The sequence below is a fragment of the Coffea arabica genome, chromosome 2c (assembly GCF_036785885.1).
Source record: "Coffea arabica cultivar ET-39 chromosome 2c, Coffea Arabica ET-39 HiFi, whole genome shotgun sequence".
Taxonomy (NCBI): Eukaryota; Viridiplantae; Streptophyta; class Magnoliopsida; order Gentianales; family Rubiaceae; genus Coffea; species Coffea arabica.
The window spans coordinates 5191014-5317686 of NC_092312.1; the positions used below are offsets into that span (position 1 = coordinate 5191014).

General features: G+C 35.6%; 8 protein-coding genes, 1 long non-coding RNA gene and 1 pseudogene across 26 annotated transcripts; 6 read left to right on the top strand and 4 right to left on the bottom strand.

The window, feature by feature from the left end:
- Window positions 1-6126: 6126 nt before the first annotated feature.
- LOC113730341 (actin-related protein 5-like) lies at window positions 6127-13636 on the top strand (annotated as a pseudogene).
- A 1824-nt stretch (window positions 13637-15460) lies between these two features.
- Window positions 15461-17809, top strand: LOC113730342 (large ribosomal subunit protein eL33w-like). Of its 2 annotated transcripts, XR_011838830.1 has the most exons (5): window positions 15461-15618; window positions 15705-15969; window positions 16067-16109; window positions 17016-17076; window positions 17558-17809. XR_011838830.1 is itself a non-coding variant. In XM_027254975.2 (4 exons), exons 1-3 carry the CDS (start codon window positions 15587-15589, stop codon window positions 16106-16108), a joined length of 339 nt encoding a protein of 112 aa, XP_027110776.1. In that variant the 5' UTR covers window positions 15461-15586; the 3' UTR covers window position 16109; window positions 17558-17809. The 2 variants fall into 2 exon arrangements, 1 of the variants encoding a protein (XP_027110776.1); XM_027254975.2 differs by lacking the exon at window positions 17016-17076.
- Window positions 17810-23824: 6015 nt separating this feature from the next.
- LOC113730345 (uncharacterized) lies at window positions 23825-29158 on the top strand. Of its 7 annotated transcripts, none has more exons than XR_011838834.1 (5): window positions 23826-24086; window positions 24187-26484; window positions 26617-26702; window positions 26800-28357; window positions 28786-29158. It is a non-coding gene; the product is annotated as an uncharacterized lncRNA (long non-coding RNA). The 7 variants fall into 7 exon arrangements; XR_003458318.2 differs by having other exon boundaries at window positions 23827-24086; window positions 24187-26119; window positions 26443-26484; window positions 26617-28357; XR_011838833.1 differs by having other exon boundaries at window positions 23825-24086; window positions 24187-27594; window positions 28284-28357.
- Window positions 29159-34174: 5016 nt separating this feature from the next.
- On the top strand, window positions 34175-48900 carry LOC113730346 (uncharacterized). 7 transcript variants are annotated; one of them, XM_027254977.2, is made up of 24 exons: window positions 34175-34452; window positions 35336-35466; window positions 36514-36598; window positions 37095-37148; window positions 37323-37414; window positions 37524-37627; window positions 39205-39280; window positions 39906-40356; window positions 41628-41966; window positions 42055-42264; window positions 42365-42463; window positions 42564-42636; window positions 44482-44609; window positions 44740-45016; window positions 45097-45320; window positions 45399-45523; window positions 45782-45899; window positions 47141-47196; window positions 47269-47362; window positions 47444-47627; window positions 47717-47785; window positions 47861-47964; window positions 48047-48109; window positions 48362-48900. In XM_027254977.2, the coding sequence occupies exons 1-24, from the start codon at window positions 34405-34407 to the stop codon at window positions 48467-48469; spliced, it is 3312 nt and encodes a 1103-aa protein (XP_027110778.1). In that variant the 5' UTR covers window positions 34175-34404; the 3' UTR covers window positions 48470-48900. The 7 variants fall into 7 exon arrangements, with proteins under 7 accessions (XP_027110778.1, XP_027110780.1, XP_071929907.1 ...); XM_027254979.2 differs by having other exon boundaries at window positions 47480-47627; XM_072073806.1 differs by having other exon boundaries at window positions 39211-39280.
- A 2653-nt stretch (window positions 48901-51553) lies between these two features.
- On the top strand, window positions 51554-54388 carry LOC113725374 (omega-3 fatty acid desaturase, chloroplastic-like). The gene is made up of 8 exons (XM_072073812.1): window positions 51554-52353; window positions 52494-52583; window positions 52694-52760; window positions 52853-52945; window positions 53054-53239; window positions 53338-53418; window positions 53609-53746; window positions 53827-54388. Exons 1-8 carry the CDS (start codon window positions 51854-51856, stop codon window positions 54010-54012), a joined length of 1341 nt encoding a protein of 446 aa, XP_071929913.1. The 5' UTR covers window positions 51554-51853; the 3' UTR covers window positions 54013-54388.
- Window positions 54389-55655: 1267 nt separating this feature from the next.
- Window positions 55656-59219, bottom strand: LOC113730348 (N-(5'-phosphoribosyl)anthranilate isomerase 1, chloroplastic-like). Of its 3 annotated transcripts, XM_072073814.1 has the most exons (6): window positions 59091-59219; window positions 58899-58955; window positions 57823-58184; window positions 57578-57741; window positions 57179-57224; window positions 55656-55982 (listed from the first exon to the last, which is right to left on the bottom strand). In XM_072073814.1, exons 1-5 carry the CDS (start codon window positions 59101-59103, stop codon window positions 57203-57205), a joined length of 618 nt encoding a protein of 205 aa, XP_071929915.1. In that variant the 5' UTR covers window positions 59104-59219; the 3' UTR covers window positions 55656-55982; window positions 57179-57202. The 3 variants fall into 3 exon arrangements, with proteins under 3 accessions (XP_071929915.1, XP_027110782.2, XP_071929914.1); XM_027254981.2 differs by lacking the exon at window positions 57179-57224 and having other exon boundaries at window positions 59091-59213; XM_072073813.1 differs by lacking the exons at window positions 57179-57224; window positions 59091-59219 and adding an exon at window positions 58320-58459 and having other exon boundaries at window positions 58899-59047.
- A 2071-nt stretch (window positions 59220-61290) lies between these two features.
- Window positions 61291-64227, bottom strand: LOC113725376 (zinc finger CCCH domain-containing protein 29-like). Its single transcript, XM_027248516.2, has 2 exons — window positions 64088-64227; window positions 61291-63629 (listed from the first exon to the last, which is right to left on the bottom strand). Exon 2 carries the CDS (start codon window positions 63621-63623, stop codon window positions 61587-61589), a length of 2037 nt encoding a protein of 678 aa, XP_027104317.2. The 5' UTR covers window positions 63624-63629; window positions 64088-64227; the 3' UTR covers window positions 61291-61586.
- An 18687-nt stretch (window positions 64228-82914) lies between these two features.
- Window positions 82915-87896, top strand: LOC140034939 (jasmonate-induced oxygenase 1-like). Its single transcript, XM_072073815.1, has 3 exons — window positions 82915-83615; window positions 84305-84635; window positions 87448-87896. Exons 1-3 carry the CDS (start codon window positions 83116-83118, stop codon window positions 87697-87699), a joined length of 1083 nt encoding a protein of 360 aa, XP_071929916.1. The 5' UTR covers window positions 82915-83115; the 3' UTR covers window positions 87700-87896.
- Window positions 87897-90942: 3046 nt separating this feature from the next.
- On the bottom strand, window positions 90943-95483 carry LOC113725381 (PHD finger protein ALFIN-LIKE 2). 3 transcript variants are annotated; one of them, XR_011838836.1, is made up of 8 exons: window positions 95043-95481; window positions 94817-94956; window positions 94659-94691; window positions 94336-94558; window positions 92316-92436; window positions 91935-92233; window positions 91356-91510; window positions 90943-91102 (listed from the first exon to the last, which is right to left on the bottom strand). XR_011838836.1 is itself a non-coding variant. In XM_027248525.2 (7 exons), exons 2-6 carry the CDS (start codon window positions 94908-94910, stop codon window positions 91979-91981), a joined length of 726 nt encoding a protein of 241 aa, XP_027104326.1. In that variant the 5' UTR covers window positions 94911-94952; window positions 95043-95483; the 3' UTR covers window positions 90943-91510; window positions 91935-91978. The 3 variants fall into 3 exon arrangements, 2 of the variants coding, with proteins under 2 accessions (XP_027104326.1, XP_027104325.1); XM_027248525.2 differs by having other exon boundaries at window positions 90943-91510; window positions 94817-94952; window positions 95043-95483; XM_027248524.2 differs by having other exon boundaries at window positions 90943-91510.
- Window positions 95484-102326: 6843 nt separating this feature from the next.
- Window positions 102327-108215, bottom strand: LOC113725380 (protein SMAX1-LIKE 8-like). The gene is made up of 3 exons (XM_072073816.1): window positions 106230-108215; window positions 104929-105175; window positions 102327-104474 (listed from the first exon to the last, which is right to left on the bottom strand). The coding sequence occupies exons 1-3, from the start codon at window positions 107465-107467 to the stop codon at window positions 102585-102587; spliced, it is 3375 nt and encodes a 1124-aa protein (XP_071929917.1). The 5' UTR covers window positions 107468-108215; the 3' UTR covers window positions 102327-102584.
- Window positions 108216-126673: the final 18458 nt, after the last annotated feature.

The following is a 126673-nucleotide window of genomic DNA, read 5'->3' on the forward strand; positions in this document are numbered from 1 at the left end:
TCAGGCATTAGATCGTTCCATTTTGGAGACTATCGTCAACAAAGATACGTCAAAGAGTATCTGGGACTCTATGAAGCAAAAATATCAAGGAACAACGCGAGTAAAACGTGCGCATCTACAGGCATTGCGAAAGGAGTATGAAATTGCTCACATGAAGGAAGGAGAATCTGTGAATGAGTACATTGCTCGTGTTCTTGTCATCACCAACAAGATGAAAGCCAATGGCGAAGAATTGAAAGATGTTGCTGTTGTGGAAAAGATTCTGAGGTCAACGACACCTAAGTTTAATTATGTCGTCTGTTCAATTGAAGAATCTAATGATACAAGTATTTTGTCAATTGATGAGCTGCAAAGCAGTTTGCTCGTGCACGAACAACGCATGAGCAACACTGTACATGAAGAACATGCACTGAAGGTGACCCATGGAAACCAATATGCAGGACAAGGAAGAGGACGTGGGAGCTTTAGAGGCAGAGGCCGTGGAAGAAACAGACAAAGCTTTGACAAAGCAACTGTGGAGTGTTATGCTTGTCACAAGCTTGGTCATTTTCAGTGGGAATGCAAGAAAGGAGTGGCCAATTTTGCAGAGAGTCAAGTGGAGAGTGAAGAACACATGCTGCTGATGGCTTATGTTGAAGAAAAGAAGCAACACAAAACAGACTTGTGGTTTCTTGACTCTGGGTGCAGCAATCACATGAGTGGAAAAAGAGAATATTTTTCCGATTTTGATGAAAAATTCACAGATTCAGTGAAGCTGGGAAATAATTCAAACATGGTGGTCAATGAGAAGGGCAACATCAGGTTGGAGATTGATGGAGTTGTTAGCATCATCTCAGGAGTCTTTTATGTTCCGGAATTGAAGAATAATCTGCTGAGTCTAGGACAATTGCAAGAGAAAGGACTGAGCATTTTATTCCAACAAGGGCAATGCAAAATATATCACCCTGACAAAGGTTTGATCATGAAAGCTAATATGTCTGCAAATCGAATGTTCATCTTGCATGCCATCTCCTTGCCTATAGCACCCACCTGTTTTAACATAGTCACAGAAGATGTAGCGCAGTTGTGGCATTGCAGGTTTGGGCATTTAAGCTTCAGAGGCTTATAAATCTTGCAGCAAAAACAAATGGTGGAAGGTCTACCATTACTCAAGCCACCCTCGAAGCTGTGCAAAGATTGTCTTGTGGGGAAGCAACATCGAGATTCATTTCCAATGAAAAGTTCTTGGAGAGCATCTCAGATTCTGCAGCTAGTTCATGCCGACATTTGCGGACCAATTAAGCCAGCCTCGAATAGCAAGAAAAGGTACTTGATTACTTTTATTGATGATTTTAGTCGAAAAACATGGGTGTATTTTTTGACAGAAAAATCAGAAGCTTTTAACATCTTTAAGAGTTTCAAGATACATGTTGAGAAAGCAACAGATATGTCACTAAAAATGTTGCGTACGGATCGTGGTGGAGAGTTTACATCTCGAGAATTCAACAATTTCTGCAAGGAACATGGAGTGCAAAGATAATTGACAGCTGCATATTCACCACAACAAAATGGCGTTGCAGAACGGAAGAATCGGACTATCATGAATTTGGTTCGTAGCATGCTATCTGGAAAGAAAGTGCCTAAAACTTTCTGGCCAGAAGCAGTAAATTGGGCTGTGCACGTTTTAAATCGTAGTCCAACGCTGGCTGTAAAAGACAAAACACCAGAAGAAGCCTGGAGCGGAATCATGTCGTCAGTTCAACATTTCAGAATTTTTGGTTGTCTCCTATGCTCACGTGCCTGACAGCTCGAGAACTAAACTAGATGAGAAAAGCTTGAAATGTGTTTTACTGGGAGTTAGCGAGGAATCAAAAGCGTACAGGCTCTACGATCCTATCTCACAAAGGATTATGGTGAGCAGAGATTTAGTTTTTGAAGAATGTGAAGAATGGAAATGAGATAAGCAACATGAATTAGTCGTTACTTGGGAGCTGGAATGGGAAGATGATGAAAAGGCAGTGACTGAAGAATCTCTTATAGAAGAAGATGCTGCCAACACACGATCAGAGGAGTCTCTTACCACTAATCAAGAAACTCTTCCAGATCCCGTGGAAGGGAGGAGTAGGAAGCAACCAACTTGGTTGAAAGACTATGTTTCAGGTGAAGGTTTGTCTGATGAAGAGGCAGCATTTTTTGCCTCATATACAGCGGCTGCCGATCCACTTAATTATGAAGAAGCAGTGAAGAATGAAAAATGGAGAAATGCCATGGATGCCGAGATTGCAGCCATTGAGAAAAATGGTACATGGGAACTAATCGATCGACCAAAAGGAGTCAAAATAGTTGGAGTCAAGTGGGTTTACAAAACGAAACTTAATGAGAAGGGAGAAGTCGACAAGTTTAAAGCGAGGCTGGTTGTAAAAGGATATGCACAGCAATATGGTATAGATTACACAGAAGTGTTTGCTCCAGTGGCCCGTATGGAGACTGTTCGATTGGTGATCGCTCTAGCAGCACAAAAAGGGTGGGCTATCCATCAATTAGATGTGAAGTCTGCCTTTTTACATGGAGAACTAGTTGAAGATGTTTTTGTTGAGCAACCGTGTGGTTACATTCAAGAGGGAAAGGAGAAAAAGGTGTACAAGCTGAAGAAAGCTTTGTATGGGCTTAAACAGGCTCCGCGTGCTTGGTACAGCCGTATTGAAACATATTTCATGAAGGAAGGTTTTCAAAAATGTGATTATGAGCATACCCTTTTTGTTAAACGAAACATGGAGGGCAGCATGCTTATTGTAAGTATATATGTTGACGATCTTCTTTTCACAGGAAATGATGGTTTGATGTTTACTGAGTTTAAGAACTCGATGAAGAATGAGTTTGATATGACTGATCTTGGTAAAATGAAATATTTCTTCGGTCTCGAAGTCTTGCAGAAATCAGGTGGAATTTTTATAACTCAAAGAAAGTATGCTCAGGAGGTGTTGCAACGTTTTGAAATGAACCAAAGCAATTCTGTTCAAACTCCAATGGTTCCTGGTTTCAAGCTTTGCAAGGATGAAGAAGGAATTAAGGTGGACAAGACTCACTTCAAACAATTGGTAGGCTGTCTTATGTATCTGACTGCGACTCGTCCAGATGTGATGTTTGCAGTAAGTCTTTTGAGCAAATATATGGAGAATCCTACTCAGCTTCATTTACAACTAGCAAAGAGAGTGTTGAGATATTTGCAAGGAACAACTGAGTATGGAATTTTCTATAAGAAGGGAGGAAATGATGATTTTTTAGCATACACTGATAGTGATTATGCGGGTGACTTGGATGATAGAAGAAGTACATCAGGCTATGTTTTTCTCTTCGGTTCTGGTGCTGTATCATGATCTTCTAAGAAACAACCTATTGTGAGTCTGTCTACCACCGAAGCTGAATTTATTGCTGCTGCTGCTTGTGCTTGTCAAGCAATTTGGTTAAAAAGAGTGCTCAAAACGCTGGATCAGACTCAACAAGAGAAAAATACTATCCATTGTGACAATAGCTCTGCAATCGAGCTCTCAAGAAACCCAGTTTTGCATGGTCGTAGTAAGCATATAGATGTTCGTTTCCATTTCCTTCGAGAACTTGCACAGACAGGTATGATAGAGTTAGTTCATTGCAATACTTTGGAACAAATAGCTGATGTGATGACAAAGCCTCTTAAGTTGGATGTTTTTCTGAAGCTGCGTACTATGCTTGGAGTTTGTGCAGAGAGCAGTATAAACTAAATTCGTTCAGCATTTAGTTTAAGGGAGGAATTGTTAGATTTAGTCAATATTAGCCAGTAAATAAAATCCCATTGCATTTGGGATTCTTTGCTTTAGAATAGGTCTTTCGGTTTAGGAGTTAGTTAGCAAGAGACTCCTTATTTATTGTATTTTCTGTTTGTTTTGTACGGCTATATATAGCCTAAATATTTCTCGTTCAATCACGGAGAATTCCTTCCACCTTTTTTCTTTCCTCTGCAATACTCTTTCCTGTTAACCTTATAGGGTCTTCATGTACCCAATCAATATTTAATGTATTCTTTATCCGCTTTTTTAAAAATTTTCCAAGGTTATGTTTATGGTTGCTTTTTGGTGAAAAATTTGTTACCTATACTTTCAGTGAGATGTTTCTTTTGCAATATCTGAATTAGAGTTTAATAATTTGGGTCATTTACGGGGATGCTCTGACTTTCAGTGAGATGTTTCTTTTGCAATATCTGAATTAGAGTTTAAATATGAAATTTTGACTCGCCACTTTTAAGATCAACAATTGAATTAATTGGTTTGTGATTGTTTTAAAATTTGAAAGTGTCAATCGCTTACTTCTTTTGTCATACTTTTCCTTCGTTTCTTTTTTCTGTTCAAATTTAATTCAATATAAACACTTGATAATATTTAGAATTAAATGTTTTCTTTGTTTTCAATTTTTGAATAAAAGTAAAATGAACATGAGTAGAAAATTAACATTCTTTAAAACTCCTTTATATATCTATTTAATTTTACTTGAATATTACATTCAGACGAAATCAAATAAAGACATATTATATGCTATTTATATTGTTCATGTGAAATTAAATAGACATATATACATGAGTTACTTTTTAAAGTTATTTGCATATATGATCAATGATGGATAAAAAAATTTAATTTATAAAATATGAGGGTCGAAACAATTCATTTTGTGAAATGTGAAATATTATCAATCAGATTATGTAAATTTTGATTTGCTAATTTTGTCCTTAAAAATGATCACGTGCAAAAGCACGTGGTGGATTCCAATAAAAAAACTAGATGCAAATTTAGGTAGAGATGAAATTTGACAAATATGAATTTATAAGGGACGTAAAAATACACTTTTAAAAGTGAGAAAAAAAAATTCATTTTGCAAACAATAAGGGGTGTTTTGAACGATTTTTCCTAAAAAAAAATATAAAATATGCTATGTTTTATTGATTTATTTCTTTAATTTACGGGTCTATTATTTCACATGTTTTACAAGAAATTTTCATCATCTGTAATTAAAAAAAAAATCAAATCTCAAGCAACGTTTGGATTAATAAAAGGGTGCAATTTTAAAGGAAAAGCAAATAAATCAAAGCAGAAAAAAAATTGTCTAACCATTTTGTTTGCGTTACTTATACAAAAAAAAAAAAAGAAAAGAAACACCGAATATTCTGAAAAAGAAAGGAAAGAATAGATTATGTATAGTTGCATTTTAGCTGTAACTGAATAAAATCTAATTGTAAACATACTTTAATACTTTATTTATTTTTTGTGTATTTTCACATTCATCTTGTTATTGCTATAATAAATTTATGAAATAATAATATTTAGATGAAAATTTTAATATTTTTTTAAGAGAAAGAAATTACAAGAAGTATTAAAATATAAAAAATTTTAAAATGTTAACAATCATCGCTACGAAATTTAGTATTCAAGATTTTCAATTTTTTCATGTTCAAAATCATGGTTAATTTAGTACAAATGACTAAATTGTTTCTGTCCATGTAAATACGTAATACTTCTTAAGTTGCAAGCATAGTAAAGTTATTTGATCATTCATGAGACAAGTGTTGGGCCCAAATGACTTACAGGGAAAACAAGTGCTATTTTCAAATATTCCGGGGAGGGTAGCGAAATTGATAGAAATCTAAAGGGGGCTTTCTGAAATAATACCTATCATCAACACATATAACCATCATTGACTCACCTAGGGTTTTAACGCAACTGTTCTGGGACTCCTCCATCACCCATTCCCCGCCGCCCCTCATCACCCATCAGAAAATGGTTAAGGGACGCCAAGGAGAGCGCGTCAGGTCATCTAATTTTCCGACTCCATCTCCATTTTCCCCTTATTCCGTAATTTCACTGAATTTGATTTTTCTCCCGACTTTTTGGGTTTAACCCCTGCAGGCTTTACGTGAGAGGAACTATATTGGGGTACAAGAGGTCGCAGTCCAACCAGTACCCGAACACTTCGTTGATTCAGATCGAAGGAGTGAACGCAAAGGAGGAGGTGGCTTGGTACCTCGGCAAGAAGATGGCGTACATCTACAAGGCTAAGGTTAAGAAGAATGGGTGCAGGTTGGACTTGAACTTAGCTCTGACGACGCCGCTGTTACGGTGAAGAATGGGTGTAGGTTGGACTTGAACTTAGCCCTGATAACGCCGCTGTTACCGTTAGGTAAGAGCGGCGTTGTCAGGGCTAGGTTCAAGTCTGCCCCCCAAGTCAGTGAGCGGCGTCGTCCGAGCTAAGAGGTAATATTAACTGTACTGCTGTTCCTTTATTTATCATTCCTATTTGGTTTGCTATTTCTTTTTCTTAAATGAATGTTTCTGTATCCTGATATTTCAGGGATCAAGGGTTCGGGTCTTCATGTACCCAAGCAATATTTAACGTATTCTTTATCCGCTTTTTTGAAAATTTTCCAAGGTTATGTTTATGGTTGCTTTTTGGTGAAAAATTTGTTACCTATACTTTCAGTGAGATGTTTCTTTTGCAATATCTGAATTAGAGTTTAATAATTTGGGTCATTTACGGGGATGCTCTGACTTGTAGAGTTTGGTAAACTGACCAATTGGTTAGATTATGAGTAACTTCAAGGTTGGTCGATATTTGGAGTTGATTTTTTGGGTTGGAGTCTGTATATAGGTATGTGGTCGCAATTTACTTTTGTTCCTCATATTGCTTTCATAAGCGGTTTCCCTTTGACAATGACGTGTGCTTGTACTAATTTTTGAAGCTTTCTTTGTTAGAATGGTTGTAAGAAGGAGCTGGTTTTTGTGAAGACTTTGCTTGAAGTTTTACACATCCGTCTTTATGCAATACTAAAATTTGTAGGCTATAGAGCTCAGCTTGAGTAGCGGATGGTTTTACCAGATTTCTTGTGTTGGATTTTAGTTTTACCAGATTTATAGTTATGGCTTAAATTTTCAGACATGCATCATTTTAGTGAATGATGAGGTAACATGGAGAAGTTTTTCATGAGAACAGTTTGTGTGGTTACTGATGAACATGACCAAAAAATGTGGGTTGAGAGAGAGCGAGCAAGATGCGGATCTGAAGACAATACAGAGGATGTCAATCATGCTTAAAATTGTCTGTGTTACACAATTCATCCAAAATATGGCTGTTAGATATGCAGAATTGATGGAGACTTGTGTGCACAACATGTGGGGGGTAAAAGGTACAGATTTTGTTAATTTTCACAAGTAATATCCCCTCCACATTTCAGGAAGCATGTTAGAAAAGATGGCACTGTGGCTAGTTTCCAAGTATTTTGAAACTTCCCCAGTATAAGTTATCCAAAGTTACTCAGACACAGTTACTGCGCACTCATTTTTTAAAAAATTATTCCAAATAATCTTCAATCCGGAGGCATTTCAAAGTAACTTAGCCGGTTCAATTAAACTGGTATACTTGGAGGAGGCATGCACGCAGAACTGAGCCGGTCCACCCTCACCAGGTCGACGCTAGGAAAGCCGCTTCATGAAAAGGTTCTTCTTTCTCTGCACATAAAACCTCCTCACCATTTGCAGTTGAGGTGGGAAAATAACTAGGGTTCACCTGCCACATCTGCAGTAATTACCCCCAAAAAAGAAAAGGAAAGAAAAATGCCATTCATATAGAAGATAGAGAGACAGACGGATTACAGCCAGTTCGATTCAACTCTCCCCATCGTCATCGACAATGGCGGTTCGTATTTCCGCATTGGGTAACAAAAGCCCTGATTCTTTGGTTCGCTTAGATTAATTTGCTTTGTGAAGTTGTGTTTTGATAAAATTCCCGATAAATCACACCCTTCAATTATGATTTGGTCTTGTGATAGCTGGGCAGGGGAGGATGAGCCTCGGGTTATATTCCGGAAAATTTTAGGCCTCGTCATAAAACCACTGGTATCTCTTGATATACATATGTTCACATATATTTGTAATTTTCACTAGTGTAATTTTTTCGGCATTATGCCAATGTTAATCTCTCTGCCTGTGAAGTTGGATTTGAACTGAATATACCATTGTGCTAGATTTTTCCCCAATCTTCTTCTTCTTCTTCTTTTTTCCTATTTGAGCATGGCATGAATGATGGAAAACTTGTTTTTAACCGGTAGGCTGGATATCACTTGTATATACTGGCTCAACATAAGCAAAAATTCATGGGTCATGTGCTTGCCAAATTTCTTTTACCAAAGATTTGATTTTTGATGAAGATGAATAAGCTTCAAATGTCTTCCACCCTCAATTTTTGGTGCTTTCCTGTAATTGAATTCTTTTATTTATTATTATTATTATTATTCAAATAATTGCATGCTAGGTCAGTATATCTGCTTCTTTGTTTTTGCTGGAGCACTAGATTGAGTGTAATTAATACAGTCAAATGATTTATGTATTTACATTTGTGGCCTTTCCTGTTCCACTCAACCTATAATTTATGATTTGAATGGAAAGAACAAAACCTCTGCATTCACATGTTTTAGATTGCAGAGGTTTTGGACTCATGGGTTCAAAATGGTAGCTTCACATGTTTGAATCTACACGTAGTTCCGAACTTCGACTTTTATAATTTGATTTTACATCAATTAAAAGTTTTTTCTGCATTCTTTCTAATGCACGTGAAACAGTCACAGTTGTTGGTGATCATAACCCAACGCTGCTAAGATATTTTGATTGCACATGTTCAGGACCTCGTTCATCTTTTGATGGCAATGTCGTTTATCAGTTTGAGATAATGGAATATATAAGTTTCATTAATTTTGAGTAGTAACTGGGTTTCAAGTTACCTTGCTGAAACTTTTCACTCTATATTCTCCAATGAATACTCTTTACTATAGAATGGTGATCAATTTGTTTCATAATTCTAATAGGATATAAAGCACACCCTCTGTGTCCATATGCGTCACACAGCAGTTACTTTTACCCTGTCAATAGTGAGATACTAAAAGTCGGTAATTTGTTAGACTCCTAAGAAGTATGTGTTATGTGTTACATATTGATAACTTGCTTTCTCAATCTGCATCACAAAACTTATATCTGTCATTTTGTAGAAATGTTCTCAGTGAATTACCATCTTGATTTTATGAGTATTTACTAGCCATATGCCAATCTTTGGAGTTTGTTAAGAATATAAAAGCCCCAAATCATTCTAGCCTTTACTGCTTTACATAATATTACCTGAGGTCACATAAGCAGTATGTTTGATATTCAAGCAGTTTCCTCCGAAATCCACCTTACTGTTTATACAAGTCTGAACTGACTAATTAACGCCTAAACGCTTAGCTTCAGTCATAGCAATTGTATATCTTACAAACCGTAAAGTTTAACATAACAAAGAAACTCTGATTGGGGGCTGTAGATGAATGTAGAATAAGGCAGAATACATGACACATAATGTAATTTTCCTTTTCTTTTTTCAGCTTTTCGTTAATCCAAATGTTTGGATATCTTAATATGTTCCATCGTTTTATCCAGGCGTGTGTTTTCGTGCACCCATTTGGTCCGGTAGTGGTTCAGTCCCCTCCGTGTTACCCCAGAACCTCCTTAGGTTCGCCCCCTCCCCCTTAGTGTAGGATAGATTAGATTATACAACAGTTGTTGTCTTTGAAAAAAAAATAACAATATGTTCCATCAAGTTACCTTCAACATGTTTGTATGATGCTATTTTGCATTGATTGGAAACTGAAACATTTCCGTTTGTTACATCTACTTTATGTTCACAGATCAAGTTGCTGAGTTGTGTGTTTTTTCTTGCATGTATAGATTCTTGACTTCGGTTTTGATCGATTAGGTGCTGATCAGTCGCAGGTACTGCTACATCACCTTTCAATTCTTTACTCGGCTATATCAAAGTTCTTTTTGGTGTGATCTGATGTAAAATGCAATGTGAGATTTATCAATTCGGAAGTTGCTGGTTTTTCTTACTGTCATCATATTTTATGTGATTATCCGGTTTTGCTTGCAAAGCTATATATGTTGTATAGCGTGAATAGATAGTAGATTTATTCCTGGAGATCTGTTTGTCATTGCATCCACCCCCCCTAGTTTTACTTATTAAACTTTTGTGACATTTCGTGCAGACCTAATGTTTCGTGTTGACTTTTTGTGTCATAAGCAGAGATTCTGATTTGCACTTTATATATAACTGAGGTAAATACTGTGGGCTCAAAGCATTGAATGTCTTCATTGATCTCCTTAAAGAATTTACAAGCTTTCTTTGCAGGCAATGGTTGACATCCCAAAAATGTTGTGGTTTAGAATAAGCTTTTTATGTCAATTTGATTCATTTCTTCATGTTTATTTTTGTGCAGCTTGTAGATGTCTGACTTCATTTGTGTTTTTTGCAATATTTATCGCTTCATATTTGATTCCTGAATTTCTTGATTTTAGATATCAGCGTTGGAAATATTCATGTAGTTGATTTGATGGCAGAACGGATTGACCATCCTGTTTTGATCACCGAGTGTGCTATCCAGTCTCGTTGTAGAATGGCAGAACTTCTTTTTGAGTCTTATGGAGTTCCTTGAATAGGTATGCTTGCCAGTTGTTAGTTAACTGAAGCTTCTGCTTGTTTGGGCAAATATTTTAGTTACGGTGAAACAGGGATGCAAACTCTTAATATTATTGTCAACTGCATGTTTTATCTTTGTATGGATGTAGCATGATTGACACACGATGGTCACAGCGTATTGTACTTGTATTTCTCGTTTTATATGGTCCGATGCCATGAGTGCTTGGACTGTTGCTATTTTAATGTATCACTTACTTTTTACTTTCCCTTTAGCAGCATTTGGTGTGGATGCCACATTCAGCTACAAGTACAACCAACAACTTGGAATATGTAATAGTGATGGTCTTGCAATTTGCTCAGGATTTATGACTAGTGATGCTGTTTGGGTATGCTTCACTTGTTTTTACTGAAGTTCATAGGGATTTTGTGGATAATTCCAATTTCATGGAGCAGTGAGTACAGAAACATATCCATCACAAATCTCAACTATGCGTCACTGCCGCAATTCTTTTGCTGTTCCATTAAAGGTTAGGTTAGTTTATTCTGAAGTTCAGTGCCCATACCAAGTCACTATCTTGATCTGGTGCCACTGAGTCTACTATTGGTATCAAGTATGAAAAGACCTACATTGAATAGATTATATTCTTCCGGAAGAAACATGTTGTTCATGTAGGGTACACCCATCCTTAATAATTTCATGAATTTTGCCATTAACTTTTTGTAGGTCAACACAAATATGCTTTGCCTATGACCTATTAAAGAATTAGTTATCTATCTGTATTTGCCGCATTATTCGTTGGATATGCACAACCTGTAGGCCTGTCCTACAAACCAGCCAAACACCTAAGCTTGAGCTTGGCATCATGGATTCAGCCAAGTACAGCATCATGTAGTTCGCAGGTTGCTCATAGGAGGATGCCGAAATTTTACTTTTAATGGGCAACCTATAATTGACTTGTGATAAATATTCTCAAACTATACGGGGGCAATACTTTAATTTTGTAAAGGAGTATTTTGAAGAATTCCAAATTTTCAAGGGGTGGAAAGGTAATATCTTGGATAAGTAGGGTGGGGGTGGTCCCCTACACCCCTGCAACCAAAGGTCTGGGATGGATTGCTGGAGATTATTGGTGGTGCAAGGTTTGCAGAGTTTGGTGTTTGGCATATGTAGCGCCTTGAATATAATATTTTAGCTCAAGATGCTTCTTTGAGGCTCAAGCTAGAAGAAAATGAATCACTGAGCTAAGAACCAAATTGAGCAGCTTCCTTCTCACTGGGGACTAGGAATGTTTGATAGCTGAGCAATGGTTTACTGTGGGCAATTAAGAAGCCAGAATAACAAAGTGAAACATTAACACCTGCATGTAATACCAGTTAATGTATTCAGTCTCTGATACTTATCCTAGTGTTATATGAAGTACTGCACCTTAACAACTTGCAATGGTCTACAATGTATATGTGTAAGTTTGAATTCTTATCCATTTTTCCTATCACAGTTCATAAATGGAGAACCTGCTTACGAAGCATGTTGCCGAACTAGTGTTGGTGGATACCATGTTACCGATTATCTGAAGCAGCTTCTTTCACTTAAATATCCCCATCACATGTAAGCTTGAGAATGCCGGTCCCTCTGTAAATGCAATTGGAACTTTTCTTCATTTGTTTTGTAGTCTTGATCGCTTATTTTTTTTAAAACAGTTCTAAGCTCACATGGGAAAAAGTTGAAGACCTTAAGATGGAACACTGTTACATTGCATCAGATTATACATCAGAAGTCCGAATATTTCAGGTAGTGTAGTTTGGTCTTTCTGACTTGTCTGCAACTATTCTGCTTTGCTTCTGCAATCATCTAAGCAATTCAACTTGTAGCAGAAAGGGGATAAAGAAGCTGAAGAAAAGACCAGGTGCTGGCAGCTTCCTTGGACTCCTGCACCAGCTGAAGAACAACCTTCAGAAGAAGAGCTAGCTGGAAAGGCTGCTCTAAAGGAGAGACAGGGTCAAAGACTAAGGGAGATGGCTGAAGCAAAGAGGTCCTCTCGAATTAATGAGCTTGAAAATGACATTAGAGGTTTGGAATTCCTCTTAAAGCAGCTCAAGCTGGTTGAAGAGAATAATGTTCCTGCATTTCTAAAGAGAGACTGGCTATGCCTCTAAACAGGAAATAGAATCTAATCTGGCAAAGGCAATACAATCTTTATGCAAAGCAAAGGGCGAACAAGTTGAAACTGAGGAGAAGATGGACGCTTCCACGGCTGACAAGTATAATCTTGTCAATGTGCCTGACAATGTGCTGACACCAGAGCAGGTGTGTGTTCCGATTCCATGTGTTCTAACAGATCTTTGTCTTATAGTTTCTGTTGATTTTGGTATTTTCTACTGCACAGCAATTTCTAGTTAAACAAGATACAAGAGCAGTGAATGGCTGCTAAATTGGAACCACAGTATTGTTTTCATGTAATGTTCGTAACTTTCAGAAATTTAAATTTTTCACTCTTGTTTCCATGGCAGCTTAAAGAGAAAAGGAAGCAGTTGTTTCTCAAATCCACAACTGAGGCCAGGCAACGAGCTAAACAGAAGCGGATTGAAGAGGAATTAGAAAGAGAAAAAGCAAATGAAAATGGAGGAGGAAAAGCGCTTGTATGTTTGTGATTCGCAAGCTTAACTTGTCTAATCATTGCTTGATGATATTGTAGATATGTGGTCTCTTTTACGTTGTATTGTCATTACATTATGCTTTGCTTCTGAATGTAGAGAGAAGCCAGACGTGATTTGGAGGATTTACGTGCTAAATACCGAGAGCTTTCTGAGAGAGTGGAGCAGCGAAAACGCTTGAAGCCAAATGGCAACAACACAAATGGGAACCAAAATGGTTCTGGAGGTGTGGGCCGTGGTGAAAGATTGAATGTTGCTCAAAGAGAGAGGATGCGCCTCCTGACAACAGCTGCATTTGATCGAGGGAAGGGCGAGGACACTTTTGGTAGCATTTGGGAGTTTTGTGGGGTAGAAAATGATGGAAAGCATTTGATTTGGATAAATGAACTCCTACTATTATGGTTACCACCGAATGTGGGCGGAAAGCATCGAAAAAAAGCTAAGAATGCCTAATAAAATTTTTCTAAATGCCAATTTTGTTCTCAAATGTGTGCTGAATAAATTTTTATTAACACACACACACACACACACACACACATATATATATCCAAAATCATCACTAATCCTACCTTAACTCAAAAACAATATTAAAATCTAATTTTTTTCCTTTCTCTTCTTTTCTTTTCTTTCATAATGTAGCATTTTCTATCATTTGTTTTCTAATCTAAACATCCAAATTAACTATAAATATTAGAATTTGAAAGATTTTGAAAAGAAATTGAACGATACAAAGTATGATATTTTTAAAGAAAAAATTCACAATAGATGGCTAATGATAAAAAAATAGTAAAATTTGTTCAAAACGTACATCATATTTTACAAAATAATTTTTTCGTCCTTCATTTAAAAAAGTGTATTTTTACGTTTCTTACAAATTGATATTGAACAATTTTGGTACCTACCTAAATTTTTGACTAGTTTTTTATTGGAATCTATCACATGCTTTACACATGATCATTTTTTAAGGACAAGATTGTCAAATTAAAATTTACATAATTTGATCCATAGTTCCTCATATTTAACAAAATAAAATTTTGTCTCTCATATTTCACAAAATAAATTGTATCATCTCTCATATTTTATAAAATAAATTTTTTCATCCCTTATTGACTATGTGTACAAATAATTTTTTAAATCTAACTAATTTTACTTAAATAATATGAATAGCATGTAATTTATTTTTATTTGCTTTCATCTAAGTAGACTAATTGTAGTTATACACATGCTATTCAATAGATATATACATTGGTTTAAAAATAATAATTTTATTTTAAATCAATATATATTTTTATTTGATTTCACCATGTGAATCTATTCAATATTTATGGCTTTTTCCCTTTTGTTAATAATTCATTTATTGAGTTATATAATAAGGTCATCTAATAAATCGGTCCTAAATCGAATTCTATAGTCATGCTAACAAATTGTATTTTAAATATGAAATTTTGACTCGCCACTTTTAAGATCAATAATTGAATTAATTGGTTTGTGATTGTTTTAAAATTTGAAAGTGTCAATCATTTACTTCTTTTGTCATACTTTTCCTTCGTTTCTTTTTTCTGTTCAAATTTAATTCAATATAAACACTTGATAATATTTAGAATTAAATGTTTTCTTTGTTTTTAATTTTTGAATAAAAGTAAAATGAACATGAGTAGAAAATTAACATTTTTTTAAACTTCTTTATATATCTATTTAATTTCACTTGAATATTACATTCAGACGAAATTAAATAAAGATATATTATATGCTATTTATATTGTTCATGTGAAATTAAATAGACATATATACATGAGTTACTTTTTAAAGTTATTTGCATATATGATCAATGATGGATAAAAAAATTTAATTTATAAAATATGAGGGTCGAAACAATTCATTTTGTAAAATGTGAGATATTATCAATCAGATTATGTAAATTTTGATTTGCTAATTTTGTCCTTAAAAATGATCACGTGCAAAGCACGTGGTGGATTCCAATAAAAAAACTAGACGCAAATTTAGGTAGAGATGAAATTTGACAAATATGAATTTGTTAGGGACGTAAAAATACACTTTTAAAAGTGAGAAACAAAAAATTCATTTTGCAAACTATAAGAGGTGTTTCGAACGATTTTTCCTAAAAAAATATAAAATATGCTATGTTTTATTGATTTATTTCTTTAATTTACGGGTCTATTATTTCACATGTTTTACAAGAAATTTTCATCATTTGTAATTTACAGGGAAAATAAGTGCTATTTTCAAATATTCCGGGGAGGGTAGCGAAATTGATAGAAATCTAAAGGGGGGTTTCTGAAATTATACCTATCATCAACACATATAACCATCATTGACTCACCTAGGGTTTTAACGCAACTGTTCTGGGACTCCTCCATCGCTAGCTACAAGCAGCCCCATCACCCATTCCCCGCCGGCCCTCATCACCCATCAGAAAATGGTTAAGGGACGCCAAGGAGAGCGCGTCAGGTCATCTAATTTTCCGACTCCATCTCCATTTTCCCCTTATTCATTAATTTGATTTTTGTCCCGATTTTTTGGGTTTAACCCTGCAGGCTTTACGTTAGAGGAACAATACTGGGATACAAGAGGTCGAAGTCCAACCAGTACCCGAACACTTCGTTGATTCAGATCGAAGGAGTGATCACAAAGGAGGAGGTGGCTTGGTACCTCGGCAAGAAGATGGCGTACATCTACAAGGCTAAGGTTAAGAAGAATGGATCTCATTACCGCTGCATTTGGGGAAAGGTTTGCCGGCCTCACGGTAACAGCGGCCTTGTCCGAGCCAAGATGAAGTCCAACCTGCCCCCCAAGTCAATGGTAATACTAACTGTACTGATGTTCCTTTATTTATTTTTCCTATTTGGTTTGCTATTTGTTTTTCTTAAATGAATGTTTCTGTATTTTGATATTTCAGGGATCAAGGGTTCGGGTCTTCATGTACCCAAGCAATATTTAAGGTATTCTTTATCCGCTTTTTTGAAAATTTTCCAAGGTTATGTTTATGGTTGCTTTTTGGTGAAAATTTTGTTACCTATACTTTTCAGTGAGATGTTTCTTTTGCGATATCTGAATTAGAGTTTAATAATTTGGGTCGTTTACAGGATGCTCTAACTTGTAGAGTTTGGTATTATGAGTAACTTCCAAGGTTGGTCGATATTTGGAGTTGATTTTTTGGGTTGGGAGTCTGTATATATAGATATGTGGTCGCAATTTACTTTTGTTCCTCATATTGCTTTTATAAGTTGGATTCTGTATATATAGATATGTGGTCGCAATTAATTTTTGTTCCTCATATTGCTTTTATAAGTGGTTTCCCTTTCACAATGATGTGTGCTTGTACTATTTTTTGAAGCTTTCTTTGTTAGAATGGTTGTAAGGAGGAGCTGGTCTTTGTGAAGAATTTGCTTGAAGTTTTACACATCCGTCTTTATGCAATACTAAAATTTGTAGGCTTATAGAGCTCAGCTTGAGTAGCGGATGGTTTTACCAGATTTCTTGTGTTGGAGTTGAGTTTTACCAGATTTATAGTTATGGCTTTAATTTCAGACATGCATCATTTTAGTGAATGATGAGGTAATATGGAGAAGTTTTTCATGAGAACAGTTTGTGTGGTTACTGGTGAACATGACCAAAAAATGTGGGTGGAGGGAGAGCGAGCAAGATGCGGATCTTAAGACCATACAGAGGATGTCAATCATGCTTAAAATTGTTTGTGTTACACAATTCATCCAAAATATGGCTGTTAGATATGCAGAATTGATGGAGATTTGTGTGCACAACATGTGGGGGGTGAAAGGGACAGATTTTGTTAATTTTCATGAGGGGACTTTGATTTGTTAAGTAATATCCCCTCCACATTTCAGGAAGCATGTTAGAAAAGACGGCACTGTGGCTAGTTTCCAAGTATTTTGAAACTTCCCCAGTGTAAGTTATCCAAAGTTACTGCAGACACAGTTGAAAGCAATTTTGTTGATCGGCGCAGATTTATCCTAATTTAATATAATGAGTTAGATTAGCATTCAATAGCTTTAAGTTGACTTCTTTTTGGACACAGTTTGATATTCTGCTGCTGGGGCACTGATGTGTAATGTTTAGCTTGCGGGGGGTTTCTCATATGCATGTATGCTACATTTTCCATGTTTGACCTGTTCCATCTGGCTATGACTAGATTTTTGCAATTTGTTGGAGCTCCTGAAATTTGATAACTGCGTCCATGCTGTGGAGTGGTACACTAGACATTCAGAAGCTACTCCTGATTTTTGTGATCATTATCTGTTTCTACTGTTTCCATTCTTAGTGTTGCCTTGAATTAGGTTTTGTTAAATTGGTATGGAGTCGTTTTTGACTATTTGCTTGGCTACTAGTCATTTGTTTGGACATTTACAGTTTTCTTATGTTGTTGCAGTGTTCCAGCAAAAGTAGGAGCAGACTGCTTGAGGTCATTGGTGGCTTTAGAAGGTCATTGGTGATTGAAGGACGGTATTTAGAGTCAAAATATACCCCTTTTTTTGTGGACTTACCCTGGTCTCTGAATTTATCATGTTTGTTTAATACTATGAATTGAACATGCAATCTGATGAGACAAATTTTGATTGTTTGGATTTATCCTTTTTCACTTGGGTGTTTTTGATCGTTAGTCAACCAGAATTATTGTTGATTCGTCTCTTCATGATGTGACTGTGGGTATTGTTTGAGGTTAGCTTCCTTCTGATTTTCTCGATAATTTGCTGTCGATCAAATCAGTTGGGAACGTTCCTACCCGGTTCTTGTTTACATCTGGTACGCGAATCTGTTAACGATAGCTCTTCTTCCTCTGACTTTTTCCCAAGAAAATTGTTGAACTAAAGAGACTCTATAGTGAATAATAAGTGCGGCTTCTTAATTCTTATACTGGAAGGTATGTCTGCATCGGCAGGTGGTTTTTTTTTTTTTGGTTGGCCCGCTTTCGAACTCTTTTACCTCTTTCTTTTGACAATTTCTTAACAGGTTAATTACCTTTACCTCCCTCAATTTTTTTCTGTATTTCAATCAGCCCCTTCGGTGTGATCAAATTACAAATTCATCCCCCAAGATCAAAATTTCAAAACTATCACACCCTTACCATTTGTTCTATAACGTTGACCACATAATCATGTTTCCAATATATGAGCAAAGATTTATCGTGAAAGTCCTAAAATGTCCATGTAAACCCGAAGTTCTTCTTTTCCTGTGTTTTCATGCGCAATTAAGTGGGCCTTGGAGATAAAAATTATGGAGGCGCCTCCAAGCCAAATGCTTCGATTTTGCAATAATACAACAAAATTTCACTAAAATAGATCACAATTCTTCTAGGAAATAAAGAAAAATTAAGTTTATCAAAAATTGAGAAGCCCAAAGAATTTGTTCCAAAAATTTATGAAAATATAAAGGGAAAAAAAATAAATGATTTACAAAATAAAGGACAATAAGCTATTAGTTCTTTAGAGCAAGTCTTAAACGGTACATGCAAACTAGGATAATCTCAAGGGAAAAAAGGGAAAAGAGGAATGAGGTTTAATAGATGATTTTTGCAATTTCACCGAAATATGCATACCCAAGCACTCAAATTGCCGATCTACCATAATCTTCATCATATCCATCTCAAACACCATAAAATCTTCAGAACATTTAGGGTGAATTAAAAATAAATTCTAACCGGCTTTCAAATTTATCCAAAATTTAGTTTATCGTGGTATGATTTCTCAATATTGTATGCTTTTTTGGGTCTTGTGTATTTCAATGGAGGCTAGAAAAAGACGGGAGGGCAGAAGGTTAGCGGGTGTCTTGGTGATTGGTGAAGCATACTTTGCAATCAGATTTTGCAGCATCCCAGGCTACAAGGGCTAAGATCGAGGGGCATGAAGGTAGGATCTTGAGAGCTTGGACAATGCATCAAGAATTGTAGGGATGGAAGAATTCTTTCGTCTTTCTTTGTTCTTTCTTCCTCATTGATTTTTTCTTCTAGCCCCTGCTTGTTTCTTTGAAGCAAAATTCTCTGTTTTTGGTTTCTGGTAGCTCATTTACCAATTTCATTTTTGGCATGTTTTAGATGACGGTATTGTTATACCTTTGTAACATCCGTTAATTGGGTTTAAACAGTGTCATTTGTATGGGGTGATCGTTATTTGATTAAAACTCAAGGTTTATTTTGTAGTTTGGCTGAACCTCCGAGGAGTTGTATGTAATTAACCCTTCCTTAACCTTAATCTTTTCTAGTTACTATTTCGTTTCCTTAAAAATGATGTTAAAAATCAAACTGTTTGCATTGGCATCCAAGAATGTGAGAATATGGGGTTATTTTGATGGGTAAAAACTTGAGTAAATTTGGTTTTCAAAAATTCAATGATTCAGAATGCGTCACTTTTCGAATTATTTGCATTCGCATCAAAGAATATGAGAATGTGGGGTTATTTTGATGGGTAAAAGTTGGGATGAATTTGGTTTTCAAATATTCAACGATCAAGATTGTGTTATATTACTTGGTAAGCGAGGTGACACAATTTAGATTATTGAATTTTTGAAAATTGCAAGTGATTTAACATAATTTAGATCATTAAATTTTTTAAAATTGCATCTACTCAAGTGTAAGTAATTTTAACATGGATCAATCTTCTTCTTGTGGAACGACTTGCAGGGGTAACTTGGTTCTTTATTTTTTCTTCTTTTGGATAACTGTCAAATTTTACATTTCCGACTTTTTTATTGTGCTTAAGTTGTCCATTTATCCTTGGATCATTTTGCTTACGGAGCATTGGCCGTCCCCTAGAAAAAGTCCAGCACCTCGAGAACTTGGAACAACAAAATCCCGATGGGGCGTGCGGAATGGTAGGCCTTTGATGGATGAAGACCCCGTCATCACCAACTAGGGTTGCAAACGAATCGAGCCGCTCACGAGCGGTTCGAGTCAAGCTCGAGCCAGTTCGAGTCAAACTCGAGCTCGAACTCGAGCTAAGAATATTAAACTCGTTAGGCTTGCGAGCTTGAGTATATATACATATATATATATATTTTTTATTTTTATTTAATAATAAAATTATGTATATTATATATTATATATTTTTTATTTTCATAGTAAAATTACGTATATATCCTTAATATTTTATTATTTATTCAGAAAAAATATTATATTATTTATTTTTTAAAAAATAAATTTTTTATTTTTTTCGAGCTCGACTCGACTTGATTTGAGTCGAGCTCGAGCTCGAAAATTGTCGGCTCGTCGAGCTCGAGTTTGGTAAAATTTAGTCGAGTCTCGACTCGATTAGCTCAAAACTCGACTCGACTCGACTCGTTTGCAGCCCTATCCCCAACACACCAAAAAAAGAAAAAAAAAAAAGGAAAGAAAAGAGCAACAAATGATTTGAAGAGAAAAGTGAGGAAAGGAAGCGCGTTAAAAGTGACATTGTGAAAGAGGAAGCGTTGCCAATTTGTTTCGGGCCAGATTTTAATACCAGTATGAGCCCTTTATGTGTTACTCTGTTTATCTCGTCTAGGGATGGCAACGGGGCGGGGTTGGGGCGGGGGACCCCTCCCCCGTCCCCCGCCTCCAGCTCCCCCCGCCCCGCCCCCACGCCCGCCTTGCCCCGCTTCCCCCACGGGGGCACCCGCGGGGTTAATAAAATTTTATTATATATTTTTATTATAATTAAATTTTAATAAATAATCAAGTACTAAAATATCAACACATCACCAAATTATTATTCATTGTAATTTTACAATTGAAACTCATAAAAACAATCAAACATAAGTTATTTGAATACAATCCAATATGATGAAATAAATATAACTAAAATAGTCAAATTTTCACTTTTAGTACAAATGCAATCACTAATTCATCATCGTATTTGTGTTTTTTTTTTTTGAGAAAAAAGTGTTATTCTATTAAGTGTAATTAGAAATTTAGTATAAATGTATTAGTAAATTTAGTATAACTAATTAAAAAATTCTATTAGTAGACATGTATAATTATTCATATAATTGATAATATCAATTATATTATATAAACTAATATACATTATATAATACATCTAACTAATAATATCATTATCATAAGTTTATAACTAATTAACTTACATATAATATATAGTCATTTATATATATATATATATATATTTTTTACGGGTGCCGGGGCGGGGGATGGGGCGGGGAAGTATACCCCCGCCCCGTTTCTAAGCGGGGGGAAAAAATTCCCCCCTGCCCCAACCCCGCCCCGTGAACCCCCCGCTGGGCGGGCACCCGCCCCCATTGCCATCCCTAATCCCGTCGCGTTCTGATGTTTGTTGGAGTAAAATGAAAATTGGTTCTCAAAGAATCAAGCAGGCACGACACATTTTACTATTTATCCAGTTGCTGTTATTTACACACATCATCAAATACCAAAACCAACAAATAAAAAGGAAAAAAAATGTTATTTGATAGTGATTTTCTATCATAACCATCCCCATTTTTTTGATTGAGTGACGTATTTTTTATTTTAAGTTTTAACTGACTAGTTTTTTGATTAATTTTTGTAAAAAAAAATATATTTGGAATTTTATACGAGGTCTCTTTCTTGCCATAGGAGTTAAGCCATACTAGTTAGGTTATCTTTATATATTTTTATAACAATATTAATATAACTATTATTATTAGTAGTAGAGAAGATGTGTGATTTTAAATTCTAGCCTCTGAACCTTAATCACTTTGAATCAAAATGACATATGATCATGACCTCTTATCCTTAACCCCCTAGACCAAGGAGTTTGAACTCTAGTTTTGATATAAATTTTTGTTCGTGGTGCCCCTATATTTTACCTTGAAAATTCATCGGGCAAATTGTATTGATTTTTTTATCTAACAAAGTTGCCCCTACACTTGCAACGAAGAACCAAATTTAATTCTCTCACTAGAAGTTTAAGCGCATGTTGTTATAATATAACCATCATAAAAATTGTAACTAACAAAATAATTGTAATTTGATAGAAACAAATTTTACAAGGTCATAGTTTTGCCTCTTTTGTTAAATCAATTATAAAAGGACATTATTTATACGCATAGTAGGTAAGCCCTTAACAATATTCTAAGTAAACTTAAAAAAAGGTGAAAGCGTCGTCTTGAAATAATGTTAAGCATAAACATGATAGTTTACTAAGAATCAATTGATGAAATTAACATGATTTGCTAATGAATGTAATGTTTCTCACGTTTTAAAAAGAACAAACAGGGTTGCTGGTTGATATTTTCTTATCATTAATATTTAATACCAAAAATTTAGAAGCCTTTATTCCTCAAAATAATAGCATCTACAATTAGGGGTGGGCACGGGTTGGGTACCCGTCCCTAACATAATTTGGCTGACTAGACCTTAATATATCGGATCAGTCATTTTGCGACTCTAACCTGCTCCTAATGTTTTCGGGTACCCGAATAGCGGGTATCCCAAAAAAAGGGGACGGGTCATAGGATACCTGCGTCTAAAAAAAACTATTTTCCAATAAAAAAATTTATTTTTCATTTAATATCAACATGTTTTTTAATAAAGTCCATATATCATCATTCTCACACATTTCATCAAACAATCAAATCGATCTCATAAATTTATTACATATTAGAATTATAATATCTAATGGACAAAACGAAATTTTATAATAATTTTGAGTACATCACCATTCTCACACATTTCATCCTTATACAATACAACAAACACAAGGATAATAAGTATTTGGTAACTTTCCCAACTTCCTTAAGGATGTTATGGTACAATACTACATCCCAAATAAGTTGATTGTGAAATCAAGTTCGGAAAAGAATTGAATATAACTAACTATTTTTTCGAAAATAACCAAAATAACCTTAAAAAATCTTCCCCAACTTCTTTACATATTTGGAATAGACCTTATGGTATTAAAGGTGATGAAAAAGAAAAATAAATTTCTTAAACGAGACAAATTTAAGAGACATAGTTGCAATAAAATAAATAAATAAATGAAAAAGGCAAATGTTTTAATTATCTAGCTAACAGAAAATTGAAACTCCAAACACAAATTTTTAATTGAATTGATGCAAAATTTGCAGGAAAGATCGATGAAGGTAGAATAAAAATAAAAAGAATGAAAGGGATGAACAATTTTTATAATAGAGTTTCACAATTTTTTTTTTATTTTGTTCAGTTTGTTCGTGTTTCACCGAGAATATTTGCTTTCTTCAAACAAAATGAGGAGAGGTGGATTATACAGAATTAGAATATGAGGCTGTAAGCCACTTCACTTGTCCTTAAAATTAAAAATTACAAAGTTATAAAATGATCTATAATTTTTTAATATTTATAAAATATACCTTGTGGGTCGGGTACCCGCGATTTTTTTTTATCCGTACCCGTACTCGATTTTTGCGGGTACCCGACCCTCATCTGCCCTGCTAAGAAAAATCGGATCGGATTCATTGGATTTTTGGATCGACCGATTTTTTTGCTCACCCCTATATGCAATAACTAATAGATAAGTTTTTATTCCTCAAAGAATGTGATTTTGATATTGTAGGAGTTATTTGTTTTTTTATCAATCGTCATTCCTATTCCTACTCTATCATAATCTATTTAGGGGAGATTCAACTGGGCCTATAAAGAACCGATAAGGATAGAATCACTATTGAACTAGACAAAGTGCACTACGCGCCCATCTGAATTTAAAGAACCATATAATGTCATTGGTGAGAATCAAGTTCGAACCCTTGTCCAATATAAATTGGAAAATGAAATGGCATCAGAAAACAAATGAATTTGGAATGAAGACCTCTTGTCCCCAATATAGTTCCTCTCACCTAGGGTTTTACCGCAACTCTCCTCGGACTCCTCCATAAGGACCATAACTAGCTACAAGCAGCCCCTTCCTCACCACCCATCAGAAAATGGTTTAGGGACGCCAAGGAGAGCGCGTCAGGTCATCTAATTTTCCGACTCCATCTCCATTTTCCCCTTATTCAGTAATTTGTTTAATTGAACTTGATTTTTCTCCGCATTTTTTGGGTTTAACCCTGCAGGCTTTACATGAGAGGAACTATATTGGGGTACAAGAGGTTGCAGTCCAACCAATACCCGAACACTTCGTTGATTCAGATCGAAAGAGTGAACACAAAGGAGGAGGTGGCTTGGTACCTCGGCAAGAAGATGGCGTACATCTACAAGGCTAAGGTTAAGAAGAATGGATCTCATTACCGCTGTATTTGGGGAAAGGTTTGCAGGCCTCACGGTAACATGGAGAAGTTTTTCATGAGAACAATTTGTGTGGTTACTGATGAACATGACCAAAAAATGTTGGTGGAGAGAGAACGAGCAAGATGTGGATCTGAAGACTATACAGATGATGTCAATCATGCTTAAAATTGTTTGTGTTACACAATTCATCCAAAATATGGCTGTTAGATATGCAGAATTGATGGAGACTTGTGTGCACAACATGTGGGGGGTGAAAGGGACAGATTTTGTTAATTTTCATAAGGCGACTTGATTTGTTAAGTAATATCCCCTCCACATTTCAAGAAGCATGTTAGAAAAGATGGCACTGTGGCTAGTTTCCAAGTATTTTGAAACTTCCCCAGTATAAGTTATCCAAAGTTACTGCAGACACAGTTGAAAGCAATTTCGTTGATCGGCGCAGATTTATCCTAATTTAATATAATGAGTTAGATTAGCATTCAATAACTTTAAGTTGACTTCTTTTTGGACACAGTTTGATGTTCTGCTGTTGGGGCACTGATGTGTAATGTTTAGACTTGAGGAGGGTTTCTCATATGCATGAATGCTACATTTTCCATGTTTGACCTGTTCCATCTGGCTATGACTAGATTTTGCAATTTGTTGGAGTTCCTGAAATTTGATAACTGTGTCCATGCTGTGGAGTGGTACACTAGACATTCAGAAGCTACTCCTGATTTTTGTGATCATTATCGGTTTCTACTGTTTCCATTCTTAGTGTTGTCATGAATTAGGTTTTGTTAAATTGTTATGGAGTCGTTTTTGACTATTTGCTTGGCTACTAGTAATTTGTTTGGACATTTACAGTTTTCTTATTATATATCAACACAACATACAATGCACCAAAGAGGGTTATTGTTCACTTTTCGTTGTCATCACGTGCTACTCACGTGAGTTATCTAAATTGGTTCTTCTCGGTGCTCCAGCATCGCCCATGGATTTCTGATGGGATCAGAGGCTCATGTGATTTTCTTTCTTCTTTCGCAGATGTCTTGAGCTACCAGAAGAACCTTGCCTAAAATGATGATTGGCCCGATTTACCATCTTTATCTGTTGGATATTGGCCATGAACGCTGCTCTAAATTTCAACATAACATATTATCTCTTCCTACCGGCTCACCCTTTTCTTCACTTTGGTTTTCATATTGGTTTCTCTTTCTAGGGTTTTCACATCTCTTTTTCTGTCTGGCTTGTCTTTTCTCCTTATCCTTTCCTTGCTCTAATTGTGGCTTCTTTTCTTGCGTACTTCCATCTTCTACCCTAAAACCTCAACCCTTCTTATTGTGATATCATAATGTGATGATATTATTATTTGATTTTGGGGGTTTTTTGGTTCATATGTGATTTTTGGGGGTTGTTTTTTGTTTTTCGTTTCCTATTCTTTTGGTTTTGGGTGTTTGTGTCTTTTTATTTCCTTTATTTTTCATGTATCTGCTTTTCCACTTTTAGTAGGTCTCCCTGTATTTGGATTTGGCCATTGCTCTATCTACATGAAACTTAGGCATATGGAATTATTATGTGATTTTTAGGGGGTTGTTTCTTGTTTTTCCATTTCTGTTTCTTTTGCTTTTGGATGTTTGCTTGTACCTTTTTATCTGCTTTCTTTCTGATCTGGCCATTGCTTTGTCTTTTCTTTATTTTGTCCTGGTTACTATCAGTTTGCTTCAAGTAGAATGTGTTCTCAGAGTTGCACCGTCTCCGCAGCTGACCACACATAAGGTAACTCACGACTCTGCCTTCCTTCCTTTCCTTTTTTTTTTTGGGTCTATTTTTGAGTGATCCGAACTATTTTTTTTCACTTAGAGATTATGTAAAGAACAATTATTACATCAATGGCTGGCCATAGCCAACAACATATTTTGCCATTGGTTATTCTGCGACCTTGCCCCTCCTTCCTTCACTTTTCTATTCTTAGTGGTCTCTCGATGCTCTGTGGTTCGTTTTTTCCCTTTATACCCAAATGATATATTTTGATTTCCTCTGGTTGCTAGGGACTCTTGAAAAACAAAGCTAATGATTAAGTGTTTTCCATTTCATTATAGGAGAAATAATTGCAGGAACAAAACAACTTCTTGTCAAAGCAGGTGCATTGGATAAACCTTACTTTTTGCATCTTTAGATGCATTTTCCCCTTATTTTTACTGTTCCAACTCTCATCCTAAGTGCAAAGAAAATAATCATTTGTTCATTATTCGCACCTCCAATTTGAGTTAAAGGAAAATGAGAACATAGTTACTGTATGCTGCTCATCTGCAATCTGAGCTGCTGCCTGAGTTGGTGCCCTTTTCTTTCTTAAAATTAGGTACTGTCTCTGAAAATCTCTTGCCACTATTCTGTGTAAATAGACACATGCCGATCCCAGTAATTCTGATGCAACTTTTGATCTACTACTATTGCAGAAAGACCAGTGAAGGCTAGGCTGCAACCCACCAAATTTAAAAGATCTTTTCCACTGTGCTTCTAAAAATTTTGATATCGAGATATACTCTTCACCTTGGAGAAAAATCCGTTTCGTGCTTTCAAGAGAATTATATACATGCATATGACTAAACATTCTCCAATTTGATTCACTTCCTCAACTAATGTTGTTAGATTATTTATTTTATATTCTTCGAATTTTATTTGTATTTTATTAGCAAAATTGATGCAATTAAGGAGTTTTTTACACTTTTCCTGTGTATTTTCCTTGCAAGCAAATGGACCCTTAGGCAAAGTGGATGGATGGAAGAGATGGTGGTGATGCGAACTTGTTCATACCATCTTGGCTGGTTTATCTCATGAGTAAATAATGACTAAGAAGGGAAAACTTCTTTTTGCTTTCAAGCCAGAAAAGTTACTTGTCAAAATAATTATGTTTTTAATTTTGTTTTATTCAGCGCCAAACATGCCTATCTTAATGAAGTAGGTATTATGTGCATGATACTATGTATTTTGTGTTTGCGATGCTAATTAAATTGTTGATAAGAAAATACTTGACACTTTCATATAGTACTTTAATACCCAACGAAAAAGAAAGTGTTTTATGTGAGTTGTGTTTTTGGCTGGTGCGTAACTCTTATTTCAAGGCCAATGTATGAGGCTGTTTATTTGTATGTTTCATTCGATAGCTTACGTCTGCATTTTGGTTGATGGCCTTGGAGTAAAGCAAATACATGGATTTCTTTCTGAAGACTTTTATTCAAAGAAAAACTAGGGTCAGTGAGTTCTTGCTATATATGTGTGTTCTTTATTTACTTAAAGCATTTGGATTAATAGTGAGTATTTTACACATTGAATGCAGAACTCCCATGTAACATTTTTATGTCAATTTTAGTTCTGGTGCTATGTCAACCTTGATTTGATGTGTGAAGCCCATGCCCAGACCTATGTAATGACAAAAGTCATGAAATTGATGCAAAATAGGTAAAAATGGAAACTAAATGAGTTGAAGAGATGTAAGAGTTTGGTCTATAATGGATTGGAAGAAGTATAAGGAGGCAAGTGAAAGGAACAGGGGTTATTGGCTTGAGGATGCAGTGGAAATCTCATGTAGTGAGAGCTTTAATTATTAGTATAGATTCTATTTAATAGGAACTTCGGTTGGTTATTGAAATTAATGACCTTACAGGGATATAATGGTATCTTTTGCAAACTTATCTTAACAAATTTATAAATGTCTTCATAGTTTTTCGTCTCAATTATTTGCTTGTCCTTTTTTCTTTTTTGGGTTAAAAAGAAGCATTCCCGAGAGGGGGAAAGAATGATCAATGCCTTGTATATTTTGCAAAGAATGACACTGGGACTTGCATTTTGATATGTCATATGAATGATTTAGCAGACATTTAGTTGTTTCATTTTGCTTACATGAGGTTTGCCCTATGCAACTACCATGATAATCCTGCAGAGCTGTCGAACGAGTTGTGCAGGTCCATTTGTGCTCCTTCCATCCATTGCTAAAATTTGCCGTTCATTTAACAGGTTAGCATATTTGATATATAGTTAATCTTTTTCTACAATTTCTTGGCTATTTGGACAATCTATTCTGTTCTTTTCTTTTTATTTGAATAATTTATTTTTCAGTAATTTTATTACTGTATGCTGTTTGGATTGTATTTTGTAATTTTGGCTATCAAAAATAGTTTTTAAGTAGTAATTGTTTTTGCTTCTTTTGCTTAAGCATCATTGCACTCATAGGGTTAAGCATCGTTTGTTATTTTCTGTAAGGTTCTAATGGTAGCTCACTTGGATCTATTTGTAATTGTTTTTGAATTTCTTTAGTTTGTATTCTGTCCCGGGGAATTCATACACTGGATATACTTGTCCTAGAAGATTATTTCTTGAATTTTCGTCTTCCTCTATTTTGCAACATAATTACTTTATATTCTTGTCTTACTTTTTACATGTAGAAAATTCCGGATCACATTGATTAAAAATTAGTTGAGCATCGCACTCCAGACATTGTTCTTACAAGTGGAACTAGAGTTTACAGTATTGGAAACAGGAAAGATAGATTTCATCGAAAATGGAGCGACTTTGTTGCAGATCATAACCTCCAAGATGGAGACATTCTACTCTTTCTTCCTCAATCTCACACTTTGTTTGCTTTGTTAATCTTTGAAACCAATGGAATAGAAATTATTTACCCCTGGCATCGCACGTTCATGATTTAAATATTATGTTTGTAGATTCTGAATTATCAATGAAATTGGTCGTCCGATGTAATGAAATGATTTGTGGTTCGTACTTAAGAATGACTTCAGTAGATTTAACCTTTTTCCACTTCCAGTTTTATCCCCCTTGTTGTCTCTATGGTGAACTTGGAATTTGCACTCTTGGTCTCGGAGGTTCTATTCCCTTCTATGTCATTCCTTTATTCTATTATTAATTTTTATACCAGGATCAAATAGTTAACTTTCCTCCTACTGTGTATTATGCATGCAATAAATTTCCGTTTACGATATTGCTTTTGGACTGTAAGCAATACCAATTCCTTCCAGAGCATAAATATAATATTGTCTAATTCATGAGGTTTATGTATTCCAACCAGTAAAGAATATGTACCGTGACCACAAGGTACCTAATTCAATGACAATATCGCTATTCATATAATGTCTACTTATCCAAGGGTTGACGGGCATAAGCGTTATCTATTCCACCCCGCAACGCCGCGGTTATGCCTCCCAGTGTTGTTGCAGTGTTCCAGCAAAAGTAGGAGCATACTGCTTGAGGTCATTGGTGGCTTTAGAAGGCCGTAGGTGCCAGCTGAAGGTCATTGGTGATTGAAGGACAAGATTGTTAAATTAAAATTTACATAATCCAATCCATAGTTCCTAACATTTAATAAAATAAAATTTTGTCTCTCATATTTCACAAAATGAATTATTTTGTCTTCGTATTTTACAAAATAAAATTTATTATCGCTTATTGACCATGTATACAAATAATTTTTTAAAATTCATGTATATATCTAATTAAATTCACCTAAATAATATGAATAATATGTAATATATTTTTATTTGATTTCATCTAAATAGACTAATTGTAGTTATACATATTCTATTCAATAGATATATACATGGGTTTAAAAATAATAATTTTATTTTAAATCCATATACATATATTTATTTGATTTCATCATGTGAATCAATTCAATATTTATGATTTTTTCTCTTTTGATAATAATTTATTTATCGAGTTATGTAATTAGATCATCTAATTAATCGGTCCTAAATCGAATTCTATAGTCATACTAACAAATTGCATTTTAAATCTAAAATTTTGATTCGCCACTTTTAAGATCAACAGTTAAATTATTTGGTTTGTGATTGTTTTAAAATTTGAAAGTGTCAATCACTTACTTATTTTTGTAATACTTTTCCTTTGTTTCTTTTTTCTTTCAAATTTAATTCAATATAAACACTTGATAATATTTAGAATTAAATGTTTTCTTTGTTTTCAATTTTTGAATAAAAGTAAAATGAACATGAGTGAAAAATTAACATTTGTTTAAAACTCCTGTTTATATCTATTTAATTTCACTTACATAGTACGTTCAAACGAAATCAAATAAATATATATTATATGCTATTTATATTGTTCATATGAAATTAAATAAACATATATACATGAGTTTTTTTAAGTTATTTGTATACATGATAAATGATGGATAAAAAATTTATTTTATAAAATATGAGGGATGAAATAATTCATTTTGTGAAATGTGAGGGACGAAAAAATTCAATTTGTGAAATGTGAGAGATTATAGATCAGATTATGTAATTTTGATTTGATAATTTTGTCTTTTAAAAATGATCGCATGTAAGGCATGTGATGGATTCTGACAAAAAACTAGTCAAAAATTTAGGTTGACGAAATTTGACTAATGTAAATTTGTAAGGAAAGTAAAAATGTACTTTTAAAAGTGAGGAACAAAAAAATTCATTTTACAAAATATAAGGAACGTTTTGAAAGATTTTTCCTTAAAAATATAGAATATGCTAAAAAATGCGATGTTTTATTGATTTATTTCTTTAATTTACGGGTCCATTATTTCACATGATTAACAAGAAATTTTCATCATTGGTAATTAAAAAAATCAAATCTCAAGCAACGTTTGGATTAATAAAATGGTGTAATTTTAATGGAAAAGCAAATAAATCAAAGTAGAAAAAAAATTTTCTAACCATTTTGTTTGGATTACTTATACAAAAAAAGAAAAGAAACATCGAATATTTTGAAAAAGAAAGAAAAGAATAGATTATGTATAATTGCATTGTATCCATAACTTAATAAAATCTAATTGTAAACATACTTTAATACTTTATTTATTTTTTGTGTATTTTCATATTCATCTTGTTATTGTTATAATAAATTTATGAAATAATATTATTTAAATGAAAATTTTAATCTTTTTTTAAGATAAAGAAATTACAAGAACTATGAAAATACAAAAAAAAGAATTTTAAAATGTTAACAATCATCGTTATGAAATTTAGTAGGGCAAATCGCCAATTTGGTGTCTGAACTTTTTCACTTAAATCAATTTAGTCCTTCACGGTTTTTTTTCACCAATTTAATCCTCAAACAATTTTATCGAGTTTAATGTAGGACTTATTGGGCAGCGCCACCGCATTTTGTGTATTTTTCACGGCGAACTAGGGGTATAATTGTCTAATTATACGGATTAGAATAGTAGCTCTATGCTGTTAAGCAAAAGAAACCTCTGCAAATCGACCCACTGAGCTCAGGGTTTCACAATCTGATCAAAATGTAAGAAAATGTGATTGCCAATAGAAGATGAGTAGATTCCATGTCCTCGATGATGGAAGGTGTCGATGGCGACAAGGATGGTGATCTTGGGTTGCAATCACCAGCAAGTCCATCACCAGCTCCACCGTCCATGGCAGCAGGGTAAATTCGCAACCGCGGGAGCTGGGATTCTCCCTCCACCGCTTGTTGAGAAGGTATGGTCTTCGGCGTTACAAGCCGAAAACAATCGACATGGTTCTAGGAACTGCATGTTGCCCTGGTTCAGTAACTGATTATATTCAGAAGTGTAAGTTGAACTATAAATCTCGGGCTGCTTCAACGTTGGAAGTTAGGAAGCATAGTTCATACCTGGGCTGGAAAATTCAGTTTGCAAGAGATAAAGCTGTAACTAGAATGCGATACATCTCCCCCGAAGGTGAGATTCACTATTCACTCTATCAGGTTTGTCTGAGATTGCAACTTGGATCAGATGTTCCTTCCCGGATGTGCCAAGATGATGAAAGTAACAGTGATGATCCTGTAGAAAGCTCGGTCTCATCTTCATTAACTGTGATCCCAAAAGCAGACACTGGGGCACTGAAAGTGCTTTCTTATTCTGAACTTGTTTGTTTTGAACGCGATAATTTTCCTGAAGCTGTGCTGAACTATTGGAGAGGGACAACTTATCATGGACAGAATGGTGCAAAGGTTGGTATTATGGCTTTAAAGGCTAAAAGGCACCTATCCTTTCTGGGTTGGAAGTTCTATCTCGAACCAAAGGGGTTTAAGAAGGAGATGAGGTATGGATCCCCATGTGGTAAAAAATTTTACTCTCTTCGAAGTGCTTGCCAATCTTGCGTAACTAAAGGGAGAATTCATCGTAGTAATGATGCTTATAAGAGTAAACAAATCAAGGAACCATTTACAAGCCAAGAATGTGGAGTCCAGCTGATTTTGACAGATCCATCTCCTCCATCAAATGCTATGGAATCAGAAGGACGTGTGAATGATGATCTGTCAAAACAGCTGCTAATAGAGCCATCTTCAAAAATATCACAGCCAAAGCAACTTGCTCAACCAGGACAAGTCAAATGTCATGGAATTAGAGGACCAGAAAGGAAGAGAAACCGTTGCTTGCTACAACAATCCTCGGCTGCTCTTCACACAGCCCCCAGAATGAGGACTCATATTTGCTTGATGATGTTAAAGAATCTCAAGCTTCAACCAAACAAAGAGATGATGTGAATGCAGAAATGTCTTCCTGTGTGTTGCGGTCAAGTAAAAGAGCTCGGCAATCAGTTGTTTCTCCTTCAATTCACCAGCCTCCTAGGACTACCTGAGCTCAGTGGGTCGATTTGCAGAGGTTTCTTTTGCTTAACAGCACAGAGCTGCTATTCTAATCCATATAATTAGACAATTATACCGTCATTCCAATTATACCCCTGGTTCGCCGTGAAAAATACACAAAATGCGGTGGCGCCGCCCAATAAGTCCTACATTAAACTCGATAAAATTGTTTGAGGATTAAATTGGTGAAAAAAAACCGTGAAGGACTAAATTGGTTTAAGTGAAAAAGTTTAGACACCAAATTGGCGATTTGCCCAATTTAGTATTCAAGATTTTCAATTTTTTCATGTTCAAAATCATGGTTAATCTAGTACAGATGACTAAATTGTTTCTGTCCATGTAAATACGTAGTACTTATTAAGTTGCAAGCATAGTATGCCAAAACTCGACTCGACTTGACTATGTCAAAACTCGACTCGACTCGACTAAGTCAAAACTCGACTCGACTCGATTAATTTGTACCCCTAGTTAGAGGTACTGTTCTTAAAATAAAATAGAATAGAAAGAAAAAGCAAGGAAAGACAGGCCACAATGAAGCAAAGGTATTAAACTTAGACAAGAGCGTGGATGTATAATGTATTAAGCAAATAAACCCATGGATAAATAGATATTTCTTCGATATACAAATAAGAGTAAATTTTATATGCACCGATATTGTATACACTATCATCATTAAATTCATGATAGAATTTCAAATTTAAATTTTACATAATTATTATTTATTAAATACTATAGTGTATATATAATCAATGTAGGAAAGATTAATCCTACACAATAAAGTGCTAGCAGAAGTTTCTGACCTTGTACGAAATAATGGATATAATGGATTAAAGTGACAGGAGTGATACCGGGAGAGCGGCTTAATCAGCCATTACAGCCTCATAATAGGAAGCTTCTTGCTCTACTTAAGCTGCTTATTTCGCTGATGACTGCTTTTGCTCTAAAGTATTGGTAAATAATGTCCCTAATATTACAACCTAATAACGTCCCTAATCAATTCAAGTGGAGGATTTATGAGTTTGTAGTTTGATGCATCTTAAACCTCATTAACTTAATTCAAGTAGTAAACTAATTATATAAATGGCAGCTAAATTAAATGATTAACATAGTTAAAGCAAAAAAGAAAAAAGAAAAAAGAAAAAAGAAAAAAGAAAAAAGAAAGAAAGAAAGAAGAAGAATATGTATTTGGGAAGGTCAATTTTTGTTTCTGTTTGTTGGCAAATGACACTTCTCCCATTCAATTTTACGAAAATCTCCGCGACCACTTCTGAACACGCAAAGGTACCATTCGGAAATTTGAACCGCGACCCGCATCTCCACCCGGACGAGTTCTTCCTCCTCCTGCCCTGCCTAAATACATCCGCAGAAACAAGGAAATTTCTAAAGCCAAATTATAGGGCAAAGTTCATCAATCTTTTTTTTTTGTAAAAATGTTCGGTAAATTATTCCAAAAGACCAGTCCTCGTCCACTTCCTCAGGTAATTTCGTCAATCCGTCCAAATGTATTTCTCCTGATTGCAAATTAAACATTTACTGCTGTACGTTTCAGTGATCAAGTTAATCAAAAAAATGGTTTTTTTAAGTCAGTTAATCAAACTATTAAGTGATTGATCATCATTCCTGGCTGTTGGAGTTGTGCATTGATGAAGGTCAAGATTTCTGTGAAATTTGTGTTTCTTTTGACGCCGTTGCTGATTTTACTGTGATATGCTAGGAAGGATTAAGATATTTTGTTCTTGCTGCTTTCCGGATGACCTTTTTTCTTGCGTGGACGTTCTTCTTTTTTAATCGGGAATGCCCAACAAATTAAGCAGCTAGTAAATTGATTTTCAGAATAATGGTTTGATATTGTCATAGACCTGGGGTCCTAAACCAGCTTGAACAATTGTCAAATAGTCAGCTTAGGCAAAGGCATTCAAATATGGTTGATTCATCCCATTTCATGATCCAAGTGCATTTGTGGTAAAGGAAAAGGTTAAATTTTGTTCGAGGAGTAATAAAACTGTGAAATTTTATTTCCCTTGCCGGTCATTGTTCACCGTCACAAGGAAACTATGGCTCTTGTGGTTAAGGCTTATATTCTGCCTAATTGTTTTGGATTCTTCTGGTTATTGATTCCTTTTCTTTGTGGAATTCTGTATTAAATGTCTTAAAGGATGAGATTTTAAGAGAGTGCCAATGGTTAGGGTGGGCATAGTTACCTGTTTGCATGTGAATTCAAATTTTATTAACCTTTTTACGGTGTTGATTTACTAATTTGGTTAGTTTTTTGTCAATAATTTAACCTGTTCGTTAATATTGCTTTTGGAAAACTGGTTTTCTGAGCTTCTTACAACTTTGGGTGATGGCATCCATCTTCAGCAAAGTGAAGTGCAAGAAAGCCCTATATCTTCGGATGTGGCACCCCGTGTTGTAGTTCATTATGGTATCCCATCTACTGCTTCAGTCCTGGCTTTTGACTCCGTTCAGCAACTACTAGCTGTTGGAACCTTGTGAGTGAACACTGGCTCTTCTCTAAGTTGATCTGCTTCTATTCTCTTTGGGGTAATGATTGATCTGTTAATTACATTTACAAATACTAAACTGATACTTTTATATTCATGTAATTTGCCATCTTGTCATTGTTTTTTACTTTTTCCTTTTTCACTGTTTGAAGTCATAGTCTATCTGGACAGGAGAGGGTAGAGGCTTGGCTCTCTTGTGAGAGTCAAACCCTGTAATTTGGAGTGAAGGCACTCAATAAGTTGTGCTATTTCCATTCTTGTCATGTGATTAGAAGGTTGATTGACATAAAAATGTTCAATATGATACTGTTCATGGCTTTGTTATGTACCTACATGCTGGGAGCGCCTTAAAAGTTGATTGAACATCACAAAAGTTTGAGGGGTTTTGTTTTGGGGGGGGGGGGAGCAATGGGACTGCCACAAGCTGAGTCATGTCTTCATTACTTGTCTCTGAGATAACATGAGATTTAGTTGCCATATTTACGTTCTGGAAAGGGTCTGCCTGGTCAAACAAAGACATTAGTTTGGCAACAGTTTGTCAATGAAGAAGAATCTACCAAACTTTTGCCCTTTAGCAATTGTCTCTGAGATAACATGAGATTCGATTGTTAATTTACATTCTTGAAAGGATCTGCCTAATCAAACAATGAAGAGACATTAACTTCTGGCAATAGTTTGTCAATGAAGAGACATCAAGCAAAGTGTAACACTTTTATGTCAAAGATGCGTAAGTGAACTTGCTAACAATGTTCTGTTAATCCAAACATCATTTTGAATAGATATTATAATCTTTTAAGGGGTTGTACCATAGATATTCTCCCTGCTACTAATAAATGTGAATCCATTTTAAATAGTGACTGTTAATCTCTGTTAAAATTTGAAATTTCCAACTCTTCAGTTAATAGGTGTTTGCAGGGGAAAAGTGCTTTACAAGAATTCGTAGTGGCCTAGCATTTAAGAGCAGAGTGGATAAAAATGATTGTAGAATTCCTTATTATCCTTTTAATATTGGAAACATTTCCTGTTTTCTCTCAGGGATGGAAGGATTAAAGTGGTTGGTGGTGACAGCATTGAAGGCCTTCTTATGTCTCCTAAGCCGATACCTTTTAAGAACTTGGAGGTTTGTTTAAAAACCTTCATATGCAGCATGCCCCTTTTGGCATCATTTGATGAATGGCACCATTTGATGAATGTTTTTACTTGTGAAAATGAAGAACTGTGATGTTGGATGGAAACTTTTCTTTCTCTAGTCTTCACCTTCTTTGCCTCCCTGTCATTGGGTCTGGATAGTTTCTAAAATTTATTTATTCCTATGATAAGTTTCCTTTAGGTCTTGTGTAGTAGGAACATGAGAATGTTTGTATTTCTTAAATTCAATTGCTTTGAGTTTATATGTTCCTTGTGCAAATTAATATAAACTACCTGTTCTTAATCATGTGCTCAGACATAGTCAAAGCACCAAAACAGGTGTAATTTCAACATTTAAAAGAATGAGAAGGGAAATCTTTTATCAATTCCAAATTGATGTGCCCTCTTTTGGTTAAATCAGCAGAAATTTCCTTTTGGATATGACAAGACTAATGCTTATGTTGCAAACTTTTGTTGTCTTTTTTCAGTTTCTTCAAAATCAAGGCTATCTTGTGAGTATCTCCAATGAAAATGAAATTCAGGTATACTTGATGCAATATCATCTTGTGACTTATTGCTTTTATGAGCCACAAATACCTCAAGTGCATCTTTTCATTATCATTCTTCCCTCCTATCTTCTCTATTTTCCCTTTTTGCCCCGTTCTGGATGCAGTGGCCATACCTCTGATTAACTTAGTTGGAATTTACTGCTACAGGTTTGGGATCTAGAAAGCAGGAGTATCTCTACAAGTTTACAATGGGAATCCAATATAACTGCCTTCTCTGTTATTTATGGCACTCAATTCATGTAAAGAACTAAAGGAGTAATGTTTTGGGCTTCAATTTTACACTTATTGGCTGAATCAAAGTAACATAGTTGAGATATGCCTGACTTTTATCTCTATGCATACGTGCAGGTATATAGGGGACGAATATGGATTTTTGTCTGTGCTGAAGTATGATGCTGAGGAACAAACCATTCTTCAATTACCCTACCATATTCCTGCTAATCTTGTAGCTGGTAATGTAATTGCTCATTGATGGTAAATACTGTTTATCATGTCCTTAAGTATTCTATTTTATCTTTACATTTTCTAAATAGCCCTTTGATTTTGTTTGATCTGTGAACTAGAATGTTGTGCCTCTTTTCCATTGTTTGTTTTTTGGAAGTTCACTGAATAACTGAATCATCAAACGTTTTCCTCGCCTGTGATGCTGACTTATCATTATATCAAATTTTGGTTAAGTTCATCTTGTGGATTCATGGGAAGTCAGTAGTTTCCCTAGAATAGGAGCAGCTGCTTGTAATGAATTATGACTCTTTTACTGAATAAAGCCACTTCACATTGAACCATGTTTTTCTCTGGGCCTCAAAAGCTCTCTTGATGGGATATTTTATCCCTAATTTGCAACTGATACATGGGTAAATAAGAACCCATATTTATTGACTGATTCATGGGTTGAATTGGCAAGACTAAAATGCATACCAGCCCTACCAACCCATGGGTCTGTTTGGCTTGAACCTTAACTTTATGTGCTTTGAGAATACTCTGCCTCTAGATTGCAGAATATTTAGGCTGTTATTGGTTATCTTTCTGGTTTAAAATCTGTGACTGACTGGAGATGTGCATGATCTAGTCCGTCTTCTAGCCCGTTAAACAAAAATCTTTTGGATCATCCTTTTAAAGTTACACCAAGGGTCACTAGTCCAATGTTATAGGTGTTTAATAAATTGACTGCAATAGTTGATGGAGCCCATCCATTGTTGTGATGAGAGTAATGAGTGGCCACTAGTCTACATCTATAATAAGGCAAGAGTTTTGGGCAAAAGAAATAGGCAAGCAATAGCAATATCATTCTTGATTTGAACCCATTTTTCTTTGTCAAAATGAATTGATGTTCAGCATATTTAATACCAAAAGCTACATTCTTGTGCATGCAGAATGAGAGTCTGCATGAGGAAAAAATGATTTGAAGCTTGATTGTGGAATACTGTACACCACTCTCACCTTTTATATATGTCCTGCCTTTTGTTTTGAATTGTTTGTTTTAAGGAGAAAGGACCGTGTAATGGTTATTGTCAGACGTTAATTGTGTTCTAAAGTTGAGGGACAAATGATAATGCTGTAAGCTTGATGTATCTTGAGGCAGTGCCAATGTTTTTGAGTGGAAATATAAAAAGTCTGGGTAGCCTAGAACTCTTTGGAACTAGAGCAAAGGGATATTTCAGATCCAACTCTTGTTCAAGTTCAACAGTACTTTGTAATAGCGTAGCCATACTTTTGTTCTTTTAAATTTATTTGATGCATCTTCAAGCTCCTCTATGTCAAAAGCACATTCTCGTGTACTAACTTGGAAGCTTGAGGAACTGCTTTTCTGGGTGTAGAAAACCGCTGCTGTTGTGTACCATTTGCTGGGAACTTCTGAATTCTTCAGGCCTGTGTGTTTAGGCAAACATAATAAGAAAGCTCTGAAATGTTCAACAATCAAATGGATAATGAAAGAAAGCCACTTATGATTTTTTTTGAAGGAAAAGTGTTAGCCCTCATGACTCTGTATTGTCTGTTTATGATGGCTTTTGATGTATTTTCTTTGCAGAAGCAGCAGAGATTTCCTTGCCATTCAACCAATCGATAGTGGGTGTGCTACCTCAGCCTTCATCATTTGGAAATAGGTAAGGAAAACAATATCTCATTTTCTCTATTCAGTTCCACAGTTTCTGAACACAGGTTTCTTTTACATGTCAAGTTGTTTTTATGTTACCCTAGCCTTCACCATACACTTTTGTTTTTCCCACCATTGCATTTTAGCTTCTATCATGAATGGACTCTTTTTCAGCATTGTAGTTGTCATGATTAGCTGAGAAAACATTTTTAAACATGCAGTTATGCTTCTTAATCTTAGAAACTTAGATTTACTTGTATTCTTCATACTTGATGGTTTCTTTTAGTATTCAAATTTTGTAGCCTATTCTGTAACTTGCAAGTATTTATGATCCATTCAAAGTTCATTAAGCTGTATTTTGGAGGCTTAAAATGGAGAATGTTTTAACTTAACGTAATTTTTGTTACTACTTTTATTAGTCTGATGGTTTTTACTATTGCTTCCCATAGCTGCAGAAGGGCCATACATCGATTTCTTCCTGTTTGTTCTCTAGCATATGTGTTGATTAGAAAGATATGAGATATCTCGACTTTATTTTCTTAGCTGAAATTTTCTGGCTTCTTATTCTTAAAATACAACCAGTGGTCAAATTATCTTTCTACTGTTTCTGTTCCAATCATTGAAACTATTTGCAGGCTTCTTCTTGCATATGAGGATGGGTTGATAGTTCTCTGGGATGTTACTGAAGATAGAGCTGTTCTTGTTAGAGGAAATAAGGATCTCCAACTAAAGGATGAAATGCTGGCTGAATCTTCGGGTGATGGGAGCCATGAGCCCTTGGATAATTTATTAGACCATGAAAAGGAAATAAGCTCTCTTTGTTGGGTGTCTGGTGATGGTTCATTGCTAGCTGTTGGCTATGTGGATGGAGACATTTTCCTGTGGAATCTATCTGCTTCTGATCATATTAAAGGTCAGGGAGCTCAAAAGTCGTCTGATAAAGTGGTTAAGATACAATTGTCATCTGCAGAAAGAAGGCTTCCTGTCATTGTTCTGCACTGGTCTGCTAACAAGAAACGAAATGGTTTTGGAGGTCAGCTTTTTGTTTATGGCGGTGAAGAAATTGGATCTGAAGAAGTCTTGACGGTATGCTGTGAGTCTATTTTATGTCCTAGTGGTCTCAAATATTTTAAATTGTATAACAAATATGGTGCAAAGAACCTTTTCCTAGAAATGGAAATTTCATTTGTGGATACTGGGAGTTTCTTTTTCGCAAACTAAAGTCTAAAAATGTTAGCCAAAGTCTGGCTCAAAGTCTCTTTGTTTGACTCTAGTTTATTTTCTTTAACTAATCAATGCTACTCTGTCATCTGGTTAGTAATGCTTGGTAGTCTTGTATTCTACTTACAAGATAGTGAGATTTCTTATTCAATGATTTCATAACGAGTACATCATAAGTTTGTGCCATCCCAGTTTCTGGATTGGCTTGTTTGTGATTTCAGACAATGAAGTCTTCAGTTCTTCCACTGGTTTGAGGTATATGATTACCAAATCTCTGAATTTCAAAATTTGACTGCATCATAGGAATGATGCTAATCTCTATATTAAGTCTTGGTTACAAGCTGAGGTGAAATATGAATCTACTTAGATTGTACTAGCCATCAAAGCTGAGAAATGTCTTGGATCATGAATTTGCTATTCGTAATATCAACTAAGACATGCTCTATGTGAACATCACTGCAGATTGCTAAACTATATTATATTTCTTTTCAAGATTAATAAGGTTCTCTAGAAAATATAACATTATGGACGACTTATATGCATGATTCAGTTTCCTTGACCAAAATTTTGTTCAAAGCAATTCTAGTAGAGTTCTATTACATGAATTCATTTCTGTGAATAAAAAGTATCAGTCATTTATTTGCATTTACTTTCTTTATATTTACCAAAGTTGCTGGATCATTACTAAAATAATTGATGTTTAAGAGCGGAATTAATCTCCTTGTTAAGTACATTGCAAGTTGTATTTTCCTACTCTCTGTATTCATTTGTAGCTATTTCTGCACCTTCTAACCTGAATCACATACGTGGACTCCCTTCCATGCATGCTGAAAATGGTTTTTAATGAAATGGGTAAGAAATTGGATTCGTAGATTCAGAGAAATTTATTGAAGTTCAGGAGGAGCGTAGGGCATAAATAATTATTTGATGCTAGGCTGCTGCTTCTGCACTTTTCTACATTGCATGCAATCTTTGTGTTTTTAAAAATTTTCTAATTACCACTAAGGCCAACTTTTCCATCTTTATAACATATTGTTAATGCAAAAGGAAATAAAGATGTGAGTGGTGGAGCTCTTTGCTCCGTGGCTTGTGTATTTAATTCGCCCATGGACTTTGACATTTCTCTCCCTTGGCAGATTCTCGATCTTGACTGGTCATCTGGGATAGCAAAGTTAACATGCGTCCACCGTGTTGATCTTCCCCTTAATGGGTCTTTCTCGGATATGATTGTCATTGCAAGATCTCATGAAATGGAGAAAACTGACAGTGCTTCACTGCTGGTTCTGACCAACCCAGGTCAACTCCATTTTTATGATGACTCTTGTTTGTCCACGCTGAGGTTCGAGCCAGATAAGAAGCATTCAGTACTTGCTGTAGAATATCCTGCAACTATACCTACAATTGAACCAATAATGACTGTGGGAAAACTATATTCAGTGGTTGCAAAGGCCAATTCTTCCAGGGTTCTTGCAGAGGTATAATTTACCATCTAGCATGCAGAATTTTGTCATCTAATCACTTTTCATGTAATATTCTTCCTTTAATCATTTATTGTTTCCTTAGACGGTTTCAGCTGCAAAACTTGAAGTTGAGCAGACTATGACAAGAGGGAGTAGCAGATGGCCTTTGACTGGTGGTGTTCCTGGTGAACTGTCTATAGCTGAAGATGGTGGAATGGAAAGAATATATGTAGCAGGCTATCAAGACGGAAGTGTTCGAGTATGGGATTCGACATTTCCTGTTCTATCACTCAGGCTTGTTTTTCTACTCCAGGTTTGTGGAATATGAGAGACTCGTGATTCTTTCTATGAAAAAATGGTAAATGTTGCTTAGCTGAACAAATGAAAACTAATAAAAACCATGTGATGCACAGGTGGAGGGTATTGATGTTGCTGGTGCAAGTGCATCAATCTCTACTTTAGATTTTTCTCCCACTTCTTTGTCTTTGGCTATTGGCAATGAATATGGTCTTGTAAGATCTGATACTATTTCCAGAATATAAAGTTCCTCTCTACTCCGTGAATATTATTATTCGGCTGAGCAATTTCTGATCCTATCTTGGGATGATGTAGGTTTGGTTGTATGGTCTAGATGGCACTAAAGATAAATCTGGAATTCACTTGGTTACACAGACAGAACGGCAAGGTAACATCCTTTTATCAACTATAATTGCTTTTACGCTGTGCTTTGCTCCTGTCATACAACATAATTTTCAGGTATATAGTTCCTAGCAACTTGGTTGCCTTAAGTGAACGACTTAGCAGAGTTCCATGCTACACCAGTATTCCTTTTTTTTTTTTTTGGTTGGGAGTCAACGTATATACTCTTTTGAAGGAGTTTACTGTTAGTTACCTGAAAATAATAGGATAACCTAGTCTCAAACCCTGCTCTGGATGGAGCCTTTTCCAGTGAGCTTGCCTTTTTAGGGACTGAAATAGAAGTTGTGAGGGTGTTAAAGGAGCAAAAGGGAGTGTGTACTTTTGATCAATTGAGCTCTTTTTGAATTGGAAAGGGTGCCACTCATTTGTATGTAAGTGGTACTATGCTACCTGATTGAGGAACATAACATTGCCAAGCCTTAACCTTATCCACTTGTCAGTTGAATTGAATGGAATTTTTTTAATTGCATTAGTTTTCTTTTCCTGTACTCTTTCGTGCTAATAAAGAATAAAGTTGTTATGTTTCCCCATCATCAATATGTATAGTTCGCCTTTTGTGAAGGTGTGGATTCGTTTTATAAAGCTATAGGCAGGATATGCTGTGGAATGTCTTTTGTGTGCAGTAATTTGAAATTAAGTTACCAGGGCATGCTAACAGCCGAATGAATTGCAAGTTGATATTATAATCCACATATATTAGCATCCTAGATTGCTAAAATTTGTAATCCAAGAATTTGTTATATTGTTTGGATTAAATACTCTTATGAAAAATGATAAAGATGGTGATGGAAATACTTAAAGCAGTTCTAATGATGAATTTTGACTTTAATTTTCAAAGATAATATAATGAATTTTATACCTCCCAGAAAAAGTCATACTTGAAGAGTATTGCTGCCAGGATAAAGCAAACAGAACTATTGTGTAGCTAAGAACCCATCTCCTAGCATTAAAAAATTGAGTGATCCCTTGATCAGTGATCCAAATTATGTTTTTCTGGGCGGGCATGCTTTGACTATATCTCCTGAATTAAAAAAGAAAAAAAGAAAGATCAGGGAAAAAAGGTTGAACAATTTTGATTGTTGAAACTTAGCATGTAAACTATGTGAAAAGGATTTAGGTTTCTACATTATGAGAGCATCGTATGGTGAGCTTATGACAATGTAGAAATAAAACATCATGAAATGTACAAGAGTGAATGTATAATTTGCTGGACAACCTGTTGAGCTAAGAGTAAGGAGTAAAGTCACTCTGAAAGCAGTGTTCACCTTTAGGACCCTTTTGGGAACATTGCGTGCCAAACTCATGGAATCAGTAAGTCGCCAATCCGGGCATACATAAAGTACTTTATCTAATGAAAACCCCAAAGAGGTGGTGGGATTTTCTACCAATGCAAGCTTTCCCTTCCTATGGGGAAATTATGACAAAAGCATCTTCTTCAAACGAAGCAACCTGGTTGAGAACAACTTCAGTATATTCCTATGAGGCACTGTAGGTCGATCATTTCTGTTGAACATATTCGAAAGAGCCTTTTATGGGATGGCAGGGAATGCCAACATCCTTAATTTCCCAGTTTATGGTTTTCCTTTTAGATGGTTGCTGACAAAAATCTAATGATTGATTAATTTTTATGAATAAAAATTTTAACGGAAGTTATCATAGAAACAAATAGTACACATAACTGGTTGTCCAGTGTAGGTATATGTGTACTAGCACATCTCCATTGGCATATCTTGGAACATATCTGTGGTATACCTTCTTTTGGGTTGCCCATCTTCTTTTTATATTCTTAGGTTCTTTTTGTGAATATGTGACCTTTGTAGCTGCTTTGCAGTTCTTAATTTGGCTCATGATGGTGGATCCCTGTGCAAAGCTATTTTCTCCCTCCTGAATTCTCCTGTTCGTACCTTAAAGTGGGTAAATTCTGGAGATAGACTTGCAGTTGGGTTTGAATGTGGTCAGGTAAGTTATAACTTGATGGTAGTTAATTGGAGGCTATTATATGGTTACGCTTCCTCTCTATTTGGTTGAACTACGAATAAGGAATGACTAAAAGCTTTTCAGAGATTCAGCTCTAATTACACCATGACAGGTTGCTATGGTTGAAACCAGTGCGCTGTCAGTATTGTTTCTTACTGACGCTCTATGCAGCTCAAGCCCAATCATCTCTCTGGCTGTGAAAACACTTCCAGATACTGAGAGTCTGAAGCAGTCGGAAATTGGGACATCAAATGAATCTGCTAAGGAGGTAGCTTTTATTTTAACTAGAGATTCACATGTTGTATTGGTGGATAGTAGCACTGGCAATGTGGTATCTCAGCCAATTCATCCAATGGAAGAGTCAACTGCAGTTTCCTTGTATATTATAGGCAAGCATAACTCCTTGAGTACATACGTTCTTATGTTACATCCATGTGCTTGCTCCTTAATTAGACATCTTTGTTATCAGAGGGCGATGTATCTGTAGCTGAAGGGTCTGAAGATGATAATTCAAAGTCTTCTGAGGATTTTGAAGCCAAAGGTCAACCTGGACACAAGAGTTATGAACGTCAAAGTGATCCAATGGAAGCTGAAAATTCAGAGCCAAATATAGTCCATAATTTGAAGGACTCAATAATTTTATTTTGTTGTGAGAATGCATTGCATCTGTACTTTTTGAACTCCGTGATTCAGGTGCCTTCTTGTTTACTGATTTTCATTTTAAAGATTATTGTTATACGTTTGTGCAGCTTATAATATTGCTAATCTCAGGGTGAGAATAAGTCAATCTATAAACTTGATCTTGTCAAACCATGTTCCTGGACGGCAATATTCACAAAAGAGGCAACAGAATATGGGCTTATCATAGTCTATCAAACTGGAGATATTGAAGTCAGGTAAGTACATAGCTCAGACATGATAATATACTGTTTTTATTAATGTGGCGTGCTTGATCAGGAGATGTATGATATTATGAACTAAGTTACGTGGTATAGTTGAAATGCTTTTGAAATTAATTAGGGTTTAATTTTGTTCTTCAAATAAACTGTTTGATTGAAGTGTCCTTTTACTGAATCACTTGAAAGATGCAAGAAAAAACTTTCTGTGTTACTGTAACACCAGATGGATGACATTTAATATCTTCTGTTTTAAAGGTCTTTGCCAGCTTTCACTGTGTTGGGAAGCACATCATTAACTTCAACTCTTAGGTGGAATTTCAAGACTAATATGAACAATTTGATGAGTTCTTCAGATAAAGGGCAGATTACTTTGGTAAGTCTTTTCACCTTTTTGTTTTCTTTTGTTTTCCTCTATATCTGGAATTTTCTCCTTTCTTATACATGCGAAAGTCACGGACAATGCAATGACTGCTCGATCTAGTTTAGCTCTCTCAAAAGATGTGTCAAATTTTCTACCTTATCAAAGAAAAAAATGAATCAAAATTAAACTCATTTTTTTGCTCTTGTGTTAAGGATATGAAACTAGATATTTCTTTACAGATAATAGCCATTGTTCCTTACATAAAATTTTCAGAAATGCTATTTTTCTTATAATTAGCCGTGCACCACTTTGTCAAAAAAAATAGTACAGAATCAGAATGCTGCTAATTGCTTTATGTCTTTGGCTTCAGTTCATCACCTACTTGTAATTGACTTCCATAAATTGAAGCATGGTAAAGTTCAAGAAACATCAGCCTTCTGATTCAGTAATCCTTGGAAAAGTTAAGAGAGTATTTGGGGTATCATGGATGTTGGTGAGAATAGAATTAGCAGTTAAAGCTAGGAGGTAATAAAATTACGTATACTTCTGAAGTTTATGAAGTGTAGTTAGAACTTTGATAGTTATGGTATACAAACTGGGAAGAATATTCTGGTTTCTAAATCAGGTTTGCCTTGAGTTCCACTTTCTTTCACAAGTATCTCTGAACAGTCAAATAATCTGTTTACTTCCGAGAGTGATGGCATCTATGGAGGCACACAAGAATGATCAGAAGGAAGTTAAGAAAGTGAAAGAAGATGCTAAAGCAGGGATGATTTCTCATATTTGTTTTGGTAGAATATGGAACATGGTACAGCTTATCTGGTTTTAGCTTGGGCTGCTTGATATCTGAAGCTACGGAGGATATGGAAGAACCTGGATTACACATCCTATAGCAAATTGTATTCCCAATTCGTGTTACAATTCATTAGCTGAGTTGATGGATTTACACTCCTGGAAGATTAATGATGGAGGAATTAGTTTGAGAGGTTTATGTTTTAGATCAATTTTTGTATAACGGCTCACTAGCCTGAGTATCAAAATGATCGCATTTTACTGATAAAGTTGATAATTTGAGTGTTTGTTCTATACTATATATCTAACTCTATTTTGAAGGTTTGTTTCCAAAATTGACTGTTTGCAAAATGTTGTGAGTGCGTAAATGTTAGAATCTCCATCATCACTACAACTGTACCAGGGTTATGTTTTTATTGGCATTATATGACTTGGAGCATTTGCTGTTTCAATTCCATCAGGCCTGTGGGAGTGAATTTGCTATTGTATCTCTACTAGCCTCTGAAAACAACTTCAGGTTTCTTCTTCTTCTTCTTCTTCTTTTTCTTCTTCTTTCTCTCTCTCTCTCTCAACTAATGCTTTATACTAGGATTCCGGAGGCTTTACCTTGTCTTCATGATAAAGTCCTTGCTGCTGCTGCAGATGCCACCATCAGTATTGCCCTCGATCAGAAGAGCAAGCAGGTCATATAATATTTTTTTAATATCAGAATCTATCATATCCCCTTAGTGGTCAGTAGAGAAATTTGTGTTTTCTGATGCCAGAGTACTGTCCCTGGTGTTTTTGGTGGATTCATGAAGGGGTTTAAAGGGGCTAAGTTGGAGATGAATAACTCCGAAGCTCGGGAAAGCATTCTTGCGCATATGGACATCATATTTTCTAGGTTTCCTTTTTCAGAACCTGTAAAAAATCTTGCCGATGATCAACCTCATGTTGAGCTTAACATTGGTAACTTGGACAGACCTAATCCCCAACATTATCTGCCAGATCTATAGAACTCTATTTTTCCTTGTTTGCTAATGTCTGTTGCATAACAGATGACATTGAAATTGATGAGCCTTTGTCAGTTGTATCATCATCTTCCAAGAGTGACAATGAAAGAAAAGGTATAAAGAAATTTAGCGGTATTGTCCAATTATCATCACTTTTCACTGGACTAACATCTTCTGCTACTTTATCAGACAAGGAAACAGAGAGGCAAAGGTTGTTTGAAGGCAGTTCTACTGATACAAAACCCAGAATGAGAACAAGAGAGGAAATCATTGCAAAATATCGAAAAGCTGGGGTAATTTCATCCAAAAATGAATAATAAATAGCTGGACACTTAGTTTTAGGAATTGCATGTCTGACTTGTGTGCTACTCCTAGGATGCCACCTCTGCAGCTGCACAAGCAAGAGACAAACTCGTAGAACGGCAGCAGAAACTTGAGGTATGGTAATGGCTAAAAATGTAGCTTCAATATAATTGGTCATTTTACTCTTGAATGTCAGGGGCTTGTGAAATAATCTTGTCTGTCCATCTTCTAGCTTTAAGTAGTTGTCTATCTTGAAGTAGATATTTGGGAATATAAACAAGATCTCTAAGGAACTCTGTTTTTTGCCTAATGAACAACGTATTATCTAGTGCTGTACTTCATTTGAAAATTTTGGTTATTTACGTGCTCTCTTACTGCTGCTACCAGAAACTTAGCGAACGCACTGCAGAACTTCAAAGCGGGGCTGAGAGCTTTGCAGATTTGGCAAATGAGCTGGCTAGGAACATGGAAAAGCGGAAATGGTGGAACTTTTGACTTCCGATCTGCAGTTAAGATGATTGAATTTGTTAAACCAGATGGCTTGACAATGTTTGGACTCCACAGCCATTTATGTAACTATTGCGACCAGAGTTGAACACTTCCAAGAGCATCCCCCTCTTGAAAACCATTAACCTGCTGGGCATACAAACTATTATGTGTATGGGTTTCCTCGGGTTGGGTGGGTGGGTTGTTGGTAAACTTTGAATATTATTCTATTTTCCAGTGTTCTATGGTTGAAATTCATTTTTTAGTGAGAAGATTGACTCTGACAAAAACTTGTACAGAAAGTATAGGTATTTTTATCGTTGACCAAATTTCGTTTTAGATACGAAGGTGTCATTGCTTTCCGACCAACACCGAATGTTTTTCCTCGTGTTCTTCGGCTAATGTGCAGCTTTACTAGGTTGACTATTTTCCTCCTGAAACTGAAAGTTTTTAGTATTCTAACAGAGATCTGGATACAAGAATCTATATAGCATGTTTTTATTTTGAGCTTCAAATTTTGTACAGATAGCATGTTTTTATCCCTACTCGAGTGCTTATCATTCTCAACTTTGCACTTTTCCACACGGCAAGCTACTGGTGTGAGTTGATTCCTTGTTTTAATCCGGATATCGTTGGAAACTTTTGTGGCTACTTTTGGATCAAATCCCTTCAATCCTATGCTGTATTAGTCCAACTTTACATTAATTGGAAGACTTTTTGCTTATATTCTAATGAGTGATTAGGATGATTATTCATTTCCTATTGCAAATGCAACCTAGCATCGTTGACAAAAAGAGCATATATATGTTATGGCATTTTATACTTACCTCGTGTTTTGGACAAAGTATGTTAAGAAGTTTGACGAATAATTGGTACATTTTCCAGCTTGCTGCTGATCGAGGACTTGACCAGAGTGCATATTCTTTTCCTTTCCCTTGAACATGAAGAGGAAAAGGATGAGGAGGAGGGTGCTCAAAAGCACGCAACCATTTCTCAGCTTAATAAACAAAAGAAAAAGGGAAAGAAAAGTAAGAACCAAGAAATGCACGTAGGTTGTAAAGTTATTATGACGATGTCAAATATTCGCAATGCGCGTTAACATTCACAATTTCAAGCAAGCATTCGGGAAGGTTGGAAGATGGCAGAGTCAGAGTCAGACTAAGACACAATTCACCACTAAACTAATCCGGTGTACCGGAATTCTAACCTCGTAATGCAACTCCGACCATGATATATACATGCGCGAAAAAACAAAAAAGAAGAGGAGTTTTTAACCGATGGAAGAAAACGAGTTAACAAATCATTTTAAATGTGGTCGGCAGGCAAAAATGACTGCAAGTAAAGACTAAAGAGAGCGCGTTGGAACACGGTCTGGATTAGACCCAAGTACGAGAAAATTTTGACGCCGACCGAATCTTCAACGGAGGACCTCGACTTCTGTTTGGTGGTTTGTTTTCAAAGTTTGATTGAGAATGTGAAAGCAGATAGAGAGAGAGAGAGAGAGAGAGAGTGTGTGTGTGTGTGTGTGGGAGGAGAAGGACAATGACCAATCCTGCTACTACAAGTCTAATGGCGGTTTAGTGCTCCCTCCTACTACCCTGCTTTCTGGGAAGGCCTGTTGTTAGTAGTTAGTACTGTACTGGTATGGAATATGGGAAGGTGGGGTGCGAGCCAAGTCTGACCACGTAGTCTTGTCTTCCCACTTCCACACGTTTTTCGGCAGTCTCTCTCTCAATCCATGAGATGAATTGTTTCAAATTGGTAATAATCCTAACACAAAGAAAGTTCAGCGCACCCCATCCCCATTTTACCAATTCCAATTTGAAGGGCATGCTTTTTTTTTTTTTGACAGTTTTAAATTTTTTTTAAAGTTAAAATCAAGAAAACCAATTTTTTGAAAGTTAAATTGGCAACTTCTATCGTTTTCATTTAATAGCTTCTGGACAAGTCAACGTCCAAAAAAGAAAACCAATTAAGAACATTAAATTAAATAAAATTTAGAATCAAAAGCTAAAAGTAATAAGCTAAGCATAATAAAACTCGAGAGTTGAAATTTTTTTTGTCCGATTTGGAGGATAAAGTCATGCCCTCCCCTATGGGTGAGTTCAACTGCAAGCTAGAGTAAGGGCATTTTTTTCGAAGCATTTTGTACTCCCTTGTCTCAATCATTTAGTCATGTTTGGGGGAATCTAATTTTTTAAAAATAGTTATTTGATTGTTATGTTTATATATATATTTTTTTAAATTTTATTCTCACAAATTTAAAATTTAAATTTAAATAATAACATACATATGATTAAAAATAAAGATATATTAGAAAGAAAGATTAAAAGGTGCTTTGATTTTTCTAAAATGACAAATGTTTTGGGACATTTTAAAATGGAAAGTATGACGCTTTCAACGGCACAGAATGAGTAATTTTTATTTTTATTTTTTAGCTTCAGACAGAGAACATTTTGGTGTAGTGACTATGATTAAAATTCTAAAAGTTATAAGCTCGAAATTCAAATCCTTCTTCTTTCTTTTCACTTCTTCAATCCCACTTATTCTTTGCTAAAAAAGATTAATGATCTTTTAGAATCAAGAGTTTAAAATAAAAAGTTCAAAATATCAGTTAAGCATACGACAACTCCTGGCTTTCAACAATCAAGCTTCAAAGTGTGCATTACTAACATGACCAACTAGAAAAAATATTATACTAATACAAGTAGAAACTCTTTTCACAAAAAAAGAAAAGAAAACAAGTAGCAGCTAAACAATAGCAAGTGGTGATGATAAGCAAAGGTTCGCACCTCACATCAGCTCTCAAGAATAACAAAAGAGAAACAAAGCCCATAAAATAAGCAAGGGACCAGTACAACTATTGCATGATGACTGGATGAGGAGCAATGAAAGAGGACTCTAATGTCGCTGTGAAGCATAAATATCACGTTTTATTCGATTGATTATTTATCTCGCGTGAAAACTGAAGGGAACTGGCGAAGGAAAGAGAGAAGAAATTGGGGGATTTTGCGTATCCCATTTAGATGTTGAGAGCTTTTGACCAAAAAAAAAAATTTTAAATGTTGAGAGCTCCATAAATGGGAAGGGAATGAGAGGTTGGAGTGAGAGCATTTAACCCTAATAGAGCTAGCAAGAAGACAAGCAACAAGAAACGCTAGTTGAGGGTTCTGTCTTTGCAGCCTGATATTGGAGGAGAAGATCTCTTTTGTTATCTACTCATCCGCCCAATCTAACCGTAAACATAAAATTTCTTTTTCCCGGTTGTCAGAAGTATATAAAAATTCTTTGCATCTACTACTTTTTTATATCTCTCCCTGGAGGACAATCAGAATCTAGGGAGAGACCTCTAAAGAAGGACCAAGCACCTGACTTTCTCCTTAGTCTTCCCCAATGGCCAGTTGGGTATTATCAGAATGTGGAATAAGACCACTCCCCAGAATCCACCCAAAACCAAAAACTGGCCTGAATAATTTCAATGCCAAACTGAGACTACCAAAACTAGATCTGGGTAGTTCTTCTTTTTCTTTTTCAAGTGGGGTAAAGGACAGGAATTGGGCATTGAATGTTAGTGCCCCAGCTAGAGTACAAGGAATTGGAGAAGAAGAATACAAGGCAAGGGGGAGGATTACTGGAGTAATTGGGGATGATGAAGGTGAATTTGACCCAGGTGCGCCGCCACCATTCAAATTGGCCGATATTAGAGCAGCTATTCCTAAGCATTGCTGGGTCAAGGATCCATGGAGGTCCATGAGCTATGTGGCGAGGGATGTTGTTGCGGTTTTCGGACTGGCAGCTGTTGCAGCTTATTTCAATAATTGGCTCGTTTGGCCTCTCTACTGGTTTGCCCAAGGGACTATGTTCTGGGCCCTGTTTGTTCTTGGCCATGATTGGTAATCTCGCGTTTCCACCTCCTATTTCTTCTAGTCTCCTTTCTGAAAATATTAGTGCTTTATTTCCGCTTTGGTATCTGGGACTGGGAGATGATATACTGGTGCTAATAACTATTTATTTCGTGGAATAATTTCTGCAGTGGGCATGGAAGCTTTTCCAATAATCCCAGGCTGAATAGTGTCGTTGGACATATTCTTCATTCTTCAATTCTCGTCCCTTATCATGGATGGTTTGTTCACAACATTTCTTCATCTTTAGTGCCCATTTTATTGCTTGTTTATCAAAAATCTTGAATTGGATATGGATTATCTTTAACTTCTAAAATCTTGAATTTTGCAGGAGAATTAGCCATCGGACTCACCATCAGAACCATGGTCATGTTGAAAACGATGAGTCCTGGCACCCTGTAAGTCATTGTTGTCAATTTGGTGGTACGCTCTGATACATAAAATCCTTCTCAATTAACACCCAAGGTTGAATTTTTTTTTTTTTTTCCAGTTATCTGAAAAAACTTTTAAGAGTTTGGATAGTGCCACCAAAAAATTAAGGTTCACTTTGCCATTCCCCTTGCTAGCGTACCCAGTATATCTGGTAAGTAAAAGATTGGTTCTCCTCTGATTTGAATAACGTGACCAATTGTCACAACCAGATTTGGATTTTCAAAGTCGTTGAATATGTTTCTTCTGGATTTCATCACAGTGGGGTCGGAGCCCTGGGAAGACTGGCTCTCATTTTGATCCAAGTAGTGATTTGTTTGTCCCTAGTGAGAGAAATGATGTGATTACTTCAACAGTTTGTTGGGCGGCTATGGCTGCATTGCTTGTGGGTTTATCCTTTGTTATGGGTCCTGTTCAATTGCTCAAACTCTATGGCGTTCCCTATTGGGTTAGTCAAGGCCCCTTACAAATTTCTTGCCTTTGCATTTTTATTGTTAGGTTACATTTCTTGAGTTTGTGTTTGAAGATTCTACGTGGGATTTGCAGATTTTTGTCATGTGGCTAGACTTGGTTACCTACTTGCATCACCACGGTCATGACGAGAAGCTGCCTTGGTATCGGGGAAAGGTATGCAAACTGGAGGCCTTTTTCATTCTTAGACCTTATAGTCAAAGCTGATGTTCTTAGAAAAATTCAAACTGCAGTGTATCTTTACATTTGTTAACTATAAAAAATTGTCAACTAAATATGATTTGTTACCGAGTTATTCTTGTTTTAGTACTTAAAATTATTCGGTTTTCCTTTTAAACTCGAACAGGAGTGGAATTATATGAGAGGAGGTCTTACGACGATTGATCGTGATTATGGATGGATTAATAACATCCACCATGACATTGGGACCCATGTGATTCATCATCTCTTCCCACAAATCCCTCACTATCATCTAATTGAAGCAGTAAGTTGGCGTAAAATTTGATGCAATACTTGAGCGTGTTCTTTTTGTGTCCGAATCTTGATGGCTTTGGGTGATTGCAGACAGAAGCTGCTAGGCCAGTGCTAGGGAAGTATTACAGGGAACCAAAGAAATCAAGGCCTCTTCCATTTCATTTACTGGGAGTCCTGGTGAGAAGCATGAGGAAGGATCACTATGTGAGTGATACTGGGGAGGTTGTCTATTATCAGAGTGACCCTCAGCTTTCCGGTTCTCGAAAGTTGAACTGAGGCACTGAAGAAGATATATATATATATATATATATATATATACCTAGTCTGTTGTATCAAGCCGGCCGGCCTGCTAAAAGACTCAGCAATTCTTTTCGACTGACTTGTATCTCGAAGCTGTTAAAGATTCTGCAGCTTGCAAAGACCAGAATCAAGGCAACCACCCTTACCGTATAAATTCATCATTCTTTCCATCCAGTAATTAGGGATGGCATATAGGCTTTGAGAGGGCATTGCAATTTTTTGTCTAGCATAAAGTACATCATGATGTAACCATAGCAGAGTGGTCAGTGTTAAACAGGATGATATTTTGATGCCGTAAAATGTACTACTACTACTATCAATCTATTCGTAGCACAGAGTGGTTTGAGGGTTTTGTCCCGTTCGAGATTTCTGATTCTGAAGTAGTAAAAGGGGAATGCCCTATCAAATCCGAGTCCAAACAGCACATTAGATGATGTGCCCATTAATGTTTTTTTTTTTTTTCTTTTAAAAAAGAAAAGAGAGAAAATATTAAAAAGTGGTAATCACTATGAGACATGATGAAAACATATGCGGATTCACTATCAGACGACATGATGAAACATATGGACGTCGGGTTCACTGACTTTTGTGAAATAGTGTCCAAACTGCACATTGTTTTCATGGATGGCGCAAAAGGTCGCGTCATTTTCAGCATTGGACCAGCCATTCACGTTATGTGCTACGTATTTGGAGAGGGACAAAGGCATCTTTGGCAAGAGGCTAAAACTTTTGAGTGGGTAGCGCACAAGTTGCCACATCGCCATGTTGAATTCTCGTACTCCCAAATGCTCGCAAAGCCCTCAAAATCTGACGTACCTTTTCACTTCTCTTCTCCGTCAACACTGATGACCTCCATAGCCTAATAGCTCCGCCTTCCCACCCCGATCAGTGCCGCCACCACCACCGCCAACCCCCTTTCCCCCCCTATCGCCAATCATTACCGTTCCCTTCCTTTTCAATTTGTAAACTTAACCCCCCTTCTATCAAAATCCTCCAAGAAGAAATCGGATGAAAGATTGAAATGATTGAGTGTGTTTGGATTGCTGAATTATTTTACATAATATTTTACTTGTCTCGTAAACATATTCCCCAATTCCTCTTTTTATATTTCTAATTATATTTTCATACATCACATTATAAAAAGTGCCACAATAATTTGTTTTCGTTCCCTCTTCCTGCTCCCACAATATCCTGTCCCAGTTTTTTTTCCCTTCTTTAATTCCAATCTCTTAAAAAAACTAATCGGCGAAAACAAGAGGGTTTGCTCCTCATATTCAGGATAGAAATATTCTGTAAAGGTTAAATTGGTTATGGACCTGGCATAGTTAAAAATAAGCAAAAAAAAAAAAGATTTCTCAATCTTGATGCTGCACCACTCTCTACAGATGGCCCGATAAACCAGGTCCACACAAGTTTTTGCCCGCATCATTAACATTTAAGCACATATGGCCCATTCCCGTTGTTCACTAGTCGTTTTACAGAAGCCTGAACGAAAATGTCCTGGAGGAAAATGTCGTAAAAGGTTGAATGCTGTGTCCCACTCGATCACAGCCCTAGGAAATTCATAACAGAGACAGAGTATTTCGATCTTTGTACAACGGGCAATATGTACACCAAACTTGTGATGAATATCTCATCAAAATGATTGGACTTCAAAGCGATGGTTTAATTACACAAGAAAATTCAACAAACTCGAAATTAAGACAGTTTACTCCTCCATTAAAACATTTGCAGAACGGACTGCATTCATAAAGGACAATATCAGTGACTCGTCCTTCTGAATACCATCAGGACCACAAATACCACTACTAACATCAACTCCATGAGGTCTTAGAGCAGAAAGAGCCTCAGACACGTTCTCGGGATTAATTCCCCCAGCTAGGAGCCACCCATATTTGCTTCTAATCGGTGGCAGTTCAAACTTGGACCAATCAAATCCCTTGCCGCTGCAAAAGAATATCAGGTGGTGTTGTAACAACTGCACAAGGAATGCTTGTCCAGAAGAAAGCAAATACTCAGATGCAGAAGTAGCATTTTCAGAGGAGTTCCAGGACAAGTCAAGACCAGGCTTACACAGGCTATGAAGACTGTAAAGCATATGCACAAGCTATCAAACGATTGCTTTAAAACATTGGAATCAGGAATCATTTAATGGACCAAGCAAATAGTGTGCAACCATTTTCCAGAATTTATGCAATAAACAAATATTAAGATGATATTCCTATTTTTAGATTCAAACCTACAATACTGGTGGAACTTAGAGCATCCACAGCAATGTATAATGGGGGATATAATGCCCCCCATTAGACCGTGTCATGGAGATTACACGCACAATACTGATGATGCGCGTCATGGAAGATGCTGTAGGATTGAAACGGCATGACAACACTAGCAAACGTCCAAATAGCCAAAATGAGACAGCATTTTACTTGGTCATTTTTTGAAATATTTTACAATGGTCATTTTTGGAGCCAGCCATTTTACAACGGCTATATTTTAGCAACGGATAATTTATTTTACTTCCTATAAATACACAAAGTAATTTTTTTATTTCACCTCACAATCTTCTGCCCCATTATCTCTCCTACTCCCTTATTCATTATTTTCAATCTCTTTACATAATTTTATAAATTTCAGTATTTTATCATTATGGATGAGAATCTTAATAGTTTTAGAAATATGTTAAATAGTCCAAATATAGAAATTTATTTATAAAAATAACCGTAACATAAATAATAAATTTATTTATTTATGGGTTATGAGTTGTGCATTATTAAAATAAAAGAGGGGAGAGTGTATAATAAAAGAGGAGATAGTGAAATGCTGATGTGGCATGTGGACCCATGCTATTATACTATGTGAGTGTAATTCATTGTAAATAAAAGTGTAATAAAAAGAGGAGATAGTGGAATACTGATGTGGGATAGTGGAATGCTGATGTGGCATGATGTGGGATAGTGCATTACATCCTGAGGATGTAAATCATTGTGGATGCTCTTATGCACAGTCGTTTAAAGTTAAAAATACCACAATCAAGATCCTGTTGATTAAATATCAGATCCAGAAAGGACATTAGTTGTAGCACACAGATGAGCGCATATTCAGATATTTTAAGAAACAAGAAGTTAACATAGCATCTTACCTTCTTCTTTGGTAGTTTGACTGTCTAGACTTTTCCTTCCTTTACACTGTAGCAGTACTGAAGTGTTGGTTTTTTAACTTAATTGGTTTATTGAAAGTATCAAAGCTGAATAAATTCTATTTAGATGATTCCACATGCTTGAGCCTTTAAGATTTCAGAATATAAATAATTTAAGGTTGTCTTCACTGAAACTTTTGTTTCTTAAGAGGAGGCTGCATTTATAAGTACAATGGTATGAAAGGGAGGTGCTTTCAGGAAGGTCGCAAGTCTGACAGAAGGAAACGGATTCACCTGCTTTTATGAATCAGATGTGCTTCGAACCATTGTTAAACTGAAAAGCAAATAGCGGGCAAATAGTTACGAGTTAGCATATGACAATTTGTAGTTGGAAACATCTACCTTCCGCCTTTAGCACTATCAACAAGAATCAAGTCAACTAGAGAACATTCTTCGTCAGAAATGGAGTTCAATAGGCTTCCATCTTCATTAGCATGAAGGACAAAAATCACCCGGTTCTCTCTCACAACAACTGGAAAAGCAGCACGGGAACCATTTCCATGCAGCTGCATTACTTTTAAAAAATTACAAGCTAAAGAAGAGGGTTAGAAACCTCCAGATTTAACAAATACTAGGCAGTGAGATACCTGCACAAATTCAAGGTCTGTGGCTTCAGAAACTCTTAATATAGTGTCCGCATTATCATCTACAAATACTCCAACAGGCTCTGCTCCATTCTCCCGTGCAACTTTTGATATTTCCTTGGCAACAGGAAGTGAAATAGAACGTTTTGAGTTAGGCCAGAGAATCATTCCAACAAAATCAGCACCAGCTTCTGATGCCAGAGCAGCATCTCTAGCTGATGTAACTCCACACATTTTAACCAAAGGCCTACTTTCTTTTCGGTCAATGTCGGGAGTCCGAATGGATGGCTGATTAAGTAGGCATGTTATCCTATTACTCAGACAACTTGTGATGTCTGGCGAATGCATTCGTCTCCCTTGTAGACCTGAAAACAAGATGTACAGTTACAGACCAATTGGCTTGATAGAATTACGACAAACTCAATTCATGCAACACTCCCTCGAGGATTAAGGAACAGCTAGGTGTAAAATGAAAAAAAGGAAAACGATGATACCCTCACCGGCCCAAAAAAAGATTACTGTCATGATGATTGAAATTGTTCCCTTTGCCTGTCCATCCCGACCCAAGAAGAATACAATGCACCATGATTCAAGTTGTTCAACAGCCCTACATTGTCTTTAGGTCCAACACTACACCGCCCTCCAGAAGTAGAACACGAGAGTCATATACTTTAATTGAGCATTGAATCAAACAGGTGGTGCGCGTGGACATTAAAGTGGTTTATATCTAGATGTGAACAACCTTTAGGCCTTGGTACTGATCTTTCACTTTAACAATCGAAACAATCCTTGAAGCTAAAGATCATATATGCCACCAACATTCCTTCTTATCGCAATTATGCTTCTCTTTTCCACTTCTTTTTTTCTCATAATTTCCAATATAAGCACAACCATCTTACAAAATTCAAGTCGCAAGGAAATTGAAAGTAATTCTGGGAAAAGCAGACTGTTTTGCCCAATTGGTCCCAACTCAAATTCGAAGAAGCTCGATGATTTTTTTTTTTTTTTGTTTGAAAAAAAAAGGAGGGGGTGGGGTGGAAGGAGAATGATGTCATAGAAGAATACTGTCACTCAATTACCTCCCCATTTGTGCATGCTCAGGCCTATGGGATGCAGCTGCGCCCCCACATTTAACCCTGAAACAAAAACAGAAAGAAATGAGTGATCATCCAGATTTCCCGTACTGCAATATCTCCAATTTGATGACGATGATGATGATGATGATAATGCAAAAAAAAAAAAAAAAATGTCATCAAGTGCTACTGAGAAACCTGACGCCATCATTTTCGACCTCCGCTTAGAGTCGCGGATGGAGCAAGCTGGGTTCTTTGTTTGCGACAAAAGCCTGGTTCTGTTAGGGAACGCAGTGCAGTTCGGGCCCGTTGAGCCTTTTGACTTGTTATACCAGCGGCCCCAGGAGGCCCATACTTAATCGGCCCATAATGATATTGGGTCTTGGGGACGATTGATAAGGACTTTCATGAAATGGACGGTGGAAGAATTGGAAATTGAGAGCATTTATTTAAGGTGGAGCCGGCGTGGGCGGCTGGGGGAACCAACTCATTGCTTTCCCCACCCTATCTATGATTTTAAAAAGATAGGGACCCACGCGTTACAAGGTCACATCGGACCGAAGCGGACGGCCGCCACCAGTTACCGACTCATATTATCATCTTCTATTCATCTTCTTTTTCCTTTTTTTTTTTTTTCTGCCCTTTCCCCGTACGTCACAGTTTCAGCCTAGCATCAGGTCCTGAATGTCGTCCAGCCATCTTCGGTCTGGCGATCGGATCAAAGTTGCTGTGCCGTCTTTATTTTATGAATTTTATCCAATCCAAATCTCTCACCCTGCACCAGCACAAAGCAAAATTTGATGGGCTTGGTCTCGTGCAAAGCTTTAATGATCAACTTTGATTTTTCTTTTTTCGGCTAATTTATTCGCATCATCGAAGCAGGGGATTTTTATCAACGCCACCAAGTTGGCACTGCACTCTTGACCTAATAAGTTCAGAAGCAAGCCGAATTTGGTAGATAAATACTGCTTTGGGAGAATTTGATTTGTTTGGATAGGGTATTATTTGAAATATTATTTGGAATAATTACTGTAACACTTTTTGTGATGTGATGTATGTGAGATAAAAAGGTGATTGAGAATATAAAAAAATAGATTGAAAAATATATTTGTAATGCAAGCAAAATATTATTTGAAATAATTGAGGTATCCAAACTATTATTTTAGCTCCAAATATTTGGAAGGTGAAAGCTTTTAGTTATAAATTTTGAATGAAAATAAATATAGTTCCAAATATTTTAGTTTCATGCATATTTAGTTCTAATAACTGATTTTTATCAAATACTGCTATCAAAATCAAGTCATGTGCCAGCAACTTGTTATTTTTAAAAATTAATAAAAATACTGCTAGCCAATAACTATAATAAATTATGACTAATTAATTACTCATATGATGGTCATGTGAATAATTAGCTTTTAATCAAAAAAATTTTGGTTAACCGAATTTTTGTATTGCTTAACTAAATACTAATTACTCACGAGTAGGGCTGCAAACGAGTCGAGTCGAGCCTTGACTTAATTTCATCGAACTCGAACTCGAGCTCGAGCTCGACGAACTGGTAATTTTCAAGCTCGAGCTGGAAAAAATAAAAAATAATTATTTTATTTTTTAAAAAATAAATAAAATAATATTTTTTCTTAATAAATAATAAAATATTAAGGATAATTATGTAATTTTACTATTAAAAATAAAAAAATAAATATATATATACCCGAGCTCGCGAGCCTAACGAACTTAATGTTTTGAGTTCGAGCTCGAGCTCTACTCTCGCTCGATATTGATCGAGCTCGACTCAAGTTTGAATCGAACGGCTCGATTCGTTTGCACCCCTACTCACGAGTCACTAATCCTTTATTTTTGCTACAAATTTTGGCCAACAATTTTTTTTCAAGTTTTTTTTAATTCCTTTTAAAAAATTATTATTTGTCATACTTAATAGCACGTCATCGAATCCTTGTAGCAATTCGTAAAAGCCAGCCATTCAATGGGATTACACGCGTTTAAAGATTGAGAAACATTTGGGACTACATTTGATTTCTTTCAAACTTTAGGGACCAAGAAGCGAACATTTGGATCCACATCTCCAAAGTTTTCAAGTGTACAAAACACTTGGGATCAAAACTGCACTTTCCTTTTTTGAGAAACAAGCAATAAACCGTCAAAGCCTTTTGATTGAACGAACCATCAAAGCTTAACCGGTTTTGTTGATGATGATGACTGTTACGCAGGTCTTCCTTTGGAATATTTATTTATTTTGTGCATTTAGGGATCCAATACAAACTCCAGAGAAAGTACCATTCAAAGGCTCGACGCTCGATCCTTCCAAATACTTGGAAGTTGCTGCCAAGATGAGCATATAAACCGAAGCATTCCCAAGACATTGGAGGCTGGACGAAGGTTGATCAGGAAAATTATTGCATTTTGTATTGAGGAATACATAGTACAGTACACAATACACCCCCAAGTTAGAGGGAATGGAAAGAACTATTAAACTTCCTTCTAATGCTTGCCGTCTAAATAATCGATTAGTCTTTTCCTGCCTTACCCAAATCTTCCAACGACAGAATGTTTCACCATATACTAGTACTATATATCTTTGAGACCCCTAACTACACATATGAAATATCAAAAGAATATAAAGAATATGAATCAAGTTAAAAGCGACCATAAAGCATATGGATAGCAGTAAATTTGTCAGGCCACCATCTGCTCTTGCTCTATGTACAATTGATCGATCCAGGATGGCAAAATGTCATTAAACCCTCCATGCTTCTGCTCCGAACTGTAGAGCCCAGCATTCGTAGAGGGAACATCTTTCACCAAGGAATTAACCCAAGAAACGTCCGGTTCATCTACACTTGGACTCATCCCCTTTGTTGCTGCTGCTGCTGCAGCATTACCATTGCGAAAACCAAAAGATGCAGACTTTCTCAGCTTGTTGATATCATCACCATTGAATCCCCAGTCCAACTTTCCATCAGGAGAGCCCCAATCTGATACCTTTGAGGCCATCATGTTCTGGGAACTAGAAAAAGAAGACAGACCAGCTCGTTGGCTTCCTGCACCACGGTCAATAAAGCTCTGGCTGCGCTTTGCAAAAGCAGCTGACCTTGAGTTCATGACTGCTGCAGCCACTGCTGCAGAAGAGTCAAAGCCCAACGTTGATGACTTCCTCGCTGGCGACGAGGAAACGTTTGCAGGATAGCTCGCTCGGAGCTGGTTCATATTTTGGCGCATCTGAATGCCAGTTGGAGATTGTAACTGGGAGCTCGAAGATGCAGGAACTTTAGGTGAGAGACGCTGCAAATGAGACAACAAGGATGGATCGAGAGATCCAAAAACATCGTCAAGATTAGTTGGCTTTAAGTCCCCAATCCTATTGTTATTCCAATGGGACGGTGAAGCGAGACCAGCCATCTCGTCTATCAGTTGCTGCCTCTGCTGCTGTTGCGTGCGGATACTTTCCAACCCAAGCAATTCCAGTTCCAAATCCAGATCCCTTGCATTCAAAGCTGTCTTTAGACGGCTGCCTGGGAGTTGCAGTGTAGGCGGTGTGAGGTTCATCTTGTTCTGCCACATGCTTGTTCCCAAGGGAGACGAACATGCTGTGGAAGGTGACATGGGCGGTGTCGAAGTAGTTGGCATCAGCATCGAGGATGAACCTAGCGTCAGCGGGCTCAAAGTGGCCATGTCCATTGAAGTAATTGCAACAGATTTAGGTGAAGGCATAGCTGAACCAGTGGAAGCATACAAGGGTCGCAATTCTTCAGCCTTGTGAGCAAAGAAGCAAACTTTTCTGGAGCAACCAGTCTCATCCTTGCAAAGCCTGGTTCTGTATTGGGCAGGGTGAAGCCAGGATTCAAAAACCCCATGAGCATATTCACAGGCATCACCCTTTGCGCATGTTGCCTTCTTGAAGTCGGGGCAAGGGACACAGCTATAGTGGTACTTCCTGGGATCCCGCCTCCTAGCATTCTCACCAGGATGGACAAAAGGGCACTCAGTCCAGTCATGAGAATAAGCCCTCGAGCAAGGCTTCACCTTGAAACTGTACATTCTGAACTCATCAGACCCATATATACCGATGTTTATATCTGGCAGGGATACATCAATTGGATACTCTTTCTTTTCAACCCCTTCTTTTGATTGAGCTCTTGCGTTTCCTTGCTCTTCCCCTACATCAACAGCCTCAGAAGCAATGCCTTTCAGCAGCATCTCCATGGCTTTCCTCTTTGAATTGCTCAAGGACTTGACGCAAGAAACAATCAGATCACCAGACCTATTTCCATTGGCATCAAGAGAATTAACGTCGGCAGAAGCATCAAGCAGCAGCTTGACAGACTCAACTGATGAGTCCGAGCCTCCAGCTGCTGCACAGTGAAGGGCAGTCACCCCATCCGAGCCATATGCTCTGTTGACATCAACCTTGCCGCTTTGAACAATATACTTCAAAACTTTGGTGCTCCCATACATCGAAGCAATCAAGATAGGGGTTCTCTCCTCGAAACCCATCTTCTTTGTACCAATTGTTCTACCATACCAAAAGCTCAACTCATTTACATCACAGCCCTTTTCTTCTACTTCAGATATGAAGCCAGCAAGATCGTCTGTGGCAGACAATTCAAGCAACTTTGAGCAATTTTGACCCACATCTCCTCCTCTCTTTGCTTGAAATTTACCATCCATATCCATATCCGAGGGGCAAGGCTTACTCTTTGAACCAAAGCACATCAAACCCTGAAATGAAACAAGGGACGAGAAAAAATAATTTAGACAAGATACAAATTAAACTCCAAAGCAAACATATATAGACTGGCAAACTGAAACTTGTGAATGAGGTGGGCTAATTATTATACTAGAATCATTCTTCAACCAATTGGGGATTTTGGTTTAACAAATCTTGGCTAGAAAGCTAAACTTTTCAGATATAGGCGACTCGAGCACATATTTTTTTCATCAAAACCACAACCCCTATTGGCCAAGCAAAGATTGTTGTGAACTCATGGCGTCATCATGAGTACCACTATTCAGCCAGTCTACAAAAATAGGAACCAACAAAAAATCTCCTACAAGACTCAGTCCATGGTAACAAAGCCCATAAAAATTGGAACCCATCTCGCTGACAAAACAACAAACATTACCATATGAAAACATTAACCATAGAAGTTTGGGTCTTTGGAAATGGAAAACCTTACCTTGTTAACTAACAAAGAAAGTCGAGGTTTTTGAGACGGAATGGACTATGTTCGTAGTATGAAAGTGAATGAAATAAGGGAAGGAATTAGCTGGCTGGGATCAGCTACTTGGGAAAGAATGACTCTGGAGTTGCTCTTGGCTGGCGCTTTTATATTAGTTGCCCGGAAAGGAGGAGGGGGTGAGGAAAGAGGGCAAGGGAGGAAGGGGGAAGGAAAGTGCGACTTTTCTTCTGGTTTCTTTCTTTCTTTCTTTCTTTCTTTCTCTGCGTTCGTTTGCTTTCTTGGCTCCTCCAACTGCGTGTCCTCTGGTCAAAGTCAAATCCTTTAAAACATGGTCCACCTCACACACCACTTCTGTGTCTTACTTAATGGAGTACTGGTTTGCAAATACCAAATGCAAATGCAAATGCAAATGACGATGAAATGTGAAATTAAATGCAGATGCAAATTCAGATTGCAGATGCCGTGGCTTCTACATTTTAGAGTGGGGGACTGGGGTCCACTCCAGCCCTTCAGTATCTGAACCGCCTCAACGGGTTTATCTTTCCGCTTCACGTGTGAGGTTTGCTTTGCTATTTGCGCGGAATCTGATGTGTTTGTTACCGTGGGACGCACTTAGGTCTTGAGGAGCGTTTCCCTTCCCTCTTTTTGTATACTATTATTCATCAGTGAAGAATAAATTAGATTATATAACTATTATTATCTCAAAAAATATATATATATACTACCATTCGTGAGTGAAATGTATCTTGTGGAGTACCAATGGAAATAGACTAAATTAACATGCTAACCCATGATTAATGATGAATGTCCGATTGGAGGTAAGAGAAAGAACAAGAAAACTCAAAATTGTAAAGATTTATTTTTGCTTTGATTTGTTTAAATCCGGATATAATTTGCTAATTCAGCCAAAAAAATTTTACAGTGTGTGCTGAGATTGAAAAATGTTTGTGTTTACTCTCCAAACACAAATGTTTTGAATTACATTTGATTGTGTATTACAAACCAAAAATATAAGCAACGTTGTCTCTAATCTCCTTGACAGTCTAAGGTTGTGTTTGGATTGTAATTTTCTGTAGTTTTTGTAGAAAATATATTGTAATGATTTGATATATATAAGGTAACAACTAACAAGATAATTGAAAAATATAGTCACAAAAAATGTATAGGTTTTTTGGTAGAAAAATCTCTTTCCAAACAAGGCCATCGTTATTTTTTTACTTATTTGTTGCAATTTTTTTTCTTTTCCCAAACATGTAAATAATTTTTTTTGGAGCATCAAACATGTAAATAATTGAATAGTCCAATCCAAAAAACAAGTGGAAGTTTTTTTTAAGAAGAAAAAAACAATTGGAAGCTCGTGTAAAGTAAAATTGATGTGCGCGTGGTGTTGTGTGCCATGTATTTGAAGACACTGGGGCCAAGTAAAGGGCAACCGGTTTGAAAATTCGGAATGGTCCAATTCAGGACGCGTTCTCTCCCCCGCAATAAAAATATTGTGGTGTGTCAGCTGTCTTCAATCTTCTCCAGCCGTGGAATTGTTTCACAGCTAAGGAAACCTAGAAGGTTTTTTTTTTTGAGAAGAGGAATACTTAATACTAACTAACTAGTGTGAATATCCGTGCTAAATACGGTATTGATATTATTAAAAAAATAAAATTAAAATGGTAAACAAATAAAAGTGAAAAAATTGAAACAATAAAATTTAAATGTAATATCTGTTTAACAATAGTTTGAAATATAATAGAATGTGTATATCATTCAAGAACTATATTTTTTCGGACGATGGATTCCGAAAAAAAATAAAAATTTATATTAAAAAAGGAAATGATATATTTCTACAAATGAATGTAATTGAATGTTGTTAAAATGAAATACTTACAAATACTAAGCATTCGATTTGATAATCTTGTTTGAAAGTGCGAACACTCTTCACACCAATCCACTTTTAGTACGAAAGCCAAAATTGATGATTTAATTAATTCTGTTGAATTTTGTGGAGTACGTACTATAAATGAAAATGCACGATCTTTGCATGAATTAATTCGCTGGTTAAACAACCTATCACCATTTTCCTGATAATTAAGAACGTACGAAATTAGTGTATTTTTTTATATAGTTTATAAATAGTACTATAAAAAATATATATATTAGGAAATTCTATTTTTCTTTGTAATTCTCTGAGATACGAAGCGTTACAACCAAATACAAATCGTGCATGTCTGTCTTGTAGATTAAGATACATGTTACCACTGGAATCTCTGATTTGTATGTTAACATTGTAACTGTTTGACAAATAATATATTATATGCAATATAGAAAAATATATTGAAGTTAAATATACATGAAATTAATTATCTAATAACAGTGTCAACTGCATCATTACAATGCATACACACTGTCTTTGAAAAATGACCTTCACATAGTTGTTCAGAATTTTTGCATAGCTCGTAGAACATATTTTCTATGTTAATACTCTGAATGTAAGCAAGTATTCGAAAATATTTAACCTAATAAGAATGAAAAAAATATAGGTTATAATTATAAATTAAAAAAAATTCATTCAGTAATTAATTAAAATTGAGTAAGCTTATCGTAGCCATGATTGTATATTCATATATCCATATTCTCTTTGAATTTGTTATCAACAATGCTTGTGGTGTTGTGAAATTGTTTGATCTCAACCATGTAACTAACTTGCGGACACATGTTTTATTCTCAAACCTGCAATTTTTTTGAAATAAATGTCAATAATAGTACGAAACAATATTAATAGTTTGATATAGTGTTAATGAGGAACTCACCAACTGCGCAGGCATCCAGCAAAATCTAAATTATGATTAATATGCAATTTGCTAAATCCAATTGTACACAGTGATGGACCTGCATAGTATGACTATGCTCGCTCAAAAGCTATTCAAAATATACAGCATATAACTAAAAGCAATTGATTTACCTCTCAAATTTCATACGCAAATACCACATGTTAGTAAAATATTATTTTTTGTAGCAGACTGATATAACCGGTCATCATCATCATTAGCAAATTTATCCCACAATATAAATCGAGCTACTGTCAAACTGTGTTAGCAAAATTTTGATAAGTGCAAACGTGGGGGGAAACGTGGGATGATGATTAGAGAATTTGTAGAAGTGGTTGTAGGATGAATTAAGAGATAATGGGTATATTTTAAATTTAAATTTGATTGGTGATAAATTGGGTTATAATCCACTACTTTTTATGTATTAAAATAAATACAAAAATTTAGAAAAAAAGAATGAGAAGTTTAGAAGCAATTGAGAGGGTTTCTGCTAAAAATCCCTTATTGAATACATATAGATATAGATATTTCAAAGTCCAGTCATCCTCCACATCATTAGCTATTCGCCACGTTTTGAATGTTCGGTATTAAGAATTTGAGTTGGCTGAGGACAGCTTTCAGTTTGTGCGCTGGTCGGGCTTATTCTACGTCTTTTAAAACTCAAATCTCACTACTTTCATGATTCCACTAATACTAAGAGATTGTCTGTTAGTTTCGTCGTTTTTGTTTTGAAAAACGTTACAATTATGAATGGATAATAGTTAAGATTTAGTTGGCTAATCATGTATTATATGTAGAGATACAAGCAATTCGACGTCAATTTACGATTTTGCTTGGTCGATAATTGAGTTAACTAAGCTTTAACTCAATATGTGGTGATTGAAATTTTGTTGAGTTCATTTGACTTTCATGTATATGTGTGTGTGTGAAAATTTTTTTATTCATTAATATGTAATGTCTATTTTATTCTGTGTTTAAATTATATAGAAAATGTTAATTTACATCACTTAAAGTCGATTGAACTTGATTTGATAGAATTCGAATAAGAAAATATAAAATCGAGTCCGAGTTTAAATTCAACTTTTAAAAACAAAACTCGTGTATTTTTATCCGAGTAAATTCAACATGATTACAAATTATTCATCTTTAATCTTGTAAGTTTTGATACAGTCATTTGCTTCTTCTGTTCGTTTCTTTATCAAGAAGATTATAGCAATTCAGTAGTGTAGTATAAATTTCTATTCCTTGTGTACTCTAAATATCAATCACTTTTTGACAGCTTTGACTTGTTTAATATAAGTATGTCAGAAGGAAGATGGGGTGGTGGATATTTTTAAAGAAAATCTGCAGAAGGGCAAATCTGTTTTGACTAATCCAAATAAAAACATTTTTGTTGCACTTTCGACTTGTGCCAATGTTTAATGAGGCACAAGCATTTTTCCGATAACAGTGGGGCACTTGCAGCTCATCAAAACAGTAGTGTTTTCAAAAAACAAAAAAAAAAAAATCAAGATTAGATCCCAAACTCGTTTGACTAGATTTTTTTGTATATAAAGTAATCGCGAGTGCGGAATTGTGCAGTTACAAATTTTCAGACCGGAAACAAACAAAATGGCAAGGCATTCAAGTTGGGGGAAAATCACCGAGCATATTGTTAGTGCGTTAAATAATTGACTATGCGTGGATAGTAAAATATTTGGAATGATTCTTTTTAAAAAATATTATATCACTTCTTATAGATAATGTATATGAAATAAAAATATGATTAAAAAATATGTTGATGCTGCAAGAATCACTCATTGTGCATGTATTTGCAATTACTCTCTCTCTCTCTCTATATGTATATAATCTACATATGTAGCACCAATACAAGACATTACAACTAAATTTGTTTACGATTACTCTCTTTTTTTCACATACTAATACAAAGTTAGGAGAGACTCGTAATTTATAAGTGAAGCTTATATTCATGAGTTCCAAATCTTGCAATCTCAACTTCCATCAATAGATCAAGACCTTATTAATGCAATTATTCCTGTTAGTTACTATGTAACTCTCATCTTCATTACGTGATGAGTCATAATTTTGAAATTTAGCAGATGAAATAAGAATAATTTCAAAATCGCACCTATAAGGATAATTTTGAAATTTAGGATTGGGTGGTCTAGGGGAAATAAGTGTAAATGAGAGGTTCATAATTCAAATCCTTCTACTTACATTTAAAAAAAAAAAAATCGAACTTGTCTCCATGTATGGTACATGACTATTAAGTTTAAATAAGAAAAAAAAAAAAGAGCCAGAGATCCAAAATTTTTAAGGTTTTCTTCATTGTTGACTCGTGCTTTGCTAGTAATGTGGCAATTTGTAGGTATATTCCCAAAAGAGACAAGAAAAGAAAAAAGGGTAATCATGGCATAACTAATTAGCATCAGGTCATTATGTGGTAAGATGTACAAAAGCCTGAACGCAAAGGCAAGGAAATCAAGGTTTTGAAAGTTTGTTTCTGGAGCTCAAGTGGCTATGACTGAGAGAGAATGTCTATTGTTATTATTTTTGGGTATCATATTCCCTAGTTAAATTTAGTGTTAGATTGTTGAAGAGTACGCCGAGATCACTATCCGAATAGAGCATCGATTAAGGTTCCGAGCTGACCTGCAATGAGTCGAACGGAGGGATTTCCTCCCGTTGTGACTCCGACGCTCAAGTCAGTTGAAAAGTAAGAGGGAGTAGAGAAAGTAATTGTATTGTGTGTGGTGTTGAGTGTATGCGTACCTTTTCCTGGTCCTTCCATTTCCTATTTATAGAGTCCTGTGGGATGGTTTGAAAAGAGTCACAAGTCATCCCGCTACTTTTGATAGTTATCCCGAATATGAGCCCTACTAGGTCACGGGAGGTGGAGTTCCATTTGGATTCTACTTCTGGCCTTACCCAATGGGCCTGGAGTCCACCCCATGTTCGGATTTTAGGAGGCCCATGGCTGAGGTCCGAACTGGCAAGTCTGCGTTGTCGAGCAGGTCCGCCGAACTAACACGTGTTACTAGAAGAGTTGATGCCTCTACAATAGTAAAACAAGTATTTTTAACCCCTAATTTGTAACAATTTTAAACATTTAAAATGTAGACTATCATCATCTAGAGATACAAATTAAGGAAATGATTCTCAAGAAGAACCATATAATTTTTCTATGACCTAATGATGTTCAGTTAACAAGGCTTCTTCCTTAATGTTCGTACTAGCGAACAGCATTAAATAAAAGAAAGGAATTTCTGAAAGACATTTTCCCCTCCTTTTTTTTTTTTTGGAGAATATCTCTCCTCTATATCAAACACCAAGCCAAAAAAAAATGATAGTTTATCGTAGTGTGCTTTTAGCAGATAATATTACTACATTAGTGATAAAATTGTGCTCTGGGTATCAAAAAACCAGTTCGAAGATCATTTTTGGGGTATCCAAAAGCAGTTCGGAACTTATCCTTAGAATCTTAAAAAGAATACGTAGAAGGGGATATTTTGCTAGCTTGTAGAATTCAAAAGTTTTTTTTTTTTTAAAAAATATATATATATTTGTTTAATCACTTTAGACACGAGAATAATCAAGATAGGTGATTGAGAAGCTAATTACTACTTTTACCAAATATATACTCTCCAAAAACTAGTCTGCTGATTGGTGCCAATGAACATGCAGATATTCGGCCGCAAAGAGGGTTCTGAGCTTATTAATTTGAGCCTGTTGGAAAGGCATTTTAGGCCTCAAAAGCCTTGTGAAAGTGAGGTCCCTTGGGCTTTTCATTTTGTGTTCCCTACTCTACTCGGCCTGGGAATAGACTTGGGTCTGTAGTGTGTCCAATAATGAGGATTTTGATTACTTAGCATTTAACACATACTTATCACTTGGGCTTGGGAGAAAACCTGCAATCTTTTATACCGTTCCAACTTTGTAGAGAGGAGTTCTCTTTTTTCCATAGACGGAAAGAACACATGCACCCAATTAGATTAAAACGCTCAAAAAGTCATCGTCAAATTGAGTAGAGAAGAGTTCTCAGTCGCCGATTCTCTTGCTATTTGACAAGGAGGCAAAAGCTCCCATTGGATGCGATAATAATCCCCCCCCCCCTTTTTTTTTTTTGGGATTCCAAAAAAGTGTAACTTATCCCATATGACGCACACTTGGGCAGTTTCGATCTTAAAAAATCCAATTGTTTAAATTCTGACCTATTATTTCATTAAGTTATGTAGCACAATTTGAATCATTGAATCTTAAAAAAATGTGATTTATTCAAGTTTTGGCCATCCCATAGTAAATTGCACGTTAGCATTTAAAACTCATGCTTCTTCAGCCATATATACACAGATTATTTTTAAAAAAAAAGAAAAAGAAAAAGAAGATCGAGGGAGGGAGGTTCTCTAAAATTTCTGGGGTGGCACGTGCGTTGATTCTTTAGCATTATCCGGGCGCTGATTCTGGTGTGAACACTCCTACTCAATATAGCAGTACTTGTATATTCCAAAACGACATAGTAATAATTTTGTATCTATATATTTGCAACAAGCCTAAGATTCAAAATATACAACTCAACAAATATGATGATTTTGATACAAATGCCCGCATCACTCATTTATTTATGTGGTCATTGGAGCAATCATGTACCAATTAGCCTTTTGTCGTTTTCTCCGTCCACTTGCTTGGATGACGATGAAATCAAGCAAAAACGCAAAGCGGCTGTTGTTCGGTTGTTAAGAATAAGCGGTCGACGATGAAAAGGCTACTGTCGTAGGAATGGATATTTTATTTTCTAATCTATTCCCTGGTTTCTCCTTTTAAGTTGAGGCCCAAAAAACAAAAAAAAAAAAAAAAAGAAAGAAAGAAAAGGTCAACAAGAATACTCGTTTAAAATTTCCACCTATGTATATGATTGGCGATGTGGTCTTGTACATGAATTGGCCTGTTGTCGGTTGAGCGTGGGAACAAAAATTGATTTATTAATAATTTAATGCTGCGTTTTTTTTAATATATATATATATATATATATATATATATATATATTAGTCGATAATAACAGTTGAAATGGTCCCGCCGCCGCAAGCCGCAAGGCCGCCACCACGATTAAGAATTGCCCGTCGCTCAACAATCCAATCCAATCCAATCACGCACTCTACTCTCTCTTCTTTTTTCTTTTTTCTTTTTTTTTCTTTCTTTTTTTCCCTAAAAGTCATGGTACCATGTAGTGTACCAATTATTAGCGTCGTATGAGTGTGCTCTTATCTTTTCCGCTGTTGTTCCCCCGACATCCATCCAATTAACGGTGCCAATAATCAATCCTTGAGAGAGCAGTAAAACGGCCGAAAGAGTAATAGGAAGAGTTAGCAGAAACAGAGGAATTATTCAACAAAAGACGTTAACGTCGTTAAAAAGTTGGAAAATACTCCACTTTGAATTACACAATTGGGATAATTTCAGAAACCTCCTCTGAGGTTTTTGACAATCTCACTGCCATTCCCTGAAGTTTTCAAAACATCAGAAATCTCCCCTAAAACTAATTAGCTAGTAACAAATCAGCTCAATTTAAATACAAAAATAATATAAAATTGGTATTAGGAGAGAAAAGCAATTTAATTCCATAACTACCCTCAAATTTTGTATTAGATAGTTAATTTACTACAAACAATATATCTATTTTAATTTTATCAAATGAATGTGAGGTGGAATAACTGTTACCACATTCATAGAGCGTAAACAAAAGATCAACTTTCTAACTCTACAATAAGTTTAGCAACTCAAAGTCTCATCTACTTATTGCATGTGTAATATCATACTATTACACCTATTATAATACATTAGTTGCATAATCTATTACAAGAGAAACAAAATATATGTAAACCCTTCTACAACCAACATTTCGATTTAAAAAAGACCATTTGTTGAATAATCACAAGCAAGAAAGGAATTATCATAATTAAAAGGTTTTTCAATTTATTAGTATACAACCAACAATCTTTACCTATATTTCATACAACATCAACACCAATTTTCAATGACAATAAAAGTAACAATTAGGATAAAAAAGGAAAAATTGTGACTATAATTGAGTACCAATTATCAAACGGAGCAGATCATACAGAACATAATACAAACTACATAATGTCATATTTTTCATTTTTTGTTTGATTCAAGTTATTCTTTTTCACTTGTAGGGTCACTATTAAGCATGACCATCAAGAATTACCTTAACATCTGCAATCAAATAATAAAAGTTTTCAAAATTTAAGAGCAAAAAAATCTTAGATGTTGACCTTAAGATTTTCACAATTACCAAATTTGTGAGAAAATAAAATTTTGAAAGCAAATTTCCTTTTCAAGTCTCCTAAATCCTTAGATGTGGCTAAAGAAACTCTATTTCTCTTATTCCACAAAAATCGCTAAAGTCTGAATTATTGTTTCTACTCATGCACCTCAATTATCAATCATAGAAAGGCACCTATATTTGGCTCCCCTTTTGTAATGGCATATTAGAAATTTTTAAAAAAACCTCTAAATTGTCATTATTTCTGTTAAATATAGTTAATAACAATTTAACGAATCATGTGAACATAATTGAAAAATATCTCTTAAATTGTGTGTGTAATCAAGCCATTTCATCGTGATTGATATGAAAATTGGACTCCGATGACCTAACAGGGGAGGTTTCTGACGTTTGAGAAATTTCAGGAGAGGACAGTGAAACTATCGGAAACTTCTAAATTATCCCAATACAATTTGGTACTGGATTTAGCTGAAAGAAAAGTACTAACTAAACGTTCTTGACCAAAGCGTTCCAAACTATCCTCATCCGGTAGTTGGTCGTTAGGTTACATAATTAGGGACCCGTGAGGCTCTTGACTAGAGGTGGCAATTTGGATTGAAATCCATTTATCCATCCATATAATCCATAATTAAATGGATTTGGATTATCCATTTATAGTGTTGGTTTTAAATAGTTAATCAAAGTAAAACCATTAAATTAAATGGATTTACATGGATTATCCACAAAAACCATATATATCCATTTATTTAAAAACCAAATAAAAGGAAAGGAAAGGAAATGACTAAAACACAAGAGTCCGCTAGTTTCAGAGTCCTGATGTTCTGTCCCTTCTTGCAACTCTCCAAAAACTGACCCAAAAGAAATTCCAAATATACTTCTGTTCTACGGCCATTAACCTCAGTTTTATCAAGAAAAACTTAGGTGAAAGCTCATCTGACAATTTAAGACTAGTAGAACTTCATTTGCCAAACGTTCAAGCTCAATCTCAGTGACATTCTTCACGCAACTTCTCACTGACGACGTCATACAAAAAATTTGTACCTCAAATCAGCAGGTAAAAAAGCACAGGTCCAACATCATAAGAATAATTTACATGAATCAGTGGTCATTAATCTATTTAAACAAGACTAATTTGTTTAGCTATTCATGAAGGTGTTGTTACTAGCACTATGTTTATTATGTTTATGAAGTGCTTGATGAAATTCCCCTGAGAACGTTGAATCCAATATTTGTCTTGCATAAAATCTAGTATTCCATGCTGGTCCATTCAAAATTTCAAATTTGGACTTGTCCACAGGAACCGAAAAGAATGCTATTTGAATTTAAAGAGGATACAACTGCTTTGCAATTCCTTAGAACTAGTCTGCATTGGGCAATGAAGCCCGCAGCCTTTAGCGAGTGTAAACGATTGGTTTGTGATGCCATCACTTACATTCCACACGACCATGCTCAACTTGCTGCCATGGCAGAATGTTTGTAACGCGTCAGCCATGGTAAACAGGAATGGACCTGATACCAAATTCCATCTAAAGCAGTCTATTGCATGCCAAGTATAGGGAAGTGGATGTATAACCATATAATAATCAGAGTACCTAAAATATGTCCTCTTTCTCATTCAAGTACACCTAAAATTTACAAGTACATAAAAAAGTATCTTCATATTACAAGAAATGGTAATGCAAAAAAAAAAAGTAACAAAAATATTTAAATGGATTATAAATGGATAATTGGTTTGTATTTAATCCATTTAGATCCATTTAATAAATGGATCTAAATGGATTGGATGAATTTCATCCATCATCCATTAAGTCAAAACCAATTATGAACCATTTATCCATATTGCCACCTCTACTCTTGACTAACGAAGCAAGGACAAAACACCGACAGAAGTCCGTCACTTCCCTTTACACCGACGGTTAAGTATCCTTAAAAGTGAGATGTTTACCTAGCTCCAGATTGGGCCTTCAGTTAGCATCCGGAATGTGATAAAACTTTGGGCGGATAGATAGATGATGGCTTCCGACGAGTTACAGAAAACCAACAAGTTCTGGCGGATGGATGGATTGACTATGATAAGAAGATTTTTTTAATGATCGTTAGCATACTTAAATTATATATAATTTACTACGTGAACACATACAATCACAATTATTATACCCTCTTTAGATTTTCTTTTAAAAAAATTAACTAAAATTTTTCAAAAAAGAACTAATACCTGAGATCTCTCGTACCAAAAAATAAATTAGACATATCTACAGTTTACCCGCACAACAAAAATTGCCACAAATTAATATTATTATTATCATTACTGTTGTATGGCTCTAATCTTACTTGACAAATAGAAATAGTTCACCGTTAAATTGCCAGATTCGAAGGAGGCGAAGAAGCTTCAGAGTTCAGAAAGTGTAAACGCAGTATCCTATCCCTCTCTCAACTATTCTCCGACTGCGACTGGAGTGATTCAGTTTCCGCTTCAAAAATTTTTTTTTTTGGCTTTTTGTGATTACTTAATCCAATTTCTAAGCCGCCTGCCTTTCCAAGTGTAAGTATGAACAGGCCTAGAAAAAACCATTTTTTAAGAAAAGTTGACATAAAATAAAGTATGTAATGGCTTTTAGTAGATCCTCTGCTACAAAAGAAAACTAGCAGTACCTTTCATTAATCATACCCTTCAATTATTTCGCACATCTAAAACGTTCCATGAGCACTCATGGTTCCTTTTATACCTAATCATTTTGTGTTTGGAACCCTGCCTATGGATCCATTTTGCAAATTTTTACACTAGGAAATAGGAATCCTCTCTAGGAACTTGATCACCGGTGCAATCGTCCCATAACTGAAAACACGCTCTAAAATTTTTAAAGATACCTGAAGGGACAGTCTCACACAAACGAAAATGCGTACGTGATGAATTTGACGGCTTCCCCAGTGGATAACTGGTTACAAAATTTTTACCTCACAATCCCTCTTGAATTTAGAATCAAATTCTGTGAAGATCTAGTTTAGATGACCACATGCATGCATGACAAAAGACTACATAGTAGCTTACATCTAACTTGACCGGATCATTTTATTGGTAATTACCTATTTTGTCAAACTAAAAAAAAAAAGAGTAAATCTTATATACACTGACAGTGTATACATTATCACGGTTGGATGCACAATACATATGTAAAATTTAAGTTTCAAATTCAAATTCGAATTATATGTCATGCATCCAATGGTAAAAATGTATACACTGTCGGTATATAAAAGATCAATCTTAAAAAAAATGAAGTGAAAAAACATAAAAATAAGATCAAGTAGAAATGCATATCAAATATCCTCCAGTAGACGAATAATTTCTTGTTAAATTTTTTAGGTGATTGACTTACCTATTCGTATTTTCGAATTCACATTCATAAGTTTATAAAAAAATTGTAGCATAGTGATTTGATATATATGCAATAAAAAAATAATTAATAAATATGTTTACGAAAACGCAGAAATTTTTCTACGGAATATCATAATCCAAACATGGGCCATGGATGTGGCACGGGCAAGACTTCTCTGTTCAAATACGTTACATTTGTCTTGCACTTGAAATATCCTATTCAAATCTCTGGCTAAGCACAATTGACTGGTTCGGAGAAGGACGATCTCACGGTTCACTCGGTATTTGAGTACAATAATTGGACACACAATCGTGATTTTGGCTTTCCATGGCATCTGTGGAGTTTATTGACGTAACCTCTTTTGTTCCACCTGCCCGACATTAAAACCCTGTTTGGATTGTCATTTTTCGCCGAAAAATTACGTCATTTCCCGTGATTACATTTCCCTATGACCTTTTTTCCTCACATACATCAAATCGCTATAGTAATTTTTTCATGAAAAATGACGAAAAATACAATCCAAACTTTCCCCAGATACATCAAATCGCTACAGTTTTTTTCCCAAGGAGGTGCATTTGGCCACCTGTAACCTAGCGCCCCGCCAAACTTTAAGCCTTTGTTTGTATGCTTTGGCAGTTCTACAATTATTCAGCTTTGTTTGTATGTTTGGATTAAGGAAGATTTCGAACTTCACGAGGGAATGGGAATAAGGTGAGAATTTGATAATCGAACCGGGTTCTGAAGGTCACCTTTCCTACAAGCTAAGTTGGCCCTAGAGATGACTTTATTTTTTTGGTCAATACATTAAAAAAAAAAAAAGAAACAAAATAGTAAAGTTGTTACGTGATGTAAATAGGATGTTTCCTTAGAAGAAAGGTTGAGTTAGGTTATAAGGTGGAAAAAATTGTAAGTAAGAGATTTTAAATTCAAGACCTATCACTTACGGGGAAAAAAAGGCATGTTTCCTTTGATATTTGCCGATTTTGATAGCTAAATTTCATGTGGTACGTTTTTTTCACCTTAGTTCTTAAATTATGAATTTATATATTTTATTCCTTAAAGTATGAAATCATCTCAATTTATTTTTTAAATTTCAATTTTGGACACCTTATCCCTTAAAGTATAAAATACAACCCATGAAATTATTTAAACCAACAAAATTGTAAGCAGGCAATTTTCAAAGTTTGAGGAATAAAGAGAAGTAAATTTCATACTTTAAGAAATAAGGTGTCCAAAATTAAAATTGACGAATTAAAATGAGATGGGTGTCATTTTGAATTTAAAATCTATGTATTAAATGAAAATACGTTTATAATTGAAGGACTCAAAGTGAAATTTTGTCCTGATTTTGCTGCGAAGAAGGAGCAATTACGGGCAATGATTGATATCCACCATATTCATATCTTTCTGATTGTGAAGATGTTCTTTATTACCTTCTCCTTATTGCACAGTTAGTGGCGTGTGCGGGAGAGCCGACTCAGCGGCACCTTGAGCATCGGCAAAAGGCTCGAACCTGGTTGCAACCTCCACAATTTTGCACTTTTGTTCTTTAGTTAATTTACATAAACCGTAAGGAACGTTGCTATTGAAGTATTTGCTTTTCCATAAGGTGATCAACAAAACTTTAACTAAATAAGAAAAAATCATACAAATAGTTGTTAACATTTTAACTTTATACTTTTGACTTACCTTATATATGAAGTGATGATTTTTTTGTCTCTCACACGTTGACTTTGTATCTTTGTTGTCCTTTCGCGTATAAAATAATAATTTTTTGTCCCTGACAAATGAAAAACGCACATTATTAGTTTATCTGACTCATTTATACTCATATTTTTACCGGAAAAAATCACGTGCACCTCATGCATTGCAAACTTTAGGAGTAAAATCAAAAGATAGTAGAGAAAAGGGAAAAACATCCCTCACGTATCTTTCTTGTTGGTCCTATTTTCTTAGTCAAAGGTGTGACAGTCACCATAGCTACTTTCAGTCGCCAATCGCCATGTTGATACTGTTGCCGTCGGCTGCCGTCTTCCGTCACAAAAAATATCTTACCAAAATTTAGCTCTCCGCTCAATTTTTTTTTTTTTTTTTTGCCGTAGAATCTAATTTTTGATATTAATCTTTACCAAAAAAAAAGAAACAAAAGTGGATGAAAAAAACGATGGATAGAATCTGTCACAACTAATGTCAAAAAACACCCCAATATTTTTTTTCTATTAGCTATATGATTTTAAAATACACAGTACAATATCGAGGTTGTGATCTTTTAATATTATTCCAAAAGTTTGTGAGGCATGAATTGCACGTGACTTTTTCTGTCAAGAATATGAGTAGATTGAGTCGAGAGATTGAAGATATGTATTTTCTTATTTTTGAGGGACGAAAAATCATCATTTCATATGTGAAAAATATAAACGGTGCACAACTATTATGTAATATACGAAGGACATACAAGATAAAAAGCCAACTGAGGGACTATTTGATGATTTTCTCACTAAATAACCCATATTTTCTAGGGCAATATGTGAGGGTTGCACTCTCATTTTTATTTAAATTCCACCTTTTCCCTACCTTGTAGAATAATACTCAAATAATAGAATCAAATATATAGTTGGATTCAGTTCTTGCCCGACCCACATAAAAATGATCTAATTAGAAAAATGATCCAGTCCACATAAAAATATGCGGGCACAATGAAATGAAAGTTATGTTTCGCTTTGTATTGATTGAGTCATTCCAGATCAAAATATACAAGTCCTTCTGTATTCGTGCCATTATAGTACACGATCAATACGGAGGCAGTTTCATTAAAAAAATTCAGACATTTATTACTTACTTCTGAATTGAGGATACTTTTACGTTTCAAACATTTATAGATAAAATTCAACCGAACCAGGGTATTTCCTAAAAGAGGAAAAAGCTTTTATGTGGTTCCCAGATCGAATACCGATGGAGGCACGAAACAAAAGTTTTACAATGTTAAATTACACCAATAAACGCCAACTTGAAGGTTATCCGAAGGCAAAGTCGGATAAGGGAGATGAGGTCCCAAATTGAAGAGAATTGGATGAACGGTAGTGGAAGTTGATATTTTAATGTGCGAGTTAATTTTTATGGCTAAGGGAAAAAAAACTCTCAGTTACCGAAATCTGCAGGAAGCTGTTTGCTTTTCCTTGGAGCGGTCCGGCCCAAGCATCAATGTCAAGGAAACAAACAAAACAGTCGGTCGCAATTTTGTGATGCAACTGTTGAGCAAATTCAATTGTTGGCAACCGTACTAATTGCCAATTGGCAAATCACAAAAAGTTGTTCACGGCGCCGTAATGACATTCAGGATATGACAAGTACGTTTCCACTCATAAATGTCTAGCCACCATATGCACAGCAGTGTTATTAGGGATGAAAGTTAGGTTTGAACAGAAATTAATTTCACGGTTTGTTGAATCCGAATCACAATAATTTTTAATCACTAAGAGCTACAAGTTCAAGTGATCAAAATTTTGAATTGAAAGTGAAATCGGCAATTTACCATCATTTCAAATCGTCTAAAACAATATTTGTTATTTGAATCTATTTGGTCAATTTAGAGTTGAATATCAATAGTCAGCATATAATACCAACAACCAAAATCCAACTTCAACAGCCCATTATTCAATTTCATTAGTAGGATTATACCCGATCACTAATCCAATTTCAAGACTATTCTAATCTAATCAATAATGAGATTTTTTCATAAATTTTGTAGCATTTGTCGTTTTCCTTGCACATGATAATACAATAAAATTTTTTGTAGATTTTCTATTTATCTTAATTCCTAAAATGTAATGAGTTGATTTCAAAATCTTGATTGCAGGCTATTTTCTCGTCATTTCAAATTTCAAATTATTTTTAAACTCTCAATTCCTTTTTTTTTATTGATTTTCTATTTATTTTGATTCCCAAAATTTAATGAGTTGCTTTCAAAATCTAGATTGTAGACTATATTCTCATCATTTCAAATTTTAAATTATTCCCAAACTCTCAATTCCTTTTCTGTAGATTTTCTATTTATTTTAATTCCCAAGATTTAATGAGTTGATTTCAAAATCTTGATTGTAGACTATATTCTCATCATTTCAAAACGTAAATTATTTCCAAACTTTCAATTCCTTTTTTGTAAATTGTCTATTTATTTTAATTCCTAAAATGTAATGAATTGATTTCAAAATCTTGATTGTAGACAATATTCTCATTAATTCAAATTTTAAATTGTTCCCAAGCTTTCAATTCCTTTTTTGTAAATTTTTTATTTATTTTAATTCCTAAGATGTAATGAGTTGATTTCAAAATCTTGATTGTAGACTATATTCTCATCATTTCTAAATTTAAATTATTTCAAATTTTAACACCTTGATGATACACATAACTTCAACATTTGAGATAACAAAAGGAGTTTTCTGATCCACATATATTTTTGGTTATGTATTATACTAATCTAATTACTATTGTGAGTTCTTTTTTCTTTATCTCCAAGATCTACTTTGGTTTCTATATTTATTATTTGTGTTTTCCAATTATGAGATTATTTAGACAAATGCTAGATTTTACATATCACATTTCTATCTCTATACATTTTAGACTAATAGAGATCTCGAGTTAGAGACCTCCCATTTATGCTGAAAGAAAAGTACATGAAATAATAATAATTAAAAATGAAACAACAATTTAAACTATTACGATTGAAAGAAACTTATCCAATTATCAGGTTAACAATGACTAATAAATTTAGTAAATGAAACAACAATTATACTTTTTTTTTATTTTGCTATGGGACGGAACATATGCAATTCCATTCAAAATAAAAATATAAAAATGTAGTCAACCAATGGTCTAAATTAATTCGATCACACAAAAAATAGATTGAACCTTTTACCATTTTTATCTAAAAAGGTTATTTGTGATGGAGAATAGTAAACAACAAAAAAGAGTTTTTCACTAAAAAAATGACATAATTCTTATTTGTATGTCAAGTGAAATACCAATACAAGATTATAAATAGTATTTTTTCTTAAGAATTTGTGGCAATCTTAAAGTTTATATATGTAATTAGTTTTGATAAATTTAGGGGTTGGAAAGGGTATAGGAAGGGGTAGGGAGAATGAAAAAGAATTTGTGATAAATTTAATTTTTATACATTATAGTGCATTGATGACACATATTTTTTTTAATGAAAATTAAAATATAAAAATAATTTTATCGATTTTTCTATGTACTGTGCTTGCTTTTATTTGGAATACTCTGTATATATCTTGATTATATTTATATTCACCAATGTTCTATTACTTAAGTTCCGTATATTTAAAGCATTACATTATTGGTTTGCAAATATGAGACCATGTTGAAAATTGTACATGGATTTAATCCATTAAATGGAAGAGAAAAAAAAAACATTACAAGAGAATGCAACAAGCTGCAATATTGTACTAACATTGTGATTACCCTTTGAAGAAATAAAGCTAAAAGAAGCTCAATTTTTTTTTTTGCTTTTATATGGTTTAATTCCGCTCCCCATTTGTCAACAAATATATGTTTTAACAAGGGTTATGGTTGAACTTCCTATTTAGCCTTTGGTTGTTGGTGCAGAAATTGTCTAAATCAGCCAAATAAGGGCAAAACTATCCACGCAAATATAGGTGAAGGACAATTTCTGTTTAAGTAAAATGGTTGATGGACTACATTGACTCATAATAAAGTTTATGGACTATTTCAACTTTGTTAAAATAGTTATGCGAATGAAGTGGTTCACACTAATATAAAAAAAAATTGGATCATAATAAAGTTTATAAACTATAAACAAATAGTTTAGGAATTAAATTGGTGCTTTGCTCTTATCATTTCAAACTTATAATTTACATTTCGAATTGATTTTTTCGATAGCCTGAAGCTCATCGGACTTGGAAACCAAGATGCAATGCAAGCCAAATCTCACACACGGACACGGTTAGTCAGTTTTAGTATTCTGATTTTTTGAAATCCATTCCAAACCAAAGACTCCGTAATTGTTAGTATTGAAATCCATCACTTTCCATGTCGGCAACGTCAGCACTACTACGCCTCCACTATTCTACTCGATAAATACCGTCCAACACGTAGTACTATAAGTTAACACGAAAGATATCCACCTTATTTACTGCTACCTCCCCCAAAAAAAAAAAAAAAAAAAAAAAAAAAAAGGAAAAAGACCGTCTCATCCTTCCGGTCCCACAGCCACACAGAGTCACGTTTTAAACACAAATTTCACGTTCTTATCAGTTATCACGCCTATTATAAATCATGACGACCCCCCTCCCTTTCTAGCGCACCCTGTCAAGCTACATTCCCAACTCCCCACCACCTCCACTCCCTTCTCTTCTTTACTTCTCTGTCTCTCCCTCTCCCTCCCCCCCTCCTTTCTTTCCAATATATGGGGAACTTTGCATTTCGGATTTTAGTGTCCACTTGACTGCACATGGTAGGCTTTTATTGTCCCTGGAAGCAACTTGGAAGATAATGAATAATAGTCCGAAAGATTGGCCCGAACCAATAGTTCGCGTCCAATCTTTATCTGAAAGTGGCTTGCCAGTAATTCCAGATAGATACATCAAGCCCCCTGACCAAAGGCCCTCCATCAGCCCCGCAACTCAAGCATCCCATGTTAACATTCCATTGATTGATCTGGGAGACTTGAATGGTGACCATGAAAAGCGTACAGCCATAACTGAACAAATATTCCAGGCGAGCACGGAGTGGGGATTTTTCCAGGTGGTGAACCATGGGGTGTGCCCTCAACTCATGGCTCGTGCCAGACAAGCCTGGTATGGTTTCTTCCACCAGCCCATGGAAGTGAAGCAAGCTTATGCCAATTCCCCCAAGACCTACGAAGGGTACGGTAGCCGACTGGGGCTCGAAAAAGGCGCCATTCTTGACTGGGGTGACTATTACTATCTTCATTATCTCCCTTCCTCCTTGAAGGATCAAAACAAGTGGCCTGCACTTCCCTCCGATCTCAGGTACCCTACGACCCTTAGCAGCTAATATATATGCTATCCATCATCCATGTATTAATTCCTTGATGCCGCCGAGCTATAAGGATATGCACATATATATATGGCTGCAGGTCCACTGCTTTAGGCCCTTTGTTTTAATTGTAGTCGATTGGGGAATATACGGATATAATCTTCTAACCGTTTCCATGTGTGGCTTTACATCATGGTACGTAAGGGACGACTGTGCACGTACTTGGGACGATTTTGTTACTGTTAGTTGTCCTGTTTGGTATGCAACTTTGAACGCTAGACTAGGTGCTTCTTTTGAGGGTGTCCAAACGTTGCCGGCGGCTAACTACCCTTCTGTCATTTGTGGTAAGAAGAGAAGTAGAGCTGAGTTGGCTGCTTTTCAATATCCAAGTGATCCATTCCTCCGTGTGGACGAGCGGGGGGCGGGCGTGTATATATATATATATATATATATATTATATATATGTAAAAGGATACGCCACCCGACAGCTTCTCATAAATTCTTTGCATTTGGATCTTTGCATTTGCACAACTAAGCAACATTAGTCGGACTCCACTAAATTGATGTATATTTTGCTATACTGACTCCGTCCACCTATCTTTACGTTTCAAACAAAAAGTTCTTGGGTGAGAGAGAGTGGTTGGTTAATTAATTCGGTTGATTCTGCTGGATGTGGAACTAGGGCAGTGATTGATGAATATTCAGCTCAAGTGGTCAAGTTTTGCGGGGCGCTGATGAAGATTCTATCCCAAAACCTGGGATTGGGAGACGAAGCTCTACAAGATGCGTTCGGAGGAGAAAACATCGGAGCGTGTCTAAGAGTGAATTTCTACCCCAAGTGCCCGCAACCGGAGTTGACCCTTGGTCTCTCCTCTCACTCAGACCCTGGTGGCTTGACTGTGCTCTTGGCAGATGAGAATGTGGCCGGTCTTCAAGTCCGCAAGAATGACATGTGGACAGCTGTTAAACCAGCTCCGCATGCTTTCATAGTCAATATCGGAGATCAAATTCAGGTACCAACTATATGTGTACTTTGCTATACGTTATTACCTGTCATGCCCATCTTTCATAGCAGGGGCTTCTTTTTTTTTTTAAAAAAAACAAAAAAAAAAATTTAAAAATAATATATAGGCCTATTTGCCCACTTATCAATATATATAATCAAGTTTTAAAACTTCTAACCTTATCCTTTGCCTCTCATTCATTCAGATACCACTCTAGATATTTCTATTTTTATATATGTATTTTTATCATTCATTCCTTTTCACGTCTTTCTCATCTCCAACTGTTAGATATAAAATTCAAATCTCATCACTGGATCGATGACTCCATCCAGTGACTTCTAGAACTATGCTTGATAAAAGCTACGTCAACAAATCAAAAATCTTTATCCGCCGATTTTCCCGTAACAAATGCACATGGAGGGGTCTTAGTTTTGATGGTCTAATGAGTGTTTTTTTTTTTTTAAATGGAATACGGACATTCATTTATGATTCTTTGTTTTTTAGACTTTTGTTTCAAGCCTGAAAAGAAAATAGAACCAGGTCAAGACAGATTTTAAACGTGCCAAAATGATTGATTTTATAAGACGTCAGATATGACGAACGTGGGGTCCTCGTCGAGCTGGCGTTAAGATTTGGGAGTTTGCTGCTTTTTAGATATATTTATATTATGCGACTCCATTCAGTTAATTTGGATTTTGGACTCCTCACTGGAATTACCTGCGCGACGCGTGTAGAGATTTCCTGATTTCCTCTTCTACTGCTTTTTTTTTTTTTTTTTTTTCTCACTATCAGCCCATCTAGTCTAGCCTAACCTACTCCTACTCCTAAGAGGGGGGGACTGACTTTTAAGGGAAGCGATTCTAGGGAGTGAGCCAATTGAGTCGGGGAACTTGATGGGGACTTAACCACCATCTGACCAGACGGATGCACCACTCACCCGCATGAATTTAGAACACTTCTTATATTGAGGTACATTGATGTGAGGCAAGGATTGAACCTTGACCTCCCACCCCACTATGTACAGTGGGGGCTAGCTCCTCTTCCACTGCTTGGAAATTTCAATTTGCTGCAATTCTCTACAAGTAACTTTTCGTAGAATTTTTTTTTTTTTTCATTCTAAAAGGAGAAAATTGCTTGACATTTTTATTTCCATTTGGTAATATCGTATAGAAGCAGAAAATCATTCACATACATAAATTAGGAAAACAATTATAATGGGACCTATAATCATGAAGATAAGATTCAAGCCACATTATAATATATTCAAAATTGCTTTTTGTTTTGCAGTCTTAATTCAAACAGATGCACTCAATTTCTCTATGCTTGCGCATACTTAACAACAAATATGAATCGCTACCCTATAAAACTACCCAACTTCATCATGAGACATTTCATGTAGGACCGGATAAGTTCTTTTCCTTTCCTGAAATATCCTAATTTGCTTTAGAAAGGAAAAAGTTTGACATGTCAAACATTGGAGTAAAAAGCCTCTTTTAGACTTTTCAATTAGATTTTGCTTTGGAGAAAGAAACAAAATATCTACCCGATAGGTGCACATATCTACCCGATACTACTAAACTAGTAGTAGTATTACGTAACACTTTGTTGTCTATATTTCATACATACACGCGACGGAGTCCGTGTACACGCTCATGCTGCTCTACGCTGGTTTTCTGAGTCTCTATAAAGTTTTTTTGTTCCATTTTCTCTTTTCAATATTTTGTTCATTTTTTTCAGGATTATATATTTCCAAAATCTTGCTTTTCCTCTCTCTCTCTCTCCGTTTTCTGCTGGTTAATTTTAAATGATCGTGAATTCGTGACTCTGTACAGGAGTACTATTAGATTTGACCGTTCACATTATTAAAACTAGTGTTCAAGGTACGCATGAATATATATATATGCAACTAATAAAAGGAATTTGTGCCAAAATCTTTGACTATATTTGAAATCATTTTCACGAGAATTAGTTTTATGTTGTAATAGTAAATATGTAAAAAATTCACTAAAATAAAATATATAAACAGATATTTTTTTATTAGTATTTCATAACTATAATTGATTGATATTACTAATAAAAATTAAGATTTACTAAAGAGTTGAAATACCACATGATAAGAAATACATATTAGTTTAAAGAAGGATATATTAGAAGTTAGAAGTGGACGGTTATCAAGGTAGCATAGCAAAAACATATAGTGACACAAAAAATTTTACACCAATCTTTCTCTCAACGTGCGCCGGAACAGTGCCTGCTTGAAGAGTATAAGCATCAACCGTCCCGTAGTCCAAAATCTAAATGTAGGTTAAGAAATTGGCTAAGTCTACCTAAGGAGTTATTGATATCGAACTCCTGGGGCAATTCACTTTAAAACGTCCATTCTGACATGGTCAAGTGCTTTAAAAAAAAAAAAAAAAAAGAACTTTATTCTTTGCTGATGGCTCTTTTCCTTATTCCTCTCTTTGGTAAGAAGACAGCGGAGACTCAGGAAGGCAGAGAAGGGATGAAACACTAACAATTGCATTCTTTTTCTGGTTCAAAGAATGAACAAAGACTTTCGTCTTCTGGTTCAAGGAAGGCTCGAAACTTTGTAAGAGGAAAGAGGAAAGAAAGGGTTTGAGAGTCGATCAAGAATTTCATAGCCACCTCACTAACTTCTCCACCGTAGAAACTAACAAAAACCCTTCGGTTACTGAGTTATACAGTCTATTCTCGATGATCACTCATTTGATAATGTCTCAGATTTGCAAAGACTTGCTTAATGTGTTGTTACTCCTATTTCTTCATCACTTAACGATGTAGCAAGTACAACGCCATGCAGGTGCTAAGCAACGCCAAGTACAAGAGCGTAGAGCATAGAGTGATTGTGAATTCGGACAGAGAGCGCATCTCGCTTGCCTTCTTCTATAACCCAAAGAGCGATTTGCTGATAGAACCGGCGAAGGAGCTTGTGACGCCAGAGACTCCAGCATTGTACCCAGCCATGACCTTCGACCAGTACAGACTATACATTAGGACAAGGGGTCCCCGGGGCAAATCACAGTTAGGGGAGTCTCAGAGTTCACCAAGATAGCACCACCTATTATATATCCCTGCTAAATTACTAATCAATTATTGCCCAAATCAATGTACTTTAATTTGTAAATCCATTGATATTGATGTAAACGCAATGGTTTACTTGTATATTGATCTTGTAATCAGGAGGTTGGATTATTGGATTTAGATTCCCATATAAAAAGGAGCAAATCCGAGAGGTGCTGTATAGTTTAATGCTCCTTTTATCTGTTGTTGGATGCGGTCCAATGCATCCGTGAATTCTATTTATCATTGCATGTGTACTTGTTATCATTATAGTATGTGGTTAGATAGATAAGCGAATGTTTCCCCTTTACAGCGTTGATTAAGGAAATAAATTGCGATCGAGACACGTTTAACAATTCAGCACGAACCTAACACTAAAATAAACATTTAGGCTGCCATGCTCCCTCGTTATATATAATTAAGTATTTGGATACTACCACTCACTCAGTACTCAGTAGTCAGTACAACTTCTTTAGATTCGGACTTGAGTTGGAAAACTATGGACCTCTGCCTCTACGATTTCTGATTGGTTTCTTTTTTAATCTTTTGCTTAATAATCTATAGTCGAATTAACTAATCTTTTCGTACGGTGCCGCTGCCACCATCATTATTGCCAACTCTATTTTGCAAATTTTCAAACCGGCGGAATTGAAAGGTTGCAGTCCCACTGAACAATTTTAATGTTCAGCCCTGTCTGATCAATCATTCGTCCAAGTCCTACCATGTAACAATGGGAATAATGGAGCTCTCCATGTTAGCATAAAGTTAGCGTGATAAACTTGGATTAATCTTTCAGACACTCATATAGTGTATACACTTTTATCAGAAGAGAAAAGGATGTATGACACATAATGAATTTGAATTTAAAACTCAAATTTTGCAGATGTGTCGTGTTTCTAACCATGATAATGTATACATTGTCAGTGTATATAAGATTTATTCAATAAACTTTAGAAAAATTGTTGGCCATTTTGAAGTTAAAAACTGATATAGATTCGTAGAAGGAGAGAAAAGGGAGGATACATTTCCTTGATAATCTAGGAGTGCGTGAGGGTAAATTATTACTAAAAGACACTGCTATGTGTATATATATAATGAGTCATCCTCTATTTCCTTAAAGCTTATGTTGACAATACTTCATCTATAATTTGCGCTGCTGATGTCTTCCTCTGTGATTGTGTCCTTTTTCTTTTCTTTTTATTTTTTTTTCTAACTATCAAATAATAGATACTACATAACAATCATAAAATGTCTCAGTAATTAGTTGAAGTCAGCAGTTTCAACCGCTAACGATTTTTTAAGCATATTATCAAGAAAAAAGAAAAAAAAACCCACATGCATATTGGACATCAGCATTTTGTTACTATTTTATTTCTTTTTGGTACAAAAGTTGCTGCTTGCTTCCTTTTTTTTTTTCGGGTTCAGGAACTGTAGTCAGAGAACGCGCATACATAATTAATCACTCAGGTGTCACTAAACCTATTCCTAGATTCTCTTTACAATTTTTTTAGAGTATCCAAAGCTAGCCTGTCCAAGTCAAGTTTTAGTTTTGTTCAACAAAAGTACAACGCTTTGAGTCATTATTTTTGTCGTCTCTGGATTATGGTATTCTTGAGTCGTTTGTTTGTTGAGGTGGCAACACGTGTCAATATCCGTCCTGAGTTTGAAGCCTGATTTTTATTTAAAAAAAAAAAAAAAAATTTTGTATTAGGTAAAGGCTAGGTGAATAAAATGCTACTTGCTGACTTAATACTTCACACTTGACAATATTATATAAAATTTGCTTTTCACAAGGTTGTCTGAAATTATCTTCAAGTTAAAATTGTTAAGATCAAAGCATACATGATCTCAAGTCCCATGGAATATAATAATTTCGTTACATGGGATGCCTTATTAGAAACAGAAATCAATGAAGATCTTGTCATATGTTTGGTGAGCCTTGGACGTGACTGATGATAATAATATGTGTCACTGTTAATTATTTAGCGCAAGTGGCAATCTCGGACCGGATGATCCGTCAACCACTGAGCTTGCAGGAATTTTTGAAGGGAAAAGGAAATACTCCATCCCTTTTTTTATAATTAACGTTTAAGAAATTTCCTCTAGTATATTTTTATCTGTCGTTTTATTATTTCCATACAGTATTAATTATTTTTTCACAATTTTACCATTTTATTTCTCTTTTTCAATAAAGAGTTCTTAATTACTACTCCTAATTTGATGGGAATTAGTTTGCATTACTTTTGGCCTAGTAAAACAGCACCATTTAATACTCTAGTGAGAAAAAATATGAGTGAATTGGATAATTAATGAGAGTACAAAAGGAAAGTAGTGTACAGATTTAAGTAATGAAAAAATTTTCTTAATTAGTGTGCAAAACCTTAAACGTCAATTATAAAAAAAAGGGAGGGAGTAGTAGCAGCACACCAGAACCGGCGCAGGCAGGACACAAAAAATTATCCTGCCCCAAAAGGAAAAATAAAATAAAATAAAATAAAAAATCAGGAACCGAGCAAGGCAAATGGGGCCTCTCCTCTCCTCTCCACTCCACTCCACATCCAAGCTCCAGGAGCGAGAAGAACTTGAACAGCTTAAATAGTACTAATGGCTAATATTGCTCAAATGCCCATAGCCACTAGAATTTACAAGGCCGTCCACCAAGCCTGTACGCTAACACACGAAGGATACAAACTGCTGTAAGCCAGGAAAGTGGGGAAGGGGAGGGTGGAATGGATTGCAAGGGGGAAGGAATTGTGATTAGGAGATTTTGAGTTCAAGATCTCCCACTTACCCAAAAAAAAAAAGCCAGGAAAGTGCGGTCAATATATGATAAACAGATACCACCAGAAGAGGAACTTTCCCTATTTGGCCTACATCTGATGCCAAATTTTACTCTCACAAACACCAGTGGTCGATACACCACTGTCTTCTTGTCACGAGAGAATCAAAATGTTTTACTGAAACCCTAATTGAAATACCGATGCAAGATTATGATAATTTTTTAATGACATAAAATTGGTTTTAGGTTCCGACTGAACCTAGTTCAACCAAGGTTTAACCACTAATTTATAACTATTACAAATGCACCGATATTAAAGGGGATCTTGCAAAAGGGGGCGCTATATATTCCTTCTGAAGTTTGAAACATGAGACACGGGGCATCTTAGACATTCCCTAGCGTGTAAGGAACTAATGCAGTAATCTGACATTTCCGATTTAACCATTACATCAAAGGTTAGGTCACCAACAGAACATCAATTAAATAAACCAACAGAACAGCTCCTTTTGCAATATTCTCTTCAGTTCGAAGATCAACAAAAAAGACAACCAAACTACTTTGACAAGCATTGAAGAAGACCTTAACTTCATCCGCCTTCAGCCTTGAACTTCCCAGTCTAGGTTGGACAAAAAGGAATACCAGACCAGTCAAATATGAACGGATCTGCCGCAGATTTTCATGGGATAGGTAGAAATACATTGGCATGGTAGAAAGTACTTATGTAATCTGAAATCTATGTTAACTTACTTCTATCTCTTTAGATGCAATACACTGCTTATGCATAATACTAACATAAACAAATATGGACGTTGATCCTTAATTACTAACTGAAAATATCTCATTCACCAAGAAGAAACATAAGCGCTAACCACAAGTTTCTTCTGATACTTTTAAAGAGTCAGCAGCTTAAAAGCATTTAGATGCTGCATCAACTTCTAAGTCATATCAACAGCATCCAGTGCTTCTTCACTGCCGCTCTAGTAACTGGTCCACATCCCAACTGCATGTAATCGTTGCCTATCACCTGAAAAGAGGGAAAAAATGGAAGTTACATTGTTTTACATATTCAAGATATCCATCTTGCTACCAACAAACACAATTCACACACATCAACTAGAACAGATTTCTCATGAAAGGACGTACCAACCAACAGTTTTTTTTATTGTAATAAGAATGCCATTGATTAAGTTATATAACATCATGCATTCGTTAAGTTATACAACATCTAAGAATGTACAGATGAACTAGAAATTGCAATTACAAGATAGCATTTTTGTAGCCTTTAAAGGAGCATGTGTTAGATTATATGGTATAGGGAATCACAACGGAAATAACAATATATACATAATGACAAAAAATGCGAAGATAAATAGGATTGGAGCAAGAACAGCGACAATATAGAAACACAATCCCAACAGTAAAAAGCTAATATTTCATAACATGCTCACCTAAGCATCAAGTTGCATCCTCCTAAAGCATTTTCATCTAGTTGCTATGGCCTACCCTTTTTGGTGCCGCAAGACGGGCACTTATACTGCTTTATATGTTCTGCTTTAGCAGGTGTAATCTTTACACATTTCCCATGGAACCACCTCTCGCAGATATCACAGCAAATCCAGAACTCATCAGCATTGTAATTTCCTCCACAGCTTCCACAAAGAGTTTCACCATGTTCATCTTCATCCTCCTCCACATAACTTCCATCCTGTAGCCTTGGATTTCCTTTTGCATGCTCATCACTTGATCTCTGTATCAAAGTGTCGGCTACAAGATTGAAGGGAACAAAGAAAGAAGAGAGAACAAATAAAAAAGAAGTAAGATACTTTCACCTTTGTGCCGCTCCTAGATTTACTCCCACTATCAACACCATGCTTGTCCTTTAACAGCTTCCTCTCTGTTATGACTTCAAAGACAGTCGGGAGATCATTCATCAAGCTAAAGAGACGCTTCCTGTTGAGCATAATGAAGCTACTTTTATTGGTGGTGCTCCAAACGATATTGTATGCCTTTGCTTGTTAAGGAACAAGAAACTAAAAAGTGGCAGCAACACATTGAAACATAGAGACAAATTGACCACGAAATATTGTAACTGCAATTTACCAGCAGAATTTCAAAAGCCATCCAAGCACAGTCAAAATTAGCTATTTTGCCCAACAGACCAGCACCGAGAGCTCAGATTTACCTGTAAGCTCCACCATTTGATCCCTATGTAATCATCCAAAATGGCTCTTTCTTAACAAAATAATAACCAAATTTTAATCAACATATCAGATAGTCAGTGAACATATCAGATAGTATTTGGTTGTTACCACGTTTCCCAACCGGAAGTACACCAAAACCGTCATGAACTTACATAGGGAATTTGATTAAGCGATTATAAGGTGATGTAAGTTGATTGATCAAATTAAAATCTCTCCACTTTACCAACATGGAAAGGAAAGGATCAAAAGCACTAATTAACTAATCTGCAATTGTACAAACATCAGCAGAGCATTATTTTCTCCCTCTCAATTTTAAACTATTATATATCATCATTTTTTGAAATTTCTGAAACTAATCTGTCATATATCTTCAGTTTCTTGAAATTTCTGCCAAACTAAACTAACACCTGCGAATTGGGAGGAGTTGAATGCTGGGTGTATACTTTGTGACCATCTCTTGATCGATTCAGTCTCATGAAGACTAAACTGTCATATATCTTCAATTTCTTGAAATTTCTGCCAAACTAAACTCCCCCCACCGAGTTGGGATGGGTTGAATGCTAACATCTTAAAAATGCTTCTATCAACCAAAAGTACTTTACTAGCAAAAGCAACGCAATCCCAAATACAATCTTAATCCTCCGCATAACTGGTAATCTATGCATCTAACATAAGATGCTCCTCCCCAACCCCCAACCCAAAAAAAAAAGGAACTAAAACTTTCTTCTCTACATACATATACATAAACTATACAAATTCTCTTGAATAATAGTAATCACTTCTCCAAGGCCACCAGAAAAGAACGTCCAAGTATCCACATGCCAATAGACACACTTCCGGAATTCTTATTTCTCAAATTTGATCCTCTAGCTTTTGCCCAAGTTTACTTTCTCTATCCTATCTATCTTTCATAGAAATATCTCCAGGCCTAACAAAGTGTCTTAAACCAAAATTAGGTCCAACCAGCCAGTTTGTCAACAATTAAGTTGTAGATAGGTACCAAGACCCTTAACCTACTTGAAGGAAGGAATTTGGAAGCTTTATACATCATATCATGTAGGTAACATGGTATCTTTTTATTACAATAGCACAAGTACCAAACAATTTCCTAACAATGCAGACCAGAAATCTTTAACCTTTCTTAACATAATTAAAGGGCGAAACTCAACACACCAATTTTCAGGTCTTAAACTTTTTAAGACCAGAAAATTAGCATCCTTTATGTGTTTTTACTCGTTTCTTTCACAAAGAAAGTGTGAACTGCAGGTTCAAGCTCACCAAAAGATGCTACTGGGAGGATTACTAAGAAATTTAAAGTACCAATATGCGTAATATTTGTATGGACAGAAATAGAAATATTTTGCAAGGACCAATCTGCAAATGCAATTCATATCCATTATCCGATCCCCACCATCTTCCGTCGCCTAAATTCTAAGTAGAGCATTGAGATCCATGTTCAAGTCACCTCCAACTATAAATTTTGAGCTCTCACGGAAGGCAAATACAAGGACAAGCGTTAGATATAATGTGACACACATCAGGGACTGAATAGGAGAAGGGGGAAAAACAGCGTTGAGCATCAGAACAGAAGCGGCTCCAAGCATAACTTAGTACTAGCATGATAGGGAATGCAATGTACCAATACTACCTTTCGTTCCGATTAAGACGAGCACCAAAGTAGAAAGCAACAGAGAGCAGCCAAGTATCAGTGTGCATGGCCACCAAAGACAACCAGTCTCTGCGTTGCATACCATCCCTGGCGAAATTGATCCCCAATGCCGGCTCGGGCACCTCCGGTGGGACTTCCTCCGCCGGTAATGCTACCTCCCAGCTGTCGTTGGGGTATCCATACAAACATAAATTCTCTTTCTCTGAGAAAAGGGCACAAAAATTTTACATTTTAGAAACAAAAGTATAATTCATAATACAAATAAAGAACCCACAAACACAATGAAGAAAATGGTTGCTCACCGGGATCGCAGTCGGAGTAAAATTGGTCAACATCTGCGTGAGGGAAAAAAGGAAGAAGAAAAGATTAGAAAAATTAACAAGTCCAACACACGTAGAACAATTTCCTAAACATATACGGGTATGAATGATATATAAAGGAGATAGTAGTGTAAAGGGACCAGTGGTGAGGGCACGGATGACCGCGTTACGACGAGCGGAGAAGTCCTTGAAAATCTCTTCAACAGTTCGGGGATTGGAATGGGTGGCAGCCATTGTTGTGTTCGTATCTTGTGAGTAGCTTGGCTGAATTAAATTCTGTCTGAAAAAAGAAAAGAAATGAGAAATCAGGGGAAAAGAGAGCAGCAGCAGAGCAGAGCAGTAGTAGTGGGTGAGAAAGAGCGGCACCGATTGAGTAAGGGAGTCCAGTCGGGTTGACTTGAATCCTTTGAGGGTTAGAATGATAGGATCTGATGTGGGTCACTGGGTCCGGTTTGCTACAGGCTATAGCTTCTTACGCTACACAAATGACAAATGGGGCTGATGGATGGAGTAGAAAGGAAAGCTATGGGGCAAGTTTCGGCGGGTGGGTAGGTATTGTACAATACATACTTTGACTGATTTCGTGTTGTTTTCTGGGGATAGAGATGCATAGACCGTTCAGGAGTACGGTTTACGAATTCAGGCAGGCAACCAGCAGCACGGATACATGGATGGATGAAGCTTTTTTCCTCTCTTTTTTTTTTTTTGGGTGCTGGGGGGCTTGGGGAAGATTTTGGCCGGAGACCGGGGCTTTTTGGCTCGAGTTGGGGATTTGGGAGACGTGCCACTGCCGGGGGAGGAGGAGTTCTATTTTGTCGTTTTCGGTTGCCAAATTTGTCAATATATCTGATGTCAGCTAGTGGGGGCTACAGAGACTTCTTACTTGTACTTAGAAAATCTGTCCCTTTTTTTTTCCCCTTTTTTCCCCCGGTTTCCTTTGTTTCTAGATTAGACGATAGTAGATTATTACATGCTCCGGTTTCCTTATTACATTAGCACTAGTGTGATTACACGTGCTACACACGGTACTAATATTATTGAAAAAAATAAAAATAAAATAATAAACAAATAAAGATAAAAAAAATTGTACCAACAAAATTAAAATGTAATATCTATTTAATAATAGTTTAAAATATAATAGAATGTGTATATCATTTAAAAACTGTCTTTTTTCGAAAAATGGATCCTAAAAAAAATTAAAATTTATATTAAAAAATAGAATGATATATTTCTACAAATGAATGTAATTGAATGTTGTTAAAATGAAATACTTACAAATACTTAGTATTCGATTTGATAATCTTACTTGAAGGTGCGAACGCTCTTCACACCAATCCACTTTTAGTACGAATGCCAAAATTGGTGATTTAATTAACTTTGTTGAATTTTGTAGAGTGCGTACTACAAATGAAAATGTACGATCTTTGCATGAATTAATTTGTTGGCCGAACAACCTATCACCATTTTCCTGATAATTAAGAACGTACAAAATTAGTGTTTTTTTTACATAATTTATAAATAGTATTATAAAAAATAAATATATATTAATAAATTCTACCTTTCTTTGTAATTCTCTGAGATAAGAAACATCACAACCAAATACAAATCGTATATGTCTGTCTTGTAGATTAAAATGTATGTTACCATTTGAATCTTTGATTTGTATGTTAACATTGTACCTGTTTGACAAATAAAATATTATATGCAATATAGAAAAATATATTGAAGTTAAATATACATGAAATTAATTACCTAATAACTGTGTCAACCACGTTATTTTTGCATACACACTGTCTTTGAAAAATGACCTTCATATAGTTGTCCACAATTTTTGCATAGCTCGTAGAGCATATTTTTTATGTTAATACTCTGAATGTAAGCAAGTATTCGAAAATATTTAACCTAATACGAATGAAAGAAGATATAGGTTATGATTATAAATTGAAAAAATTCGTTCAGTAATTAATTAAAATAGAATAAGCTTACCGTAGGTATGATTGTACATTCAGATTTCCATATTCTCTTTGAATTTGCTATCAACAGTGCTTGTGGTGTTATGAAATTGCTAAATCTCAGCCACGTAACTAACGTGCGGGCACATGTATTATTTTTAAACCTGCAATTTTTTTGAAATGCATGTCAATAAGAGTACGAAATAATATTAATAGTTTGATATAGTATTATTGAGAAACTCACCAACTGCGCAGGTATCGAACAAAATTTAAATTGTGATTAATATACAATTTGTTAGATCCAATTATATACAGTGATGGTCCTGCATAGTATGGTTATGATCGCTCAAAAGCTATTCAAAATATATAGAATATAACTAAAAGCAATTGATTTACCTCTGAAATTTCGTACGCAAATACCACATGCTAGTAAAATAATATTTTTTGTAACAGACTGATATAACCGTTCACCATCATCATTAGCAAATTTATCCCACAATACGAATCAAGCTACTGTCAAACTGTATTAACAAAATGATGATTAGAGGATTTCTAAGAGTGGTTGTAAGATGAATTAAGAGATAGTTGGAATGGACTCTTAATTGAAATGAGAAACGTGGGAGGAAATATGGGGGGAAATGTGGGATGATGATTAACGGATTTATAGAAATGTTTGTAGGATGATTTAAGAGATAGTTGGAGTGGACTCTTAATTGGAGTGGGAAACATGTAAGGAAATCTATATCTATATGTATTGCAGAAGAGATTTTTAGCAGAGACCCTCTCAATGACTTCCAAACTTCTCATTTTTTTTTCTAGATTTTTGTATTTATTTTAATACATAAAAAATAGTGGGTTATAACCAACCCTATTGCCAATCAAATTTAAAATTTAAAACTTTCTTATAATCAACTTCATAAATCGTTTGTGTTTGTTATTTATGTTTTAAATCCTTTTTATTCCTTCATTAAAGACAAATGCTCATTCACATACTATTTTAATACAATTTTAATTCGGAAGCATACAACATGATCAAGAAATAGCAAAACCAATTAGGACCAAATTTTGACAAAAAAACAATTAGGTCTAGATGCCACTGGCACATTGCCGTAACTTGCGATGCCAATTAGGACTATTTAGCCTTTTTTTTTTTTTTTTGCAAAGAGTTAGGACACTGTAAAACTTATTTAGGCAAATTTTGCATCATCGGTGATTTGAGTATCAAGTTATTGAATATACTACAAATTTTATAATATCAGTCTGCTATAAAAATTAATATTTTACTAGCATGTGATATTTGCGTACGAAATTTCAGAGGTAAATCAAATACTTTTACTTATACTCTATACAATTTGAATAATTTTTTTAGCGAATATAACCATACTATGTAGGACCATTACTTTGTACAATTGGAGCTAGCAAATTGTATATCAATTATAATTTAAATTTTGCTCGATATCTGCGCAGTTAATGAGTTCCATCAGTAACACTACATCAAACTTTTAATGTTGTATCATACTCTTATCAACATGTATTTCAAAAAATTGTAGGTTTGAAAATAATACATGTACTGAAAAGTTAGTTACGTTGTTGAGATCAAGCAATTTTACAACATCACAAGCATTGCTGATAGCAAATTTAAAGAGAATATGGATATCCGAATATACAATCATGCATACGGTAAACTTACTCTATTTAATTTTATCACTGCACAAATTTTTTAAATTTATAATCATAATCTATACTTTCTTTAATTCTTATTAGATTAAAAATTTTCGAATACTTACTTACATTCAGAGTATTAACAGAGAAAACATGTTCTAGGAGCTATGCAAAAATTGTGGACAACAATGTGAAGGTCATTTTTCAAAAACAGTATGTACGCATTGTAATGATGCAATCGACACTGTTGTTAGGTCATTAATTTCATGTACCTTTAATTTCAACAAATTTTTTTGTATTGTATATAATATTTTATTTGTCAAACAGGTATAATGTTAACACGCAAATCAAAGATTCCAGTAGTAACATGCATCTTAATCTACAGAACAGACATGCACGATTCGTATTTGATTATGATACTTCTTATCTCAGAAAATTACAAAAGAATGTAGAATTTTTTGATATATGTTTATTTTTTCTAATGCTATTTATAAACTATGTAAAAAATATATACTAATTTTAAATTTCGCACGTACTTAATTTTCAGGACAATGGCGATAGGTTGTACAACCAACGAATCAATTCATGCAAACATCGTGCATTTTCATTTGTAGTACACATTCCACAAAATTCAACAGAATTAATTAAATCAACAATTTTGACTTTCGTACTAAAATTTGATTGGTGTGAAGAGTCTTCACACCTTCATGTAGGGGTATACAAAATCGAAAAATTTTGATTTACCGACCGAATTCGAATTGAATTCAGAATTTTCGAAATCGATAAACCGGAATCGAATTCGGGTTTTCCGAATTCATATATTTTGAATTTGGTTCGAATTCGGTAATGGAGTTTTTCAAATCGAAATTCGAATTTCGATTTCAATTTCAAATTTGTTTTTAATATATAACTATATTTTTTATACATGTAATATAAAATTTATATTATATAATATTATATAAAATTTATATAATATAATATAATATTATAAATTTTATATTATATAATAATATATAAATTTTTCTTAATTCGGTGAAATCGGAATTTACCGAATTCGAAATACCAAAATTTTGAAAAATTTCAAATTTAAACTTTCGAATTACCGATTTCGAATTCGATGCACACCCCTACCTTCATGCAAGAAAATCAAATCGAATGCATAATATTTGTAAGTATTTCATTTTAACAACATTTAATTACATTCATTTTTATTCATAAATAATTCATTTTCTAATATTAATTTTTATTATTTTTTCAGGATTTATCTTCTGAAAAAAGGTAATTTTTGAATATTGTGTTGGTACAGATATTATGCACATTCTATCATATTTTAAACTATTATAATTTTTAATGCACATTCTATCATATTTCAAACAATTGTTAGACAGATATTATATTTTAATTGTGTTGATATAATTTTTTAACCTTTTTTAATTCACCCTTTTATTTTTATTTTTTTCAATAATGTCAACATCGTGCGTAGCACGGGTATTCACACTAGTGTAGGGGGAAACATGGGATGATGATTAGAGAATTTGTAGGAGTAGTTGTAGGATGAGTTAAGAGATAATGAGAATATTTTAAATTTAAATTTGATTAGTGATAAGACGGGTTATAACCCACTACTTTTTATGTATTAAAATAAATATAAAAATCTAGAAAAAAGAATGAGAAGTTTAGAAGCCATTGAGAGAGTTTCTACTAAAAATCCCTTCTTGAATACATATAGATATAGATTCTTACTCGTGCTATATACACAAATTTATATTTCAATTCAAAACAATAACATATACTTATATATGTTATAATATAGGATAAAGTATATAAAAAAGGCAAAACAATTCAAAGAAGTGTATACTTAACATGTTAAAAAAAGTTTATTTTGTAAATACAAAATGAATTTCTTAATTTTATTATCTTAAATAAGTTGAAACCAAAATTTGTTTACCAGTTGTCTGTCAATATATGATAACAATTTGAGTAAAATAATTTAATTTATAATGATTTACATGTTAGAGTAATTGTAAACCTATTTATCAATATATCATATTATACTCATATATCAAAATTTTTAATATTAAAAATATAAATTTAAACCAATTCATTTTCCTCAATTTTAGAAATTTTTTTCTCCCATTTTGTAATCCTAAAATTGTTGAGTGCCTTTAAAATAGTGTTCTTCATAAACTTTAATATAAATTAAAAAAATCTTTGTAAGATATGTTTTCAAAGTTTTTAAAATTATTAAAAACTATCACCTTTTTCCATCCTCTCTGACTTTCTGATTGATTATCTTTTGTTTTCTATGACTTTCAGATCTCTTACTACAAATACCATCCTTCCTATCATGTCCCCATGGTTCCCTTTTTTTTCTCTCCTCTTTTCATCCAATTTCGTATTAGTTCATCTTTTTTTTTTGTCCTTTTCCACCACTCTTTAACTTCTTACTGTTCCTTTTTTTTACATATAGTTAGCCTCCAGCTTTCAATCTTTGACACCCAATATTTCTCTATTATTTATTCAAAATATAACTTAACATATGTTTATATTACACTACGATAAAGTGAATTTGATAGTAAAAACACTAAATTTACTTATTTTTCATATTAATTTGAATTGTATGATTTCAAGTTTTCAAAGGAGAAGTATTGTCATTGAATCTACATTCAACCTCCAAATTGAAGATTTAAAATTTGAAGCAAAAAAAAATTCCATAACTTGCAATTTGGTTTTACAATTTTAAAATATACTTATATTTGTACTTTCAAAATAAATTTGAAAAGATAAATTTTGAAGCAAAAGAAAATAGAAAATCATAACCTGCAATTTGATTTAACATTTTTACCATATATTTAACTTTACCTCTCACAATATGGAAAGCTTATAAAACTTAAGATTGATCACAATGGTTGCAAGTGTTGACATTTAAAAATGCAAATGAAAAACTAGTAATATCTTATAAAACCCTAACTACTAAAAAAAAATATAAAAAAGATATAACAATTGCATATTTACATATTCAAAATTCTATAAAGAAAAAAGAATAAGAAGTTAGAAGCATTCTGATTTAACTATTTTAAAAACCCTCTCTGCAATACAAATAGATATAGATGCTCTGTATGGATTCCTTATATTTTGAAAAACAAGTTTTTCATATGCAATACCACATTAATATATAAATATAAATAATTTCAAAAACACCACATTTATACAATATATCAAAACTAAAATCTACATCATTTTGTTCTTCCATCTATTATCACTACCCGCGACTGCTATCATCCCCTTCTTTCTCCTCTTCTTTCCCTCTCACTTCTTCATTCCCTCCTCCCTTCCGCTTCCCTTCTCCTTTTCGGAGGGCGGAGGGGAGTGGAAGAGGAAGGGTGAGAAATGGCAGAGAAAGGGGAAGGGACGAGGGGACGAAAAAAAGGGAGGAGGAAGAAGGATGGGCAGGAGAAGGGAGAGAATGGTAATAGTGGTAGGTGGTGGTAGTAATTTTTAAAAAATATTATAAAAAATTTTAAACTTTAAAAATACTCCAGAATATATCTCAAAGGCATCATGAAAAGCATCTACAATAATTTTTTTTTATATACACAGTTATAGTAAAATATTTTAAAAACACCCTCCAAAAACAGCTAATCCAAACAAAGCAATAATATTTTAGCAGTCATCTCAATTCTCAATTCTCGTGTGTTTAACATATAGGTTTTCCTTGTCACTCAAAAACTACATAAAGAAGATCACCTGTACAGTGAACACCAGAGAAATTAATAGGAAATTGATCATCAATTAAGTAGTGTTTTTTTTTTTTCTTTTGGTGGATATATCTTTTTAAGTGGAGTACCATTTGTCAAGTGTCGCAACTCACAAGCGAGGATGAGTTCAATGCTTAAACAAAATTACTGCTTTCATTTTCGACATATTACATATTTTTCATTTCTTTGCGCAAAAGCAGATTACTCCTTTTTTTATTTATTTTCTCTTTAGTATTCCTCTTTCCTGATTATCTACAAAAACCACTACAATTTAAGCATCAGCAAAAAGATGAGATCTTATTAAGTACTCTGCTACCATTCATGCTTGTAAACTTTTTACACTACAAACTAAGCTCAATTTACATAAAACATATTACACAGGCGATCTGAAGCACGGATCACTGGTCAATCGAAACCTGCACATATCCCCGCCATAACAGTTATGCGATCGATTGATGATAAGGCCAAATCAGGTGTCCTAGACGCTAAGGCTTCAGATTTTAAATGCTTATTCACCACGAAATATAATGCACAAATCAGTTCAATATGATTGTAGAAGGAAGGAATTCTGCTGGCGTTCGTTCTTCGGGAAAAACACCTTCGCGGAGAACAAGTTTTACAGTGGAACGAGCAGTTAGGCTATACTTCTCCTGAGCTTCTTCAAATCCTTGGCCAAGAACGCGTTGGACCCAATCCTCCACTTTCCTCTTGTCCCCTAAGCATGCAGCTGCAACCATCTGCATCATCACTCTGGAATCAATCTCCAGAGAACATTCTGAGTGAACAACTTTCTGAAAGCACTCGCTTATGTCCTCGAGTATTTTCTGAGCAACTGCGTCAAAATCAAATGCCTTAAAATCCACAACTGCATCTACTTGTCCCAAGAAATCTTCCAGCCATGTTGTGGAGCTTTCTGGAATTGAGTCACTGCCTGAGATACCAATGGAACCGTCGCATATTTCACCCTCTTCGGCAGGAACGTTCAAATCTAAATGTTGTGTATTTGAAGCCCTATGGGCTCTCTTTGCCATCTCCAAACTGCCCTGTCGTTCTACAATGTCTGTATTACCAATAAGCTTTCTTTTGTTCATGAAGATCCGGTTAGAACTGCCTTTACTGGTTCTATCCAACATATCTGTGTTGTGGCTCGTCTCATAGTCACCAAGATCAAATCCAATCAACATTTGGATAGGCAATCCCTTCATTTTTGACATGTCTTCCTCGAAATAGCCAGCTTTTCCAGCATATATGGTTTTATCACCATCCGCAGACTCTGAGGTTGTCAAAAATATGGCATTGCCAATGCCAAATTCTCTTCCATGCGAGTCTGAGAACCTACCAGTTTTCAGGGCTTTGGACAAGCTACTTTGAACAAGCAAATCAGCTTTGTCAACATTTTCAAGTAGCAAAACAGAAAAAGGTTTCTTGAATAGTTTCCCAGCAATATAATCAACAACGTTTTTTCCACGGTAAACAACAGTAAGATCACTCCACACCTGTAGATCAATGGTAGCATTTGCATGGATCATCTCATCTGGGAAACTTAGGTCCACATGGATTAGGTGTTCTCTGCTTCCATGCAATATTTCAGAGAGCGCAATGGCAAGTTCCTTCTGGGCTAACCTATCTGGTCCAACAAAATTAAGCCATATATCTCCACAGTTTTCCCTGTGGTGCCGTTCAGTGGTTGCTTTGCAACAAGCAATTGTGTGGCTAATAATTTTTACAGCTTCTTCTTGCCTACCAATCCTTTTGGCTAGAGCTCTATAGAGATCCTGATGATCTACTCCATCAAGTTGGCCAGTGGTATCAGGATGGGAGCAAGATGAAGATCTAGTGTTGTTACTCCAGATATTTCTGCTCTCACGATTTGCAGACAAGGAGGAGGAGCAATTCTGCACTATATCCACGCAACCACTATTTGTAGGTTTCTCCAGTTCTGTGCTTGCAGAAGAGCTGCTGATCCCCAAATTCAGATCTACAGTTAATGAAGTAACAGAGGCTGGAGAAGCGAGGCCGTCTTGAGCAGTACAACTGGTAGAACTGAAAGGAGGACTGTGACCATTGTCCTCTATCACTTTTGAGGCGCTTTCACTTGCACTATATTTGGATAGAAAGTTCACATTTGTTGGACTGCTTAGCTTTGTTGTAGAAAAATGCTGTACATCCGTTGACATGAATGAAGCTATATTCTTACTATCACTTTGAGTTGAAGATGTACTTGCAGGGCTGCTGGGGTCATCCTTGGCAGTCGTTTTCCCATCTTCAGGAATTTGATAACCAAAGACAGACGTAAATTGAGTTCCCAACTGACAACTACTTGCCTTAGGAGATGGTTGGCTACACTGAAGAGGCTGAAACATACTGTCTGAATTCCTGTGCGGTCCTGCAATTTTAGTACTTGATAACACTCTATCATCTTTGGCCTGCACTGAAGATATGGAGACTGGTTTTCAAATGAACAAAACTTGTGCAGTGCTAGGACTCACTAAGCAGATTCTAGGAATTGGGTGTGAGAAGACCTTAACTTGCTGGTATTAAAATTTAAAAGCTATTATAATCACTGATGAAGGACAATATTCTCAAGTAATCCCATGTTATGCTAGGACTTAGCAGCAGATTCCGGAATTAGGTGTGAGAAGACATTAGATAGCTGGTATTAAAAGATAGAAGCAATTATAATCACTGATTAACGAAATCTTCTCAAATAATCATTAAATTGTGCTTTCTTTTGCCATTAGGTGGATTGTGACTATTCCTTCGCTCTGGAGGAATAGGCATTCACTCAGTGGATAAACCGCACCGTCAACTGATTATTTGCTCCACTTTCATCCTAGACCATTAACCTTCAAATAAACAAGATCCAGTAACACTGCTCACCTTCACAACGTCCAAGCCACTGTGTGTGGTGAAATCAGTCATCCGCAACCAAGAAGGTTTATTGGATGGACAATGTTCTGCAACTGAAGTTGTGACCCCTCCATTTGAAAGAACATTAACTTCTTCATCACACTTCTCATTGCAGAGGTGGCAGCACGATGCACCATGGTCCAAGCTACGTAATGAGACGTTCATCTCAGAAGGCGAAGAAAAGAGACCACCAAACGGAACAAAAGACTCCATCAAGCTGAAAGGATATCGCAAGTATACAATGTGAGAATCATTAGCTTATTACTGTCAGTATTTGAATTGGAGAAGCAGACTGAGATAAAAAAAAATTCGTCACTAGCTCGGAAATTAAAAATAGAAAGTGACCTCGCTATGAAACTTGATATTTAGACATGTCTTAACTAAAAAACTCCATGACTAGTAGTAAAGCAAAGTAAATTTTCCATGTTTCAAAACCAGTTTAAAAAAGAAAGAAAGAAATGTTGATCAATTAGTGTGCAGTAAACGAAGGAGACCTATCTCAGCCAGAAACTGCCGAATTTCACACTGATAAAATTGTTTTCTTGGGCAAAAGTACAGTTTTACAACTAAGTACAACTCAGTGCATCAAGAAAAAAAAGCTTTGCACAATGTTTTTGGATGCACTTCAGTGATAGACGCTATACAGTGGAGATCCACAAGACAGGTCCAGTCACCAGAAATTTAAGGGAAAATGATTTCGGTTAATGAACAATACGACAACCCGGATAGCAAAGTAGAGTTTACGTGCAGAATTTGACTGACTGAATACGTTTCTCAAACAAGTAGGTAGTATCACTTGTGGAACATCAGCCGGTCATCAAAGAGACAGCACAGCGTCTATGTTTTAGGTAGGCACAAACTTTCTCAATTCACATTGCAATAGAACGGGAAGTCAACATGGCAAGAAATGAACGAAGGGAAAAGAGAAAATCGAGCATTGATCTATAATTTCAAGTCTCATATATATATATATATTTCAAGAGGATGGACAGTAGTATTTATGTATGGATATTGCAGGATAAAGTAGTAATCCTCGTCTGTCACTCGTGTACTTGTCGGAAGCTACATCCATATGCAGAAAACCAGTTTAACTGCGATATATATATATATATATATATAAAGAAAGAAAGTCATGCAGAATATAATAAATAATAATCCTGTTCAATTTAAAAATTGTTGCAAAAAACACCTCAAACATTAATACTAAGTAGCAGTGAAAAAAGTTAAACGATCACAAAGACACCAAAAGGGCAAACGTGTTGCTTGCTTACCTGGATCTTGGGTATGACTCTGCCGTAGACAGTCTCAGAGTAGTAATAGGCAAAAGCTGCAGGCCCAAATCCTTGTCAACGCAGGGAAACATATTCAAAAGCTTCGAATACGTCTCGTACCTCGCAGCCGCTCCAATCAACCATACTTTGTCGCCATGAATCTCCACCAGCCTCGTCAATTCGCTAATCACAAGCCTCAGAACATCAACTGGCGCGTCCTCCTTAGCCATTGCCCTTAAATCACCAAAATTCACCACCACCCCTGCTCCGACACAATTTTCCACCATTTTATCAACCTCCCGAAACCTCAACTTCAAAAAACTCTCCTCACACGTGCCACTGACGAACCTCAAAATCTCATTCTCCAGACAAACTACGCCCACACCAAATAGCTCCAGAGGAAGAATACCTGAGCCCCGCCTCCTCTGCAGCGTTTCGAAGAAAGTCCTCAAAGCGTCATAAGCACATGCGCCAACAAGCAGAGGATTCCTCCTCCCTTTGATATTATCCCTCGGTACCATGACTTCCGCAATTCTCCTAACACAGTCCTCCTCTCCATCTAAAACCCCAGAAAAACCCACAAACGGAAAGCTAAAAGCTCGACTCCCCAGCTCATCATCGCCGCCGCCGCCGCCGCCGCCTAAATTACACAAAAACACGGGTGGCCCTTTGTATTTGGGGTATCGAAACATCTGACGATGAAGCGGCCTGAGTATAGCTAGTTTAATCTCGCAACTCCTGAACCCCGACTCCCCGAAGACTCTACTCACTACTGGGTCGTCAAGAATGGACAGAATCAGGTTCCGAAGCTCAACTTTCACTACAGTGATGGAGGACGGAGAAGAAGACAACTGGTTTTGCTGCTGATGAGGGTGATAAAGATGGAAATTCTCAGGCTGCCTTCTCTGGTTAGCCTGAGACCTCTTAATAGCGGCCATGAGAGAGTTGGAAATGGGAGGCTCCTGGACGGGGTTGGGGGTGGAAGGCAGGCGGTCCAAGGAAACGCCAAGGCAGAGCTCCAAAGCCTTGAATTGAACGCGAGTGGAATAGGCGTTGTTCCGGGTACGAGAACAAGCCTCCCGCAGAGCCGAGGAGGGACGTGAGAGGAGAGACGAGACAAGATGGAGAGAGGTGGTTTGGGCGTGGCCACGGCGACGTGCCACGGCCACCGCCTCGTCCAGAGCTTGCTCCGCTTCTTCTGTGAAGCATTGCCTGGCCGTGTCCACCGGCGTCGGCATTAGCCTAATAAGCAGCAACACTAATTAATTAAATACTATTAATTACTACTAACGTCGGCCCCCAGAGTAACTGAAAAAAGGTTGGGGAAATGTTTTTTTTTTTTTTTTGGTTAAGAAACTATAAAATTTTGGTCGGATGGATCATACCACTGCTTGCTTATTAGTCTAATAAATATACAAAGTACTGACTACTTTATGATAATACAGAATACTAACTACCCTATGCCAAATACAGAGTACATCTTCTTCTTTTTTTTTTTTTTTAAGTACTATGTGGGTATATAAGAATCGAGAGGATTGGATTGAGAGGGACTCCTTGAATTGTTTATAAAAACTTGGGGGTTGTGTGCTTGTGTTGAAAGGGCGGACAATATAATGTTTTGGAGGTGGAGATACTGCTCTCTGCTCTCTGCTGACTACTGCAGTGACTGCTGCTGCTGCTGAGTGGGGGCTGTGATGGTGGTGGGGGCTGTGATTGTGCTCTCGTGTGTGTGGTCTCTTAGATGGGGGCCTGGCCTAGAGGCTAGCACTACACTAATTGTAGTTGTAGTAGAGCCCTCGGAGCAACATTATTTAGGAAAAGGCTATGCAAAAAGCGATTGGATTTTGACATTTTTGTTCTCGAATCTCAGTTCTGGTGCTTGTAATCCTCCTGCACAGCCAATTTCTCTGTAGGGATCAGTGAAAAAACAGAAACCCGCATATTAAAACTGATCTTGATGCGGGTGCAATTACAAAATCTCACGTATGTTGTGTCTTTTGAGTTCCAACTACGTATGCTTCTTTAGAGTGTATTATATTATTATACCTTGCTTAGCACAAACTACAAGCTGACCCTTTGTGGGGGTTGCTTCATGATTTTGAGATTAACTAAAATTTCAAAAAAAAAAAAAATATATATATATATATATATATATGCGCCTGCGCCTGACTTCTAATTCTTGAAACAACTTTAACCATTGTACGTACTGTACTGCTTTTTGAACGCCTGTCGAGTGTCGATATATATGCATTACAATGCGGGAATTGATTTGATCCCTGCTCCTTCTCCGTCCATATTCGGCCTTTTTTTTTTTTGTAATCGATAAAGGATTCCTAAACCTGCGATTCTTTTGTTGATGAATGACAATAACAACATGCTTGCCAAGCTCGATGTTGAATAACTCGTCCCAAAGCATTATTACGTACGCAGCTCCTTAATTATTCCTTCAAGCTCGTTTTCAATTGTTTAAGTCGGTAAAATTTACCTACTGTTTATCTTACATATATAGTACTATAAAAAAGAAGCAGGTACTTGCTAAGAAAACTTTTTATTGTGAAAAAAAAAAACCAAATATCCCAGTAGTCTCCAAATTTCCCTGAGTTGATGGATGAATGAATCATGAAAGAAAGGTTGAAACAGAGTGAAGAGGTGTAAGAAGAAGGACAAGGGAAGGGAAGGAAATGGGCACTGAGGACCGGGGAGGGGAGAGAATAGAGAGAGATGCCAAGTCCACTTACCTGGGAGAGAGGCGGGGGCCATTTCTTCCCTTTGACGTCACTTTCTTCTTTCTTGTCAAAACGGGTCCGTCTGTTATTTGGAACACGAGCGGGTACTACTACTACTACTGCTCTGCTAGTTGAGAATTGAGAAATGAGAATTGAGATTGATGATGCATTCATGTCATTCGATCGCTGAGTTGACTCACTGGGTCACCCTTCTTGTTTCACCTTTATTCTCCTTATTCTACCCCATGCGCTACGACAAAATCTCGACACTTCAGCTAAGCCTACTGGGAGTCTAGTGGAGTTAAAGCGTCGTCCCAGTTCCCATGCACTCGGACTTGCCTCCCCTCTCTATATTTTACGTACATCACGTTACTATAACTACAGAGAGTATTTCTACGAAATAATCTACAGTTCAAACTGGCTCTCAAACGTTCAACTACGCGTCTTTCTTTGGTTTTGTCGGCCTTTCACATGGTATAGCTCCAATCCATTGACAAATAGACGATGATAGAGTGTCGCTGTCTAAGCTAATGCGTCCATCATCAGGAAATGATCCTCGTGAATGAATCAGCTGCATCAGTCTTTGCTATTCTAGTTTCGCTGGTTAACAAGTCCTGTATTTCCTTGAACATATGATATGGCATTCTGGATGCGTTACTGCTGCTGCCCAAAGATCTTCTTGCGGGTCTTTATTCTCTGATCTCTCGTCTGAAGGGCTGCGGGCGGTAACTTCTTGAAGAAAGGGTCCATGATCAAGGGACGTTCCTCGAATTAGGTGATCGATTCGCGTGGACTCGTGACTCAGTGCATGACGCGGACTCTCCACTTTCCAGTCACTGTGCATTTAAGAGGTCCCTTCAAATTGTAAAGGTTGAATGCGACGGGGGTGGAACTATAAGTGAGTGAATCAGGCGTCCAACTCCGGAGCCGCACCACACCACCACCACACACGTATCATTCATCATCATCACTTGCCATTGTGAAAAGCTGAAACCTTTTTTCTTTTTCCTTTTTTTTTTTTTTATTTTAGATGCGGAGGACTATTATCTTAGGCGATCCCTCCCTTACTCAACAAGCATTCCGTTCCGCAAGTGACCATACACTTTGTTTTGTTTGGATAGGGTATTGTTTGAAATGCAGCATTTTTAAAAATAATTATTATAATACTTTTTTACGATGTATTGTGTATGAGATTAAAAAGTATTAATTAAAAATATAAAAAATATAATTAAAAAACATATTTATAATGCAAGTAAAATGGCATTTGAAATAAGATTTGATATTCAAACATATCGAGTTGGACAATTTGCATAAGCATGTAATGAAATCCCTCTTGACGTATACACCATATAATCCAACAAACTTTTATGTACAGACACAATAAAAACATTCTGCATTAATTGCCAGTACATTAATATTGTTTTATAATTTCTTGAAATAACAATTTAATTATACAATTGGAGTGTTTAAAAAGTGGATTATTTGTCACTTTTTTTTAATTACATCATTAACATATTTTATAATCACTTTTTATCTTATATATATATATAAATCACATTAAAATATGTCATAATATTTTTTTAAAAAATAATTATCTCAAATAACCTACTATATCCACGTGTGCTCGCTAGTGCCAAGAGGCGGAGAGCGAGAACTATTTACCCTAGCCAAAAAAAAAAAAGGCATTGGATTTGATGTGTCGGTTTTGCTTCCACAATCTCTGTTCACTTTTGTATTCCTCTCAGCTGCTTTTTCAGGTTTTCACTCTTCGTACCAAGCAGTTAAATCCCACTCTCTCTTTGTCCTCGCGATGGGCAAACCAAGATGGAATTTCCGATACTATTGGAAGGGCGATGATTATGAAGCCCCTCCTCTGGAAAAACGTTGACTCCAGAGATATGCAATAAAATTGGTTTCCACCACTCGTATCTCGACACTTCTCCCCTCACAACAGATTCTTGATCAAAGTCTTTTTCAGCTGTGATGATCATCATTCTCCTATTGCTTTCAATTATGAGTTTCATTCAACAGACAACGACAACGCGCTTTTTTTTTTTTTTTTTTTATAGAAACGATAACAATTATATAATCTAATCTATTCCACACTAGGAGGGAGGAGCGGATCTAAGGAGATTCAGGAATAATTTAGAGGAGACTGAACCATCACCAGATCAAACGGGTATATAATATATCAGCCTGAATTTTTTGAGGTAAATCACTTAAATGTGACATTTTAATGGGAGGCAAAATCCCACCAAGCTATAGGTGGTGGCCACCGACCCGAAGTCTGGTGGTTGACAACGACAACGCGCTTAAGTTTTAGTTTTTAACATCGACAGCAGTACCACAAAAGCTGAACCCATTGGGGTTGTGCTTTTGTACCACAGTCTAACGTGACGAAGAAAATTCATGTTTATCAACGTGGCGTGGTATAATTTCGAAATTGTAGCAAATTGAGACGTTTAAAATGTTTCCTTAGCCTATGCTAACCTAAGGGGATTTTGAATTTTTTCTTTTTTTTTTTTGTGGAGCTCTTGCAAAAATTGTGAGGTAGCAAGTTTACACGAGTAATATATTCCTTTTTGTGATGGGAAAATTTTTTGTTTGAATTTTAGTTGTTTTTACTCGCATTTTTATCGATATATTTTTTAACCGTATTTTTATCTTACAAATATCGCATAAAAAAATTCAAAAAGATGTTACGATATTTTTTTTAAAAAAAGTTATTCCAAATAATCTTCAAACCAAGCACAGTAAGTTAGTAAGGTGAATGAATGGCAATAATTCAGGTGAAGACTTGACCAAAATTTTTAAAATTTTCTCTTCGAGTGTTAGTAGTGATTAAAAATAATGAACAATAGAGAAGAGCACCATCTCCCTAACTCTCAAATTCTTGAACGCCCGATAAGGAGTTGTTTCACATCACTTTCTCATGGCCTCTCGAATCCCCTAGAGGCAGGCATGTAGAGCCCAAACAAGAAGAATCTTCAAGTGGGAGATCTCTTCGGGTTTAGATTCTCGCTCACGTGTCCCCTTTCATAACTCACAGTTTTTTGTATGAGTATTTCGATAAATGGACTCTGCGAAGACACTTCAAAAGCCGGCAACTTTTGAAGTGCTCCGCAGCACTTAACTACTAAACCCCCCGAACCCCCCCAAGCGATGTGGGAACTTAATCCCACAGGGTGCCCTGCTGTTAAGAGATAAAGACCCCCAGACTCCCCGAGACAGGTTTTTCCCTTTCATAACTCACAGTTTTTTGTATGAGTGTTTCGATAAATGGACTCTGCGAAGACACTTCAAAAGCCGGCAACTTTTGAAGTGCTCCGCTCTCGCTCACGTGTCACAACAGCAAAGAGGAAGAAAAGCACCCACCACCACTGAATGCTGGAGATAGAAGAGGGATAATTTTCGATGACTCCTCCAAAGTTTCTAATAGTTTTACTTGCCTCCTCTCAACTTTTGAAAACCTCACATGCCTCCCTTATTTGGCATTTTTGTACACCATGTCAGCCCAAATAACAAAAATATATAATAAAAAATTGCAAAAGAGAGAGAGAGAGAGAGAGTAGAATTTTGGATCGAGAATGCCTTTTTGTATCTTGCAACAATTTGTTTTCAGAATTTTTCAATTGAATTAAAAGTTGGTGGCCAAAAGCAAAAGTTTGGGTGTGACGCCCAGTATTTTTTTACTTTTATTTATGTATATAGATTTGAGATTTTTCAAATTTTGGATTTTAATTTCAGTTTTAGATGTTACTGGTATTATGACTACAGTGTACTATTAAACAGTTTTTCTTCAATTTTTTTTTAAAAAAAAACTAAAGTAACATGATCATTTGCTAACCGACAAAAATATTATATTAAGTATATAAATTTATAAGCTTAAATTAATGAGTTTTGTATATAGTGTAGGAGTTGACTAGGTATAATTAATTATGAAATTTTAAGTGGAGAATGGAACTGATCATCAGAAATACATCAAATAGGACTCTTATATTAGAATAGGTCATTCTCTTTTTCTTCTTCTCTTTTAAGAGTTTGGTCATTCTTTGTAACTGCTGAATTAAATTTAAAACATTGAGAAGATTTTAAACTAATAAGTATGAGCGAATTCTAGAAGATTTAATTATTGAAAGAATTTTAAACTTATCTACCAAATAAAAATAAAATGTGAATAAAGTCAGAGAACTTTTTGTAGCCTATGTGTTAATGATGGTCAATAGATAGGGATGTTACAAGTTTTTTATTAAAAATTTGGAAATTGGTATTGTTATATATAAAGGTGAGTGAGTGTGAAATAAAGTTTAGGAAAGAAAGGAAATTCCAAGATAAGAGGCAAATAGCTCTAATCTTGTGAAACTGTGTAGCAGCATCAAACAGAGAATCATTTTTGCTTGTTTAATAATTCCTTTTTTTATAAAGTTGTACATACAGGATTTGTCTTTGAAGGTGAGAAATTGTCTAGTTAATATCACCAAAGACTAAAATACAATAGTTATTATGTCGCACCTCATGTCATCAATGGGTCGTCACTCGTCAGGGGACGCATGTAAGATTTTTTAAAATTGAGAGGAGGCAAGTGAAATTATTAGAAACCTCTTGAGGTTTCTAAAATTATCGCAACGGAATTCCATTCTCATTCTCTCTCGTGCTTTCATTTTCGTACACGTAGTTGTTGCATTGTCACCCAAGTTGCCCCAGTTGCGAAGGCTTGCGGAAACAACAAAACCCGTCCGGGTTTCTTTTTTAACAGCGGCGGGTTGCTGGGAGCTGCTACCGTCCACCGCCAGGGCTAGCTATTGCTGGATGGTTTTCATCATTTCTTCCACTCTCCTACTTTACAAGAATGATTCTAATTGATACTTTTTGGAGTTTGGGTTTTTCTATTTTTGCGCTTAAGTCATTTCTATCTTTAACCAAAATAAGATTCATTGGAGGAGTCTTATTATCTGTACTTTTACCTTATCAAATTATCTTTAGAGAGAAATTTTTTTTGAAAGAAAAAAAAAGAGGGACTCTAAAAGGCTCACGTAACAGTCGGTGTATTTAAATACAAAAATGATTTCAAGTATTATTTAATTTGTATCATAAATATGTTTTTTTTTTAATCACCTTTTTTATATTCTGAAACTATTTTTTTTATCTCATACACACCACCGCATTGCAAAAAAAAACAAATATTACAAAACGTATTTAAAATAATCTCCATCATTCAAATAATAGGCTGGAACAAGATTAAACCATTTTTGCGCAATAAAATTGTTTGAAGGCGATGTCAGGTCCTTTCACGCAAGTTTATCCCGATAGATCGCTGGGTAAGCCGCAGTTTTTGAAAAATTGGCGAGGAAGGACAACCCAGGCCAGCATGCTCCTACCTTTCACTCCTGGCTGTCACTCATTTTAGCTGGAGACGAGTGAAATGACGATGAGCCATTGATCTGATCTGCATGCTTTTTGTAACAGGAAGTGCTGACATTACAGGAAGAAGAGTGAATTAATCATCATTTTGAGTAAATAAAGTTTGAGGAAGCACTTTGGCGTGCCTGCATTGCGGGTTACATTAATTAACACGAACAGGTCCAAGTCGATAGTGTGTCGAGGATTGGCATCGATTCGAGGACGTTCGCTGAGGATATTGAAAGCACAAACAACGATGGTAACAGAGAATAAAGAAGCATAATATCCCCAAAAGGGATTATCAGTTTAGCGGTTGGGGGACCATAAATTATACCACTGACTTCCTGTGTTTGATGGATTGCCACCATAATTCACCAACATATTCAACACCCGCATCACTTTGCCTTTGAAAGCTGCTTGCGCCATTACTGAATAACCCCTTTTTTTATCCGGAAAAGTGATGAGATTTGACTTCAATATATTATTAACTCGAACAGAAATAGAAAACCCAAAACTCCGGATTATTCTTAAAGATTCAATGATTCAAATTGTATCATATCAATTACTCCCTCCGTCCCCCCATTCATCTGGTTATTTTTGGGGAATTCAACTTTTTAAAAGTAGTGATTTCAACTTTTGTGCTTCTCTTTCTAATTTTATCCCCCCTTAAATTCAAATTTTAAATTTGAATGTATGAATAAAAAGAAGGATTATATTGGAAAGAGAGTGTAAAAGTTGTTTTGATTTTTCTAACAAAACAAAATGAACGGGACACCTCAAAATAAAAAATATAGCCAAATGAATGGGACGGAGGGAGTTATAAGATGGAACGGCACAATATGAGCTATTGGATCAGAAAGTCCAAAACTTGCATAAAAAGGAAATCCCCATCATCTCCTCGGTAGGCTTCTCTTCTTTAGTTGTTATTTACTAAAACAGCCATAACGTCCTTCTCCATCACAAGTCAAAAGGGCCGTGTGAACGGTTGGGGGGAGATTTTGCCTTGTGTGTGCGATCTTGCTGCGGCATTAAAAGCACTGATGCACCTAAAATATCAGTCAATTAACTTGCAAAGACGTGCATTAAAGCTATCATGTAAACATCAAATTTATCAACTTAGCCAGGAAATTGTTGCATTTACAGCCGTTATGAACTAAAGTTGACCAATTTTCCATATACCATTTCCTCCTGACACGTGCCTATGATTGATTGATTGCCACGACGGGTCCATCTAGGCAATATGGTCCAGTTTTTTCTTTTCTTTTTTTTTTGGTTGAAATCTGGTTCTACCAAATCTATGGTTCAATTTTCTAAAATTTTAATTTATAGGAGTGGAAAAATTATAGAAGTGGCAAATTAAAATAGAATGCTGCGCTTCTTAATTGCTTCTGCCAAAACCAAAGAGCCGGAAATTTGTCGGAAGAAAATTGCTAATTTTGCATGCAGGAAAGGCGTCTTACATTGAAACATATTTAGATAAGAGTGTAGCCAACTCACAATTTCTACTTGGGTAATCCGGAACAGGTTTTCGGTATAACTCTCTAATCATTATCGATTATATATTAGATGCGTTGAGCGGTTTCTGAAAGAAGGAGCGTAGGTAACAGATTCTGAATTCGAATTCTCTCGTTTACACTTAAAAAAAAAAAGTTTGAGTAGTGTAATAGAAGGTCTCGAGTAACAAGTTTGAACTCTGTCACTTACACTAAACAAATTTTAAAAAAATGTAAAAGAATCTCTTCCTGCAAGCAGTATAAGTGAGAGGTCTTAAATTCGAACCCTCCCACTTATACTATTAAAAGAATTCTTAAAAAAAAAAACGGAGCAATGGTATAATACAGACAACTTACAATCAAGGATGGACGTAGGGAGGGACCACTGCCCCCCAAATTTTAGAAAATTTGATCTGCTCCTGTGACAAATAAAAAAACTTTCAAAAATTCTCCTTTAGAAATTTAAATTCTAGCCCCTTACAAAATCTTTAGAATGTTTTATGCTATGTACATAGGTTAACATGTGTTAAAACTTGCACTAAATTTTTTTAGCCCCATTTAAACTTGTAACTCAAGAACATTAATTAATTACAAAGTAATCCATCCACAAATGATGGGAGGAATATACAAGCATGTAATTAATTAACTTGTTAACAATTAATCAAGTTGTTAACTTTTTGTATCCTCCTATTCCCTGTTAATATTTGAAATCTTTTACTCCCTCCGTCCCACTTTGATAGTCTTGTTTTCCTTTTTTGTCTGTCCCAAATTGCAGTCCACTTTCCAATTGAAGAATGTAGTTATATTTTCATTTTTCTAAAATACCCTTATTCAATACAAGTTGTTGTTGCTATAAACCTACCCCATTTAATGAGAGTTGATTCTTTTTTTACCATCAATTCAAGTTCCCATAAAGTTGTACTCTATTTAATGTGAGGGTATTTTAGGAAAATAGCAATCTAAATTTACTTTTCCAACAAAGTTAACTACTTTTTCTTAAACTGTGTGAAAAAAGAAACAGGACTATCAAAGTGGGACGGAGGGAGTATAATTTTTGTGGGATACTGTCACTACTCTTCTGAGACGTACGTTGCCGAACTTTATACTACTTTATAGCTAAAGGTTGCACCGGATTGAGGCCTTGCAACTTGGAACTGGAGAGATATATGCGATGCCATCATAATACCCTTACTTTAATTCTCAGCCGCTTCGTGGCACAATTTTTACCAAACCTTTTGGAGATAGCCGCTGCTTACGTAAATCGAAGATATATGCCAAAACTTTGGTACGAGACAGTGAAAACGATGTCTTGTTATTCTTGAAGAGGGAACTAGAACAGGAAAAAGATGGGTGACGATGACTTAAAGAAAAAGTTACAGTTGAAAGAAGAGAAGAAAGAGGGGGGCGGCACAATTGGGGACCAACAACCACTATGGAAAAAAATCAACTGTGTGTAGTTTTATGCTGAGTGAGTTGCCGATCGACGGTGAAATGTCTTTGCCTCGGCCACACAAAAATTCAACATTCCTTTCAATTTTGTGCACCCTTTGGCTTTGGGAGGAGTTTGTCGCGTAAAGGGTGATGAAGAGTGACTTCATTCTTTCAATTTGTGTAATGAATATGCACGCATTCTAGGCCTTTGTTTCTTAAATTTTAACGGCTATTTATAATGTCTTCTTTAATTGCAAGCACTGTACCGTCTGCTTTCATTCGGATGTGTTAAGGCGTTGCCTCCATGGACTTAAATGGATGCTACAGAATTAAGGTGCAAAATAGGTTAAACACGCAGCATGTCAATGTGCTGCGAAGTGCGAGCACTTGCTTACCTTACCTCCGTGTTTCTTCCATCTTTCTAACGACTTCCAATGGCAGACAATTGCCTTAAAATCAATGAAATTCATTTCTAAAGTACATGAAGAAAAACAGATCACTAAGTAAGGTGTTGCCAATACACTCTGAACAACTGAGCCAACGTCTATGTGAAGACAAGAGAAAGAACAACTGAGAGTGGTGCCATTCGTCCCCCACCCCCACCAAAAAACAAAAAAATCCCCTCTCCCCAGAGGAAAAGAAAACATAGACTCTGTTTGGATTGGTCTGTTTTTCAAAAACTAGTTTTTCAAATACAATGTTACAGGAATACACAGACAAAAATAACTCAAAAAATATTTCATCTATATAATATATCAAAGATAACTCACAAATATATGCAAAAGAAATTAAAAAAATAAATTTTGCAATATTTTTCACCTATCACCGCCACTACCACTACCCTCACGCACTACTACCGCCACCCCTTCCTCCTCTCTCTTTCTCCTCCCTACCCCTTCCTTCCTACCTCCAACCCTTCCTTCTTTTTCCTCTTGCAATCTGGTCGTAGCTAGATCTAAAGGGGGAAGGGAGGGGCCAGGGTGGGAAGAGGAGGAAGAGGGATGGGGAAGAGGGAGGAGAAGGAGGAGGAAGAGTGAGGAAGAGGAGAAAAGACTAGAAGAGGGGTTGGCGGTTGTGGGTGGTAATATTAAAAGTTCAATAAAATGTCAAGGGTGTAAAACAGAACTCGTCGGAGCTTTTAGGTTTCAGAACTGTTCTTCTTTTCATCTACTTTAATTTTGTTTTTTTTTTGGGGATTTATTCCTGTATGTGGTTACCAGCTCTTGCATCGGATTAGTGGTACATTGAGTATACAGACAATAACTAAAAAGAAAGAAGGGAATTTCGTTGGTGTTAAATTTACAAATTCTCTCTTTTATGAAGTTGCTTTCAAATTTTTGTTTAATGTTTAATGAGCACCAAATATAAAATAAGTAAAGAAATAAGCACGCACTAATCAAGAATAAAGATTATTATGTTCTTCAACTTTGAAAACATTTGTCGACCAAGAAAGAGCAGATATTCTTGAAGAAAACCGTGCCAGATGTTTGGCTTATACTATCGTGATTAACACGTACTCCACCACAGGGAGTCAAATTGCTCCTGTGTAGTAATTCCTGACCGTATTTTTTTTTTCCCCAAAACGACACATATAGTCCGCAAAGCCTAGCCTACTCTTACTCCTAAGAGGAACTTACTCTATGGGAATCGACTTTAAGGAGTGGCTTAATTGAATCAGGGAATCTGACAGGGATTGAATCATAATCAGATCAAATGGGTGCACCGTTCACTCATATGAATTTAAAACACTCCTGGCCGTATTTAACTGCAAAATCAATGTTTTTAGTTCAAGACAGTTAATCCCGATATCCATGGAAGACCCTGGGTGCGTTTTGGGTGTGTTTGGATATTAACTTTTTTTTAAAAAAAAATAATATTTGACTTGCATCAAAAGTAGAGGTGTTAAAATGAGTAATTTTGTCAGATTTAGATCGGTCATAATTGGATAATGAGTATACTTGGGCAAACCCATTTATACCCATTCATAATTTGGATCAATTTAAAATTAGTGGGCGGGGTTGGACGAGTCAGCATAATTAGGTTATAATTGGCACCTCTAATTAATTATAAGCACGTTATTCAATAAATTACTCTATTTTATCTTTTCAATAAATAATAAATTTTTATTTTATATAGTTATTACACTATAAAAAGTATTATAATAATTATTTTAAATTAAACAATTATTATTTTAAATGATCGCTTTCGGGCACCCGCTGAAATCACCGCCTAAAATATTCTGTTCAGTCATCACCTTGCAGTTTCACATGTTGATTTTCAAAAATGTCATAATAGAAAGGCCCCGCGTGTATAAGGATTTTAGGGACCCTAGGCCTCAATAATTGGCACGTTGGTGCCATCCACCACTGACCACCTTCTACAACTTGTACAGAATCTTCACTAACTGCCTAATTTTCAATATATGAAACAGTGGCTTTTTGGCTTCCGCCAATCTGCAGTTCGATTCTTGAAATCTCAACAGCAATAAGGTGTCAAATCTTGTTTCCTTTCTATTTTTTTTCCCAAGTTTTGCCAGCAGAATTCGGGGTCAAATTTTGCATTTATTCTTTTATGAATTTGTACACTTTTGTGGCCTTTTCGACCCTTTTATTCTCCACAGACTAATAAATAAAGCCATAGTGGAGAATTGAAGTCATATCATGTGAAGAAAAAAAAAATGTGTGGGTATGGATGTGTGATGGCAGATGCAATGTAATGATCAAACATCGAATGATCCTTCAACTGTGCAAAAAGTTTTCTTTTCCACGCAAAGAAGCAATAATAGAGACGTGGGAAAGGAGTTGGAGGAGGAGGAAAAAAGGAAAAGTGGTGTTGAAACTGAATGATGCTAAGCAGTGGAGACAAAAGGGGCAACTTGTTTCTGCCTTGTACATTACCATAAATAGGAACACTTTTGTTTTGGCTCCTGGAAATGCTACGTCTTTTCTAGCATTACTCAGATTCGCCTTGGCTTTCTCTGAACCGTTTCCCTTCTCTTTTCCTGTTTCCTCTGCTTTAGCCGCTGAAAGTCTGGCCAAGCAGCCTACTAACGCTCTGTTTGCTAATCTAATTCAATATTTAAATTTAATGGATTTAGATCTTAATATATTCAGACCGTTTGACAATCAAAAATTGAATATCTGAATTAATTAAATGACACTGAATTTTCTAGACAAAATTTGCTTCCAAAATTAAGTGACAAGCTATTCACTTATCGCTGCTGAATGTGATACGCACTCAAATGTATTTGATTTAATATTCAACAATTTAATAAATTAATAGATTCAGACTTCAAATTTCAATTTTATCAAAAAAACCCTTAAGCCTAAACTCAAAATTAAACTGTGAAATAACACATATTTTTATCACCACCTTAAAGAATAAAAAATACCAAGTAGATTAGGTACTGGATACAAAACACGTTCCTTGTTAAATGCCTCTTATTGGACGGAATTTTGATTAAAAAAATTGATGAATGAGAAATTATAAAACAATTACACATCCAATAATTTAATATATTCCTTTTTTTTCCAAATTTATTCAAGTTATTTTAAGTCTTTTTTCAATCTCTATATACGTTATCATTTAGTCCCTTTTTTCGAATTTAAAATCTTAATAACGAGCTATGAATGTACAGCTGGAGTCATTTCTAGACAATTTGAAAATCCAAATCCGAGATGTTACAAACAAAAATATTTTAACATGACTTCACCCACAGGATGGGAGAAAGATGGGTTGGATGGTTCAGAGAGAAAGAAGTGTAAGTGAAAAGTTTCAGATTCGAACCCCTCACTAACACGTTTAAAATATATATATATATATATATATCACCAACAAGACTATCAATCATAACTCTCCTAATATATAAGATCAACCAATTTTGATGTTATTGCAGTTCTTGTTCTCACTTCTAGAGGCATGTCTAATTGAGCACTCGTTTGCAGTTTTCTTTTTCTCTATGTACTATGTTAAAAGGCAAAAGCGCCGCCTCTAATATCTTCAAAACTCATGTAACTGAGTAAAAAAGCTTCCATTATATCAATGAGATGTAGTAATGTTTGATATACAATAAAATTTAAAATAAGGTAGAAGAGACAAATTTCGAATTTAACTCACCAAGTGTAGTGTGGGCTAGTGTATGAGAATACTTTTTCCCTTTTTCTTTAGTTTATTTTACACACTTGGAAGTGAAGTTCTAGAAAGTTGGAAGTGTTGAATTGAACTACCAATTATGCAGTCACCTTGATTCATGCCATGACAACGAAACTGGATCTTGAAAATTGTGAACCGGGATGCTTGGTGACTTGTGGATTCGAAAGTTGGTCCAATATAACTGGCCTCCATTGAGGATTAATATGCGAAGTCTCGTTTAGGTCAGTGTGAAGGAGGCCCATTGAGACGATAATTACTACAATACTCGGACACGAGTGAACCCAATCAATTGGAGAGACTCCCTAATCCCATGGTTTCTTGAGTGAAGCCCAAACTGTTAAAAAAATTTTTTTTAATAAAAAAGTGTAAAAAAGTACACATGGAGCGCAAATAGAGATTTTAGAATTTTCACCGTGGGCTTACCCTGATTGATGCTTGAAAGCGTGCCTACTAAAAGTAAAAATACGTGTCTCACAGGCAAATTACGTAGGGAGAGTGGAGATTAACTTTAACCTAACCCCAGATGAATGTTTCCACTTAGCAAAGCCCACAGTTCTCTCGGCAGCAACGGTTTTGATGTAGGAAAACAAAAAAAATTACGGGAAGATGGCCTGTTGCTCTTTAACACCGGTCGACTTCCAACATCCTTTTCAATCAGAGAAAGGAAACAAGAAATGTAGGAAGCAAAGGCGCTGTGGTCGTGATTGTTGCTGCGGATATGAACTACATCAGGAGCTAGTTGGGACGGGTAAAAAAAAAAAAGAAACAGAACACCAAGTTTTGCGCATTTTCATCCCGTCTGTCGGGGGCATGCGCAGCACTGTCTATCATCCTCTGCTTTGGAAAAAATGGTATAATGTCTGGCCATTTCGCAGCAACGTTACTGTTCCTTTGGCCATCAAAAAATTCCAAATCTGAAGAATTATGTTTACTTAATGTGTAGTTAGAAGTTCAGGAGAAAAGTTAAAATGGTTAGTAAGGAGCACTTGGAATCCTCGGTGACATGTTTTTTATACCAATCCAATGCCACCTATAGTATTGCACCAAGTGTCCTGTTATTATTTACACTTTAATTTTCTAATAATTCAACTTGGTTTGGTTTAACACAAGTGTAAATAATAACAGGACACTTGACGCAATACTATAGATAGCATTGGATTGGCATAGAAAACATGTCACTGAGGATCCCAAGTGGTAATGTACAGCCGTACAGTTCGTATACTTTCAAAAGTGTATTGTGGATTGCGGATACTGATATAGTAGTATTTCAGATTTAAGATAATAATACTAATAATAATGAGGAGAAGAAGAAGAAGACGAATTTGCACGCGCATTTATATGCAATCGGACCCGAAGATATTTTAGCGATATATTAAATCGCTATAATATATTTTTTTTAATAAAAATTCTAAAAAATAGCGACAAAAATTATTACAACCAACATTCTGGTGCTAGTTCATGATTTTGGATTAGTTAGTGAGAGCAACAAAATTCATATTTATAGTATAGTTTTTCTCTTCGTGTGCATGCATCTTAAAATGTACCCGGCTAACGTATGATTGCAGCTAACAATCCTATTGCATGGAAAGTCTAATCACGTGCACTTTAAGATGTAAGAGATCTACACGTAAATAACTTTACACACAGAATTAATACCAGTGCACAGAGTTAATAATCTCTACTAAGTATAAAATTACATACAAGGCAACGAAGCATCATCAACCGTGGATCAATAGATTTTGCTTGTTTTTGTCATTCATATGGATAAGGGATTCTTGAATTTTGATTTTAACTCAATTAATGAAGACTGGCCGTTTTCAGCTCTTGCTGTTAACGGGTTATTGTTATCAATTATTAAGGCCGGTGAAGTTTGAACATTGAAGCCGCTAGCGGAATGTTCAATGCTACCAAGAAATGACTAAAATATAAAATCTCCTTGGCCTAAAAGATAATTGCCAATGAATGGTGGAGGAATAACAATTAATGCTAATAAGAAGCATCCCAAAAAACTCCATATTACCTTTTTTTTTTCCTAATCGCTTCTTTGGGTAAGGTAGGGTAGGACTAGAGCTGTTAATCGAGCTGAGTCGAACCGAGTATTTGGCTACCGAGCTCGACTCGAGCTCGTTAGGCAAACGAGCTTTAAAATGTGTTCAAACTCGACTCGTCAAATGTACATGTAGCTCGAGCTCGAGCTCGTGCAAATTAATCTCAATAAAATCTATAATTTTCAATTTTTATAGTTTTGACTTCTAAAATGACAAATATGCTCTTTATTAACGAGTTCTAACGAGCTATTTGGATATCAAACGAGTCGAGCTTACTCGGCTCGTTAATTAAACGAGCACATTTCTAGCTCGAGCTCGGCTCGTTTACTGCAACTAATGAGCAGAACTCGAGCCTTATCGAATCGAGCTCTAATGAGTTTTCCAGCTACTCGTGAAATTTAACAGCTCTAGGCAGGACATATAACATACTTGTCACGATTCATCCGTCGATCAATGTCCTAACATCTACCCTGGACTTGGACTATCTTGATTTCATTAGGGTTAATATATATATATAGACTTCGACTATCTTGATTTCATTAGGGTTAATATATATATATATATATATATATATATATATATATATATATAGCAATACCTAACTTCATGTCCCTCGCGGACCTAATCCATAGTCTACTCGATGCCCTATAATTGTATCTATCACCACCTAATTTATGGTGGCCAATCCAACCATTTGGTGCTCTTTAATTTATTTGATTGGATTGGTTGTTTGACATTTTTGTTATTAATAATTAGTCAAGAAAATTTCTTTTATATATATATATATATATATATATACATATTGGGTTTTCCATCTTCCACGAAATAATGGGACAATATACCCAAAAACTAGTGGCAATTCTTCTCTAATAATTTCTTTTGGGATGTCATTATAATACTGTATATCATCTCTTTATTCCCAATAACTATATAGGACACAAAAAGGCTGCATTTACAGCTGGGCTCGGATATATTCCAAAATGATTGGAGCTCCTTTCTTTAACTTGAAATAAAAGTCTCGGCTAAGAAAGAACAATTCAATATTATATACCGCTCGAAACCGACTGACCAGGAAATGCCTCCCCACGCTTCAATATTTCGCTAAGAATAAAAAAATTTTGAGTCATTTTATTAAAAGAAGCCGACGAATGATCGATTTGCATTCAAAACTTTGGGTTTCACATGGAACACCCACCGGAAGCATCTTACTTTTTTTTTTATTTTGTTCAACAAACGGCAATATCAACCGGAAGCATCTTACTACCTGCTGATTTTTTTTTTGTTCCCTCTTGTTCTCTTCTTTAATCATTTTAGTGGATGCCGGAATTGACTTGGAAGGCCTTGCGTAATTTTGATCATTTACCGTTTATTTTATTTTATGTGATTTGTATCCCTGCCCTAAATGAATGCCGGAGGATACTTAATATTTATCTATTTATTTTGAAAAAGAAAAAAAAATAGATATTTATCTGTTTGACCTAATTGGCAAAATGATTTTCTAGATGCTAAAAGTAAAAAATTTAACTCTTAAAAAAACAAAAAAAAAAAAAAGGAAAAGGAAGAAGATGGACGGGAGAGAAAAGTTGGATTGCATGATAAAATGAGGGGAATTGTAAGTCGGAGATCTTAAATTTAACACCTTTCACCTAAAAAAAAAAAAAAGAAAAGAAAAGAAGGGGGACGGGGTAAGGGAGAGGTGGGTCATGGGGTGTGTAATTGATCTAATCATGTCATATGTGCAAGCCAGATATCAAAACCTGCAAATTCATCTTTCTCGCAAGATTTTAAGTTTCAAATCTCAAAAGCCAGAACTAGTAACATAAAAATAGCGATCTCTCAGCATAATTACACCCTTTACTGTGGGCACACACACCAAAAAAAAAAAAGAAAAAGAAAAGAAGCTTTAAAGTGAAAGGGATGGTTTGCCCACGCTGTGGTAATAATGATGGTATTTGTTGAGGTGGGTCTTGTTAATTATTCATGCCCCCCGTGAAAAGTAAGGCGCAACGGTAAATTGTGAGGTGATGATCCTCCATCTCGGCCACATTTTTCAGCTTGTGGTGGCGAGTTAAAGTTTTAATTAATTAATTAAAGACATTATTGTTCACAATCATATTCCCGTGTTTTTTTTTTTAAAAAAAAATTTTACTTATGCACCAATTTCCAATTCCATGTTCATCTCCAACAACTTCTACCAAATATTTGGATGGAATATGCTGCGGTGGGCTTTGAATCTTATCGTATATGATGACTAGAGTATTTTCTTTAATTTATGTTCTTCAACTTGAACAGAATTGATTGTGAACTGATGATCGTTTTGTTTATCCCGCAAGGAATCGACGAGGTATTCATCCACACTACTTTTACATTCATTCGTTAACTAATTCTTCAGTTGGCTTAGCTAAAGTATGAAGAATCAATCAACGAGTGAAAAAACAAACAAACAAACATTAGAAATCAAAGTCGTGTGGAAAAATCAAGTCGTGTCAAATGCAATGAATTCTTTATCATAACATGTTGCGTGACGAGTTATATGAAAGCTTTGTAAATGTTGAAAAGGTAATTCGGAAGGGACTGAATCACCTATCAGATCTAACGAAGTGCACTACATGCATGCCGATTTAAATTTTTTAAATAGAGCCACTTTAGTATAGTATGACAAATTGCTTTTCAACTAATCAAATTTTAATGCATTGATGGTGTGTATGCATATCAAGTCGGTCAAAAGTGGGGAATACAAGTATTCATCAAAACGAAGTCGTACTTTTGCACAGAGGAGATCAACCCGGAAGGATCCAAAATAAAATAATGCAGTCCGAAATCAAATCCGCAGCTACTAAAAGACGTTTGACTTTTGTGCCCTGGGATTCTTTCTTCTTCAGCGCTCCATCCATTTATGATTTATAGCATTCTGATCACAGATTTGAACAAACAGATCATGGCATCCACCACCAATACCCTGTACTATATTAAGTTATTAACCATCCTCACGAGTCCGATCAGAAGCCCCCACCGCCCCGGATTTGGGATGGTGGGAGTACAATACGGCTAGTAAAAAGTAATTTGCATCGTTTTTTTTTTTATTGTAAAAAAATTATTATAGCAATTACATATATATATATATATATAAAATAAAAAAATGATTAAAAAATGTGTTTATGAAAAAAAATTACAATTCAAATAAAGCCAATGAA

Bases quoted from the DNA above. Each gene is read 5' to 3' on its own strand.
- LOC113730342 (XM_027254975.2), top strand. From the start codon at position 15,587: ATGGTTAAGGGACGCCAAGGAGAGCGCGTCAG. The intron at 15,619-15,704 runs GTCATCTAATTT...TTAACCCTGCAG, and splicing joins CGCCAAGGAGAGCGCGTCAG to GCTTTACGTTAGAGGAACAA. The intron at 15,970-16,066 runs GTAATACTAACT...TTGATATTTCAG, and splicing joins ACCTGCCCCCCAAGTCAATG to GGATCAAGGGTTCGGGTCTT.
- LOC113730346 (XM_027254977.2), top strand. From the start codon at position 34,405: ATGTTCGGTAAATTATTCCAAAAGACCAGTCCTCGTCCACTTCCTCAG. The intron at 47,628-47,716 runs GTAACTTGGACA...GTTGCATAACAG, and splicing joins TCATGTTGAGCTTAACATTG to ATGACATTGAAATTGATGAG. The intron at 47,965-48,046 runs GTAATTTCATCC...TGCTACTCCTAG, and splicing joins CAAAATATCGAAAAGCTGGG to GATGCCACCTCTGCAGCTGC.
- LOC113725374 (XM_072073812.1), top strand. From the start codon at position 51,854: ATGGCCAGTTGGGTATTATCAGAATGTGGAATAAGACCACTCCCCAGA. The intron at 52,354-52,493 runs GTAATCTCGCGT...TAATTTCTGCAG, and splicing joins TTTGTTCTTGGCCATGATTG to TGGGCATGGAAGCTTTTCCA. The intron at 52,946-53,053 runs GTAAGTAAAAGA...ATTTCATCACAG, and splicing joins TAGCGTACCCAGTATATCTG to TGGGGTCGGAGCCCTGGGAA.
- LOC113730348 (XM_027254981.2), bottom strand. The intron at 57,742-57,822 runs GTATCTCACTGC...AAAGTAATGCAG, and splicing joins CAGACCTTGAATTTGTGCAG to CTGCATGGAAATGGTTCCCG. The intron at 55,983-57,577 runs GTAGATGTTTCC...ATTCTTTTGCAG, and splicing joins GATAGTGCTAAAGGCGGAAG to CGGCAAGGGATTTGATTGGT.
- LOC113725376 (XM_027248516.2), bottom strand. From the start codon at position 63,623: ATGTGCTTTGGTTCAAAGAGTAAGCCTTGCCCCTCGGATATGGATATG.
- LOC140034939 (XM_072073815.1), top strand. From the start codon at position 83,116: ATGAATAATAGTCCGAAAGATTGGCCCGAACCAATAGTTCGCGTCCAA. The intron at 83,616-84,304 runs GTACCCTACGAC...ATGTGGAACTAG, and splicing joins GCACTTCCCTCCGATCTCAG to GGCAGTGATTGATGAATATT. The intron at 84,636-87,447 runs GTACCAACTATA...AACGCCATGCAG, and splicing joins ATATCGGAGATCAAATTCAG to GTGCTAAGCAACGCCAAGTA.
- LOC113725381 (XM_027248525.2), bottom strand. From the start codon at position 94,910: ATGGCTGCCACCCATTCCAATCCCCGAACTGTTGAAGAGATTTTCAAG. The intron at 94,692-94,816 runs GTCCCTTTACAC...TCCCTCACGCAG, and splicing joins CATCCGTGCCCTCACCACTG to ATGTTGACCAATTTTACTCC. The intron at 92,437-94,335 runs GTAGTATTGGTA...TATGCTCAACAG, and splicing joins CGTCTTAATCGGAACGAAAG to GAAGCGTCTCTTTAGCTTGA.
- LOC113725380 (XM_072073816.1), bottom strand. From the start codon at position 107,467: ATGCCGACGCCGGTGGACACGGCCAGGCAATGCTTCACAGAAGAAGCG. The intron at 105,176-106,229 runs GTAAGCAAGCAA...ATATCCTTTCAG, and splicing joins GAGTCATACCCAAGATCCAG to CTTGATGGAGTCTTTTGTTC. The intron at 104,475-104,928 runs GTGAGCAGTGTT...TCTTCAGTGCAG, and splicing joins GTGGCTTGGACGTTGTGAAG to GCCAAAGATGATAGAGTGTT.